General features: G+C 32.4%; 1 protein-coding gene across 3 annotated transcripts; it reads right to left on the reverse strand.

Annotated features, from left to right (window-relative positions):
• Positions 1–50,254: 50,254 nt before the first annotated feature.
• On the reverse strand, positions 50,255–83,074 carry LOC149530591 (uncharacterized). Of its 3 annotated transcripts, XM_089809729.1 has the most exons (7): positions 82,895–83,061; positions 81,662–82,278; positions 80,557–81,473; positions 79,806–80,436; positions 79,624–79,674; positions 79,347–79,419; positions 50,255–50,587 (listed from the first exon to the last, which is right to left on the reverse strand). In XM_089809729.1, exons 2-7 carry the CDS (start codon positions 81,775–81,777, stop codon positions 50,390–50,392), a joined length of 1,986 nt encoding a protein of 661 aa, XP_089665855.1. In that variant the 5' UTR covers positions 81,778–82,278; positions 82,895–83,061; the 3' UTR covers positions 50,255–50,389. The 3 variants fall into 3 exon arrangements, with proteins under 3 accessions (XP_089665855.1, XP_089665853.1, XP_089665854.1); XM_089809727.1 differs by having other exon boundaries at positions 79,806–81,473; positions 82,895–83,074; XM_089809728.1 differs by lacking the exon at positions 82,895–83,061 and having other exon boundaries at positions 79,806–81,473; positions 81,662–81,791; positions 82,008–82,133.
• Positions 83,075–144,179: the final 61,105 nt, after the last annotated feature.

Consider the following 144,179-nt stretch of genomic DNA (forward strand, 5'->3'; position numbering starts at 1 on the left):
CCTGCACTCTCTCTTTTCCACCCCTACTCTCTCTCACACTTCCTCTCTTTGCCACCCCTACTCTCTCTCTCATCCTATACTCTCTTTGCCACCCCTACCCTTTCTCACTTTCTCTCTCCCATCCTGTACTCTCTCCCCTCTCCTATCCCCTACTTTCTCTCTATCTCTTTCATGCACACACATAGCCATTCCCCTATCCCCCCCCCCCCCCACCCCACATAGTTCTCTTTTACAACTTAGATCTTAATAGTGCATGTGCACTATAGCATGCACGTGCTATTTAGAACTGATGTTTAAATAGCGCGTGTCTACTATAGAGTGCATGCACTATTTAAACTTTAATTAAACCCAAGCCTAAGGCTTGGTTTTGCCTTGGAGATCCAACCCAAAGGTTTGGATTTGATGAATAGGCCTGAGACGTGTTTTCCAACAAACATACAAAAAATGATTATTTTTTCTTTTGTGCTCCCCTTCAAAATTTCTCATGGTTCGGTATCGATAAGATCAGGTTACATAGCATTATAGGTCTCTGTGTTAGCTATCTAACCATATAATTTATTTTTAATTTGAACTATTTCAAGCCTTTCATATATAATTTCTTTTGAATGTATGTTCATTTTTTGTCAAAAACCACCACGTACTAATTGGGGTATAAATTTTAGCTCGTTCATCGAATTTTGTAATAACTTAATTTTTTAGAAACTAGACTACATTTTACACACTTTGAAAAAAAAAAGTTTTGATTTTAGATTAGTTTTCAATTATTTCTAGGGGGAGCACATAGATATTTCACATTTTTGGGATGTGTCTAGTTAAAAAATTCATTAAAAAAAAAATACACATTATAAAATTACCCAAAAAATTTGGGATAAACTACATAGTGTTAAGTAACTTTTGACTAGAGCAATTAAAGAATTTTTAAAAAAATGTTGAAATTTTAGGGGGGCCACACTTTGTACTGTGTTATGTTTTTTTGGAATAAACAGTACCACTTTTTGTGGCCCCCTTTTTTGAGGACCTAAAACTAAACCATTTTGGAAAAAAATTAGCAGTTTAGAAAGTAGATTCAAAGGACTACAACTTTTATTTTTGTCATATCTAAAAATTTTGAGCGTAACTATCTTCAAATTCTTGTTGAAGTTCAAAATTTGTAGATTTCAGGAAAAAGGTGTTCACTTATACCCCCCTTTTTGCACCACAACCTTGTGCACTTACCTAATGGTTAAGTAATGTATTGATGACATACTCAAAGATATAAAGGTTGGTCACACTTCGATACATTGGAAGAAGAAGTTGTAACAAGGTTGACTTCAAAGCTTTAACTTTGATCATCAAAAGGTGCTGAGAAGGTCAGTTGAAGTTGAGAAAATTCTTAATAGAAGCCGAGTAACAGAAATTTTTAGTTAGTGCCGAGTGATCTTCAAGTGTCGAGTAAAAGATCAGGTGTAGAGCATAAGAAAAAAATTTAGTTAGTGCCAAGTGATCTTCAGGTGACGAGCATCAGGAAAAACATAGTTGATGCCGAGTAACATAGTATGTGCCGAGCACTAGTATTTCAATAGTATCGAGTTGCTGCACATTATTTTAAATGATGAAGATTCACCAAATCTGAGCCAACATAGTGGTTGCATTGAATTTTGTGAACAAGTTGGAAGATAAGGATGATGATTTGTTGGCAAAAAATCTTATGTAAATCATTTTTGAGTGAATTCTAAAGGATTATTCAAGAAGTTTCTAAAGGAAATGGAATATGGGATAGATACAATGTATCTTACCTAATCCATGTGATTTAAAATTGAAAAATGGAAGAATCAAGTGAGAAAAGGAACTCCAAGTTCCTTCTATTTAAGAAGTCATAGACCAAGAAGTAAAACACTACTGATATTGTTGCTAAAGAAGTGCCAAAATCTACTAAGTGATTAAAAGGGTGTCAAGAAGGAGACATCTAGGAGAAGGAAGAGTACAAAGGCTCTACTTCTACAAGTGGTCATGAAAATATTATTGCACTGGTACATTGAGTATGGAGACTCAAAGAGACAAAGCTTGAAAGAAAAGACAAGTAGTTAAGAGTTGCAAAGGTAAAAGGAAAACAAGGATTTGAGTAGAGAACTGATCGTAAATCTGCAAGATAAGTTGTATGTTGTAGTCAGGTCAAGATTCTTTAATACTCTCTAGCAATTGTAATAGATCTGAAAATTCTATAGACTTAGGTTGGCCTAACAGCCATTTTTAAATCCTTTAATAGGGTGGCATTCTAAGTGAATGTTCTAAAGTCCTTTTACTAGGCCCACTTCTAACAGGGTGGTTAAATCCTCCAACGAGATCACATTTAATAGTGTGTTTTGTAAACCTTTAATAGGGAAAGCCTTTCATAGGGCATCACTTTAGAAGGGTGAGAATTGAGTAGCATGTTACTGGTGGTTTTTCCAAAATTGGGTTTCCATGTAAATCACTATGTCATGTGTTGATTTCTTGTGTGTTATACTTGCATGTTGATTTACAGTAACTTGCTAATTAGAAAAGTTAAAGTTTGCATGAATGAATGATTGAATGGATTTATCACACTTAGTGAAAAGTTTACAAGGGACATCTGGACCTTGAATAATTGATTCACCCCCCTCCCCCCTTCTCAATTATTCTATAAAAAATCTAACAATTGGTATTAGAGCCTTTTGTTGATTTATTTTCAAGGTACTAGAAGCAGGAAGATCAAGATGTCTAAGAGAGAAGTTCCCAAGCTTAACAAAGACAAGTTTTCTACATGGAAGAGTTTGATGAAATTGCACCTTGGATCAATAGGTGACTATGCACAAACTTCAATTGGAATAGAACATCTAACTCTAGCAGGACCTCTTACTGCAGATGATTTGAACAAAAAGATGGAGCACAATCAAGCAATGTTGGAGATTGCCTCTACACTTAGCTATGCCAAATATGATGATGTCAAACACTGTGACACTACATTCAAGATGTGGAAAACCCTGTCAGAAATCTATGGAGGAGATCAGAATGTCTAGAGAGCAAAAAGAGAAATCCTAAGAGGGAAGTTTGATGACATAAAGATGGAGGAAGGTGAGAATGCTACTTATTATTCTATAAGAATAAAAGAAGTGGTGAGTGCAATAAGGAGTCTAGGTGGTCAACTGGAAGAAGAAACATCCATTAGCAAATACTTGAGAAATCTGCTTCTTATCTATGCTATAAGAGTTTCAGCCATTCAAGAGCTGAGGTGTGTACAATGGAACACACTAACTTTTGAAGAAATAGTTGGAAGACTGACTACATTTGAGCTATCCAATTTTGACAATTACAGACCTGAGAACCTTTAATCTACTTTCAAGGCCAAAATGACAATAAAAGATACTAAGGAAGACACATCAAGAAAAAGAAGAAGAAAAGGAAAACATGCATCTAGTGACTGCAGCACAGATGAGGAAGATGTGGAATAGTTAGAAGCACTACTGGCTAGGAGATTTCATAGAGGTAAAGGAAAATTCAAATGTAAGCTTCCTATCATGTGTTTCAATTGCAATGAAGTAGTTCATATAGCTACAAGATTCCCACAAAGGAAAAACTTTAAAGAAGGAAGCAAGTTCAGGAACAAAAGAGAGGATGATAGAAAATATTACAAGGAGAAAGGCAAGAGATGCTACATTGTTGAAGAAGATTCTGATGAAAATGATGATGAAGTAGTCTATGTAGCCATGAAGGATGAATCAGTCAAAGATGAAGATGAAGATGAAGCAACAACATTGATTACCTATGTGAAAAAGAATGACAAGTGGATCATAGAAAGTGGATGCTCACATCACATAATAGGAGATAAAAGTAAATTCATTCCCTTTACTCAATATGATGGAAATAGTGTTAGATTCAGTAATGATGCCCTATGTCAAATCAAAGGAAAAGGCTCTTTCAAACTTACAGAGAAAATTTCATCTGACAATGCATACTATGCTGAAGGATTGAAGTATAACTTGTTGAGTGTATCTCAATTAGGCAATGTGGGTTGCAAAGTGGAATTTGGAAAGAAAATGGCCAAGATCTATGATATTGATGGAAATCTGATAGGAAAAGGTGAACAAACTAGGAGTAATCTATTTTACCTAGATACGGAAGAAGCAAAATGTCTTATTGTTAGACTTGATGATGTGTGCTTGTGGCATAAAAGGTTGTGTCATGTTAATTTTCATAATTTGATACACATTGGCAGAAAGAACAAAGTTAGAGGATTGCCCAAGTTAAAAAAAATCTAAAAACACAGTGTGTAAACAATGTCAACTAGGGAAGATGACTAAATCTAGTTTCAAAAGCAAAGCATACACTTCCAATGAAGTTCTAGATTTAGTTCATATAGATTTATGTGGCCCAATAGAAGTACAAAGCTACCTAGGAGATCGATACATAATGTTATTTGTAGATGATTATTCCAGAATGATGACTACTATGTTCTTAAAATAAAAATTTGATGCATTTCAAATGTTCAAGTGGTATTTGGCTAGAGTTGAGAACGAAACACGAAAGAACCTAAAATGCCTAAGGTCAGACAGAGGAGGTGAGTTCACATCAAGAGAATTTGAATTATTTTGCAATGACAGAGGTATCAAAAGGAAAATGTCAGCACCAAGAACTCCACCATAGAATGGTGTTGCTGAAAGAAGAAATAGGTCAGCGATTGACTTTGCTAGAACCTTGATGATGGAGAAAAATGTTGCACTTAAGTACTAGAGGGAAGCTATAAGTATTGCAATCTACACACTGAATAGAGTTCAAGTCAAGAAAGGTACAAGTGCAACACCCTTTGAATTATTGTATGGTCATTCACCTAATGTTAAACATTTCAAAGTGTTTGGTTGTAAATGCTATATTCTAAAAGACACTAGAAATGGCAAGTTTGTTGCAAAAAGTAATGAAGGAATATTTCTTTGGTACTCCACTAAAAGTAAAGCATATAAGTGTTTGAATACTAACACAAACAGAGTTATGGAGAGTAGAAATGTAAATTTTGATGTGCATGTAGAAGTTTAGGATGATGAGTCAAAGAAAATAGAGGATTATAGATCCTTTGTATACTTCTATGAAGGAATGACAGCTGAAGACAATGCTGCAAATCAAGTTGGGAATTAGCAAAAAACTTCAGTATCTGTCGAGTCTCAGCCTGCGAATGTCAAGTTACATTCAAAAGCCGAGCTACAGAATGGAGAGAATGAACAAACTGGTTCTAAAAATAGTATACATAAAAGGAATGATGAATTATTTGATGAAGAAGAATGAAACAACTTTGAAGCTAAAGAATCAAACGTGGAAAGAAGGACTAAATGTAGATTAGCTATGTAAGAAGACATCACCCTGTAGATCAAATTATTGGTGATAAGGATGCTAGACCAATGACAAGGAATAGGCTTAGAAATGAATCATGTCTACTAAGCAAGGTTGAACCCAAAACAATCAAAGATGCACTACAAGATGATGATGAGTATAAGGCCATGAAAGAAGAGATAGATCAGATTGAGAAAAATAAAACTTCGTCTCTAGTCCCCACACCATCTGATAAGAATGTGATTGGTACCAAGTGGATGTTCAGAAAAAAACTTGATGAGAATGGTGAAATAACAAGAAACAAAGCCAGACTATTTTGTAAAGGCTATGTGCAAGAAGAAGGATTGGATTATGCAGAGACATTTGCTCCTATTGCAAGAATGGAAGGAGTAAGAATATTACTTGCATATGCTACATATAAAGGTTTCAATGTTTACCAGATGGACGTAAAGTTAGCTTTTTTGAATGGTATACTAGAAAAGGAAGTCTACATAGAACAACCAGAGGGGTTTGTTGATGAGAAGAACAAGAATATGGTTTGCAAACTACACAAAAACACTTTATGGACTGAGGCAAGCGCCAAGAGCATGGTATGAAAGGCTGCACAAATATCTTGTGAAGATAGGATTTGAAAGAATAGATGACAACAACAACTTGTACATCAAAGCTAAGGAAGGTAAAGACATTTTAATTTTAGAAATCTTTGTTGATGACATAATATTTGGAGGAAACAATGTTTTATGCAAAGATTTTGCTGACCAAATGAAGCATGAATTTGAGATGTCAATGTTTGGAGAAATAAAATTCTTTGTTGGATTACAATTACATCAGTTAAAGCATGAAATATTTGTGACCCAATCCAAATACATCGAGGAAGTACTCAAAACATTTGGGCTAGAAGACTCAAAACCAATCAGCACACCAATGGCAACTAGACATAAGCTATCCAAAAATGATGATTCTACTAAAGTAAATCAAACATTGTATAGGTCAATGATTGGAAAGCTATAATATGTTGTACATAGTAGAACAAACATTACATTAGCTATTGGAATAGTGGCTAGATTTTTTGCCAATCCAAGAGAAAATCACTTAATGGCAGTAAAGAGAATATTGAGATACCTAAAAGGAACTGATGACTTTGGTTTGTACTATAAAAAGAATGAGAAATTTGAATTGAAAGCTTATACTGATGCAGATTGGGGAGGCAACATTGATTATAGAAAAAATACTAGTGGAGGAGCACTTTTCTTAGGAAAAAGGTTGATTACATGGACAAGAAAAAAACAAAGTTGCACCTCACAGTTTACTATTGAAGCTAAATGTGTGGCAGCTACTATAAACTGCACTAATATTGTGTTGATCAAGCATTTGTTGCAAGGTATGAAGGAAGAGGTAATTTAACCTATGACACTTTATTGTGATAATAGAAGTGCTATCAATATATTAAAGAATCCAGTAATGCATGCTAAAACCAAGCATATTGCAATTAAGTATCACTATGTAAGAGAGCGAGTGGAAGATAAACAAGTGAAGATGGAATATCTTAGCTCAAAGGAACAGATTGTTGATATCTTCACAAAAACACTACCTAAAGATGCTTTTAAGTATCTTAGAGGTAAGTTAGGGGTGATACCCCTAGCTAAAGCTGCTTAAAGAAAAATCAAGAATGCCCTGCATCAAATAAGCCAAATGTTGAAGATTTTACACATTGATGCAGAGGATGTTTACTTTGGGATCCATGCCTAAAGTAATAGAAGTGTTGAAAACTTCAAATCAGTCACAAGCAAGGTGACAAAGGGAGATTGACTAAATCTTTAAAAGCTACATCTACATATTAAAGATGCTAATACATCGTTGGCATTGTTGTCAAAGAGGGAGAAGTGCACAACTAATCAACAAGATTGTTAAAGATAAAGGATATAGTAGCAAAGAAGTAGAAGAGAAATGAAGATGTTATTTTACAACCTTTTTTCGGCATTTGACTTACTGTTCTAACCTAGTAAGTTTTTGGTGGAATAGTTTAGTCTAATGGTTGATTAGTTTGGTTTGCCATCAAAGCCAAAGAGGGAGATTGTTGAAAATCTGATTGAAAAGCTCATTGTTGTTGAAGATCAAAGAGGGAGATTGTTTTCAATCATTTTTTTTCCATTGATGTCAAACCTACTATATGTAGGGATGATATTTTCTTACAAGATTCATGCACTATAACTTAGTTGATTGATGAAGAGGATTTGATCAACAAGATGTAACAAGAGCACCTAAAGGAAGGGTTGAGTTATGATATTGTAATGAAGTGCAAGAATTAGTTTAGACAATGGTTAAGTAATGTATTGATGACATACTCAAAGATATAAAGGTTGGTCACACTTAGATACATTGGAAGAAGAAGTTGTAACAAGGTTGACTACAAAGCTTTAACTTTGATTATCAAAAGGTGTTGAGCAAGTCAGTTGAAGCTGAGAAAATTCTTAATAGAATCTGAGTGGGAAAAATGGAAGAATCGAGTGGGAAAAGGAACTCCAAGACTTCTATTTAAGAAGTCATAGACCAAGAAGCAAAAAGATGTTGATACTATTGCTATAGAAGTGCCAAAATTTGCTAAGTGATTGAAAGGGTGTCAAGAAGGAGACATCTAGGAGAAGGAAGAGCATAGAGGTTCTACTTCTACAAGTGGTCATGAAGAGATGATTGCACTGGTACATTGAGTATGAAGACTCAAAAAGAAAAAGCTTGAAAGAAAAGACAAGCAGTTAAGAGTTGCGGAGATAAAAGGCCAGACAAGGATTTGAGCAAAGAAGTGATCTAAAATCTACAAGATAAGTTGTATGTTGTAGTCAGGTTAAGATTTTCTAATACTCTCTAGCAATTGTAATAGATCTGAAAATCCTATGGACTTAGGTTGGCCTAATAGCCATTTGTAAATCCTTTAACAGGGTGGCATTCCAAGTGAATGTTCTAAAGTCCTTTTACCAGGCCCACTTCTAACAGGGTGGTTAAATCCTCCAACGAGGTCACGTTTAATAGTGTGTGTTGTAAGCCTTTAAAAAGGCAGGCCTTTCATAGGGCATCACTTCAGAAGGGTGAGAATTGAGTAGCATGTTACTCGTGGTTTTTCCCAAATTGTGTTTCCACATAAATCATTGTGTCATGTGTTGATTTCCTATGTGTTATACTTGCACGTTGATTTACAGTAACTTGCTAATTAGAAAAGTTAAAGTTTGCATGATTGAATGGATTTATCACACTCAGTGAAAAGTTTACAAGGGACATCTAGACCTTGAATAACTGATTCACCCCCCCTCTCAGTTATTCTAAAGAAATTCTAATAGATCATACTTGTATCAATCTGTTCTCAACAATCTTCTTGTTCAACAATCTCCCTCAATCTATTCTCAACAAAAACTAGGTTCTTCAACACATCTTGGCTCCAGGAAATTGAAAAATATATTTGTATGAGGAAATTATTGACTATCTGCACTACATTCCTTGTATTAGTTTACATGAGGAGCTTTAATTTCCATAAATGAGTTGCAGAGAAAAAATAGACTGACATTACCCTTTGAGTTTGAAAATAGGTTGTCAATTTTAGAAGAATCTAATGATTAAGAAATAAAATGCATTCTGACTCAACTTAAACCTTCATAGTTGACGGTCAATAAAATTGAGTTTTACCATGTGTGCCCTTTCTCTCCTTGTTAGCAACTTACATAATATTCATTTATGTATCTGGACGCATGTCGAGTTGTCACTATCTCACCAAGGATAAAAACCTTGTAACTTTCATTGGCAACAAAGAGACTATTGTTAATCTTAAGAGATCTAATAGTGTGGACAAATATTTTATCTTTGTCAAGTATATCCCTTATAACAAATGGAAATTTACAATCTCAAAAACCTTTGATGACTTAGGACATATGGCATTTTTTGGAGGGGCTGGTCTTGCCACATATCCACATGGATGGTTCTCATTATATCACCATGAATAAAGAACAAGTAGCTTCCTTTGGTGACAAAGCGAGGCTCATTGATTAACTATCTAATCTATGGGACAGAATTTACTTTTGAAACCTTGCTCCTTCTGTTTGGGTCCCGTGGACAAGTGTCACCTTGTCACTATGTCACAAAGAATAAAGACCTTGCAACTCTTGTTGGTGACAAAGAGGCAACCCTTGATCTTAAGGAAGATCAATGGTTATTGTGACTTAGCTAATTTTTTCAAACATAATATGCAAAACCGCACAATATTAAAACAAAATCTTGGGTTAAAAACCTTTTACAAGAACTTAGGGCAATGTTGGGTAATGCAAACAAATTTTTAAAAGTACCCAGGAAAAAGAAGAAAGGTGTTAAAATGACTTTCCTATGCATCCCCTTTGTAAAAAAAACACAACATGCAAACCTAAATCAAAGGTCCTCTAGGGCAAGATTTAACATTGGAAATACAACATAACAAAAATATGGAACTAGAATTTTCACTAAGGATATATCAAAAAACTTTGTGTGAAAAACCAAGCCAACAAGTGCAAGTAGAAATTTTTGTTCATATAGTTTATAGGCATGCACCTTGTAGTACAGAGGAGGATTGAAAAATATTGAGAGAGTACCATTTCTATATGAGTAATAATAAATTTCATTCATCTAAGTTTGTCCAATATTTTTTCAAGGTCTTTGATGATAATTTAAGAGAGAAATTCAAATGACACAACATTGGATATGGTCAAATAATTGTATAGCACAATTCAAGAATGCTAGAATGTTCTATTAGTTGAGTGTGACACATAGGAAAAATAATATTCAATATATGTGGAGCTTTTTTGAGGCTGAACATGGTAAAGGAGAACATGATGTTGTTGGTGCATGCGTGAAGAGAGCCCTTTGTAGAGAGTAATTAAAATTTGAGGAAAAAGCCAAATTCAAAAATGCACATGATAGTGTGGAATGGTGTAACAAATATTTATACATAGGATCAAGTCAAAACTCTACAATCAAATGATTCTTTTACCTAGTTGAAGAGAGGAATATCCTTTCAAGATATGATTGTGAGACAATTAGCGGGTCAACTAAATGGCATTCATTTAGGAGTTCAGATTCTAACATTTGGCCTATATGGGCAAGGGATCTTGTTTATTTTTGTCAATTTTGTCTTGCAAGTGAATGGAAGAATATAGAATGGGTTGAAGATTGACAACATAAATCATTAGCACCTACTTACACACATTTTCAAGATGATATAGTAAATGAAGGCCCAAATGTTACATTTGCATCAGAATACTACATGGTCACATTTTAGACCTCATACAACCTGATATGCACAATTTAATTAAATTTTGTTGTGATCATGCTTCAATTTATATTATTTATTTATGTGTGTGACATTAATATAATTCAAGCATACATCATTAATATATTATTTATTCATGTACACGTGATTAAATTTTTTACATGTACTTTATCTTATCTTATAGGACATGTTTATGATGTTATTAAACCTAATGATAACAATGAACACACTGCGTTTTGGCTAGCTAGATGCATGGAACGTAAGAATGAAACTGATATGTCATCAAGTAGATGATGATTGTTTTGAATATCTAATTGGGTTTTTTGTTGTAGTTGGCACCTTGCTACATACATACCTAACAAGAAGAAATGGTTTATCGGCATTTAAAGAATACCAATCAAAAAAGAAGAGTTTACACTAAATTCTCATTTGGTTGTGGCAATGAATATAAAATTAGAAAGATACAAAGGGAGACCTACCAATAAGGTACTATGGACAATTTCAATGGATGAGCACAAAACAATCATAGATGCACTACAAAAGAGAGAGAGGATGCAGATGGTACAGTGGGATGACTACAAAATACACACATATAAGTTTTTTCTTTATTGTGCTCTTTTTATATATATACTTATATAACTTGAATGTATGTATGCATTGTCAATAGAAAATTAGAGAACCTATATATACCTCTTATTTAGGTCTCAAGTACAACTTATGCAAATTTATATGTTTAAATTGGATCCAACAACAACATTTTGTGCAATCACACATAGTGAGTACATACATTACACATATTTACATAATTTTTTATTTTTCTATTTATGTTTTTATTAACATTTTAAATTGTGTTTTTCTTTATAAATTTTTATTTTGCAAGACCTCATTTAAAGAAATATGTTGAACCAAATTTTTATTTTGAAATTGAAACATGCTGTAAATAGTTAAAATTAGGAGTTCACTTATATTTATGTCCTTCACATTGTGTTACATATATAGGACTTCACTTGTTTTAAATTTATACTTCTCTTTTTTAATAATATATGAGTCCAGTTGTGTAAAATATATGCATTCACTTCTATTTGAAAGTTAAAGGTGTGCACTTCATATTAAATTCTTTGTCAATTCAAGTAATGACCTCCTATATTTTTCTATTACATTTACGTTCAAACATATTTAAATTAATGTTACTATATTTAATTAAAATTATTGCTCATGTACCATATACTAAAAACATGTGTCATAACATGAATAAAATATGTCACAATAATCAAATGGTTCACACTTAAAACATGATAACATAATAATCTATACTAGATACACTTGCACGATAAGAAGTTGTAAAAATATATAACATGGTCTAACATGTCATAAAATGATCTATGAAGTCATATATATAATACAGTTAACTGTCCTAATACAAAGTGTGTCATAATAAACAATGAGTCATAAAAACACAATCTAAAGGTGTCAAAAGACCTAATCTATTTGATCTATAGTCTTCTTTACTCCACACAAAGAGGACTCAAATGGATCATTCTATGTAACATGATGTGTCTCATCATGTGGGACATCCTGTGGGGCATCGTGTATCATATCCTAAGAAGACAATATGTACAAGCTTAATTGAAATGAGTTTCAAAATCTAGCTTGCAAATAAATTTTTTTAAAATGCACTTATTTAAAATAATTCCATGTGAGATAGGTGTCCCTCTATAATAGGAGGAGGTACACTATCAAAGCTACTAGATGTGGCAGTGGTGAGGTGTTGTAATAGAACACATAAATTTTAAAAATTTGTTAAAGATCATAATGAACTAAGTATAAATCACAATACTTACCTAAAAGGATGATGTATGTAACTCCATCTGGCTTAGTCATGCAATCTCAACAACACTCACGGTGACATACTCCTAAAATCGTGGATACATAAACCTTGAGTTAAAATTATATATACATGACTTACAAAGTACATAATTTACACTACATTTTTTTGAAATAAAAACATATATATATATATATATATATATATATATATATATATATATATATATATATATATATATATATATATATATATATATATATATATATATATATATATATATATATATATATATATATATATATATATATATATATATATATATATATATATAATACTTGAGTAGTAGCCATTGTCACAGATGTGTTAGGAGATATGTTACCATGATGATCATTGACATGTTTGAAATGGTCAAAAGATGGAGTCAAAAATAGACTACATTGAGGGGTATGTGCAGGATCATGGTGTGTTGAAAAGTGGCGATCTAAAAAATATGCAATTCTAAAATGCGTCAAAGCATTTCAAAATCTATTTTGATTTTTTCCCACCCATCCTGATACCAAATGAAAATATTAATACCTTTATAAGGTTTAGTATTTCTTTGGATAAAAACCCTACATGGTCAACTTAAAAAATGTCTCGAACACATTTTTTTGGCCTATTTTTGTATATTTTTTATTTCAAACATGTGTCTAAGGACTTTTTTTTCACCCAAATTTGATGAAATGAAAAGGGTTTCTTAATAATTTTCTTAGCTTTCCACAAAAGTAATGTATGTCAAATTATGAGTTCAATAAGTAATTATTATTAATTTTCTAATGGAGTTACGCATAAAGTGTTGATTGACACACTGATTGGAAAACAAATATAAATTTCAAATGGTATAACATTTTTTAAATAAAAAAGATGTGTCACATTATATACTTCTTCTACTATAAGAAAAATAAAATAATAATTTAATTCTGTAAAGTTTTGAATTAGCTAAGGTGGTCAGACACGTGAGCTTTTTTATTCTTAAAATACTATAGTAGAAAATTTATAATTAATTATTTAATTAGAATTAAAATACCCAAAAATATGTGTCACATCCAAGCATGAGTCTACTTCTTATATCTAGAACTTACTAGAAAATATTGTCATTTGATTTTTATTAATTTGGTCAGACATACGCCTACTTCTTATTTTTATCTTGAAATTTTTGCACTATTGCATTAAAATTCAAAATTTTGATGAATCGTTTCTTTCTTTCTTTAGATAAGGCCTAGTAGTTTAGAAACTAAATTCAATTTCCTACAGATCCTTTTCTCACAACTTTTTTATTGGAAGTTCATAACAAGTTTAAAATTTCACATCAAGTTGACATAACCCTGATTAGTTGGTTTTGTTTGCCGCTTAAGGGTGTAGTTTGGTTGACCATGATCTAGCACATACCCTAAAGGCCTATATGGGAAAGTATGATCCATCTCCTGTTCATAAACCAAAATAGATTATTATACATGAATCAAAGTTGAAGATAAGTTAATAACAATGTGTACATAAAAATAGTACAAATTATTTGTCTTCAAAAGTTCATACCATAGGTATTTGATGTTGTGCCTCAATAGTCAATGGATCAAGACCTGTACAAGCATCAGACTATGTAATAGATGACAATTTCTAAAAAATTAGATAAAAATAATATATGAGCACATGTTATTAAATTTGAGTTTTGATGTACATTATTTACAATATAATTCAAAGTGCATATTGTATGATGGATGTCAATGTCTGAAGGTCTCAAAAAAAGACTATACTATCTCCTAGGAGGAACACTATCATCCATCCTCTGTTAATTGAAAATCAACATACATTAATATGGTTAACACAATTATGCATATATGTAGAAAGTGAACAATAATGTACTTTATAAATTTTAATTAATTTTTTACCTACTACTCCTAACTCTCTCCCTCTCCACAAAGAAGGTCAACAAATGACTCAACATCAATATCATTAGTACCACCACAATGAGTAGCATATGCCTCATCATCAAAATTAATGCCCTTGGCATCATGGCCATCTTGTGCTACATCAACATCGCTCTGGAGTTCTCTGCATAGACATCCACAAGTAGTGCAAATGTGTCCAAGTGGATGAATATTTGTCTCCTACATCCACTAGTCTGCTAAATTCCCCAAAAGGGCACTCAATGAAGTAAGAGTAGATGACACTTCTTGATGATGGAGAGGCATTGGGACAGTTGAAGCATGAAGAGGAACAAGAGGTTGTGGACATCTATGATTCCTTGTATTATTGTTGAGCTTTTCCAAGGCCTATCTTGAGACATCCCTCCACCAACCCCCTGAAATGGTCTAATATCAAAATAATTGGGTTTCAAACCCAATTTGAACTCAACCCATAGTTTCTTAAGAAAGTAAATGGGCACCTCATGATTTGCATGTGGTGGATGGTCAAATACCATCCACCATCGCTCCCAAAAGTATTGTGATATAGGATGATGTGTGCACCATCTAATAGATATGTGAGGCTTCTTCTTTCTTATCAAATATAATATGCATATATGTATACAACATAAAAATTCACAAAATTACTATTTAATAAAAAAATCTAAAATATCAATATAAATACATCTTTAAAACCATATAATTACATCTAATATATCTTTAACTACTTGAATATAACAAAAAAGAGGAGAGAATATATTTTGATTTTAAAGAAACATTGTGGACATCATAAACATACATAACAGTAAATTATAGGTTAGGGTTATGGTATGGATTAAGATTCAAATTATATTGAGATTATGGTCAAGATTAGGCTAAGTATTAGAAGTGTTTTTAAAAAAGGTCAGTGTTATGATCATGTGTAGACTTTTCAAAAGTGTTCTAAATTGTTAACATTTACAAAATTAGGTTTTACTGGATTGAACATTAGTATATGTTAGTTAAGATTTAGGATTTAATTTTTTTCATTAAATTTTTTCCATTTAGAATTAAGGTTACAATTTAGTGCATTAAAAATTTTTGATTTGTCATTTATTGGGCTACGGACATGTGACATGAGATAAATAGGGTAGAGCTTGATAGACTCAATTGTAAACTCACAAGTCTTTTTGAATTAGGAATAACACATGTAGTTTTTCACTATGAAATTTGATTCAAGCAATAAGCTTTTAATAATAGTTACAATAGTAATATCAAATTTATAGAAATTTCTATTTAAAATATATGAGTTATATTTCTAAATATTTATTCCAAGGAAGAATGGAAATAATTTCACTTTTAGAATTACGGAAAATGGTGGACATTTTGAATAGAGAAATATTTATAGTAGTATATTCTTTTATAACTATAATTATGTTTGGATATTGTTTATGTTGGAGGCATTTTATTATTTAAAATGAATAATTCGATATTTGAGAACAACATATTTATAATTCCAATCAATATTTTACAATTTCAATTGTATTGAATTTATTTTTTATTAATTAATATTTATATCAAATATATTTAATTTTAAATTTTAATTAATTTGTATTTATGATAAAGGTTTACATTTTTTATTTTATTTAGTATATGTTTATATCAAAATTAGATTTAAATTTTAAATTGAATTAATTATATTTAAAATTATATTTATTGCAATATAGCTTTTTTACAATATAAATATCAAATTTATATTTAATTTTAGATTGTAATAAAATATGCTTAAAAATATATTTGTTGCTTGAAATTGTATTTTTGGATTGTAATACATTTGATTTGGAAGGGAAACGTGACTTATTAACAATCACAAATAGAATTTAAGAGAATCTAGGTTTATGTCATAATTAGGGCTAAGGTTGTGTTAAGGATTTGGTTATGATTGCTTAGGATTAGGGTTTTAGTTAGTGTTAGGATTAGAGTTGGACTTCAGATTAGAGTTACATGAATATGATAGGGAGTTAAAATTATGGTTTTAAGGTAAGGGAGCACACTATACTTAGTTTTATGTTTAGGGTTTAGATTTTTATTACAATTATGGTTGGGTTGAGGTTAGACATAGGAATATAGTTAGTTTTATGGTTGAAATTACGATTTTTAATAAGATTAGGCTTAGGATAATGGTTTAGGTCTATGTCACGATTAGTATTAAGATTTTGTACATTGTTGACCATTATGATTTAATGTTTGTGATATGGTTTGATAAGGTTAAGGTTTATGGTAATAGAGTATGATTAGATCTTCCTGATTTTAGAGATTTTATTTATCTATTAGTTGTACAAATGTACACAAAAGAATACACCAATTTTTTTTTTCTAATTGACCTTTAGTAATGTTTTTTTCTAATTGACCTTCAAAAAAAAAAAAAAATCATTCAATATTTGTTCGGCGTACCTATTGCACCCTAAGGTGTAATTGCTAGTCTTATCCCTAATTAAATTAATTCTACCTTTGAGTAAAACTTTAATGTTAGATTTTAGTATATATTTAAGCTAAAAAGAAAATTCTCATTATTATGTTACAAGTAAAAAATATACAATAAAATCAACTTTTGACATTACAAAAACCTAAGAAAAATTAAAGGAATATTGTCTTACCAAGTCCTAGGGGCTATTTGAGGTGATAGAGGAAATTATCAAGTTATATTGAATATGAACCAAGTTGTTGATGTGATATACATATATACATCTACATAGCTCTAGATCATTTGATATTTATAGGTAAATTACTTTTAAATCTATTATTTGATATATCATTTAGAATTTATTTTAATACATAAAGATTGATTATTTATTATTTAAAAAATAAAATAAATGCTAACTTGATTTTTTCATATAATGTTATCAATTCATACATGTGAACATAGGTGAATAAGTGAGAGAGTGCAACACTTGTCAATTTATAAATTTAATACATCTACATAAAATATTAAACCTACATTCAATTAAAACATACACACATTACCTTAAACTACAAGATTAGGGTTACACAGTTAAGTTTTAGAAATAAAATTTTGGGTATGAGTTCATAAAACTTGGTTAGGTTTAGTGTCAAGGTATGGATATGGGTAGCTAACATCATGGTTTACATTTACATTTAGAATTTAGCATCTATATGGTAGGGTTAGGAATATAAGGTTTGAAATTTAACTTATTATCTAGAGCTAGGCATTTAAGGTTTAGAGTTAGATGTAGGATTGAAGTAAGGGTTTCAGATTATGTGCATTATGTAGGGTTAAGTTAGGATGAACATAAACCAAGGTCTGTGTTACTATGGCTCTAGTTTAAATTAGATTACATGGTTAGCATTCAAATTTGGACTATAGTTCAATTCTAGGGATTATAGTTACCTAAGATTTGGATTATATAGTTGAATTACATATACAAATAGGGTAATAAGCTTATATATTATCTAGTTAGAAAAATATTTCATAAACATATATTTAAGTGTAAAGTGTAGGTTCAAGTATAGGGTCTATACAAATTCTAGTTCCATAAAGTTTGGTTAATATTTAATATGTGTACAACAAACTAAATGCAATTACTATTTAGCTAAAATAAATCTAAAACATCAATGTGAATACATATTTAAACAATCTAAACATATAATGCATCTATCTAATCATCCATCACTTTAACATTAATTCCATGTCATATAAACTAAATACATTGAAAAGTCTAAAATTATGATTTTTAAATGAACATCTAAAAAAATAAAATTTAAATGAACATCTAATTATAAAAAAAGATGACATTTTAATTTATGGAGATTTTAAATTAATAAAAATCTAAATCTAAAACTATTAACAATGGAAATATAGAATTTTACATATAGAAAACTATTAAGCGTGGAAAATTTTATAAATTAATAAAATTATAAAGTAAAAAACTAAAAACAATGAGATAAATTAATAGAAAACAAAATAAAATACCTAGAAGACTAAAAAAATGGTCAGGATTAAGTAGAAAGCACAAAATGGGCTCTCATTTCCAAGCACAAATTGGACTCCCATTCAACAATGAAAGTGAAAATGACAAAAAAAAAGCCACAAAAAATGGGTTTTATATTTTTTACGAATCAGGTGCCCAATTTACAAATTACGCTTCGGGTGCCTGATCCAATTTTAGAAAATGGGTGCCCAATTTTTGAATATGGATCAGGCACCCGAACCATAATGGATACCTTGTTCTAAAAAATCAAATACTCATTTTTGAAGAAGTCTCATTCCATGGAATTGACTTCCGCAGAATTGTGACCCAACTTCTTGCACTTACCCATATCAAAGGACTTAACTATAACTTGTTGAGTGTGTTATAACTGAATAGTTCAAGTTGACAAGTTGAATTTGAGAACAAGAAAACAAAGATCTATGACACTGATGGAAAACTAATTGGAAATGGAGATCAGACTAGAGGTAATCTATTTTATCTTGACATGAATGATGCTACTTGTCTTGTTGTGGAATTTGATGATGTGTGGATTTGGCACAAGAGGTTATGTCATGTTAATTTTGATAACTTAGTCAATATTAGTAACATTAAAATAGTCACAGGATTGCCTAAAATGAAGAAACCTAATAATGTGATTTGCAAATAATATCAGTTACGCAAGATGACAAATAAAGTTTTAAAAGTAAGGCTCACTCCTCTAAAGAAAATCTAGAATTAGTTCATACTAATTTCTATGGACCAATTAATGTGCCAAGCTATAAAGGTGACAAGTACATTATCCTATTTGTTGATGATTATTCTAGGATGATGACAGTTATGTTTCTGAAATAAAAAATATGAATTTTTTCAAATGTTTAAGTGGTACTTGGCAGGAGTTATAAAGGAGACTAGCAAAAGCTTGAAATGTCTGAGATCTTACAAAGGTGGAGAATTTACATCAAATGAGTTTGAGATATTTTTTAATGATAGAGGAATCAAGAGATAGACCTATGCACGTAGGACCCCTCCACAAAATGGGATTACTGAAAGGAGGAATAGATATGTAATAAATTGTGCTAGAACATTGATGATGGAGAAGAATGTTGCTTTAAAATACTAGAGATAAGTTGTCTATACCTTGAATCAAGGTCAAGTCAAGAAAGACACACATTCCACACCTTTTGAACTATGGTATGGATACTCACCCAATGTAAAATATTTTAAGATATTTGGAAGCAAGTGATGCATTCTTAAGGATTTCAAGAATGGTAAATTTGATGCTAAAAGTGAAGAAGGTATGTTTCTTGGTTATTCCACAAGAAGTAAAGCTTATAAGTGTTGAAATACTAACACTAACAAAGTTGTGGAATGTGCAAATGTAAAGTTTGATGAATATATAGAGGTACATGAAGCTGAGCCTATGAAGGAACCTAAAGAGTACAAATCTTTTGTATAATTTTATGAAGATATGCATGTTGGTGAAGGTGATGTGAACCAAGTTTTAAATCAATAGCGATAAGTATCAATGACTACTAAGTCACATATAATGGATGTTGAGTTGTATTCAAGAATCGAGTTACATTCAAGAGTTAAGTACATTCAAATTTTGAGATTAGTGTACATTAAAAAAATGCATATTTACCTAATAGAGAAGTACATAGTGATTCTAAAGTTGATAGAACCATTGAATAAAGAAGAGTAGAACCAAGATAGTCAAAGTATGTCAGAAGACATCACCCTAGTGAACAAATTATTAGAGATAAAGAAGCTAGACCAATGACAAGGATAGGTTGAGAAGTGATACATTCTTGTTGAGCATGCATGAGCTGAAGTTAGTGAAGGATGCATTAGAGAATAAAGACTAGAGTATAGCCATGAAAGAAGAGATTTATCAAATTAAAAAGAACAAAACATGAACTCTAGTACCTAGACTAGAGAAGAAGAATGTGATTGGAATCAACAAGGTGTACATAAATAAGCTAGATGAGAATGGTAAAGTTACAAGGAATAAAAAAAGATTAGTTTGCAAGGGGTATGCACAAGAAGAGGGAATCAACTATGGAGAAATATTTTCCCCAGTTTCAATATTAGGAGTAAGAAATTTTCTTTCTTACTCTGCATACAAAGGTTTCAAAGTTTATCAAATGGATGTTAAGTCAATATTTATGAATGTTATACTAGAAGAAGATTTTTACATAGAAGAGCCTAAAGGATTTGTTGATCCAAACAAAAAGAACATGGTATCTAGATTAACAAAGTTTTATATGGTTTAAAGCAAGCCTCGAGAGCATGGTATGAAAGGCTTCACAATTATCTTGTGGAGATTGATTTTAAGAAGATTGATGATAACAATAATCTATATTTGAAGATAGAAGGAGGTAAAGGTATTTTACTAGCTGAAATTTTTGTTGATGATATCATATTTGGAGGTCAAAATGCATTATGTAAGACATTTTCAAATGAAATGAAAAAAGAATTTGAGATGTCTATGTTTGGAGAGATCAATTTTTTTGTTGGTTTGCAAGTATATTAGATGAAATATGGTATTTGCATCACTCGATCTAAGTATGTAAAGGAAATATTGAAAACTTTTGGTGTGGAGGATCGAAAACTAGTTAGCACTCCTGTGGTCGAAAGACATAAACTTTCAAAGACAGATGATTATGCTAAAGTAAATCAAACATTGTACAAGTCTATGATTGGCAAGTTACAATATGTAGTACATAGAAGACCTGACATTTCATTAGTTTTTGGGATTGTTGTAAGGTTTTCTACAAATCCTAAGGAGAATCATTTGATTGTTGTTAAGAGAATTATGAGATATCTAAAAAGAACATAAAATTATGGTCTATACTACAAGGAAAATGATAAATTTGAGTTCAAAGCCTATACAAATGTTGATTGTGCTAGAAACATTGATGACAGAAAGAGTACAAGTAGTGGAGTATTTTTCTTAGGAAAAAAATTAGTCACCTGGATTAGTAAGAAACAAAATTGTATATCTCAATCTAATGATGAAGTTGAATATGTGGATGTTGTAGTGAATTGTACCAATGTGGTATGGATCAAACAGCTACTCAAAGGAATGAAGGAAGAAATTACTAAACTTGTGGTACTTTATTGTGATAATACAAGTACTATAAACATATCAAAGAACTTTGTGATGCACACAAAGACAAAGCACATTGCAATTTAGTATCATTACTTGTGAGAGTTGGTTCAAGACAAAGAAGTGAGAATGTAATATATGAATATAAAAGAATAGATAGCTGATATATTCAAAAAAGCTTTACCTAAGGATGCACATGAATATCATAGAGGTAAACTAGGGCTGATAACCCTATCCAAAGCTACTTAAGAAGCATGAGTATTACCCTACATCAACTAAGATGAATGTTGTATCTTGCAAATTGATGTAGTGGATCTTACTTTGGGAGTTGTCTAAAGTAATGAAGGAGCTAAATTAGATGATTTACAGTCACATGCAAGGTGACAGGGGGAGAACTTGAATTGATTATATATACATGTAAAGATGACAATTCTTTGGCATTGTTGTCAAAGAGAGAGATATAAGAAAGAAAGAGGGAGAGATACTTTAAAGAGGGAGATATAAGGTTAAGAGAGATATACAAAAGATTGGAGAAATTTGTAACAAAAGGATGATATAAGTTAGAGGGAGAAGATACATTGAAGGAGATTGACAAAGCTTACATTACCCTATACAAATGTAGGAGATATACTCATAGAGGGAGATATTTCAATGATATTAATTTTCTTATTGGTATTATTGTTGGTATTGGTTTGCCATCAATGCCAAAAAGGGGGATTGTTGAAAAGAGATTATTTGAAGTGTAGAACCTATAATGGAACGATCATTATTTTTTCAATGATGTGAAACTTGCTACTTGTTGATGAGGCAATTTCTTTTTGGTTTGAATGTTATCATTTGGTTGATTGATAAAGAGGATTTGATAAAAGAAGATAACAAGAGCACCTAGAGAAAGGTTGAGTTATTTGGTATATAAAAGGAGCACTAAGACCAAGTGAGACATCGAGACTATATTATATTATTTATGTACTTAAAGTACATAATGAAAGATTACTCAAGCAAAGATTGGAAGAAGATCAATCAAAGAAAATTGTTTGTCAAGCCTTGCTAAGAAAATAGTGCAAGACGGGCAGAAAATACTAGAAGTTGACTGAAAATCAATAGGTTTCAAGAAAAGAATACAAATAGTGGAAGCCAAGTGAAAGTTAGTATATGTCGAGTAAAGTTTATTTTGTGTTGAACATTAGTAAACTTTAGTGTTGGCCAAGTAATAGAATACTATAAGTGTTGAGTGATAGCAAAAAAATTTAAACCAAAGATTTTATAAATCTAAGCCAAGTAATTTGATTTCTTGAATTATGTTAAGTGTGTGAAAGATAAGCTTGATGAGTCGATGGCACAAAATTCAAGGTAAATTATTTTGAGGCAAATTCAAGGAAGATTATAGAGGAAGTTTCTAAAGGAACTAAAATGAAAAGTGGGTAGATTCATTGAATCTTACCTAACCCTAAAATGGACAATTGTGGTTAAGTGCAAAAAGATCTAAATTCTCTATTTATAGAGATATCAGGCCAGAAGCAAATGTTTTCATTTGTGAGAACCTAAGTAAGACAAGAAGTCTAGGGTGTTGCTTCATCTAGTGGCCAAACAGAAGAGACTATAGTTGGCATACACAACAAGAAGGCATAAGAGGATGAATGTTTGAAGGGTGAACAAGCTATTAGAGCTTAAGAGCGTGAATGCCAAGAACAATGGAGGACTGAACCAAAGATATGTAATATGCAAATGAGTTGTAAGCTTTTATCAAATCAAGTCTTGCTATTACTTTCAAAAAACTGTATCAGTGTGGATAAAATCGTTTGGATTAAGGCTAACCTAATAGTCATTTGTAAATCCTTTAACTGGGTGACATTCTAATGGAATGTTCTAAAGTTCTCTAACAAAGCGCACTCCTAATAGGATGATTGAAATCCTCTAACTAGATCACATTTAACAGTGTGTATTGTAACCTTTAACAAGGTTGTCCTTTCATAGGGCATCACTTCAGATGAGTGAAATTGGGTAGCATGTTACTAGTGGTTTTTTCCAAATTGGGTTACCACATAAAATCCTTGTATCAAATTGTGTGAATGTGTTTATGGTATTTCATGTTTACATTACTGCAAAGTTATTTTTTACCAAGCATAGTAAACTACTAAGTTAAGGAATTCTATTATCTAATGGATGCACGCATGTTATGTTTTTATGGATATGAACTCTATTAAGAAATTAAAAAAATTATTTGTACATTTGGACTTTGGATAACTAATTCACCCCCCTCTCACTTATTCTAAATAATTTCAACATAATATTGTTTATTAGTGTCAAACACTTAGTCATTTACTAGGTAGAGTCAAACGGTCATCACTGTGACTGAGCTATTTTATATAGGTCGAGTCATGTACATAAGTATGTACTAATCTCTATAGGAGCCAAGTAAGTGTATGGTCACCGATCGACTGATTAGTTTCAAGAATACAAGTGTAGAGTTACATAGTACATGCCGAGCACAATACACATCAAGAAACAACAATGTAGAGTATCAGAAAATAGTAAAGGCCAAGCAATGCAGAGTTTAGATCAAAGTTAGAAACAGTATAGACTTTGAGGTAAATCATTTTTAAGGTGACTTGGAAGGAACATTTAATATATGGAACTTAGTTATTACAGAGAGTTTTATACATTAATGACGCGGATCACATATCACTATATTTTTTGATCAATGATTTAGATGGAGAGGCTAATTATGGAAGCATCTAGAAAATTCTTCAAATAAAGAAGACTTTAACCTAGATAGAAGGGTGATGGATGAGAAGAAAAGAGTATTCATGTGAATAAAGAGAAATATGTGAATGATGAAGTGAAAGATCGAGATTAGATCAGAAATCAGTGAAAGTGGTGTGTTATCTCTTAATAGGGCAAGTGGCCTAATTAGAGCAGTAAAGGGGAAGACAAGTATTATCAGATAAAAAGAGAGGATGAGTTAGAAAGGAGAAAATCAGCTTACAAAGCATACTGAGATTTAGGTATTGAATCACTTCTAACCAACTTGAATCGGGGTAAATCTCTTAATAGAGTGATCTTAACATATCTTTGTAAATCTCCTGATAGAGTCCTTACTTTATTGTAAGTGTTAAATCCTCTAACAAGGTGAGACCTGGAAGTCTCAAATGCTTTTAACAGGATAGACCCCTTACTAGGTAGATCATATATTATGATCAAACATTGTAACCATAATAGGTTAATTTTATTACTATAGTAGTGAAGATTTGTGGGTGTTATCCCCACCCCAGGTTTACCTTCTGTTGGAAATATAGATGAAGTAACTAAGAGGGGGGGTGAATCAGTTACCACAAAAAAAAATCCACAGATCCCTTAGATGTCTTATAAAACTAGTTACTACTGCCACTCGGTAGCTATACAAAAAAATGTTGTAACTCGATAGATGCACTGTATATTGTATTTAACAGAACTTAATCATTCACAATGATTAACATGCAACCATAAAAAAAATAACATGAACACACGAGACATTAGATTTAACATGGAAAGCCAATATGGGAAAAACCACCAAGTAACTAGCTACTAATTTTTACTCTTCTGAAGTGAGCCCTGTTAGGAGCCAACCCTATTAAAGGTTACAAAACACACTGTTAGGTGTGACCTTGTTAAAATATTTAATTTTTTTTTAGGAGTGGCCTTGCTAAAAGACTTTTGAACAATTCAATAGAACTGTCACCTTGTTAAAAGATTTACAAAATGGCTATTAAACCAACTATGTTAAGAGATTTATAAATCACTGCTACAATGGTGAGAAAGTAACAATGAATGACTTGAATAAGATGCAACTGAATTGCTGATATAGATCTCTATTCTGCTTTACCAGATCCTCTTCTGATCGAATACAAATTTGTTTCTCCTTAAGGATATCTAATCCTTCTTTAAAATTCACTCACACTTTCCTCTTCACATAATCAACACACTTGCATGCTCGCTCATTACACTTTAGAATTCACAACTTGACCTTTTATTTATACCTTACAAATTGTCAAGTTGACTCATTTACAAGTTACAATTACCTATAATCATTACCTCAGTCGGTTACAATCATTATAGGAAACAATTAAACTTTATTTCCCAAAACAATAAAATCCTTCATTGGCTAACCCTGCTCGGTAAACACTGCTCAAAAAATGATTTCCAGTGTTAACCAACTAAAGCTTGGTGAATAGTGTGAACTCTACAAAATCTTTTGGAGATCGAGTAAACTTGATAAACACTAACTTTCCTTTGCTAACCTTGTGAGCTTGGTTACCATTGACTTCTTCCTCATTTTCCTTCAATGTTCGAGTGAGCTCGATAAAAATTGTTTCCACAAAGTAACTTTTAGGAATGCTCGGTAGACTCTGAAATCTGTTATACTGACCAAATGAGCTCGGTAGACTCTATAATTTTCTTTGTTGACCAACTAAGCTTGGCAGACTCTATCTGATAACTGATATGACATTTGTATAAAATCAAAGACAACACACAATTGAACAATTGTATCCAACAACCTTCACCTTAGAGGGCTTCTAGGTAACAAATATTGTGTTATGTGTTTATTTTCATGCATCTAATAGAATAGATTTATATGTTACAACAAGTTTATAACAAGCTTTACATGCACAAGTTAAGTAGTGGATGTGTGAACTAATTGTTGAAGAGTAAAAGTGCTTAAGATTCTGATTCCCCACACCGCTGTGCCCCCCCCTAAGTATCTTGTTATCCTATTTATACTTCCATCAATCAACAATTGAATGTGAAATTAAATGTTAAATGTATGCATTCAATCCAATGCAATTGTATTTAAACTAAAAAAAGAAACAAACGATAGAATGGTTATCTTGAAATGTATAGAGAAAAGTGTATTTTTTCTCCAAAAAGTGTGGATCTAGGATTCATTTTAAAATTTTGTCCATAGATCCTTAAATAAGATAGAAAATATAGAAATTTTGTTTTCAACTAAAGCTTTGAAAATGGGTCAACCTAAAGGAAAAGTGTCTAGATGCCATTCCATAAAGTCATCATGTTCTAGAGACCCTATAACTAGGTCAACCTAACTTTTTTTGAAAGCTCTTGGGGAGTTATTTCCAAATCCATAACCACAATTTTGCTAACATTTCCTACGCACAATAAATTTGATTTTTTTCTTCAAGTGGATGAGGACTTTTCATGGTGAAGCCTTGGATTGAGGAATCAACCTTAAAATTGAAAGATCATTATAAAGGAAATGATAAAATTTAGTAGGATTGAATATATCAAATGAAGGACACAATTACCTTTGTGCAAGGGTAAGTGCACCAAGTTGTGGTGCCAAAAGGGGGGTATAAGAGGCCACTTTTGTTTTTTTTTTTTTTGAAATCAATAATTTATGAACTTCGAAAAGAAAGTTTCAAGGTTAGTAGTCCTTTGAATCTAGTTTCTAAACTACTAATTTTTCTTCAAAATAGTTTAGTTTTAGGTCCTCAAAAATGGGGCCACAGAAAGTGGTACTTTTTTTTCAGGAAAAGACATAACATAGTGCAAAGTGTGGCCCCCCTAAAATTTTAACTTCTTTTTTTTTTAAATTCTTCAATTGCTCTGGTCAAAAGTAACATAACACCGTCTAGTTTATCTTAGATTTTTCAGGTAATTTTATAATATGTATTTTTTTTTATGAATTTTGCAATTGGACACATCCCAAAAACATGAAATATATGTGTGTGCTCTCCCTAGAAATGATTGAAAACTAATCTAAAATAAAAACTTCTTTTTTTTCAAAGTGTGTACAATGGACTCTAGTTTCTAAAAAACTAAATTGCTGCAAAATTCAATGAACAAGCTAAAATCTACACCCCAATTAGTACATGTTGGTTTTTGACAGAAAATGGACATATATTCAAAAGAAATTATAGTTGAAAAGCTTAAAATAGTTCAAATTTGAAATAGGGTATATGGTTAAATAACTAATACATAGATCTGCAATGTCACATAATATGATTAAATCAATGGTCAACCACGAGGAAACTTGAAGGAGAGCACACAAGAAAAAACAATCATTTTTGTATGTTTGTTGCAAAACATGTCTCAGACTAGTTTAGAAACTATAAACCTTTGGGTTGGATCCCCAAGTAAAATCCTAGCCTTAGGCTTGGTAGAATCCAAAGCTTTAAATAGTAAGTGTGCACCATAGGGCGTGTGCACTATGTAAAGAATTTTTTAATTCAAGCTTACATAGCGCATACATGCTATAGTGTGCACACATTGTGTAAGCCTAAATTTTAATAGAGAGGGAAGGAGATAGGGAAGGAGAGAGGGAGAGAGTGAGAGAGAGAGTAGGAGATGGGAGAGGGTGGAATAGGGAGAGAGGGAAGGAGAAATTTAGAGAGAGAGAGAGAGAGAGAGAGAGAGAGAGAGAGAGAATAGGGGATGAGAGAAGGTGGGATAGGGAGAGAGGGATAGAGAAATGGACAGAGAGAGAGAGTAGGGGATGGGAAAGGGAGAGAGTGAGAGAGAGGGAGAGTACAAGATGAGAGAGGGTGTGATAGGGGGAGAGAGGGAGAGAGATGTGTGTGAGAAATATATAGTAAAAGAGATGAGTGGGGGAGAGATTTAGCTAGAGAGAGATAGAGACATAGAAAGAGAATACGAGATGGGAGAGGGTGGGATAGAGAGATAGAGAGAAAGTGTGGGATGAGGGAGAGAGAGAGAGAGAGAGAGAGAGAGAGAGAGTAGGGGATGGGAGAGGTAGGATAGAGAGAGTGGGAGAGGGGGAGAGAGAGAGAGAGAGGGATAGATGGGGGGGGAGAGAGAGAGAGAGAGATATGGGAGAGAGTGGGAGAGAGTAGGGGATGGGAGAGGGTGGGATAGGGGGAGAGAGAGAGAGTAGGGTGGGGGAGAGAGAGAGAAAGAGGTGGGAGAGGGTGGGGGAGAGAGAGAGAGAGAGAGAGAGAGAGAGAGAGAGAGAGAGAGAGAGAGAGAGAGAATAGGGGATGGGAGAGGGTGGGATAGGAGGAGAGAGAGAGAGTAGGGTGGGAGAGAGAGAGAGAGAGTAGGGGATGGGAGAGGGTGAGATAGAGAGACCATAGGGGATGGCAGGTGGGATAGGGAGAGAGGGATGGAGAAATGGAGAGAGAGAGAGAGAGAGAGAGAGAGAGTAGGGGATGGGAGAGGGAGAGAGTGAGAGAGAGATGGGGAGAGAGACTAGGGCATGGGAGAGGTTGGGATAGGGTGAGGGAGAGAGGGGGAGGGGGGTAGAGAGAGAGAGAGAGAGAGAGAGAGAGAGAGAGTAGGGGATGGGAGAGGGAGATAGTGAAAGAGAGTTCAAGGGGGAGAGGAAGAGAGAGAGAGGGAGGAAGCAAGCACATGAGAGAGAGAGAGAGTAGGGGTTGGAGAGGGAGAGAGGGAGAGGGAGTAGGGGGGAGAGAGAGAGAGAGAGAGAGAGAGAGAGAGTAGGGGATGGGAGAGGGTGGGATAGAAAGAGCATGGAGCATGGGAGAAGGTGGGATATGGAGAGAGAGACAGAGAAATGGAGAGAGAGAGAGAGAGAGAGAGAGAGAGAGAGTAGGGGATGGGAGAGGGAGAGAGAGAGTAGGGCATGGGAGAGAGTGAGAGAGAGTAGGTGATGGGAGAGGGTGGGATAGAAAGAAAGAGTAGGTTATAGGAGAGGGTGGGATAGAGAGAGAGAGAGAGAGAGAGAGAGAGCAAGGGATGGGAGAGGGTGTGTGAGAGAGAGAGAGAGAGATTGGGAGAGGGGGAGAGAGAGTAGAGGATGGGAGAGGGTGGTAGAGAGTAGGGGGTGGGATAATGGAGAGATAGAGAGGGAGAAGAGGGTGGGAGAGGGAGAGAGAGGGAGAGAGAGAGAGAGTAGGGGATGGGAGAAGGTGGGATAGAGAGAGAGTAGGGGATGGGAGAAGGTAGGATAGGGATAGAGCGATGGAGAAATGAGGAGAGACAAAGGGGGGATGGGAGAGGTAGATAGTGAGAGAGAGGGGGAGAGAGAGAGAGACTAGGGCATAGGAGAGGGTGGGATAGGGGTGTGTGTGTGTGTGTGTGTGTGTGTGTGTGTGTGTGTGTGAGAGAGAGAGAGAGAGAGAGAGAGAGAGAAGGGGTTGGGAGAGGGTGGGATAGAGAGTGAGAGAGAAAGTAGGGGGTGGGAGAGGGAGAGAGAGAGTAGGGGATGGGAGAGGGTGGGATAGAGAGAGAGTCGGGGATGAGAGAGGGTGGGATAGGGAGAGATATTTTAGATAATGCATGTGTTCTTACAGTGCGTACACACTAAATGAAAACACCTAAAAATGGTTATGACGAAAGTTTGGGTCCCTACTGACTCATATTATTTTCTTGGTATGTTGTCTATTCTATTGTTCTAACAAAAAACATAGGTTTCATGCTGTTGGAAGTTAGTAAACACCAAATTCAATCATTGGATATACTATTTAAAGGCTATTTGAACAATTTTCATGCTAGTGGAAGCTAGCAAACTCCAAATTCAATCATTGGATACACTATTTGAAGGTCATTTGAACTTTCTTTCTATAAAAAAGGCTAGTACAATCCTTTTAAAATATTATTTGTTACTATAGAGACAAATTTCATTATAATTTGATAGGTTGTTTAATATATAGTGAATTCATTGAAATTTGTATGTTTGAATGAATTGTTATTTGGAAATGGTTAGAAATTTGATAAGTTGTTTAATATATAATGTGTATTCATTGATATAATTTTAATTTATATATGTATTTGAATGATTTGTAATTTACAAATTGTAAGTAATTCACATGTTTGAATAATTTGACATATAGAAATCATCATTATGCCAAGGAAGAAACCAAAAACTCAAACAATGGAAGAGAGGGAGAGATTTTGCAATTAAAAGAGAAAAAATAAAACTACTATGTGAACAAAGAAAATTGCAATGCAATAATGAAGAATTGTCTTTCAAAGAAGAACATGAACCACCAATACAAAGAAACAAAAGAAAGAATTGAAAAGACAAATAGAATGAAGGAGACTCTTACGCTTAAGAAGACAACTAAATTGTGAAGCTACACCAACTTCCAATGTTGGAGTCATCATCGTCTCATGTTTAAGAGACACTAATTTCTACATCTGACAATGTACACACTCCATCATGTCATGTTGAAGGCACAACATCAACATATCAAGTAGGTGATATTTCATCTTTTGCATCTTATTGCCAAAGCACATCATCTTCCATTCAAGGTATGCAAAACACTCAACCTTATGTTGATATTCAAAATGTTGAGGGAATGGAAGAGATTATAACACCTTCTATAATTTATTTTAGAAGACCAAAATATTTGATTGATATTGATACTAACATATTGAAATCAATATCTGACAAGATTAGCAAGCATACTTGTCGAACAAAAGTTAATCATATGTGGAGATTATTCTTTGAAGAATTAAATATTATAGGTCAATATCGATTATTCATTGAAATGATGAGGAATTTAAAATTTAGGCCTATCATGAAGATTAATGGGCTAAGAACGATGGATGGTTCAAATGAAAAAAACATTGTAAACAATATAATGAGTGCATATGACAAAGTGGGTTCTAAATCATGCACCAAAGATAATAATATCACAAGAGGCATACTTACATCGACAATAGTAAGTACCCAAGTAAAGAAAGCTTGACTTGTGAGAAAGAAAAGAAAAATATTGAAAATTGATAGAGGTATTCTAAGGAGAGCCATGGTAAGGCATGACAGATTGGAAGATCCAACAAAAAATTATTTATGGACATTTAGCAGTAGACTACCACAAAAGAATAAAAAAATTAGTGAAGCTTTGAAATCACTGATTGAATATTTTTGGACAAATAACACACATGTTTCCCCTAATCAAAGAGATGTTGTAAGGAGGATTGTTAACCGAAATCATGATCCACATGCGAAACATTTTTTTGACTCAACTCAGACACAATTTTTTGCAAAATTTATTGCTATGTATCCTCAAATTCGAATAAATCAAAAAAAAATTGAGATGGGTAAACTTTTTTACGTAAAGATAATTCACACATGAACAACTTATTGTTTTAGGATGCATATTGAATTTTCTAACCATTCGATATTTTTAGGCATATATGTATGTTTTTGCATTCTTAGTTTGTTTTGCAGGATTGTGACATGAATGAGCCACCTAGACCTTCAATGAAATAGGGGACTATCAACAATTTTACAAGACATCATGCTTGGATGGTACATGCTTATTTTGTGTTTCTTTGCAACATTTATCAACTTGTGAACATATGGATAGTACATATGCAATTGGAAATGAAATAGTAGATTACAAAAAATATAAGATAGTGACATATGCTCTAAAAGATGGGAAACAAGATAAAAGATCTGATTTAGTCATTGAAAATATTCTAGTGTATGACTTCATGAAAAAAATTTATGAAAAGATTATTTACGAGTCTGCAAGGCATACACATAGAGCTCAATGGCTGGATTTGCAATTCAAGTTGTGCAAGGATACATTCCCACTGGATACCATTGTTTCAATTATAGACTTCATATAGAACTACACACTACATCCACAAAATAAGGTGCAAAAGTATTATAATTCTCAATAGGTTTCCATATTTGTTCACATAACATTCATGCATTCACCTACAAGTATAGAGGATGATAGGAATATAGTGAGGGAGTACCATTTTTATATCAGTGATAATTGACCACATTCTACGGAGTTTGTACATGGTTGTTTTCAACTATTTTATAGAGATTTGGCTAATAGGGGCATACTATATCGCTGACACATTATTTGGTCAGACAATTAGGCATCTCAATTCAAGAATACACGGATATTCTATTGGTTGAGTAAGATGCGCAAGTTGTCTAGAATTCAATACATGTGGAATTTCACAGAGGTTGATCATGGAAAGGGAGAGCATGATGGTGCAAGTGCATGCATCAAAAGATTCTTACCTCATGAAGAACTAAAGTACAAAGATGGAGCAACATTGATAGATGCAAAATTCATTATTCAATGGTGTAACACTACAATTGATCTAGGTAAGGAAGATGAGTCTATGGCTCATAGATTCTTTTGGTTGATAGATAATACAAAGATAAAGTTGAACATAAAAACATAACATAAAAAATCAATGTAGAAATATTGTAAACCATACACGCCTAGAAGGCTACTTAAGGAAAAAATTAAAGAGGGATAATGTATTAGGCTACTCAAATACCAAATATGTTCTTTTACATAAAGGATATCAAGGTAGAGATAAGTACACATCAAGTAGCCAAAATAGATCCCAAGAAGTATGAACCTTGCCTCCGAATTAAGGTGAACAAGGAGAAAGACCTATTGTGCCACTCTTAAACATAATATATAGGATAAAAAATAGTGAACACAATAGGGGTTGGAAATGCTAAGTAACATTGTGAAGAAGAGAGAAAATATCTTGTGTGTAAGGAATTTGGCCACTTTCAACTTTCTCATGAACTAGAAGATGAGATCCATAAAATAAAAAAGAGAATTTTTTTTACTATAGAAAAATGGACATTAAAATATAGCAATAGCATTTTTGCATAGGTTTGATATCGGCACTTAGGTGCTTGCAAAAGGTAGCAATGAACTCTTAAGGCTATGGCTTCCTAAATGTCATTAGGAGATAAACTTGAAGTTGGAAAAAGGAAGTGTAAAGGAGGTCATGGAGGAGAAAAAGAAGTAGGCACATGGGAAGGGGAATCATAACCAATGCCTCAATTATGTTGTTGTGTAGGAAGGTTAATACGAATTTTATTACCATGTTCATTAATACCAAGGCCCAAACCTTCAAAACCTTGTCATGTGATAATGTTGTAACACATACTATCAGTCGTATAAATGATTGATAGAGAGAATTTTTTTCATGAGGGAACGATTAGAAAATGTTGTGTAAGGAAGAATTGTGGGAGAGGTTGCGTGGATAGGAAACAAAGGTGTAGGTGTGGGTGATGGAGGAGATGGTCCATCTAAGAATTAGGTAATATCAGGGTCATGAGCCATACTTTGAAGTTGTTGGAATATAGAAGGGGTGTGGTGGGATTGATCATTGGGAAGGTTACATACAATATTAAGATTAGGAAAATGATAAATAAAAAAGCCACATGAAAGTCTAATGATTGTCTTAAAATATGCCTTATCAAGAAACCTTGTATTACTTAACCTTAGAGGAACATATCTAAGAAAAGAATGTAAAGACATGAATATCATGAAATTTTAAAAAAAAAAATTCCACAAATATCATAGGCATGATAAAGAGGTGCAAGAACAAGATTGACCATAAAAACATTATACACGATAAGAACTTAGAGAATGTTGTGCTTGAAAATGAGATCTAACTTCACAAGATAGTCAAATCTAACTCGAACAAGAAAGAGGCACAAGTCAAGTTCACAAAAATGGTTTGGTAAAAAATGGAAGAGGAGGTTAATTGGGTAAAGGCCTCCACTTTTCATGTGAAAGCATTAAAATGTGTATGGGGAGAAGGAGAATTTTCAAAGGCAATATCTTTTCAATTCGAATTAGATTAGAAAACCCTCAAATAGAGGAAGGAATGCCAGTACTAAATTCAAATTGTGAAAAGGAATGCAATGTAAGAAAATAATTTCTTCCCTATGTTTGATATGTGAACGTTATAGTGCAATTGAACTAATTGACTAAAATTGAAATAGAATGTGAAATTAATTATTAAATGCATGCAAAAATCCCAATGCACTTGTATTTAAACTAAAAAATAAAATGATGGATAGAATTATTACCTTGAAATGTATAGAGAAAAGTGTCTTTTTGCTCTATGAAGTGTGGATCTGGGATTGATTTTGAAATTCCATCCACAGATCCTTGAATAAAGCACATAATTAAAAAAACCCAAAATTGGTTTTTTTGTCAAAGCTCCAAGAACAAGTCAACCTGGAGGAAAAGTATATGAATGTTCCATGAAGTCATCATACTCTTGAGACCCTATAACTAGGTCGAATTGATGTTTTTCCAAAATGCTTTAGGGAGTTATTTCCAAATCTACAACCATAATTTTGCCAACCTAATCCCATGCATAGTAAATTTGATTTTTCTTTTGGGTGGATGAGGCCTTTCCTTAGTCAAGCCCTAGATTGAGGAATCAACCTTGAAATTGAAATGTAATGATAAAGGAAATGCTAACATGTAGTAGGATTGAATATATCTATTGAAAGATATAATTACCTATGTAGATGCAATTGGATTTGATGTGATCAAGTATGCAAATGTATAGCCTTGACCTAGAAAAACCAAAAGGAAATCAAAAAAATCAAAACTTCATGTATAGGAATGTATGTGACATTCCATGATAAAGGATAGAAGAACTTGAATAAATAAGGATGGTAAATCTCTTGTTTGAACCCAAACTCCACTACCACCTCGAAAGAAGAATCTTGAAGAAAGGAGGAAATGCTTGAAGTTGATGAATGTTTGAAGATGATTCCTTGAACATGTGTATGCTTTCTTGTAGATAGTGGATGTCTCTTGATTGATCATGGATGTAAAAATAAAGATCCCAAGCCTCCTTTTATACTAGTTTTTTGGGTTGCAAATAAAGTAGGTTGACCTAGGAGAAAAAGAAATAAATTTAAAACTCTAAGACACTTCAGACCTCGTGACCCAAGCTCCTAAGAGAAGAAGTGGACATAGTTAACCTTTTTATGTGAAGAGGTCAACCTACTTGTGGATAGGTCAACTAATTCTACAATACTTCAATATTCCTAGTGGAGGGCACAAAAAAAGGTCCCAAAGACCCTAAAGGAGTTGCAGAAAGAATCATAAAATAATTAATAATGAGAATATATTACCAAAAAGGCAATAATTTCATACCTAAAGGACCACATTGGAAAGTGAGAGACAATCTAGAATTGCAAGAAAAATAGGGGAGGAAAAGGAGAGACAAAAACCACACTAAGGAGGGCTAAAAGGTCTCAAAATGAGGTTTTACCATTTTAAAATGATTTAAGTACATGTATTTTCACCATGATTGACATTAAACTTACAAAACTATGAAATGAGAATTCTTGATGAAAAATATGTGTAATAGTGTTACCCAAATTCATTATATATCTATATATGTTTGTGGAACTAAATGATATATAAAAGACCAATGATATGAAGAAGTATATGAATCATTATATCTTTAATAATGTGGAAAAAATAACTTTTTATTGTATTTTAAATTAAAGATAAAATAGGGTTTTGTATGGGACCCAAAATCCCAAAAGTCATATAGAAAGGTTTAAACATGAAAGTCCCAAAATGAAACAGTGTCTAGAACTTCAGAGACCCCCATAGCCAAAACTAGCACTAACCGGCTAAAAGAAAACAACAAAATCCATAACAATCTAAAACACTAATAAACTAACTAAAGTAGAGAAAAAATAAACACTTAGGTGAAAGAAACTAGACTAACTCTTCCACCTTATCTTTTAGCATTGATCTTAGTTTTAACCTCTTTGACATCTTATTTGTCTATATAAATCCCTTTCCTCTTCTTCTTCTTGGTGTTGGATTAGGTACATTTATCTGGACCAATAGTACAAGCTTCACCTCCTTTTCCTTATCTAAATTATCGAGTACTCTAGATTCATGCAATCAATGGTGGCTTCAAGGACACCCTAGCATCTAGATAGAGCATCTTTGGTCATGTTTTCTATTTTGTCAATTTTTCTCATAATATCCTCGATTATCTCCAAACTTTCTCTCTACTCTATCTCCTTCTCCTACAACCCCTTATCCTCCTCTTTACTCTACATCTCCTCAATTTTACCTTCTAGAGCTTTGCATTTTAGATTCAACAATTTAAGGGAATGTAGAGTCTATTTGTCCAGTTTGAGATTATAAAGGGGGATTGCTTTTGTTGTTTGCAACACACCATGAGGAGGGTTATCTATCAAATCATTAATATCTTTGTCTATAAGCTTAAGATTGAACTCCTCCTCATCAACCACTTTCAACATAGGAATCCCAGCCTTTCTATTTTATTTTTTCCTCCCAGAAATCCTTATCCACTTTTCCCTTGTGTTTTTGGCTCTAACTCTAGCCCTCAACCTCCTTGCCTTCATCATTTTACAAAAAACATAATTAAATCATGCTCAACATATTCACCATAGTCAACCAACCTAATGGCTTCTTTGAGACCTTCAGCTTCAAATTTCTCCTTAGTGGCCTAATTATCTTTTTCTTTTTTAATGGCAGAGAACTGGCCTCATTATGAATTGAACAAGGTGAGAGGGGAAATCAGGTCATTTTCTCCCCTAAACAATCTTTCAACAAACTCATAATTTTTAGTTTCCATGAATTCTTAGTATCCATCAACACTTTCCTCTTCCCCTTAGTCACTTATTTTTCTTCTTTGTACTCACTTTCTTCTTCCAATTATGAGCCTAGCTCTACATAGCTTACCTTAACCTTCTCCCTTTTGGTAGAACTAGGAGAATACATTTGTAATTCACCTAAAATCCTTTTTCCTTTTCCTTATTTTCCCCCAAACCATCCATCTTACTTCGTTGTTCAAAAATCTTCCTTGGAATAGGGTCTAGGACAAATTTATTCTCATAATTGTTAATCATTCTCAGTAGGCCCTCATGTGAGATTGGTTTGTTTGGTTTTGACCTTAAAGAATTGATACTATGAGATCGAGATAAAAGAAGGTAATATGGGAAACATACCCTTTTTTATATCTAAAATGGCCAAGTAACATAAAGTGGCATGTGCGATCCGTATCGTATCTCCCATCAAGCAAAACATACTCCATTACAACTTTCAAAACAAGCCTCCAAAGAAATTTAATTGATGACAAAAAATAAATACCATGCTCCCCTTTAACCAGTTTACCATTTGTTTCATTCATAAATTTCCTAACAACTATCTCTAAATACTTAAGGTCATGAGAAAACTCTTACCTTTTGCACTAAGATCCATAATTTTGCCAATATCACTACATTAAATTGCAATTTCCCCCCACTTAGGTTAAATCTATCATTATTCCAACCTTTCAAGAACATGTTTGTAACCTCCAACTTTACCATTTTCATTTTCTCCATGTAGGGAACTAGCCCCTCTTCCTCTAATTTTTCCCAGGCTTCCTTCTCCTTCCTCCATTTTTTGCAATTTTTAGGTTCCCTTCTTCTCAAATTCCTCTCATTTTCACCAATTACAACTTGGTGAGCTCACAAACCTTTTCTCAAGATGATAGACTTATTCAAGACGAAAAAAACCTTGAAAAATGTGTGGAACTTTTATTGCCACAATATTACAACTCATACACTTCTCAAACTAATTACATTTTATTTTCCAAAGCACTTTCAATCTATAAGGAAATAATTGAAATGACCTTGGTTTCACTTGTTAGCTTATCATGATTAATAAAAGCATTAATTTCATAATTTATCTCATACACATGATTTCAAGATGTGATTACTCCCTTTTTAACTATCACAGTTGCTAGTGAGTCAACAAATTTTCTTCTCTATTTAAGTGAGATATATACACTTTATCAAATATAACTATTATACTTTGGCTTCCTTAATAATATTTTCAATAGACCATGAAGGAAACATAAACTAGGATATACAATTCAATATATTTTGTAAATCCCCTTCTATCCACGTTCCCTTAGCATGAAGACCACTAACCATATTTAACCCTTGAGGAAGACCCATAGCTTCAACTAGGTGATTGGTTTGAATGCCAAGAGGGGCCATTGTTGCTTTTTTAAAAATCCCCTAATTGTCCCTAGCAATAATATCACATTCAATTGAACCTAATTTTCCCTTAGCGACTCTATCAAAATTCAATTTAATCCAACCCATAGGAAGGCGATCCCATCTTGCATTTACCCTTTTACTTTTGACCATGACATCTAAATCCTTCATTCTACTTATATTTTCACCAAAATCAAAGTCCACTTTGTCCTTAAACATGCTATTATAATTCCCAATGATAGACTGTTTAATGTACATTGAACAATTATTGTGTAGGGTTGAGATAAATCCCTAAACACCATGTTGTTCCTTTCCTTCAATAGGTTCCAGATAACATGAGGATAACCAACATCCAAAGACTTTTCTCAAAATTTCCTTTAAAATCTTTCTACATTAGCCAAAGGTCCATAATGTTCTTTGCCACTATCCAGTAGAGATTCCAAATTTTAAAGATCTTCATCCAATTATTCCAAGAAAATTGGCAAGAAATAAAAATATGGTTCACATATTCAACCTAAGATGCACATAAAAAATACCTATTGTTGGGATTAAAGATAGAGTAATTGAGGGGGGGGGGGGCGGGGTGGTGAATCAGTTACTAACAATATTAATCCACAGATCCCTTAGATGTCTTAAAGATTTAGTTACTGCTGATACTCAGCAAACAAAAATGTTGTAACTCGGTAAATTAAACTGTTACTTATCTTCAAAAATTCATGTATGTAACTGAAAACAAAATGAACACAAGAGACACCAGATTTAATGTGGAAACTCAGTATGAGAAAAACCACCAAGTAACTAGTCACCAATTTTTCACTCTTCTAAAGTAAGCCCTATTAGGAGTCAACCCTATTAAAGGTTACGATACACACTGTTAGGTGTGACCTTGTTAGAGGATTTAATTGCCTTGTTAGGAGTGGCCTTGCTAGAGGTCTTTAAAAGAATTCAACTGAACTATCACCTTGTTAGAGGATTTACAAAATGGTTGTTAAACCAATTATGTTAAGAGATTTGAAATCAATGCTACAATGGTTAGAAAGCAACAATGAATTGACCTGAACAAGATGCAATTGAATTTTTTGATTACAGGTCTCTGTTTAGCATCATTAGATCCTCCTTGATCAAATATAGCTTTGTTGCTCCTCAATGATCTCTGATCATCCTTCAAATTTTCTTCCACAATAATAAGTCCTCATATCACATTAATTCCACTTCCACTTCACTCTTCTTAGGATTCGCTACTTGACCTCTTAATTATATCATTCAGATTGTCAAGTTGGCCCATTTACATGTTACATTTACCAATAAACCATACATCAGTCGGCTACAAATATTACCCTAAACAAATAAATGTTATTTCATAAAACAATGAAATCCTTTACTGGTCGATCCTGCTCGGTAAATATTGCTTCCAGAAATTTCTTAAGTTAAACTTCTTGACTCAGTTAACATTGCAATATCTGAAAAATCCTTTGGTTGCCAAGTTTACTTGGTAAGAACTAAATTCCTTCATGAGAGCTTGGTAAGAATTGCTTTTTCCACATTTCCTTTGATGATCGAGTGAGCTCGGTAGGAACTGTTTCTCCCACATTTCCTTTGATGACCGAGTTAGCTCGGTAAGAACTGTTTACTTGGTAGATACTACACATTTTCTTTACTAACCTTCTAGGTTCGGTAGATTCTGTATTTTTGCCTCACTAACTATCTGAGCTTGATAGACTCTGTCCTTTGCCTTGCTGACCTTCTAAGCTCGATAGACACTATCCTTTGCCTTGCTGACCTTCTGAGCTCGGTAGACTCTATCTGATGACTGATATGACATTTGTGTGACATCAAAGACAACACACAATTTAACAATTGTATCCAACAATATCCCTCTTTGGCATTGATAGCAACACAACATGTCATAGCAGAATGAAATTTGAAAACTAGTCTTTTACTGACAGAATACTTCACTTTCTTCTTCAAACACAACAAACTCCCTTTCATAATAATCTCTCCCTCTTACACAAACTCTTATTATTTTGCAAATTTCAGAAAGATATGACGATATACTCTCCCTCTTTGACAACACATGCCAAAGGCAACTCAAAACAACTGAATAGCATTGTACTTGATGTACTGATTCATATGCAATGTTTTCATTGGTTTGCTGCATCAACTGATAGATCTTTAATTCTATTCCTGTTGATGCATCATTAGAACTGTATTTTAGTGAGCTTCAGATAAGGGAATGACCCCTAAATTGCCTCTTAGATACAAGAATGCATCCTTAGGTAAATGCTTTGTGAATATGTTAGCAATTTGTTCCTTTTTATGGACATATTCCAATCTTATTTCCTTTTCTTGCACCAATTCTCTAACAAAGTGATACTTTATGGCAATATGCTTGGTTTTTTAATACATCACTAGATTCTTGGAGATGTTAATTGCACTTGTGTTATCACAAAACATAACAACTGATTTTTTGATTTCTTGCTTCATACCTTCCAATAATTGTTTGAACCACACAATATTTGAGCAGGTTACTGCTGCTGCAACATATTCAGCCTCTGTTGTGGATTGAGATGTAGAATTCTGCTTTTTACTTGTCCAAGAAACCAACCTTTTTCCAAGAAAGAAAGCTCCTCCACTTGTGCTCTTTCTGTCATCAATATTTCCTGCCCAATCTGCATCAGTGAACACCTTTAAATCCATATTTCCTCCAAGTTTATACCATAATCCATAATCTTCAGTTCCTTTTAAGTATCTCATGATTCTTTTAATTTTCATCATCTGATTTTCTTTCGGTTTTGCTGAGAATCTTGCTACAATTCCTACTACAAGGGCAATCTCTGGTCTTGTGTGCACTACATATTGCAACTTTCCAATCATAGATCTATACAATGTCTAATCCACTTCCTTTGATTCGTCATTCTTGGTAAGTTTTAATCCAGTACACATAGGAGTCCCAACTAGTTTGAAGTCTTCCATACCAAACTTTTTCAGTATCTCCTTGATGTATTTAGATTGAGTGATGTAGATGCCATTTTTATTTCGTTGAATTTGAAGACCAACAAAGAATTTGATTTCACTAAACATTGACATTTCAAATTCTTTGTTCATTTATTCTGAAAATTCTTTGCAAAGATCATCATTTCTTATGAACAAAGTATCATCTACAAATATTTTTGCCAAAACAATCTTATTATTTGGTCCTTCCTTTATGTTCAAACTACTGTTGTCATTAGTTCTTTGAAAATCAATCTGAATAAGATAGTTATGCAATCTGTCATACCATGCTCTAAGGGCTTGTTTCAAACCATATAATGCTTTATGCAATTTGCAGACCATGTCCTTCTTTTTTAGATCAACAAAACCTTTAGGCTGTTCAATGTAAACCTCTTCATCCAATATGCCATTGAGAAATGTTGACTTGACATCCATCTGATAAACTTTGAATCCTTTGAATGCAGCATATGCAAGTAAGGTTCTGACATCTTCCAATCTTGCAATAAGAGCAAAAGTCTCGCCATAGTCTACACCTTCTTCTTGAGAGTATCCTTTGCATACCAGTCTAGCTTTGTTCCTTGATACCTTACCATCTTCATTTAGTTTGTTTCTAAATACCCACTTTGTTCCAATCACATTTTTGTCTTTTGGTCTAGGTACAAGAGTCCATGTTTTGTTTTTCTCTATCTATTCTAGCTCTTCATTCATAGCTTCAATCCAACTTTCATTGTGTAGTGCATCTTTGACATTTCTAGGTTCAAAATCAGCAAGTAAACAAGTGCCTTTCAACTTACTTCTTGTCATTGTTCCTTCTGATTTATCTCTAATGATCTAATCTGGTGCATGATGCTTTCTGACATACTTGGCTAACACGGGCTCCTTGCCTTTTGAATGACTTGCATTGTTATCCTTTTGTGTCTCAACTTCTGGTTCTGATTCTGGTTGCTCGGGTCGGTAGATGCTAACTCAGTAGCTTCTGTTTGCAACTCGGGTTCTTGCAGCTCGGTAGGTACTGACTCGGTTTGAACTTCTTGTGACTTAGTTAATGAAGAATCTGGAGTTGAGGATTCATTATTAATAAGTATACTTGGCATTGTATCAAGTTCAATGTAAACAAATATTCTATAGTCTTCAGGTTCCTTTTTGCTTTCTTCTTTTATTCTTTCTACAAACTCATCAACTTTCACATGTGCACTCTCTATGATGTTGTGAGTATATAAGTTCAAACATCTATATGCTTTACTTTTGCAAAAGCATCCCAAAAATATTCTTTCATCACTTTTTATATCAAATTTACCTTTTCTAGATTCTTTCAAAATGTAACATTTGCTTTCAAATACTTTTAGATAACTTACATTGGGTTTGTAACCATACCAAAACTCATATGGTGTTTTGAATGAGTCATTTTTTAGCTATACTCGATTTAAGGTATGAACTACAATGTTGATATCTTCCTTCTAGTATTTGATAGCAATGCCTTTCTCAATCATTAAAGTTCTTGCACAATCCATTATAGATTTGTTCCTTCTTTTTACTATTCCATTTTGTTTAAAAGTTTCAGGTACTAAAACCTATCTTTGATTCCCCTTTCAATGCAAAAGTTATTGAACTCATGTGAAATAAATTCACCACCTCTGTCAGACCTTAAGCATTTCAATCTTTTTCCTGTTTCCTTTTTTACTCTGGCCAAATACCATTTGAACTTTTCAAATGCTTCTGATTCCTCTCTTAGGCACATGATAGTCATCATTCTTGAATAATCATCAACAAAATGAAGAATTTTTCACCAGTATAACTTTCAATGACAATAGGTCCACACAAATCAGTATGCACAATTTTTTGAACTTCTTCAGTCTAATAGTTCTTGCTTTTAAAACTATTATTTCCCATTTTACTAATTTGACAATTCTTGCATAAGGCCAACCTCAGGTTTCTTTATGTTAGGAATACCTCTTACTTTCCTGAATTTACTGATCTTTATCAAGTTGTCAAAGTTTACATGACATAACCTCCTATGCCATAACCAACTTTCTTCAATTTGAGCAATGAAACATGAACATGCACCAAGTTCAAAATAAAATAAGTTACCTTTTGTTTGAGTGCTTGATCTAATCAGCTTTCCTTTGCCATCCAGCAATCTTTTTTTTCCATGCATAAATTCCACTTTGAATCCATTATTGAGTAGTTGTGCCACACTCAACAAATTATGTTTTAGTCCTTCTACCCAATATGCATTATCACATACAAATATCTTGGTTAGTGAGATTCTTCATTTTTCCCTTATACAACAAGGTTCATTGTTACCAAATCTTACACTGCCACCATCATAATCTTCAAAGTATTCAAACTTAGTTTTATCACTAGTCATGTGATGAGAACAACCACTCTCTATGATCCATGTATCATTTCTTCTCATATGAGAAATGAGTGTCATTTCTTCATCATTATCAGACTCATCTTTCACAACAATGTAGACAACTTCATCTTCTTCTTCATCATCAGAACCATTAGATTCTTTAGCCATAAAACATGTTTCCTTACCTTTATCCTTGAATGATTTGAAGTCGTTCTTGCTATTGTACTTGTGACCTTTCTTCTCATCCTTATTTTGCCTATTTGGGCACCTAGCAGCAATATGTCCAATTTCTTCACAAGAAAAGAAGATTAGAGGAACCTTACCTTTGTATTTCCCTTTGCTTCTTGATATTTTCTTGCTAGTAGAGCTTCAACCACCTCAAGATCACTATCTGAACTTTGTTCTGATTCTTCATCACTGTTTGATTGTGGATCATTCATCTTTTTCTCTTTTTCTTTGAGTGAAAGCTTGGCTTCAAATGCTGATTTAATGTTCTTGGCAGCTGGAACATAATTGTGATGTGAATATCAGGATTTAACTGTGTGATTTTGAGTCAAACTTGATGACCCATGTTTCATGAGTAGTGACTCAACATGAATCCATCTCTCATGAGAATAAATGGAACACTTAGCACTCATTGGATCTAGGTGATACTCACAGTGGTGAAGCACCGGGACTTCCCGGGAGGTCACCCATCCTAGTTTTACTCCAGCCTGAGCGCGCTTAACTACGGAGTTTCCTCCACAATTAAACCCAAAGCTTGCAACTCCATTTGCAAAACCTTCACCAAGTGTTGTGCCTTATGAACCATTCATTAGAAAGCCCCTTAAGCTCATCAATTGATAAGTAGGAGATGATTTCCACAACTAGTAAAATTGTGATGTGAATATCAGGATTTAACTGTGTGATTTTGAGTCAAACTCGATGACCCATGTTTCATGAGTAGTGATTCAACATGAATCCATCTCTCATGAGAATAAATGGAACACGTAGCACTCATTGGATCTAGGTGATGCTCACAGGGGTGAAGCACCGAGACTTCCCGGGAGGTCACCCATCCCAGTACTACTTCGTAGCTAAGCGCGCTCAGGCTGGAGTAGTACTGGGATGGGTGACCTCCCAGGAAGTCTCGGTGCTTCACCCCTGTGAACATCACCTAGATCCAATGAGTGCTAAGTGTTCCATTTATTCTCATGAGAGATGGATTCATGTTGAATCACTACTCATGAAACATGGGTCATCGAGTTTGACTCAAAATCACACAATTAAATCTTGATATTCACATCACAATTTGACTAGTTGTGGAAATCATCTCCTACTTATCAATTGATGAGCTTAAGGGGCTTTCTAATGAATGGTTCATAAGACACAACACTTGGTGAAAGTTTTGCAAATGGGGTTGCAAGCTTTGGGTTTAACTGTGGAGGAAACTTTGTAGTTAAGCGCGCTCAGGCTGGAGTAGTACTGGGATGGGTGACCTCCCGGGAAGTCCTGGTGCTTCACCCCTGTGAGCATCACCTAGATCCAATGAGTGCTAAGTGTTCCATTTATTCTCATGAGAGATGGATTCATGTTGAATCACTACTCATGAAACATGGGTCATCGAGTTTGACTCAAAATCACATAGTTAAATCCTGATATTCACATCACAATTTGACTAGCTGTGGAAATCATCTCCTACTTATCAATTGATGAGCTTCAGGGGCTTTCTAATGAATGGTTCATAAGGCACAACACTTGGTGAAGGTTTTGCAAATGGGGTTGCAAGCTTTGGGTTTAACTGTGGAGGAAACTCCGTAGTTAAGCGCGCTCAGGCTGGAGTAGTACTGGGATGGGTGACCTCCCGAGAAGTCCCGGTGCTTCACCCCTGTGAGCATCACCTAGATCCAATGAGTGCTAAGTGTTCCATTTATTCTCATGAGAGATGGATTCATGTTGAATCACTACTCATGAAACATGGGTCATCGAGTTTGACTCAAAATCACACAGTTAAATTCTGATATTCACATCACAATTTGACTAGCTGTGGAAATCATCTCCTACTTATCAATGGAACATAATTGTCATAGTTGTCTAGCTCAAATGCAGTCAATCTTCCAACTATGGCCTCTAAATTTATTTTATGATTTGCCTCACATCTTCTTTCTTGAATTGTAGAGACTCTGATTGCATAAATGGGAAGTAGAGTTCTAAGAACTTTACTTATAACTGTCTCATCATTGATATCTTCTCCAGATGCTTTGATTGCACTAACACATGCTTTAATTCTTTCAACATACTTTGCAATGTTTTCATCCTCTCTCATCCTCATTTGATCAAATTGTCCTCTCAAACTTTTTGCTTTGGCTCTTCTCACATTATCATCTCCTCCATAGATCTCTTTCAGCTTGTTCCACATTTCAAAAGTAGTTTTGCAATCCTTGATGATATCAAATTCTTCATAACTCAGAGAAAATGCTATATCTATCATCATGTTGTTGTGAATCTTCTTTTCAGAAATGTCATCGACAAAAAATGTACTAGAAGGTTCTTCATATTTTTCATCGAGGTACTTTAGCCTTGTATCACCAATAGAAGCCAGATGAAGCCTCATCAATCCTTGCCATGCTGAGAAGTTGTCTCTATTAAGTCTTGGAATTTCCCTTTTGTAATACATCTTGATCTTTAGCTTAGATCCTTGAAATCTTTTCCTGTAAGCACCAAAAGCTTTGATACCAATTGTTGGGATTAAAGATTGAGTAACTGAGAGGGGGGGTGAATTAGTTACTAACAAAAATTAATTCACAGATCCCTTAGATGTCTTAAAGATCTAGTTACTGCTGATACTCAGCAAACAAAAATGATGTAACTCGGTAAATTAAACTATTACTTATCTTCAAGCATTCATGCATGTAACTAAAAACAAAATGAACACAAGAGACACTAGATTTAACATGGAAACTCAACATGGGTAAAATCTCCAAGTAACTAGTCACCAATTTTTCACTCTTTTGAAGTGAGCCCTGTTAGGCGCCAACCCTATTAAAGGTTACAATACACACTGTTAGGTGTGACCCTGTTAGAGGATTTAATCACTCTGTTAGAAGTGGCCTTGCTAGAGGTCTTTAGAACAATTTAATTGAACTGTCACCTTGTTATAGGATTTACAAAATGGTTGTTAAACCAAATCTGTTAAGAAATTTGAAATCATTGCTACAATGGTTAGAAAGAAACAATGAATTGACCTGAACAAGATGCAATTGAATTTGCTAATTACGGGTCTATGTTTAGCATCATTAGATCCTCCTTTGATCAAATATAGCTTTGCTGCTCCTCAATGATCTCCGATCATCCTTCAAATTCGCTTCCACAATAATCAGTCCTCATATCACATTAATTCCACTTCCACTTCACTCTTCTTAGAATTCACAACTTGACCTCTTAATTATACCATTTAGATTGTCAAGTCGGCCCATTTACATGTTACATTTACCAATAAACCATACATCAGTCGGCTACAAATATTACTCTAAACAAATAAACGTTATTTCATAAAACAATGAAATCCTTTACTGGCCGATCCTGCCCGGTAAATATTGCTTTCAGAAATTTCCTAAGTTAACCTTCTTGACTTGGATAACATTGCAATATTTGAAAAATCCTTTGGCTACCAAGTTTACTCGGTAAGAACTGAATTCCTTCATGAGAGCTTGGTAAGAACTGCTTCTACCATATTTCCTTTGATGACCGAGTGAGCTCGATAGAAACTATTTCTGCCACATTTCCTTTGATGACCAAGTTAGCTCGATAAGAACTGTTTACTCGGTAGATACTGCAAGTTTTCTTTACTAACCTTCTAGGTTCGGTAGATTCTATCCTTTTGCCTCGCTGACCATTTGAGCTTAGTAGACTCTATCCTTTGCCTTGCTAACCTTCTGAGCTCGGTAGACACTACCCTTTGCCTTGCTGACCTTCTGTGCTCGGTAGACTCTATCTGATGATTGATATGACATTTGTCTGACATCAAAGACAACACACAATTGAACAATTGTATCCAACACCTATTAGGTAAAAACATACCTCTTTTGTTGAGATTATTCAGAGTTGGGATCTTTTCTTGCAAAGTCAACCACTGGAAAATGTTTATTTTTGGAATGAGATTTTTTATTCCAAATTGAAGCCCAAACAAGGGGGAAGCTTGACTAACTTGAAGAGCTCCAATTCTATTAAGGAGACTAAGTAAGCACCAAAAGGATTATCTTTCCAAGTCAAATAATCATCATAACCAACCCAGACAAATACTACATTCAAACTAGTTTGAATAGCTATTATTTAGAAGAGACTTCCCCAATTTTCACCCACTGGCCTTCTCTCCTATAATTTCCAACCTTGAACCCACACAATTGATGGCATCTCTCTAAAATCATTTTAAATACAATTACTAAAGACAAAGTTTTATCCAAAAGCCAACAATCATTACAGAAGTTTATAACCTAGCCATTTCTCACTTTGCATCTTGCTTCTAATTTACTAGTTTCCTTAACTTGCTAAATGCCCTTCCGAAAGGTTGAACCAGATAAACATTCATTATTGTCAAGAAAGTTTGCTAGCAAGGGGAAATTTTTTAACTATTTTCCACACATAACATTATTCTAATCTTTTCTATTTATGTAAATTTGCAAAAAATTCTTGGCAATTAAAGCAGAATTCATAGTTTTATGGATATGAAACCCAATCCCCCACTTTGTTTTTGGTCTACAAACTAAATCACAGGCAACCAACGCCAATATTTTCTTATCTTCCACACCTATCCAAATAAAAGTTTTTTGAATTCTTTCAATTTCTTCTTTAAGGTTCCACTAGGTTTTGAACAGGCTAAGGGCGTACACTTGTAAGCTTTAAAGAGTAGACTTAATCAACTCAATTTTCTTGCTTGATCAATAAACAAACCCTTTTAACGTGTTAATCTACCCTGAAATAATTATACCTTTGTTCTTATAGAACGAAATTAGCTATATAAATGCTAAAAATATATAGATCTTAGATTTAGATATATACAATCCACAAATAAATATCTAGCAATTTCCTTCATGATTCTAAATGTCATTTGAAAATAGGGAATGAACACCTTATGATACATCTAAGCACCGAAATAAAAATAATGTGTGGAGTAAACTCACAACATAAAATTATGTGATTAATAATTAGATAATTTGAAATCTTAATTACAATCATTTGAATTTTAAATCAATCAAAATAATAGTGACTTGATTCAAGTCCCCACCAATACATTTGATCTTCAATAGTAAATAATAATTATAGGTATCATATTAAAATATCTAGAGAATATTAATAAAAATAACTAATATGTTCAATATAATTAACTAATTTCACAAAATTATGTCACTTATAAACTAGTCTTCACATTTCAAACACTAGCTAAATTGATCCTCACATTTCTAAAAAATAATTATAATGAATATGCCATTTTTACAATTAGAACAATATTAATCAATAATATATATGCACATTGTTTGTAACTTATAGAATTGTCATAATCAAGAAATAATTCTCTTACAATTTCCTTCATGATTCCCAATTGATTTGAAATTATTGAATGAAAGTCTTATGATACATCTAACCACCCAAATAAAAATAATGTGTATTTCTAACTCAAAACATAAAATGAGGTGATCAATAACATGATGATTTGAAGCCTTTTAAAAGTTTGAATTTCAAATCCATGACTACAAGAATGACTTGAATCAAGTTCCCATTAATACATTTGATCTTGAACAGTAAATAATAATTTGAAGTATAATATTAAATATCTGGAGAGTATTAATAAAAAGAATCAAAATATGTTAAATTTATTAATCAGATTTATAAAGATATATGCTATTTATCATCAATCATTCTAAAAAGTCATACATTAAGGAAACAATTATGATTGGAAAAAGTAATTCAACTTTAACTATTTAACATTTTTAGTGTAGAAATCAAGTCTTATTATGTAATGTTTAAATTGTGTGCTTATCAACTAGACTTCACATTTGGAATACTTTTTGACAATTGATTCTATACAAATCTTAAAAATAATTATAATAAATATATCATTTTTACCATCACAACAATGTTAAATGATTTACAATTTGTAAAAGTGTCCTCGTTAATTATAAGACTAGGTAGAAGGAATTAATAACATTCTACCAAACCCAAGTGCTGATAACACTAGTAGAAGCAAGGATGGCAATAAACTTGTCCCTCACTTTCTTAAAAAAAGGAGCACTTCTCTCATATTTTCCAAAAAAAAGACAAATAAATGGTTCCTATGATGGAACTATCAAGCAGGAAGTTGTCTCGGTTTACAAATTAGGTGGTTGTGGTGATCGAATACCATAAAACTATAGATAGATTTCTCTTTCTATTCTTCAAACCGGAATTTTTTTGTAAGTAGCACTTACGGTCACGAAATTTGAAATTTATTCATTAAAAAGCGGGAAGGGAGTGAAGATTGTGTGTGAATGGAGAAGCTTTCTTCAATAATTTACTACATAAAACATCACGTCTAAATGAGTCGTACTTGTCTTCTCTTTCTAAACTTGAGGCAATGAAATCATTTTCAATAGGAAGCTCGTGAACTCAAGAATAAGATAACATGATAAGAGACAATAATAGAAGCAAACACAAGGGATTGGGAGATTCCAAAGACAAAAGTGAGATATGCTGCAACCAAAAAATCATAATCATCATAAATCATTAATTACTACATTCTTATTCAAACATGCACTTGAACAATGAGACGGCGTGGTGAAGCAAAATAAATATTATTGGTGTTGTTAAGGAAGGTTAAAATTGATTAATGGTAGCATGCAGAAGGAGCCCTTCGGTAATGCAAGACCATTAGATGGTCCTCTGAACAATGGTTGGAGATTGTGACCACACTCTTACTTTTACCTTTCCCATTCTCATTCCCCTCGTTCGCCCACATCACATCACGAACATGTTGCAATGTCACACCTTCTAACAATTCCTCTCCTCTGCACATTATCTCAATCTGCATCAACCATCACCAAATTAAGTTATTTTACTATTATTATAAGACCCTGCCCACAAAAATACATATATTAATTACTTAGATTAATCAGTTCACGTAATTGCATGTCCAATTATGACATGTAGTGCCATGCAGCTGGTGTCGACGTGACGTAACATCTCATGTCAGACCAAACTGCAATTGAAAGCCATGCAATAATAACTGGAAACCCACCATTCCACGCCGGTTGGTATTCAAATGGAGTCATCATGGTCTGTCTATGACCCCATTTTTCCTATGCTCTAAAACAAAGACAACCCCATTTTGCCTTATTTGTTCAACGGTCATTATCTCTCATTGCACGTCTCCCTCACACTGCACGCTTCTCATCTTTGTATTCATACCACACTTAAGAGTGGATAGTGAGGAAAGGGAACAGTAAAGATGGCCTTATTTGAGATTGAAAATGACTTATAAGTTTGATGAACGTTCAGCTAAGAGTCTACAATGTAATGGTAAATTGTGAACTTCTTATTTAGAAAGTCTTGAATCTAACCCTTAAATATCAGATATAACTTTGATTTCTTGATTTCTAAACTAAAAGTATTAAATAGTCAAAATTAACTTATTTTTCTAACCTTAATTTTTTCATTAAATGTATTTAAGAATGGCCGTTTAAAATTGAAGTCTACTTAGCTTAACACATAATAATATAGTTAACGTCACCAAATGATAATAGACAATAATAATAATACTCAAAGCTTCAGTCCATTATCTATAATAAAAAAGAAAGTAGGCTTTTCAAGTTGTGAACAAGCTTTCTGACATGTTTATGGATGAGCAGTATTGCTTCTACTTGAAGTTTGCAGGTCAGAATATCGTTATCATTGTGATGAATGATGAGTCATTATTTTTTCAGTGTGAATGCAGTCACGCGATGCTTTACTCTGTGTGCATGCTTGAATTTGTTCGTAGACATCAAGCAAAGTATTTCGTCCCACATTTTTGGCCCATCTTACTTGGGACGGATGTCTTGCATGAAACGTATACGAGAGCACCATCACTCTCCACGTCATACAGAAGTTGATATTTTGATTTTGGAGATTTGGTTTTAATTTCAGTTTTAGATTGTTTTGATCACCGAATTCCAAGCATAACACGCGTCGAAGTTGTTTTCAATCAAGGCTGTGAAAAGACAGATATTGTCTCGGACTTTGACTCTACCAAGTATCAAGATTTTGATGGCTGAATACGTACACACTATTATTTGATAAAAATGGGCAGTGGTTTGAGAAAATGAACTGTGTGTTGAATGATAAGTTTTAGAAGTTGATGAATTGGCTGAATAACGATAAAAACCAGACAGTGCGTTTGAAAATTGTATTCGAAAGGAATATTTTTGGAAACAAGTTCAACTGTGCCATCTTATTAAAGAAGCTGACATGTCAGACTAGCGGCGAGGCAACCCTCTCGCTAGAAACAAACAGCAAAATTGACTGCGGAGATAATTTCATGTACTTGGTGAGTTTGAGTTAACACTAGGTCAATGTAAATAGGTGGCCTTTGCAGCAATCTTTTCAGAGAATGGTAGTTGAAATTTTTAAAATATGGACACTTTGGACTGAGTATATATATTTTTACAGTTTGAAAGCTAAGATATATTGTTTTTAATTATTAAAAGATTGTTGGAAATTATGATAGAAATGATTGCTTGAAGGTTGAAGTATTATACATCACACTAAAAATAATTGAACAGTGAATTATTTTGGTATATATATAGATAGAGAGAGGGCAACGTGTATATAGCAAAATATATGTACTGGATTTGACGTTTTTATTATTTTATTAATTAATTTAAAAAAAAGGTCAAATCCAGTGCATTCTTTCGGCTGGCCAAGAGAGAGTAGTCTTTTAATTATCAATTACTGAAAATTAGTTTTATGTTTCATAAAATTTGTAAAATTTAGATTCTTTATCATTGTAAATGATGACATATGAATGATGTTATTTTTATTGAAATTTTAATTATTTTATTATATTGAAGGTCATAAGTCTTACAATGAGACAAGAAGTGTAAAATAGTAACATCTTTAACATTCTAATATTATAATAGAATTGTACATCATATTACATTAGACAAGTCATAACCATAACAAACATTGTTGTCATGTATCATCTACAATCGAATGCTTCAATTGTGTCATGTATCTCTGATTTACTTTTTCCATTCCATTATGTTAAGATAAGTTACAAACAACAACAAATTCGTTTTTTAACCTATTATATCTGAAAAGTACAAAATATTATTTGGCACAAACATCAAATCTAACTACATCATTTCTCTTCCTCATAAATACAAATAAATGATTGATTAGATCCAGGTAAGTTTTATCATTTTGGCTGTATTTATTAACTTTCTTTGGATGGACTTAAAATTAAGATCCCTTGTCCTTTTAGATGATATTTTACTCTAGATTCGAGGCTATAATTTTACATTTAGCACAAACATCAAATCTAACTACATCATTTCTCTTCCTCATAAATACAAATAAATGATTGATTAGATCTAGGTAAGTTTTATCATTTTGGCTGTATTTATTAACTTTCTTTGGATGGACTTGAAATTAAGATCCTTTGTCTTTTTAGATGATATTTTACTCTAGATTCGAGGCTATAATTTTACACCTTGAACGATTCATATAAATCTCTCCAAACCTTCTTACAAATATTGGAGATACTTTCTTTCTTAATCAACATCTAGGGAGAAAAACTTTACACCAAATCTTTCCTTCACATTGTTTCTTCTTCAAAATTAGTGGAAAGTAATCTTGTCACAAACAACTCAGAGATATAAGGCATATAGAAAATCAAATAATATGATTTATTTTCATATGCCTTTTCTAATGCTTATCTTTATTCTTCTACTTTTTCTAGAGCAATACTTGCAATCCCTTTCCTTTATTCTTATTATAATTTTTATAAATCTAATAAATTCATTTTAATATTTTGTCGGCATTATATTATTATTTACATCCATTCATTCTAAAAATCCACATAATAATAAAACCATATGTTTTTAACCTCTTATAACTTAAAAAATTTATTGAAAACATAAATAACATTAGTATGTATATAGTTTATCTGTTAATATTCTTCAATTATAAATTTAATTATGATTTGATTTCAAATTCAAACCTCAATTTTAATTCTATTTTCTTTCAAATTTATCCATATAATAATATAAATCTAAAATAAATTATTTTATTACAAAACAAATCATAAAAATAGAAAATAACATTTATCAATAATAAATAAATCTACTTTAATACAATTAATAATAATAAATATAAATCATAAATCCTGAATTATTACATTAATTAAAATTAATAATATCATTTATATAAATGTTAAAATTTAATCATCATTCTTTAAAATATAGAAATATATCACTATAGAAAGTACCATTTTTAACTCTTAAAATTAAATAACAAATACAAAGGTCCTTAAAATAATTTTATAGAAGAAATGCGTATATTATATATTTATATATTTTGCATTGTTTATATAGTTATTAGTAGAATTACAAAGTTGAAAATTTGTCGAATTTTTCTAATGATATGTGGCTCATTCGTCCACTTTGGGTTGTCTTCCTAATACAATTTTCGTCAATAGGGGTCTTAGTAGTTCATGCATATGGTTTGTCTATTTGGAACATCTTCTTTCCACTTATAATGTGGGTCATTATCTTGGTTAAATTTATGGTATAGTTTATACTTATAACCATCCAAATAATATTTATGTAAGATATTTCAAATATTTAAAAAATTCAGTTTTACAACAAGTTTGGTTATTAGTAGATAGTATTTGCTATATTCAATGGACTCTACATTAACTAAAATTCAAGAGTCTAAAGAAATTATAATTGTTTTTTATTATTGAATTAAAAAAAATTAACAACTAATTATTTTATTTATCAAATATATTTTTAAATCAAATTATGAATGTATTATATTAAAAAACATAGATAGATGTTTATAGTTTGTCTTAAAAAAAATATTATATGAACTAGGTTTTTTTGAAAATTTTAATTATGTTTTACAGTGACGATCAAATTTGAATCTTAAATCTACTTTGGATTAACTTATTAGCATACTTGACTAAGGGACACTCTTATTATTATTTATTATTGTAATGTCTCACTTATCAATTACTTCAGTTACTTTCAATTAACCCTTTCAAATTTTAGATTTAATCTCTTATCAAACACCATATCCTCACATCCTATAAAAGTTAAATATAAATAAAAATTAAAATATTTATAGACTAATTAATATATTAGTAGTATAAATAAAAATTAAAATATTTATAAACTAATTAATGTATTAGGAATTATATTATTTTACTTTAGAAATGTTTTTGTTTCAATAATTATATTACAAGAATACATTTTTTATTATTTATTTTGTTTCTATTATTTACTTTACTTTTATTTGAAAAGTTATTTACAGTGTCGTATTTTTAAACTCTTTGATTCATTTTTGTATTTTAGTTTTAGAAAAAATATATATAATTAATTTCTTAATCTAATATTTTTAATTTTTATTTTAAAATTATGATATAAATGTTATGACTCAAACATTATTTTTAATAATTTCAAATTAATATATATTTTAAATTTTGATGGTTATATATTTGATAATAATTATATGAATAAATATATTTTTAACTTAATTTTTTATACTTGTTTGTAGAGATTTCATTTTCATTTACAGAGTTATGGGCTTGTATTGTATACCTATATAATAATATATTTATAAATAATATTTGTAACTTTTGCAACTTTCAAGAATAAAAGGATTAATTTGTTTAAATGTACACCTACATTATTTTAGAATTTCTATTTACAAGTCCTTTTTATTTTGTTTGTTAATCAAATCAAATAGAAAAATGATTGAACATAGTATTTAATTTTCTTTGTTAGCAAATTCTCTCTTAAATATATGGGTCAACTTATTTATAATATTCACAAATATTTATGATTTTGGAAATTTTTCTTTTTCTAAATTATACTAGTTTATCGACCATTAAAGAATATCTGTGTCTTGCACTCTAGCTCTAGGAGGTTATGAACATCCATATGAATTCATAATATTCATACTACTTAATTATTTTACTATTGTACATTTAAAAAAATAGTTTTATACAAATAAAAATAATTTGATAACTAGAAATATGAATATAATTATTATGAATACTAGATTTTAATCACATCTGATATGTTTGCACATATTATTGTTTAACATTAAATTTTAGTTGAAATTATATTCATTTCCATTTTATTATTTAAATTTAGGGTTCAACATAATAAATTAGATGCTATGGGGTGACACGAGTTACGTTGGTGAGCTCATTTACACATAGTTGTGGCATCCCATGCAATGACCACCTCCAAACCTCCTTTTAAGAACCATTAGTCTGCTCAATTTCTAAACTTTGTATATAACTCTCCTTTTTGTTATATTTTCTTCATGGGATATGTACAAAGGCTAAGATCATATATGCTCCTTCATTAAGAATGTTCTATGTCATTCAAGGAGTGTATGTTCTTATCACCTGCCTTCCTCCCACAACTGGGACATTCTTTATAAAACTCTTCAACACCTTAATTAAATTCTCAATAGAGTCTTCTTAGCTAAAAAAGTAATTCCATCTTATATTCTGAATTGTCAAATGAATTAATATTTGAATGCATATTTTTCTTCCTAGTTTTCTAATATAGAAAGCAGTAAGAGGGTGTTGACTTGTGGTGCAAACAATAGACATTAGACATTGTAAGACAACATATTAACAACACCTAGTGTCAAACATCCAATAAACACACCAACTGAAGTCTACCTCTATCAAAAACAAAGATCTGAATGTGGTAAACCCACCAACCATGGTCTACATTGCTAATAATCAGCATTGGACAAGTTCCCTTGCTAGCTATATTCTCAAACCAAAAATAGGAATAAAGGACCCAAGTGAGCTTTAAAACTATCGGCAACTACCCAACCATAGGAAGAACTCATAAGGCCTAGAAACCAACCTCAAGCAATGGGTAGCCTGTTCCTCTTTCACCCTCATAGCCATAGGTCCACAACCAATAGAACTGCTTATTAAGGTCAACATTCTTAAAAATCTTGCATCTCTTTGCACACTCCCATTCCACCACAATATCGAAGGGATCTGCCTCCATAGAAGGAGGAGGTGGAAAGATCACAAATCTAATGCTAAGGGAGAGAAACCCTCAAACTTAAGTGTTATCACTAATGGTAACCCAACTACCCTCCCCTCCAATAAAGACTATCTCCATCGCCAAAATCACAAGGAACCCCACCTCTATAGGAGTCAATCACAATATCAAAAACCTAGAGGGAGCAAGCAACAAACTCCAAGTCTGCCACTTAGAAGGAACATCCAAAATCCACAAAAGGAGAATAACATAAACCATCCTCCTCACATAGCTTCCTTCCTCCCTGATAAAAAGGAGTCCCACCTCAATAGGATAATGTCGAGGAAGAGAACCCCAAAAAAATCCTTCTATTGAATCCACCCCATCTTCCAAGCATTGACCTTCTAAGAAGGAATATCCAACCCACTATCAAGAATACATACACATCATATGACCACCTCAATAGATGATATATCCACCTCCAAAAGAGCTGTGAGCTTAATAAACAACAAAAAAAACTCATCCTCAAATGAGGAAGTCAGCCAAAGCTACGTTTGAAACCAAAGGCGAGACTTCATCTCTATAGAAATCTCTAAGGGGAAATGCATGAGAAAGCATAGAGACCACTGTATTTTTCTTCCTAGTTCTTTTAAGGTTTCTTGTTTCTTTTTGTTTGCTAGTTAAATTCAATCCTTGTGAGTTCTTTTTGAACTGACTTCAAGATTAATGCTATGGAATAAGACCCTTTCATAGTTTCCTAAATCAAAGTATATAAATATACTAGCTTGTAAACACAACACTAGAGTCAATTTCTAGAAAGTATGTAATTTGTTGAGTTTTCATTACGCTAAGGTGGTTAATAGTGACAACAACGTACAAAGTCTCATTTCAGTACCACACACATTATACAAGTGTATAACTTGTAAACAATGGAACAATTTATCTAGGTAAAGAAAAATTTTCTTTCAAAGTGGAGAGATTAGAGAGCTTCAAATCCTCACAAAAGATACCACTTGAGAATTATAATTTATTCATTTTAATAATTTTAGAGTTCTGCATTTTTAATAATTTTTTATGCATATTAATTATGCAAGATAGGATGTATTAGTAAATTTCCTTTCAAAACATTATTCATGTCTTTTTGTTTCAATTGGTGAAGAATTTGATAGCAAATTTCATGCCTTTATTCTTTTATTACATCTCTAGGTACAAAATTTGATATCAAAGAAAATAAAACCCTAAGTAGATGTTCAATATATATCATATTCTAAGATGATGAGGTCATGCAAAAGCTAGAGAAATATGCAAATTAGAAGAGCTTACTCAAATTCTAGGCGAATAGAGATAAATACAAATAAGTTTGAATGAGTTGTTGAAGAAAGAGAAAAATGAGACAAAGTTGGAGAAGAAGATTTAACATCCATTCATCGAAAGGAGGAAGAGCAAGTATAACCATCAATAATGAAAGAAAGAATAACAAGTTTTTAACAATATTTGTAGTCCAAAACCAAAGAAGTTGATAGAATTGTTTTAAATAACATGGAATTTTTGGGGGATGGATATTGTACAACTACTCTACCTATAAAGTTGAATTTTATTGCATCATATAAGCAATATGACACTACATGTATTAATTTGTGCCTGATAAACTTGAGGTCCTCACTTATGTGAATTATTGGAATAAATTAACTAGTATTTACATGAAAATGTGGGTTTGTTTCCTATAAATGTATTTTTTTAAGAAAGCATTCTTGAATGAAGAAGACTCAAGTAGTTAATGCCTTTCAGAAAGTCTATGGAATTGCTAACTAATCTAATTGATGAAGTGGTTACATTTTACAATATCAAGTCCATTGTTTATGGTTGTAATTCTTTTTTTAAAAATACTATTGTACCCAGATACAATCCTTAGTACGTGTGAATGATAATATTTGTGATGATTATTCTAATGTTAATTTATCGTGTATAAAAACCATTATGTATTTCAATCATTCTATGAGAGGAAATATTGTGAGAGAAATGCATGGGAGTGGTTTAGACGTGACCACATTGATCAAAACAAGATAAAAACATTGGCAGAGGAGTGTTTGAAATAAAATCTTTTTATTAAAAATGTAGCATCTATTGCATCATAGAACTTTGAGAAATATGTGCCCTCCAAAGTTATAACTAGAGAAACTTTACAAGAAAGAAATAACTCTCAAATGACATCATATGAAATGAATCAATTTAGGAAAATTGCTAACATATATATTGTGCATGTAGTATAGAATTTTCCAATTATAATAGTGCCATGCAAGTCTGTTCCTAAGGTGTGAAAATAGAAAATGTACCCAAGAAAGATTGTCCTCTATAATAGAATTGTCCCTTAGAAAGGATATTGATGAGAGAAAATGTCATGTATTATAGGAAAGAATAAAAATCAAGGAAATATCTATTAGAAGATATATTCATGAGGGAAATACCCCATAATATGATAAATGAAAGAAAATAATCCTTATCCTTGATTATAAGATAGACAACTAATAAAGAGTCCCTAATTAAATTTAGTTATTATAGAATAAATATTTGACCAACATGCCCCTTTCCCCACACCCTCTCACCCCTCCAAAAGAAAAAAAAGGGGGCTAGTCATTTAAGAGAAAAAAAAGGACTAGGGTTCCAACAAAAATGCATCATTAAGTGGCCAATTATAAATATATATACATGAAAAATCTCATTGGAAAAAAATCCTAACCAACTATTTTAAAATATGGATATTATAATTAAAACTTTCAATCAAGACCTCTATAAATTATGAATCCAAACTATAATAGGGTTAAAACCAAATTCATACAAACCATTGCAAGAGTAGTTGATACTCTTGAATGCTCACAATTAACCTTGATACATAGTGAACTCATTATCTATGTTGGATTGAATGTATAGGCTCTTGATCTATTTATGTAGATTATGATTATATCAATACATGAAAGTTTATTTGACAAAGATGTGCTAGAATGTGCTCCAAAGTGGATAAGAATTGAGATACCTTTTGGTTGAGATAAATCTACAAATTCATTACTACCTAACCCTTATAAAAATTTTAGTTAGAAAACCAATATGGTGTTTGGATGTATAATACGGAAAAAAAAATCCTAAGATTTCCTACTTAGTAAACCCTCCATAAGGGCTCATTTGTTTGATGGGCTTGAATGGGGATTGGTAGGAACAAATTCTAAGAAAAAATTAATCCTCAATTTGTAAAAGTCAAAGTGGAATTGGAATATGGGTTTCAAATTCCCATTTTGGTCTAAAATGAGGATTTGTTGATTCCACCTCGAGAGGTGGAATTGTGATTGACATCTGGAACTGGAATTGAAATTAAATCAAATCAAATTTTCATTTTTCCTATTCAATAAAATCCAATTCTAAATTACCAAATCCAACATCTGATTTTTTTTTTATATAAAACAAATGTAGCATTTTCTAATGCCAGTAGCCAAATAGGACCTCAAGAAACATTTCAAATTTTATTTATTATAATAACCCCAAAATTATGCAATGATGATTTACGATAAACAAATTTTAAAAGAACCATAAAAAAGGGGAGTTAATCTATAATCTATAAGGCGTCTAAAAAATAAATAGAAAATGCAAACACAGAGAATGCTAGAAATAATTCTTGCATACAAAGATGGATGTTTGCATCTTCTTCCATGGTTTCCTACATAAGAATTGAACTCAAGGATACAAATAAATTTACTTCCAAAATACATAGAAACAAAGAGATTTTTCATCTTGAAAGAAAATAAAATTGTTATAATAAATTAACCAATTATAGAAGACAACCACTTGAACTAGTTATGTTTTGATTCAATATCAAAACCTAAAACTTATGATGAAAACTGAGGCACTAGTCGGTGAATGAAAATTCAAAAAATGTGTGAACTACAAAGTTAGAATTACAGAAATTCCACAATAAAAACATAAATCCCAAATTAATCAACTTGGGAAGATCACATACAAGTATATTGTGGACAAGATCTAAATTTCCAACTAAAATAGTATCATGCAATTATATGCATTAGAAGTAACACAAAACTCTAATTTAATATTTTTTAAAATTGTATCTATGCAAGATGATTCCCTAAGTTGGCCTTCAAAAAGATATCCATGAGAGAAAAAAATAGGCATAATATAAGAAAGAAAAATAAAAAAGGAAATATCTTATGGACAACTTGAACTTGAGACTTATCAGTGGTAAAGTATTTACCCAAACACCAAAACACCAAAGGCTAGTGTTGGTGATGGACCTTATATGAATAGCCAGTATATTGAATGTGCTTGACCACTAAGGCAATGATACACACAACTACAACAATCTACCCCCACACATGGGTCCTCGAAGCACGAACCCATAGGCCCCTCAATCTAATGACCACACAATAGGCGTTCGGGTTTGAACTTGAGACTTATCAGTGGTAAAGTATTACCCAAACACCAAAACACTATGAGGTCGGTGTTGGTGATGGACCTTATATGAATAGCCAGTATCTTGAATGTGCTTGACCACTAAGGCAATGGTATGCATAGTTGCAACAATGTACCCCCATGCATGGGTCCCCAGAGATTCATGAGAAAATTATCTTATGATATATAGGAATGAAAATAACTAAACTTGTCCTAGATAATTGACTGATAAAGACTCCCTTATTAATTTATTATGTACAATATTAGAATAAATATTACACCAAAAAGGAAAGATTTCTTTGTCCAAAGATTAAAAAAGATGTGGCAAGGTACATCTGGAGATGTGGAGTATGTAAGCCACCTAAAAGCCATGCAAATAACTCATGGAATTACATGTCATTGCAAGTACCAAGTTGTACCTAGATAGATAACAATATAGACTTTGTGTGTACAATTAACTATCTACATTCTAGATCACACCTAATGTTATCCCCTTCCTAGATATTAATTTAAAAAATCTAATTTCTTAATTAATCTTCTTAACATTAGTTAGATAGATTTCAATTATTCACTTAAATATTTCAGCATTTCCACGTGCTCTTCACTGAAGAGCTAAAATAATAACACTTAAAAATGGGCAAAAAAGGGGTAATATTTTTCCTAAATAGGAAGAGAGGGTTTTTTGAGGTGGCATGGAGGTTTATATAGGAAAACAGGAGTGAGGATTATTGGGTGGGTATTTCAAAGGGGTGCAAAAAAGGAGTTTGAGGAAACGCTTTTTGAAATCAGCGGGATTCTTTAGTAGACAAAGAATGCATGTGCTATGATTGAGGTTCACTAAGTGAAACCCCTTGAAATCCTTGAGAATTTCATTCCTCTCCAAGAGAAACTTAACCATCCAAATGTCTTTATTCGTTAAAATTTTCAAGTGTGATAATCACAAGGTAAGGCTTAGAGGCTTCTCATTTTGTTGATTCTCTCAATCAACCAAATCCATTATCTTACAAATAAATATCAAGCTTTTATCAGCCATAAATCCAATATATAAATAGAACCCTCTTCTAATTTATATTTATATCAATCTAATGAAGTGCTTAGTCATGTTTATAGTTTCTACAACTACATATCATGATCTCAAGAACTAATTGATTAGATCATATCGATGCATATCTTTTGTGTGGAATAAGAAGTTGTGGGTGTGTTAACTCTAACTTCTTTCATCTTCGATATGTAATCCCTTGGCTTAAAATGACGTGATACTCAAACACAAGCTCAAATTTCAAATCATGAATTTGATCCTTGTTTTATATTTTAAATTTGGATTTATCATATGGCATGCTCAATAAAACCACACACCTAATCTAACTTTTCCTTGAGTTTTATTGAATTTTTTGTCACACAATCCTAGTTTTGGTCAATTCAAATCCACTTTTGTTATTTCTATTTCACACATCCACAGATATTTTCCATGTAATTCATGTAATTGGTGCATTTTCTCTAGCTTAACACCTCAGCTTCACACATTGGCTTGTTTGCACCACTAATTTGCATTTCTACCCTTAATCTAGTATTTTAATGAGTGTTATAGAAACACTCGTGTCCATTCATTTTCTCCCTCATTTTGTAATATTTTCACATCTTTCTAAGATTTTTATGCAAGGCATTAGCTTCTTAGCCTAATTTTGATTCTTTTATTTTTTTGCAAATCCAACCCCTATCATGCATTTTTTCATAGATTTTTTGGGTGATCCCACAATAATGGGTTCCACTTTTTGACCAATTTTGACTCTGAAATCAATATTTTTGCAACAAACGTCACGTTCAAGTGACTATATCTCCAAAACTATAAATAATTTCAAGATGACATAAACTAGTGATTTTGAGTACTTGTTCCTACTTTGTAACCATATTTTTTAATCTAAAAAAAAAAATTTATTTATGTCAATTTTTTTTATCTCCTCCAAAAAGTGGTACATAATAAAATTCAATATTTTAAAAAGTGACAATCCGTTCGACACACAACTTTTTTTCTAGAAATGATAATGAAGTAATTCTTTCTGTGTTGGATTTGTAGCATCAATATCCAGTGTCTACATTTGGTTTGATTTATTTTTGTTGAATATTGTATAGTTTATGAAGTTTTGAAGTGACATGAACCGTAATTCAGACATACGTTCCGTTTGACACAGATAATTTGAAGTCAATTTATCATAAACCATTTTTTTTTTTTTTTTGAATAGAAAGGTATCTCAATAAGCCAGTGCCTCCATATTTTTCAAAAAAAATTTGACCTAATTTACTAATTTTCCCAAGGTGTCAAAGTCGGTTGATGTTCAATCGGTAATGAACCTATAATGAGTTAAACTCATATTTGAAAGTCTTAATGATTAAATTATGTAATAAAATTATAGTCGTTGGAAAGCTTGCTCCGAGAAGCACATTTTGACATTTTTTATTTTACAGTAGGAGATCATTCTCCTACAATTATGGCAGTCAAAAGAGAAAAAAAAAAGAAAAAAAGAAAAAAAGGTTAAAATTTTTGTGATTTTGCATGTTCGTGCGAACATGGCGTTCGCACAAACACGTTTACCATGTTTGCGTGAACCTATGTTCGCGCGAACATGCAAATCATGTTCGCGCGAACATATATATCACACATGTTCGCGCGAACATACGAAATATGTTCGCGCGAACATATGGTAAACTCAATTTCTCATTTCGAAATTTTTTTCTTTTTTGTTCGTCCCACTAAAGTGGAACCCATTATTGTGGGTTCACCCTTTTATTTCAACTTGCAATGCGGTAATTATGGATTGCAAATTGAAATTTTCTGAAGGGTAAAAATTATCCTCTCCAATCTGCCTCTTCATCCTAGCCCTTGTATGACATTTCCTAATTCTTTAAATTTATTTTTCTATAATTTTTTCTATTGACTTGTAGCTATTATGATTTCATATTTATATATTTTATGTGCATTTGCATTAAAAAAAAATAATACCTGATGACATATCTATTTTAATTTCTTTTATGTACAAGTAAACACTAGTAGGTGCAAGAATCTTCTTTTGTTTTTTTTCACTCTATTTTAATTATCTAATCTATATAGGATCAAAAAAAAATCTCTATAGTAATGTATTTGTTTTGTATCTAAAATATTATCATTTATCTATTGCTTCAACATTTATATCATCATACTGTGTATCCTTGCCTTGTATTTTTATAACATCCTTATAGTCCAAGAATCATTTGAGAAATTATGAATGAATTTGTCTTAGAATTTATTCACACTTATTTCTCTACTAAATTTAGTTGCACGATTTATTTTCTAGGAACAATAAGTATTGTGTCCTTTTTAAAAGTGCAACGTAGTATATATCATATATCTTCTTGCATCAAAAGGTGATATTGAAAATAAAAAACCATTGTGTTGTTCTCTTATGTACCATGTTAATCACAAGAAAAACTAGTTTACAAGGATTTTTTCTTTTATAGTCTAAGTTTGCATGAACTTCATCCCTCACAAATGAAAGGAGTGGATAGGATTACTAGCTTGCACCAAGACATTCCCTATGAATCAAGTGTACGTCCTACATTAGACATATGGGTTGTGTTTGGTTACAATGCACTATTAGGTGATCACCCCAAAAATGTTACTTACCTCAGGTCCCTAGGTAATATGTATGTTGGGAAAGTATTTTCTCCCCTCACCACATAGAGCGAGCTTTGGTGATAAAAAATATTCAATATCTCATCATATGTCATTTACTCCATAACTCATCGAGGTATACTAAAGATCTTACAATCGCCCACACTCCTACTTAACAAATTTATGTTTTTTATTAAAATAAGTGGCAAGTGCCCTCATTTGTTATTGATTTGAAGCACAACATACACCTAAGCTCTAGAATAGAACTTGACACTAAAATAGTAAAAATGGGGCAAACAACATGAAAAATGTAGAGGTGGATCTTTCAATATTAAAAACTCATTTGAATCAAAGGGGATTTTTGCTAATTATATAACATCCTAGGATACGATTTATTAAATTACATTGTACAAATGTCTATGTGGATTTATTAATGAAATCATATTAATTTAAGTATTAAGTCACTTATTATCTCTAGTTTATTTAAGCTAAACCTTGGGCATTTAATAATTAATTATTATAATGCAACCTAGGTTTTACCAGTTAGGGTTTTGATCTCCTTTTATAAGGATTGATCTCTCTATAATTCATTGATTCACTTTTGATAATAGCAATTTCTCTTTTTGCTCATCAAGAATGTCTCATCTATGGATCTGGGAATTCCAACCTCCATAACTTTTGTTTCTCTCTTTTTGTGATAAGTGTTTGCATGCAAGTGATTCTTGGGAGTTGTGGGGTTGATCTTTCATCAACTTCAATATGGAATTAGAGCTCAAAATCTTCATGCCCATGTCCTGTTTATAAGAAGTTTGGCTTGGCTTTTAGATCTATGTTTTTTTTTCTAGAGGGATTCATTTTTAAAAGCTTTTTTATATTGGATCTGGGGGGGTCACTAATTTTTGGTGCATTGTGAGCCCAAATGGACATCACCATTGAACTCAGAGTGCCCAAAAACCCCTATTTTCATATAAAATTTGTCAAATTTGGACACAATTGGAATTTGAGACAACAAAATATTGCTTCCATATTGGGCACATTTCCTGAGGTGGTAATTTTATGCTTTTTGCACAAAAATTGAGATTTTTTGGAGCATAGATAAAAAATTGAAATGTAAATCGAGATTTTTTAGCACACAAATCAAGTTTTGTTGCATGTAAATCGATTTTTTTGGCATGCAAATCAAGACATTTTTGGTACGAATCTGTCACACTTTCTAAGGTAAGTTTTGGTACTTGTGGGCACACTTTTTGATGCATTTTAACACAAATCTCGAGGCAATGATTTTTATTTTTTTGCCCTTCTAGCTCTTTTTGACCTACATGTGGTTTTTTATTTGTAACTTGCTCATTTGAACTCTATTTTTCTCAAACGAAATATCATCGGAAAGTTGGTTTTGAGGTCATTGTGATGGTGCAGTTTATATGGATTTTTGATGCCCTTCCATCTCTTTTTGACCTACATGTGGTTTTTTGGTTGTAACTTGCACATCCAAACTCTATTTTTTGTAAACGAGATATCGTCGGAAAGGTGGTTCCAAGGTCGTCATCATGGTGCAGTTTATTTAGAATTTTGATGCTATTTGGTTGCCAATTTATATAGTCAAAGTCAAAAGTTCTATTTTGCACTCTAGGAGACATATGTTGAGACATTTCAATTTTTTAAATTCTACTCCAGGTACATCCCATTCAGTTTTTTGATTTTTTCCATTTTGGTGGATTTCTTGGTTGTTTAAGGTTCAAAGATCAATTTTTTTGCTTTAGATGATTTTCATGGGTTGCACTATCTCTTGTATCAACCTTATGTCTCTTTTGATATTTGTTGACATGTTGTAATTTTTTCGCAAACACACTAAGAAAAAATGTCTCTATTGCATTTTGAGATCTTGCACATCTTTGTATTTTGTTGTACTCATACTACATTATAAAGTATCTTAGGGGGTTGTATGTTGGCCATATTCACCATCTCCCTTTGTCAAGTGAGTATTCCTTCCATGACATTAGCTTCATGATGTGTCGATGACACCTCCCATTATAGGTGTTTATACTTCTTTTGCACTCTTAATGTTCTTGGTTCTTCCTTTTGCATGAGATATTGCATTCAGTTTCAATGTTAATATCTTACCTCTCAACATTATAGAGGGGTTATGTTGGTTCTATTACTTTCTTGGTTCGATGGAATGAACTATGTATACAGTATTTGATCATATGAGGTGATTGCAATGGCTGGATACCTATGCATTTCACTGAGATGGATCATTTACCATATAGACATTCTTTCATTCCTATTTTTGGAGGCCATGAAGATACCTTCCATCTTCGATAGATCAGCTCTTCAGACTTAGTCTTCTCTACTTGGTCATGTTATATATAGTGGAGGTTCTTCAGATTAGCAATTTGGTAGTGTTTGCTGCTTTATGCTTTAGTGGTGATGATCATGATCATCTTTTGTTCCTATCTTTTGGGGCATTCCCTAGTTTGGAGGCTTCTCCTATCCTTTGCTAGTTCTTTCAACATTCTTTCCATATCTTTTTGGAGTAGGGTGTTTCCCATGTGGTTTTCTCTATTTCTCCTATTTTCATAGATTTGTTTGTGTTTGGGTACCTCATCAGGCTTTCTTGACGGGACCCAAATTTACTTTCAGTAGTAGTTTCTAGGTTTTTAGCTACTCCCTTAGTTTATCTTAATGGGGTTGTTAGAGTAATTAAGTATTTTCTTATTAATTTAATTATTAAGTCACTTATTATCTCTAGTTTTCTTAAGCTAAACTTTGGGCATATAATAATTAATTCTTTTATTAATTATTAGCATACGACCTAGGTTTTACCAGTTAGGGTTTGAATTTCTTTTTATAAGGATTGATCTCTTTGTAATTCATTGATTTACTTTTGATAATATCAATTTCTTTTTTTTCTCATCAAGAATGTCTCATCTATGGGTCTAGGAATTGTAGCCTCCATAGCTTTTGTTTCTCTTTTTCTGAGACAGGTGTTTGCATGTAAGTGATTCTTGGGAACTGTGGGGTTGATCTTTCAACAACTTCAACAAAAAGTACCTTCAAAAAAATCTAGTATTATTAGGACTAATAGTATTGTTAGCAATGCTAGTAGAAAAATGAGAGGAAGATGTAATACCAGTACAAACTATTTAATCTTAAATAGAGATAACTTGGAAAATAGTAGTGGAGGAAAAACAATACAAACAAATCTAGGTCTGTAATCACCGACAAGTAAATATATATAGCAGTGAGGAGAAGGGAAGAAGTAATAAGAGAGGAAGCATTCTAAATAGAATTTGACCTTATATCTTTAAAATTCTACATTTGAATCAAGAGGATAAATTCAATGGAAAAAGCTATAGCTCTGCTCATTATTCAAAGATCAAATGTCTAACAAGTTTACAAGCAAAATTATTAAAGGAAGAAGCCAAAATTAGGGTCACAATTGCAAAAATCCAAGCCATGATTCTTCCAAACATGGATGCAATATAGAAATGCATTGCACATGCTAAGACACTCATCAATGACAATAACTTCTCCACAATTGATCACATAATGGAGTTATCAATAGAAGTTTAAATTGCATTGCATGCAAGTAAGGTGTTATAGGAAAACTAGGACAAGACAATGGCATTAATCTTGAAGGTACACTCTGAATTCTTGTCACATTTTGGTATTAACATATAGTATACACCTTTGGCATTTATGTCAAAAGGGGGGAGAAGTATAGATGAATATGTGTGCGTATGTGTGTGTGTGTGTGTAAAGAGGGAGAAGTATATGTAAATACATGTAAAGAATATATGTATGGGGGAGCAATACTCTAAATTGATAAAGTTTATGTAAGGGGGAGCGATATAGTATTATACAAATACAAGAACAGATAAGCAGAAAATATCTTTTACAAAAACAATTTGAAAAATCTAAAAAACATAGTATGCTACCGAGTTGTAGACACGAAATGGTGATAAAAGAATATTTTGACTTGTAATTTTGAGTATTCAGTTTTTGGGTTGATAAGTGTTTTTGTCACTAATGCCAAAGGGGGAGATTGTTAACACTAAGGTCAATTTATCTATTAGTGACTCACACTTGATCAATATATAGTTATTACCGAGTTTCTCAATTGCTACCAAGCTTCAGAACCTATGTACAGTTCATGTCAAGTGTAGCAATATCTATCGACTTTTTTAGTACAAGTGATGGAAACTCTAGTGTTAATCTATCTCCACAGTATCAACTGAGTTACACAGTGTTAACTCTGTTCTCCAATGTCTATCGAGCTAACAGTGTCAGTGATGTCAAGCTAGTGTTGACCGAGCCATGGAGAGTCAACCGAGTGATTTAGTATATGCCGAGTTTCGCAATGTTCACCGAGTCACACAATGTTGACCGAGTTCAAGCTACTTGGAAGTGATTAGTATGAACCAAGCCTCTTTGTCAACCGAATTCTAGATGATGCCAAGTGCTAACAATGGTTACCAAGTATCTAAACATCATTGATTTTGTCTTCAAAACTCGAGTTACAACAATTGGGCCGACTTTGTGGATTTTGGTGAAACTTGTATTGTAGCCGACTTTAGTAAGTTGTGATTTGGATTGGTATATATGTAATGCATTATATCATATCCAAATGAGATATATAGATGTCATGAATATATAATGAGTAGAAGTGTGTATTAAGAAGGCTACAAGCAGTATAAGGGACAACAAAGCATTATCTATCACAGTCAGGTGATCATTGTAATTCAAGGAATCTCAACCAGCAAAATTAGAGTTTCAGATTAGTTAAATCCTAACAAGTATATTAGTTAAATCCTCTAAAAAGGTAGACTTAACAATCTTATGTAAAATCTCTTTACCAAGTGCATACTTCATTGTATGTTTTGTAAATCCTTTCGCAAGGTGGACCTCACAGTCCTTATTGCTCCTAATAGGGCAAATCATCAAAAGTGATCAATTGTAAGCCTTAACAAGTCAACTTTATACTACAATAATAAAGCTTGTGGGTATCATCCCCAACCCAATTCTACTTCCTATTTTGAAGGTTTTTGGGTTACCATATCTTATGTCAAACTGCTATGAATGTTTATTTGCTTTCATTCTTTCATGCATGCAATTAGACCAAATATTATATGAAGGATTAATTGGTGAAATGAGATTAAGTTTTATTGGTTCCTAATTCACCCCTCCCCTCTCAGTAACCTTTCCTACTTCATGTTTCCAATAGAAGAATGAGTGGGTTCTTTAGACTCAGAAACAACATCATCCTTTAAATGGTCACAAAATTCTTTCACTATGCAACTCAAAGAATTTCTTGTGAGCACTCCAACATCACTTAGAAGTCAAATCCCTAATAGAAAAACACTACTTACAATGGGGGATGAATGATTCATAGTCCACTACCTAAAACCAAAACTTGGTATTGACTCATAGAATGGATTCAATGAAAAGAAATTTTGAGATTTCAAAACTCAACTAGAATGTGGACAATGAAAGAATGATAAAAAGCTTCGACATGGGGCTTGCCTCTAAGAATCTATTTAATTCATTACCCAATATCCTCATAGGCTTCATCACATATAAAATAAGTAGGTGGTGAGGAAAGATTACCAATAGTGAAAATATATTTGGCAAATCATTCCAAAGAATTTAAATAAGAAACCTATGGGTAACTAGAGAGGGGATGTGAATCCCACCTCCAAGGCCTAACATTAAACACTACATGTCAATCCTCCAAAAAATTAGCAAAAACCACAATGAAATTCTGCTAGAAGAGTAAATCTCATTTTCACCATCAACTAAAGGAAACAAAACCTCTTGAATCTAGTTCTGCAATATTAGAAGAGAAGACCAAAAACAAATATAAAACCTAAAAATTAAATACCATTTCTAACAAAATAATCTTCACGATTTTTATCAGCCTTTCCTAGAGGAGTATAAGGACAAGGGATCTCGAGCATGATAATACCTTTCATTTTTGAAATAGCAATTATCTTGGTTACATTAGCATTAGGAAAGATTTTATTTAATATATATGAGAAGGAAGTACAATGAATGCAACCATAGGAAGGATAGGGAGAAAATGCCTCATTACCAATCATCTCAAGTGGTCAAAAAGCACCCACAATAAGGGAAGAAGACAGTGATGGGCCTAGAACTAAATATGTTGACTTAGAACCCGCATAGATAGGGTACCAACACCCTCTACTGCAAGAAAAGTATCATGTCAAGAATAAGAAAGACCAAGGGAAGCAAGATAAACCATCAAATCTAGTATGGACAATTTTTTCAGTAGGTGATTTTAGTAGTAAGAAGACGCCAAAATAAGAAATTTGAAAATGGGGATAGACAAAAACATGCAAGAGACATCAACAGAGTGTCTCTAGTTGTATTCAAGAATTTGTGTTGTTCAAGTGTTTGGTTATTTATTTTCAAACCATGTAACTTCCCCCCTAAATCAAAAAATGAATAAGAACGATTAACCATCCCAAATCAACCTCCAACCTTTTAATCAAATTCAGCATCCGCTAAATGAATTAGCAACAAAAAAGTCAATCCCATAAAGTATAAATTTGTGACCTCTAATCCAAAATATACAACACCACTAAACTCTAATGTCAAATCCAATCCTTTATCATAAACCACTATCCTAATATAATTATTCATTAAAAATAAAAATAAAAATCAAACATATAATCAAACTCAAACTTTAAAGAAGCCAAAATCAAAATGTGATAAACAAAAGCCCTCTTACAAAATAAAGGTTGAACTTCTTCTTATAATGCTATTTATAAGGGAAATTCAACCAACTCAATCAATCATCTTAATAGGAATTCTCTATTCTAAATTATGAATCCCAATTGTAAAACCAATCAAAAATTCATAGCTAACTACCAAATTAGTCTATGTTAATGCAAGTGCATTTGTAAAGCACGTACAACAGTTGAATGGTGAAAAATAAACTAAAGTAGTATATGATAATAATGTGAAGTATAAGGAAATATCAAAGTTAATGGGAATGTAAAAGCTATTTGAAGGGATATATAATACATTTTATTAAAGAAATATTTACTCCACAAACATATAACAGAGTAAGCTATAAGAGAGTTGCAATATATATAAAAGTATGAAGAAATGAAATGCTTAAATGAAGTAGATTTGCTAAAATAATTTGATATTTCTCTAATATATTTTTAATGTTTATATTAATTCCATGGTGAAAAGATTGAAAATAAAGGAGTAAATCAAGCAGATTAAACGTAACAAGTATCCAGAAGGCAAAAATAAACTATAACATGTATTCTAAATATAAAGATAGTAAACATGAGGTGAAGAAACTACTAGAGGATATAACTTGGATACTAGTGTGGTGCTAAAGGGATTTTCTATGAGAAAATGGTAATAGTCTGAATAACAAGAGGGTATTACTTGGAAAAAAATATGAAGGAAAAATTATGCATTGTACTAAATTTCATGATGCACATGTCCAAGGGTTGTTTCATGAGCATTATATATTTATTGGCCCTAGAAATCTCAAATTGTACTGGTCTCGAATCTTTGGTTATTAAAATCCAATTTTAAATTTTTGTTAAACATAAATCATAGCCTATCAAGAATTGAATTCAAAATCAATTTATATTCCAAGTACACCCTAATTCCTTTTTAGCATACTAGATTATCCGATCATAATCTCAATCTATATTTACAAGAAACTAATGTATTTTTAATTTAGAATTAAATCATCAAATTCAAAGTTATATAAGTTATATCAATGGTGAGAGTATATAACTTTAACATATATTCTTTGTGACACATTTTTAATTTTTATATCTTCTAGATCTAGGATTGCCCTAGTTTTCCCAAAGATTTTCAAATATGTTTTTCCATGTGTTTTCTTAGCCTATAAGCTCTCCAATTACATAGATTTCTTATTAGTTGAATGCTCTTTTCATGTTTCAAATTATTAGGCCTTTGTCATGGATGCCTCTTTTGTCCTAATTGAACTAGCTATTTTTTAAATACATGATTGTAAATATGATTATTATTTTCCATTTCATACAATTTTGTTTTGAGTTTAAGCACATATCATTATTACAGTGATGCATCCCATGATAATAATATCCATCCTGTAAACTATTAATTGTGTTCTTACACTCAATATCATTATACCTAATACACATCATTGTATTCCTTTCTCTATATCTTTGAAGCTATGGTATCTTTAAGGACTTTCTAATGAGGAAGACTCGACCCATAAGAGTTCTCTCTCTCTCTCTCTCTCTCTCTCTCTCTCTCTCTCTCTCTCTCTCTCTCTCTCTCTCTCTCTCTCTCTCTTGTGGCTAGATTAAGACAATGAAATCGACACTTCACATCAAATCTTTACTTCCTAACACTTATAACAAATAGACCATTAAGAATTTGAAGATGAAACAAAGTATTATTTTTTATTTTATTCTTACAAGTTATGGTTTTTTAGTGGTAAATAGTTGTTAATATTTTTACAAAACTTTTTAAATAACTTATTTTTTTTTTATTTATAAACCATTTATATATGGATGTACCTAAATTGGTCTCAATTTGGCCCTTTCTAAGGGCCTTAGGAAGGTGTGGATTGAAAGTGATTCCTTAAAAAAAGTCAATTTCTTGAAAGGGGTTCAAAATCCTAGCTATCCATTTCAAGGCATTCTCCTAGATTGTTTGAAAATGATCAATTCTTTAGGTAAATGCATTTTTTCATATGTGTGTGTGTGTGTGTGTGTGTGTGTGTGTGTGTGTGTGTGTGTGTGTGTCTACTTACGTACATATATATACACATGTAGGTACATATGTGTGTGTGTGTACATATACATAGATATATGTTTGTGTATATATATACATATTTAGATACATATATACATACATATATACACATACATACATATATATACATATATACATACATACATATAGATACATATCTACATACATATGTATATATATGTACATATAAATATATATACATACATACATACATACATACATACATATATATATGTATATATATATATGTATGTATGTATGTATGTATATATGTATATATATATATATATATATATATATATATATATATATATATACATATATATATACATATATATATATGTATGTATGTATGTATGTATGTATATATGTATATGTACATATATATATGTGTGTGTGTGTGTGTGTGTGTGTGTGTGTGTGTAATCAACCCATCCACGTTAAATTTAAATATCTCTATTTTAATAATGTTATTGACCGCTTAAATGGCATCTTTATGATGCATCATGTTTCTTCACTTCCTAGGTTATATCCTAGGAACTTAGGGTATCATGCATCCCTTTGATCTCAAGGGATCTCACCTTTTAGCCTATAATTTGGGCATGTTTACATTACATTAACTACTTATTATTGTCAAAAGTCTTGTCATACCTAATCTCTCATGCTTTGTGGGTTATCTAAGCTTGGCTTCTCCACTATTTTCTTTCTTTTGAGTGGGTTTTTATAGTTTTCTTGCTTGGTTTTCATCTTTTCTCTTTGTGCCTCAATGTGATTTGAGTGGAACTCTGCTAATAATGGGTGTGGATAATCATAAAGTTTAGTAAAATTCTTGTGAAAAGTGGCGAAATGGTCACATCATTTGGGTTATGCTCCCTATGAGTGTGGTTATTCCTTTAGTTCGAAACTTTACAGAACTTATGTTTCACTTGTCACCAAATTTGGGTACATAAATAATATTTTGTCCTTGTATAAGGTCTAGATTAGTGTCTTAGAGGATCTGATTATACAAGTGTTTTGTCTCTAAGAGGATAGCAAAACAAATTGAGGATCGCAAAGGCTATAAGAATTTATATCTTTGTTCTTCGAGGATAATGAGTGGGAGAAGGTGAAAAGAACAAAGGTGGGTAGCTATAACTTTGGAACCACAAAACCCCTCTAAGTGGAGGTCATAGAAGCTATAATGAGGTATTTACCCTTGATGGACACTTTTTAGCCTCTTTAGTGTAAGGAAACTTGGCAACAAAGAATATAACCGTTTCCACATAACCCATAATAGATCTAAAATAAACATGAAATTAAAATCCACATGCAAGAGAATAGACAACATACCCATAAAATGTGACACAAAATATACCCTGGGAAACCCTCATTGAGGGAAAAACCCAGCCTCCAAAAGCATCCATCATCATGTATTATTCAGCAAAAATACCATTGCCATACAACCATGGAAGCCTTCATGGCCATAGCCACAACTGAGCAAACTATGTGAACAAGCATGAATCCACACATCCCATGCCATGCTTTCAACCTTCACAAATGCTCCCTTGGCTAACCTGTCAAGCCTTGTCCCGCTCGACTCTTGCCTTTTGTCTTCTCCTTGTCACTCTCTCTCACTCTACAACAACTACCCTTGTGGCTGCTTATATAGTAGCAAGTCCGACAAAACCACTAAGTGGTATTACATAAACCATGTGCTAAAAACCATGTGCTACCTAACCCACTGACCCCACATTTAATATTGGGCATTTAATTCTTTTCCCCAATATTAAATAATTACATGAAATATTTTCACAATGTTACAATACAACTCATCAAGAATATTCCATGGGAATCTTTACATGTTGCACGTCCATCTAGGTACAACATTACATAATAAAATAAAATAATAAAATAAAAATATTATGCAATGTGTGCAACACCCATTATCTCAACATTTAGCCACCATTTCATTTGTTTTAAATATTTTTTGGCACAATTGTGTAGCATCTTTTACGTTGTATCAATTATACTCTTATTTTTTTTGTCTTAATGCACATTAAAAGAATGTCATTTCATTGATACTCCATGATGTTGTATTTTGCTCATTGTGGAGTGTGTCACATCTTTCCCATTAATCCCTCCAAACTTCAACAAAAAATTGATTATGCCTAAAATGTCACTATTCACTAGTCTGACATGTCTAATGATTGAGATGATGCAATTTTGGATGAGTAGGCTTATTTTCACAATGAAAATGGGAATAATTCCAAGAAGGGTAAGAAAAGCTCTAGTCAGATTGATTAGATAGCTTTGAAACTAAAGGTTATGATGAGGACTATGGTCCCAATGTTTCTTTTTCTCATAAACATAAGGAGTATTTCCCCTATTTTTCATAATACTTTGGACTTAGATAATGTTAATAAAGATAAAGAGCTCTATCCTAACTTTACCTTCAATGTTCAAGGAAGTTGTCTTGGCCTTATAAAGAGAAGGGAAAATGGGGGAAAAGTGTGTAAAGCATTAGTAAGGAGGTCACAGTGAATGTTGGGAAAGGAAACTTATCCTAAACTTATAGGGAGGACCCTTACATTGAAGAGATAGCAATGAATATGTAGGAGTTTCAAGGTACAAAGTTCCATTTAGACAATGTGACACCTATGGAGGTTGATTATAACTTTGATATTGGTAATACCCATGAATGATATTGTATATGTGAATGAAAATATTATGAATAATGATGATCTAGTAATGTTTCTCAAGATTTTATTAATGGTTAGGCCAACTAGATCATTTCTAAGATTGACTTTATCAAATATAGTACATGAATTTCCTTTCTAATAGGGTGGATGATTTATAGAATGTTGATAATAAGGATTTTGACAATGAGAATCCTAAATGTATCATCTATAATTAAGGTAATGGCCAAGGATGTTGAATCCATGAAGATAGGCCAGGAGAAGAAGATTTAAATGTTCGGAGATATTATTGGTGAAGTACATAATAAGATCAATACTATGGTATTTATTAGAAGGTTTATTGTCCAAAATAGTGCATTGGGCCTTTAGATTCTCAATAATAAATCTCAAGTCTTGAAAATAGGTGTTAATTAGAAAAACATTATGTATGTGTTGGAGAGCGTTGATGCTACCACTGAGGATGTGTGTGGTGTTTGATGTGTGTTTGATCAAGGTAAAATAATTTCTTCTAAAACCTAGGGGCCCTCAACTAGGACTCATAACCTTTCCAAAGTTGTAGCTAGCCATTATCATGTCATGAAAGAGCTTGCAAATATGCATGACCAAATGATAAACAAAAAACTAGAGGCTACAAAAAATCTCAAAGAATTACAATAGGATTAGTTGGGTCTATGGACCCTCTGATTAGTGTAGTTTTAGATGTTATTTAGATGGTTTGATATTGGTTCTAGTCATCTACTTTTCTAGTATCGGTAGGTTTTTGTCATCAACAACTATGAGGCACCTTGAAAATTATATTCTACTTACTGAAAAATAATTATATAAATAGACACGTATGTATCTATGAATGTGCGTGTATGTATATGTACAAATTTGTGAATGTATGTGAATGTATATGTATACATCTATTTATGTAGATATATGTAGATGTGTGTGCATACATAAATATGTTCATATTTACATAATATTTAGCTAGAGGTGTATGTCGTCATGCAAATCTTTTTTGTACTTATTTAAAGTAAACTACTTTTTGTTCAAATGAGGATATCAATACCTAAGTGAGATATATTTTTCTATATTTTTTTCCTATTTCCTTATTTTTCCACATTTTCTAAATAAAGACCTTAGTGCTCATTGAAAGACCTACATCCACTTGAAATAAAATAAATCAATATAGTAATGAAACCAAATATATTCAAATTTACAATTGATTAGAAGATTATAATATTGATTAAATAGTTACAAAACACAAGTAATAAATAAATTAGTTTACCCATGAAAGGTTAAAATAAAAGCTAGCTTTTATCAACATTTTGATAAATGTAGACTCAATCGCACTTGTATGATTTTAGTTTAAGAGGTTCTACCTAATAGAATTTGTTCTAAAATAGTTTAATCTAACCTTCCTCAAATGAAACCTCTCAAGACTCAAGACTGACTCTATTTTTAAGAAATAATATTCAATTTTTAAGAAATAATATTCAAATCGTCTAAAGACGTACTACTATATTCCCTCTTTAGTTTCTGGTTTGGAGATATAGTTGAGGCCTTTTAACAAAATCGGTATCCTATTATTCATCGCTCAATCTGTCAAACTCTGTATTAACTTCAAGAGTGGATGAAGAAAATATAGGCTGAGTAAATCGCTGGTAAAGTGTATGCCTTCTCAGCTTACGTGAGGCCATCTAAGAGGGATATTCTTGGTGCTCAAATTATAATGCTTCAGTATGTCCTTTTTCATTATTAACTTCAAAATTCTTCTTTAGTTCCAGGCAATCCTGATCGGGTTCAGGCATAGCATAAATCGTTTTTCTATCCCATCCGTCTACAGCTTTACTCACAAAATATATATTAATAATACTCTACACTATTAATAATACAGGAAATCACATAGAGGTTCAAATAACTACCGATACGGGGCAGTATGGATGCACTCCGAGCTCCCTGGAATGAATCTGAACCTTACATTGCTTGGTTATTTGAGTCTATATAATGAACGGCCAAATAAAATATCGCTAGGCGTTGTTGAAATATATGCAAATAGTTTCATTTCAGACTTTAAAACGAAGTTTTCTGGTAGAAGGGAAACTTAAAACGAATAAATTCCGTTGCTTGATATGCAATTCTGTTGATTTATTCCTATTCAAACTTAAGTGGATGGTTTTTATTCAAATCTGAGCATCGGTTCTGTTGCACTGGGCATGCACAATGCCTTCAGTTCATGTCATCCGTCACTAGTCTTAAAAAGCATTCATTGTTTTTACTGCAAAACATCACACATCCGTAATAGTCGGTTTAAAGTCCTAGTACAACGCTTTTATTGTGTTTTCTCATTGACATGGTACACGAGAATATTTTATAGCAGGCCACGCAATGGCTTTGCCACGAGTTACTTGCAGCTCCCACTAATTTTTGAGGAGAATTCAGAATTCGTATATTTCTTTTGTATTTTCATTCCATTTATCGATCGTCAGATCCTGAGCGCATGCTCATGCATAGTTTACTTTAAACAAAAATAACATGTTTAAGTCTCTTCAAATTTACAGATACACAGAGGCGTTATTGTGATCTGACGAGAAGAGACGACTGAACCGATAAAAATTTGATAGGCGCCAAATCAAGATATATCATGATTGAGGATTTGACATGATGAAAATGTTTGCGTAAAGAAGCGATTGATGATTTATAGCGCTTTAATCTTCCTATTTAGCACTGTACAAACGATATGCCTCGTACAAATCATTTAAGAATCAAGCGTGACGAGCTCGCTCTCTGATCGATGTACGAAAAATAAATCTAAATTATCAATCTTTGAGTTGCGGACTGCAAGCTATCGGGAAAAGAAGATTTACTTTTCACAGAAATGAAAGTATTGAAAGCAAAATAGACGATTTTGAAGACTTACCATTATTTAAATTTAGGAAAGTTATGAATTGCAGAGAGTAAAATGATCCTTAATAATGTGGGGAATCAGAGAGCGAGAAATATAGACGTTACCTCTGATTCGCTGTAGAGGCCCAGCTTCTTCACCAGGTACTTTTTTACCACGAGTATTGTCATTGATCCGTCCCTGAACAACATGCGTTTCACTCCGTAAGTTTCAGTTATCATCAAATATTATTCTGCTTAACTGCCTAATCTTAGTTGCCTTGAGTTTGTTGTCTCACAGAAATCCATGAACTCTGCGGCGTTCAAAAAATAAACTTAAAAAAATCTTGCATTTAGCTGTAAAGAAGACGTAAAGGATTGAAGATATGGTTTCGGTTTATCTTACTTGATCCTTAAATAGTTCTTTGGAATCTGCGGCAACATTAGATCTCCATTTCTGTCATCACATTTGACTCGTATTAGTAAAGCCTGAGAAAGACCACTCCAAATAATTCGGCAGCATAATAAATCATTCATTTATTTAAATAAAGCTAAACCTGTTTTAGATCAGACGATATTTCCTCTTACCGATCGCTTAACGGCTGCAACGTGAACCATACGCTAGTTTGAGCGGATCTTGGAGGCCTTAAGATTCTTACATTTTCCATCCATGATGAACCTTGAATCCTCTGTAATTCACCGTAACGATCCGGCGGCATGGTTCTCTCCACTGGAGTTGCACACATTTGATATTGATGGCCTCCTAAAGAGGGCATTGCAACAGCACGAGGAATTTTCTCTGAAGCGGTTTCTGGTGCGCTTGGCCTGATTAAAGATCCATGATTTACTTCCGGTTGACACCATGACGAGGACATTTCTCTAGCGTTCCACTGAACTCTGCATTGCATTTTCTCTAAAATGGCCTGCTGCAATAAATCCGCCTCTGAATGGCTTCCGTAATAGGTAGGGCAGTCGCCTGCTGGATTCTGCGGAGAGGTAGCGGCAACACCCCCGGAGACCAAACCTCTCCAACCTGAAGAAAACCTTTGCTTTCCTTGCTGTGGAGCTGCTCTTCGAAGCTCGGAGGCACCGACGATGGCGTCGCTAGGGTTTCCGACCTCCGAGATGCGGTCGTAGAATCCTTGCCACTGTGTTGCCCCTTTCGACGGCCTAGGCACTTCTCCATTTTGTTGCCGCTCGAAGTTTGCCTTCATTTGCTCTACACATAGAATTTCCGCAATATTATGTGATCTGTGCTGATTTATTATATTACAAGGCTGCAAAAGGTTAAACGTGGAGAAATCGTTGGCTTGCTGGAGAGGCTGAGTGAAGGAATTACTCGTATTTTGTAGGGAAAGCAGATGGCCTGAAACGGTTGAAGATTGTGGAAATATTGTAGCAGACTTGCTAGTATAGCCGGTATTATGTATTTGGGGGCGTAGTAGTACGCGATTATGTTTTTCTTGATCTTCATTCCCGCTTATTGGTAAATCTTTACGATTTTTCGGCTTCTCCAGGTGCCGGCTGTTGGAGAAATGTTTGGTATGACGACTTCCATGGCCACAACCGAGTCCTAGCTCAAGCCAATCTTGATCATTTTCAGCGACCAGCTTGGACGAGGAAGGACTGAAACCCTCGGATCTGTGCACTGTTTGGCCATCTTCAATATTTGACTTTTGAAATCCTGAATCTGAAGAAGTGACATGGATATTTTCTGTAGCAATAAAAGGTAGCTGATGTATGGCTATCGCTGAGGCCTCGGTTGCGGATGACGGCGGACGATTTAAAGTGTATCCATTGTTATCAGAACAACTGGTTGTTCTGGAGCTGGCCTCCGCCATGCGTTCAGCTGTAAGATCAGAATCTCCGGCGCTGCTTACCTTCACCGTTGAATCAGATTGATCAGCCGCACCCGCATTTTCGTCCTTCTCGTGAGTAAATCCTCCTTTCTCAACTTGCTGTCTATTGCACCTACTTCTTTTGAAACTAAAATCCTCTTCCTCTAGTGAATTAAGCCGTGTCATGCCATCGCGGTGGTTCCTTTTCAGAGCATTTCCTGAAGAAAAGGTGTGTAGGATATTCAGACCTTTTCGCTGGATTTCCTCCAAGTTGAAACTCTCATACGCAACTTGGAAATCTCTTTGAATCTCTGGACAAGGAGAACAAGGCATCGACTCCCCTCCGCCTTCTACGAGTTTTGCACTCGAAATCTTATCAGACGGATGGCAAAAAGCACCTTCTCGTGGATTTACCGACCTGAAAGATGTCACAGAAATTCATGGCAGAGCAGCCGATGGTTATTTCCTGATCATAAACGGTAAAGCTACAGACAGTAACAACAAAGAAAGCTTCATTTAATTGGACAACACCTGGAACTAACTGGCTACAAATTAAAAAACAGAATAAAAAAATTCAGACGAGAAAAAGAGGAATTTTTCAAAAACCTCGCGTGAGGAGTGTAAAGTGAAACCTCAGCCACAGAAGTCGGAATCTGCCTGCTCCCGGCAAGCTCGAAATTTGCAGGTATATCTTTCTTAATCTTGCTCGGTTTTTCTAACATATCGTTCGTCCTCTCTTAAAATAACAACGGCAAACAAGTTACACACACAATTGAGCACAAGCACTCGGTCAAAAATTCTCTCAACAAAATATTTCTAGCCATTCCAGAAAACCTCAGTTTTACGACCACAAAACCCCATTTTCTGCACTTGATCAAAGCTTGCAGTCCGCAGAACAAAACATCAGCCAGCATAAACAGCGAGGGGCAATCCGATAATTACGAACACTTACTCAAAATTCTCAGAAATTATTTCCAGCCTTGCCAGGACCGACATCATTTCTCCATGAATTTTTATTTTTCCGACCTCAAAACCCCAGTTTCTGCGCAAGAAGAAAGCCTAAAGTCCAGATAACGAAAGAACGGCCTCGCAGCGTGAAATCCGATCACGAACACTTATTTAAACCTCACAGAAAATATTTCTACCCTCGCCAGAGCCAACATCCATTTTCCAGGAGAGGAGCTCAGTTTTCAGACCACAGCACCCCACACCAAACATTCTCTCTGCACAAGATCAAAGCAAGACAAAGGAGCACCAGATTAGAGCAGATTTAAGGATCAATCGGTTTAGCATTCTATGAAGATTTCCGATCAGATTCTGGCGCACACGAAGAATTCCGCGCGCAAACATCGACATGACTGGAGGCTGAATCGGAATGATCACAAACAGACAAAGAAACTTGAATGAAAGCAGTACGAGATCACAAGCTAGCGTCCAAATAGTCGATTTCAGTTTTACATCCCAAAATCAAATTCAAAAAAGAAGAAAGAGAGTCGGAAAACATAGCCGGGCCAAACAAAGAAGACAAAGGCACGACTCCTGGGACCTGACTCGTTCTGATCTGGGCGTTCCACACCCCACAATAATGAAATCTTCCTTAGTGGATTTATATTTATGTTGGGAGGTTCAATCTGTTGGGTTTGTGGCAGACGCCTTAATTATACTCACGTATGGTACAGATTGCCCGCCCGCCTCGATCTCCTCATCATGCCATGCCCTGCCCTGCCCTTCCTTAGTGCGCTCACACTCACGCTAACACAAACCCTAATATCCACAAATCCCTAATCATCATCATCTAATCTGCCAAAAACAAAAGGGGTGAAACATAGAACAGCTCACCGTTTTCCAAAGCAGGAGCAAGAGGAGGAGGAGTCGGCCATGAAAATGGTTGCAAGTGAAGGCCGACAGGCAGCCGCCTTCCCGAGGAATATAACTGAAAGCCTGATGAAAGGCAAAACCCAAGCTTTTTCCAACCGTCAACGAGTTTTGTTTGGTCTTGTTGCGTTGGCGTTCGTAATTAGCATGGGTTTCTTAAGGAGTTGTGAGAATAAAGGGAGAGGTAGGTAGGCGTGCACGCATAGTGTCAGGTTACTGCAGTGAACGTGGTCGACGGCATCATGATGTTGAAGGTGTAGCGCACGTATAAAGCATAGCAACACACTATTCTCATTATTTATTATTTATTCTTGTTAAATATGGATACGAATGAATGATATTCAACATATTTATCATGAAGCGCATCATCGCCATATACTTGCACACTCCACGCTAAAGGGCCTTTGTCGTGTTTGCATTTTGCATGCAAAACCATTTTTCATCGAAAACCCAGCCCCAGAAATGGAGTGCTCTAAAATGCCCGGATCGTGACGTCACTGCAATACGCAGTACACATCATGATCTCGGCTAGCTACGTGCTATCGTAGAGGAGTTAACTGATTGGACCTTGCTGTAATTCTAATTATAATAGTGATAATAACAATTATAAGTTTCCTCCGTGTTTAAGTGTTCATCTTGGACGTGGCTATTCTTTATATAAAATAAAATAGTATAAAAGTATTTGCTTGTACAAGAAATAATGTTTACACATATTCAAATGATTTTTGTTAAAGATAATAGATTTCCATAGTCTGTATTTGCTTGTATAAGAAATAAACTTTACACATTCAAATTTTTTTGTTTAAAATAATAGATTTCTATAATCCATGATCTTACTGTAGTGGCCATCCAACTACCAATTTCATTGTTTTGTATGTAACTTTTTCCAGTATTTGGTAACAAAAAATTAAGTGTCATCTTCATAAGACCGACAAATTTGATATTATTATTATGCTTCTCGATAGGATTATGTGTGATTTTTTATCATCAATGTTTTTTATCATATTCAATGATCCATCATCAGGATGAGATGGTTTAAGAATGTCAAAAGATAATAGAAAACAAATCACTCATGCTCTCGCATCCTAATGATAGATCATTTAATATGATTTCAAACGCGGATGCTAAAAACTCCCACACAATCTTATCTAGAAACATAGCAATATGAGTTTTGTTACCTAGTCTGATCTTCATAATGCTTTAAAAATACAAAAAAAATAAATGTTAAAAGACATTGGTTTACGTCGATTTGTATTTTTGCAATCATACCATTTTGTATGGAGAATGTCCATAACTATTTATCATTATGTATATTAATATTAGTATAGATTTTGCAACTAAACAAATAAGTGAGGACTTGAGGTTTTAAGAGAAATTTTAGAGAAAAAGGGTAGAGATATGGAAATTTGATATATCTAATTTGGAGGTTGTTGAAATAGTAGAATGTTTAATAAACAATGATAGTAAGAAGTTTTAAATCATTGTTGTCAACTTTTGAAAAAGTCACATTTGGCAATGTCTTAAAATATATGATAATGTCTCAAGAAGTTTGGTTGTGTCTAATAATGTGTAAAGTTCCCTTTAGATAAGAAAAGTGGCCTCTAAAAGTATCATCTTAGGCATTGATGTGTTTCTAAAGTAGGAAAGTGGTCCTCTAAAGCACATGGAAGTGTCATTTGAAATGATCAAGTGTCATCTAAGATAGTGAAGTGTTCCTCTAAATTACATAAAATTGTTTTCTACAACCTTAAAGGTTGAGCCTATTATCTATAACTAAAGGAAAAAAGTGGTGCCCTATGTGATCACCATCCATTATATTTCTATGTTGAGTTAATAGGTCAAAACTCGTATAATTTTAGTGTGCCTTTAGTAGTAGATGTGTAAAAGATAGCTCTAGTGGTGGATTTGCTAACTTTCATATGGTCACAAATAGAAATAGTTGAAGAAGATGTTGAAATAAATAAGAATGTTTAATTCAATTCAATACATTGTAAAAAAATTTAATGAACTACTTTTTATTTCTAAATTTCATTGATTTAGTGTATATATGAGTTACGGTTAATTTTAAGAGTGCTATAATACATAGAAATTATATTCATCTTACTGAACAAGTATAACTGGATAATGATATTAGAGAGAATAGCATGTGTTTGTTTCTATTTGAGCATTATTTATGGGGTTCCAAAACAAAAGAAAATAAAAATTAGAATACCACTTGAAAAATTACAACTAGCCTCCATGACATTAAGAAGTGAAGGTTAGGTGATATCTAAGATCCTTTAAGGAATTACATATTTATTTTTGGAAGGAGCAATTGCAATAGAACTCTAATTAAGCCATTTTCATACGTAGGATCCACGAAATCATTTTCTTAAACATTGATTAGTCTATGATATAAACCAATTAGCCACTTTCACAAGTGAGTGTGTACATGTAATTGATAAGGAACACATTAACCATTATACAATGCCCATAAAAGAAAATGACAAAAGCACACAAATTGTTCAAATTTAATGACATAAAAGTGATATTTGTATTTAGAGTTTGAAGATTATGTAAATTAATGAAATGTGTAAAATTGGATTAATTTTATGCCTATAATTTTTTTAAATGAGTAAGAATTTATTTATTTTTATTTATTTTTTATGTCCATTTTCTTATTGTTGAAAAATATAAATAATTATGGAGTTGAGTTCACACCAAAAAATTGTATGAAAATAATATTTTTATCTCTAATTTCAGAATATGTTATAGTTGACATGTCTATCTAATGCACAAAAAGGGAAGATTGATTTCTAATACATATTTTGTCTCTTATAAGTACTTAAAGTCAAACTTATTAGAAATCAATAGTTTTTTTTCGTATAACTTTTCCTATCAAATCTACACATTTTTAAAAATAAATTACATATTCTTGAAAAGGACTCTCCTCCAGTGTTTTATATAAAGTTTTAATTTGTTTCAATATGATTTAGTCTTTTTTTTTTCCCTTTTTTGAAGTGGCATCTTATGGAATGCTAAAATCCTTACTTGCAACATTTTGAAATTATAATCTATTATAACTAATCAAAATACTTTGAAATTTATAGGACAATGATCTTGATTCCAAGACCTATAAAAGAGTATTTTAATTTTTGAAGAAACTTAAGTTTTGGTAGTGAAATGAGCCATAGAAATGGGAAGTTTTTAAAACTTTTAATTTGTGCTTGTGTGGTTGTCACATAGGATGCCACATGAGCAGTTTTGCCTCGACATAGTTTGGTCAGAACTGGTCTTCTTGAACCATCTTTGGTGAAAACCAGGGATGACTAAACATGGTCGCATGACTACTGAGCTCTTAGTCTCGTACAAAAAAAAAAGTTATTTTTAAATAGCTTTCAATCTAAATAATTTAACCAAAAGTAGCATAAATTAGTTAATTTTTGGAATAAATTTATTTTTGGAAGTGGTTTTTATCATATTTTTTTGGAGTTGGAAAGGCAATTATGAAGCATCATCAATAAGGTATATTTATTTTTCCAAGTTTTTTTTAAACTTTAATTATTTTATTTTATTTTATTTCTTTAAATTGAAGCATTATTACATTTAATCTCCTGAATTAAAGACTTGTTTCTTTTTTGTAGATTAAAGTAATCAATACATTAAAAAAAGGGGTAGATTAAGAAAATAAGATCGAGTAAGAGGTGAAAAACTAAAAAGTCATACAAAATGTAATCAAAATCAACCTATTGAAGTCCAGGAAGAAATTGTTAATATTCAAGAAGATGAAATTTGAGTACGAGAACAAACCGGTAGTTCTCAAGGTAGAAACATGTCATTTGGCACAACAAATGTGATAGATATGAATGAGGAGATACTTTTTAGTTAAATTTCATCTGAGTATATGGTATTTGAATTCACTATTAAAAAATGTTACCAAAAAAATTAGGATGATTATTTGAAAAATAAAATTATATTTTGAAAAACACAATTATTTCTTAGGTTATTTTGGAGAAGAGAGATGAATCCAATTTTGAAGTTTTTGATTGTTGGTAATAGGAAAAGCTATGTGCATAATCTTAATCAAACAATAGTTAAAATTTTACAAGATGCGTTAAACAAAATTGACAACACAATTCGATGGGGTTATCTAAGTGTTGCACATAGAGCATTTATGGCTATAATATCTAGTAAGAAGTTGACATAGAGAAAACAAGTACATGTAAATTTTTATTTATTATAAATATCTAGAATTATTCAAAAATATTTAAGGAGGAGCAATATGTTATATGAAAACATTGGAAAGAATCAGGTAAACATTAGTAGACTTCCTTAAAATGACAAATTTTTTGAAGATGTAAAAAGATAGGTTGTTGAATATTGGATCACATGCTTTCACATTTATTCTAATATGTGTGATACTATACAAATTAAATACAAAGAGATGGGTACAAAAATTGAACATCCAAAACATTTTATAGATATAACACAAAGTGAACTATTTTATGCATCCAAGCAAGAATTTTTAAATGTGAAAATATGTTAGAGACTATTTGAGAGGATTTTTTCATTTCTTTGTACACATAAATAATGTACATTAAACTAGTTGTTGTCAAAATCATTTTGAATTTTATCTATACTTGCAATCATATAAAAAAGTAAGAGCAATACTTAATTCACATATGGTCATCCCTAGGAGTACAACACAATTTCTGAAGTCTATATTATGTGATAAACTAGAAGATGTAGATGTCTTCAAGGTATATTGTATAAATATTCAATGCAATTTTTGTGGATATTTGCATAAATTTCTACTACAAATTGCTAGAATATTGATGATTCAACACTAGTTTCATACAAGAGATTTAAAAATTAGACATATGGAACTAAGACAAAAGTTGAATAAATAAAAAAATGTAATGAAGGATATTGGATTGTCCTACATTGTGTTTATGACTAAATTTCATCTTATGATATGTCAACATATCTAACATTGTCATGTTGCACAATGACAAGCTAACCATTTTGTGATTCCAAAATTTATCATCAACATTGTTGTATTCTTTCAATTGGAGATTTTTCCCCTGAAGTAGAGCTTCAAGCTCAGTATTATCATTCTAAACAAGTTGTAATATTTGTACAAGTGAGCTACATATAAACATAAAATTGAGTTGGAGATAAAAGCACAAACTTGTGTCACCTTTTATAAAGGAAAAGGATATCAAAACTTAAATTGTCCAACTTTACTGACATAAAAAGGACATTTGTGTTTAGAATTTGAAGATGATGTAAACTAATGAAATGTGTAAATTAGATGAAGTTTATGGCTGTAATTTTTTTTAATCGAGTGAAAATTTTATTATTTTTTTAAAATTTGAAGTCTATTTTTTTTTTTTTAAATGTTGAAAATATAGAGTTTCATTACCACCAAACAAATATATGCAAATGATCATATTTTGGTCTGATTTTGAACTATGTTATAGTTGACATGTATACGTAGTGGACAAAAAAAAAAGATTTTGGACTTATATGTTTCAAGTTATAACTATTCAAAGTCGAACTTATCAGAAATTGATAGTTTTTTTCCCGCAATTTTTTTTTCTATCAAATCTATATATTTTTTAAAACAAATTACACATTCTTGAACATGACTGTCTCCTTTAAAGGTACACAAAGTTTTTATTTTTTGAACATGATTTACTATTTTTTTTCTTTTCTTAAACAAACATCTTCTTGAATCTTAAAGGACTTACTTGTAATATTTTATAAATATAACATATTATAAATAATCAAAATACTACAAAATTTATATGACCATAATCTTGACTAAAAGATCTACAAAAGGGTATTTTTAGTTTTTTAAGAAACTTCATTTTGTATGGATAAATTAGCATTCAATGTGAATCGTTTGGAAAAATTGCATCTTTTGCTTGTGTGGTTGCCACCTAGGATGACACATAGATAGTTATGACCAAAACTCTTTCAGCCATAACCCTTTCAATCATAAACCTTGTCGGCCCAAAAAAATTGCTAGCGGTTACATTAGTGTTTTCATATAAATTTTTTTTTTTTTTAATTTCAATTTATAATAAGTGAATAGTAAATTGTGAAATTTAAAGGAGCATTTTCAAAAATAAATATTTTTTGAAGCCATATTTATCAATTATTTCGTGGAGTTTAACGACAATTACAAAGGATATCAATAAGGTATTTTTTTCACCTAGTTATTTTTATGTACTATATATTAAACTATTGAACTATATTTCTAGTGAAATCTAAATTAAAATATTTTCCTATAGGTCAAAGTATTAAATGGGTAATAGAAAGGTTAGATCAAGGAAATATGATAGAATAAGAGATAACAAAATGAAAGGTCATACAAAACATAATCAAAACCAACCTACTAAAGTTCATGAAGAAGATGAGATTAATGAAGAGGACAAGATTCATGAAGAGGATGAGATTCAAGAAGATGAACAAATTGATAGTTCTAATGATAGAAACGTATTATTAGGTGTAGGAAATTTGATGGATTCGAAAGAGGACCTACTTTTTAGTCAAATGTCATCTACACAAATGGTAAAAGAGAACACTATTAAAAAGTATTGCCAAAACATGTGGGGTAAATATTTAAAAAATAAAAGTATATTCAAAAAGGCACAATTATTTATCAAGTTATTTAGGAGAAAAGATATGAGGCCTATTTTGGAGTTGTTAGGTGTTTATAATAGGAAAAACCATGCACATAATGTTAATAAAATAGTAGTTGAAAATTTGCAAACTGCTTATAACAAAATTGACAACACAACTTGAGGAGGTGATTTGAGCACTACACGTAGAGCATTGATGACTACCATATCTAGTAGAAAGTTGACACATAGAAAACAAGTACATGCAATTTTTGATTTACTACATATATCTAGAAGAACTATTTAAAGATACATTAGGAGGAGAAATATGCCAAATGAAAACATTGAGAATAATTGGGTGAATATTTGCAAAGTTCCTCGAAAAGATAGAATTTTTGAAGATGTAAAAAGATAGGGTATTGAATTTTGGACCACATCATCTCGTGTATCTTCTAATAAATGTGATACTATACAAATTAAAGATCAAGAGACAGGGGCAAAAATTGAACATGCAAAACATTTTATAGTAATAACACAAAGTGAATTATTTCAAACATTCAAGCAAGACTTTTTAAATGTGAAAATATGTCAGAGAATGCTTGAGAGTCTATGTCCTTCCTTTGTATGCATAAATAAGATATGTGAAACTTATTATTGTCGAAGCCATGTTGAATTTGGTCTACATTTGCAATCATATAAAAAGGTTATGGCAGTACTTTATCCAAATTTGGTCATCCCTAGCAGTACGTCACTATTTGTGAATTCTATATTATGTGGTAAATTAGAAGATTCAAATGAGTTCAAACTACAACACATCATAAATCAATGTCCAGATTGTGGAGATTTATGTAAATTTCCACTGCAAGTTAGGAATATTAATGAATCAACACCAATTTCATTGATGAGATATGAATATGAGACATACCAAAATAAGACAGGAGTTGAATCCAAAAAAATTGTGTTGAAGGAGAGTGAATTGTGATATGATGAGTTTATGACCAAGTTTCATCCATTAATATATCCAACATTGTCATGGTGCACGATGACAAGCTAAACAATTTCATGATTTAAAAAATTGTTTTCCACCTAATTGTATTCTTTCGGTTATAGATTTCTATGAGAACTATATATTTTCACCTCAAATAGAGCTTCAATGGCAATATTTTCATTTTGAACAAGTTGCAGTATTTGTGCAAGTGACTTATAGACATGCACAATTTGAGGTGGATGAGATGGAAATTTTGGAGGAAAATGAACGCAATATCATCAAGGAGGTTCATCTCTATATTAGTGATGATAGAGTTCATGATAGGAGCTATTTCGCTCATTGTTTTGTAATGTTCTATGAAGATCTTAGAAATTATGGAATAAATGTTTCAGAGGAATGGATTTGGTCTGATGGTTGTGCAGGTTAGTGTACATGTGTACATTTTTATTTAACTTTATTTAAAACTTATATTGATTTGTACACATATTTCAATTTTATGTATATAATTATTTTTAGTCTCATTTCATGAACTCACAAGACAATTTAAATCTAAAAAAGCATTTAATTTGTTAGCCATGCAACATGCTAGAAGCAATGTTAGGTTTTTGTGCAACTTCTTTGAAAGTGACATGAAAAAGGGGAGCATGAGCATGTATAAAGCGCGTACTTCGACAACATGAACTTGCAGGTACATATGTACATACATTTATTGTGTTCTTAATCTACTTATAACATATATATGTATAGATTCTCTCAGGTATATATACACACACACATAGATTTAGTGTATTTTAAATAATATATACATGCATGTCACACATTCAAGTTATAGGATAGAGAGTGCGAATGAAATTATTGAATGGTGTAAAGATCATTTTGCTACTCAAGATACTGAATACAATAAGCATTATTTTTGGGAAGTGAAAGGTAAATATTATATATTTATTTATTTGATATAACACACGTATATCCTTATAATTCAAGTTTTTAATTATATATTTATTTTGAAACATGATCATTATTTATTATCCGTAGTTGTAACAAATATAGATCGATCTAATCCTTACAATTGCCAAATGATTTCTGGTATTAGAAGTTTACATCAAATGGTGACTACAAGACACCACAAACCTCTGATGTTTAAAGTACGTGAGAAGTCATGTTTTTATGATGACTATAGGGTAAAAGTACAAAGTTGTGTCACCTTTTAGGTTGACTTATCAGAATGATTGAATTTGAGTATTTCTATCTAAAAATCTATTTTTTTTAAACATATGATTTAGATAAATTCATTCTAGCTAATTTATATATGGTTTCACACTTTTTGAATTGGAAATGTCTATTAAATGCATATTTTATACTAGTTTGTATCCAATTACTAAAGAAATAAAATTATTTCAGAAAAGTGGTGTTTCAATAACTCTAACTATTTTTTATGATATTTTTTTAATAATATGTAAACACAATTTTATAGTGCTCGGAGTCAAGAATATTCTCATATAGAGTTTATAGTGTTTTAAATAGATATAGTATATTGTAATAAAAAAATTCTACTACAACATATTTTAACACTTGAAAAGATATTGGTTTGGAGAAAGAAAAAAATATTAGATCATTTCAAAAAAATCTAAAAATTATATGATGTTCTAGAGGAGACAGTCCTCTTCTAGAATGTATATTTTTTCTCCTCCTTAGAATAGATTTGTTTTGAAAAATGTGGTGCGAGATGAAAACTATCGATTTAAGATAAGTTGAGATTTCAATCCTCATAAAAGAGAAAATATAGGTCTAAAGCCAATTTTTATTTTTAATTGTTCTAGATATATATGTTAGCTATAACATAGTCTAAGATCAAAGGGGAATAAGTTTATTTCCATGTAGTTTTGAGGTGGGAACTAGACCCCTAATTTTTAGCATTTTTTAGCACCTAAAAACTATCTATAGAAATAAGGAAAATATATCAATTCTTATTTCAAATAATTATTAAAAATTATAATCCTAAACTTCATCCATTTCTACACATTTCATTAGTTTGCTTCATTTCCAAATTCAAAATAATAATACCAATTTTATGTCATTGAAGGTGAACAATTATACTTTTGTTAGCCTTTTACTTTACAAAAGGGTGACACAGGTTTGTGCTTTTACCCTACATGAAGGAAAATCCAATGAGTGTATGTGAAAATATTGTGAATGGATATCTTTCACATTGGGATTTGAAGGACATAGTTAGAAAGCCTCCTTTTGAAGATGCTAACATTGACATTGACATTCATGATCATATACATTCAACTAATTATGAGTGTGTTTCAGATTTAGTTATGGCAGGTTTGTGGAATATGTACATATATATGACACACATGTATGTTCATTAAAATAAACTTATATGTACATCTATTTTTATGTACATGTAGGAGATATTTTTGTTGTCCAAGCCTTAGCAAATAATGTAGAAAATGTAGACTATTATCTTCTAAGATGCACAAAAGAAAAACATGAGTTGCTAGAAAGAATTATAGATGTTGATGGATAGTCATATCCAATTGGATTAGTTGTTGCTCAAGGAACATATTATCAACAAAACAAGATAACCAACAATGGTATTGAATTTATTGAATACATGCCTGGAGAAAAGGTTTTACAATACAATAACCATGTTATAGTGACAAAGTTGAAATTTGATGCAATACAAAGAAGAGGACATCATAGAAATCAAAAGTGGAAACTGTCTATTGAAGAAAATGAAAAGATTCTAGAGATAATAAAAAATAGAGAGGATCTTAACAATACAATATTTGTGGTGCTCTAATTCAATTATTTGTACTTATTTTCTATATAGCTATCATACTTTCATATTTACTACATACACATCATTTTGGATATATGTTTTATAAATTTATATAAATTTGATCATGGATCTTGGATATTTGGTAGGAATTATGAACATGTAATGCTATTTATATTTTGTGTATGATTTGATATGTGTGTGTATTTTGAAAGATGTTAAATTTATGCTTTAATATTTTATGTTTTTATATATGCTCTACTAGGACAACCTCTTAGGACTTCCCCTTAAGACATCACATTAGGACTTCTCTTTAGGACCTCCTTTTAGGACAACCCCTTAAGACAATCCTTTAAGACATCCCATTAGTACAACCCCTTTACTAATTAAATGCACTCTTATTAGATTCTATAGCACGTATTACATTCTTTATGTCCGTATGTATTCTTTGTGTTCTTATATGTATTAAATTTAGTGATTAAATGTTATAACACATGTATTCTTTACTAGTACTCTTTATGTTCTTAAATATGTATTAAATTTGTTGATTAAATATTGTAACGCATGTACAAAATAATACATGATCTATGAAATAAAAATATGAATATTGAAAACATACATATATTCAACATGAACATGTGTATCATGTGTTCACATAAACATGAACATAACATCTACATCTACAAATAACACATTGATGAAATAATGTACCCATGTAAAATGTATCCAAAATACCATATAAAATGTCTCTAAAATACCACATTAAATGTCTCTAAAATACCACATCAAATGTATCCGAATAACATATAAAAAACATCGAGGTCTCCATATCAAAGTATCTAAAATAACATGTTTATATATAAAATGTCTCAACATCTATGAAATAGGCATCTAAAATAAGATCAACCACATCCCCCTCCTAATCCATGACCTCAAAAGGCTCTACAATCTAGGTCTGAACCCTATGTCAAATGAAAGAAATTTGTTATATATAAAATTATGTATGTGCAAATTATATCACATGTACATATATATCAAATATATAAAAATTATAACATACCTGTGACTCATGTCATGTAGGATCCATTAGGGTTTGAAGATCTCCAAAAGACAACATACTATCACTGAGACCCTATAGAACACATGTATGTACACAAGTTAGATTGAATCAAGAATATATGTATGTCTCTAAGTAGATGTATTTAAGTTCAAGTGTGTTAAACTTAAAAGTGTAAATTATAGTAATAAATAAATTAAAACATATAAATATATTTACTATAGCATCATGTAATGCTCTACCAATCTAACTGATATCTAAATCATGTAGTGACAAAGTAGCCTAGTCCAAGTCATCCATCTCATTTGAAAGCATACTGATCAATAGACATTGTTGTACTGTGGGGGCTTGAGTATGGGGGGGTGTTGTAGGAGGTGGTACAAAATCTTAAGTAGGTGGGGGGCAGGTGTTGTAGGGCCCTGTGTAGGAGAAAGTGCTATAGGATCCTGAGTAGGTGTGGGGGCGGGTGTTATATGGCCTTGTGTAGGAGCAGATGCTATAGAAGGTGCAAGAATATCCTCTTGGCTCTTTGAACCTTGTGATCATATTGTGCATGAGAGAATATGGCTGATGTGTCCACCAATGTCACTAAGAGCAATCCCCAAGGCTATTGGTAATGCCTAATATAAACCAAGAAGATCATATGCTAAATAAGATGCCATAAGATGCAATGCATCCACATTCGATATAGCAAAAAAATCTAGTGGAGATGGTATATCGGCTATCCCATACACATCGTCAACTCCTGTGCTAGAGGATACAACAGTCAGATTGGTACCATGAGATCGTATCATATATCTGCCATATCGATCTGAAGACATCTCCTATAATTGCATAGCAATTGTGGCAATGCTAGAATAGATCTGACTCCTGACTGTATCATCTCAAATATTCATACCTACAAAAACCATCTGTGGAGCTCTTGACATGACCAAAAGGTTTGGACCCATCATTTCCTATTTATTAACGAGCATAGGGGTTTCCGCAAGTATAAATCACTCTGATAATCTACCGAGGCCCTATCTAGCATGACCTAGAAAATTTGTATAATCTACATCATGATTTAAATGAAATTCCATAAACAATTGTTTATAGAAATAAAGAGGAAACTCATCCTTCTGTGGCCACCTGTGATGTGAAAATAACTAATGAAGACATATAAATGGTATAATAAGATGATCTGTACACTTTGTAGCCAAATAACCTCTAACCCTAGACCTATCTATATAAAAGGGAAACATGCTCTTCACCATAGTGGTAAAGACCTATGTATCAATTTGTCTATACTTCAGAGTGCCAATGACACTACAAGAAAGGGAAGAGTGTTGGAAATACAAATGGGAAATGTATACTTCTAGGGGGGGGGGGATTTTAACACCCTACTAAAAATGTGATTGGCTAAAGGACTTTAGAACACTCACTTGGAATGTCAACCTGTTAAAGGATTTTATAATGATTGATAAGTCAACCTTAGTCCAAAGGATTTCACCCTACTAATACAGTTTTTAGAAAGTAATAGTAGAATGTTTGATTTGATATACTTACAACTTTTGCCTTGTTGATTTTAGATCTTAGTTATGTCCATCTTGATCCTCTTGATCAGTTATATCAATGTTGTATAGCTTTCTCCTCTATTTCAGCAAACTAATTCTACAATTCTTTCACACTTCTAAGTCACTTTGGACAATCCACCCATTTCACTTCCTTCAAATCTTTGCTTGCATCACTTCCTCGTTCATTCTAAATTATGGGGCTTTGTCTGCCTTTAAAAAGACTTTGGTGGCTTAGGGTTAGGTATGAATCTACAATTGAGACTCATTCATTTTTCCCACTCAATTCCTTCCATTTTTCTGATTGGTTACATGTTGATCGCATAGGGAATCCAAATAGATTTGATCTTATCCTCAAAGCTTCAAGATATGTCCATAAGCTAGCTTAAAAATAGTTTACATAGTTGTTTGTGCCATCACAAACAACTAGGTCCATTCTATGTTACTCAACACTTAATAATACTGATTCTCAACACTTACTATAATTCCATCTTGCTCAAAACTTGAACTTGCTTGACATCAACTATTCACTCAACACTTGAATTTCTTGGTACATGAGTGACTCAACACTCATTTCAACTCAACATCTATACATATTATACTTGGCATGTGTTACTAGTTCGATGTGAACTTAGTAAATGTCTTAAGTGTGTTGACACTCAATTGTCAAAACCAATATGAGATAAACAATCTCCCCCTTTGAAATGAGTGGCAAAAACACTTAACTATGCATAAAAAATCTAATTTCCTCAAGTATACTATAAATATAGTTTGGCATATGTACAAAACTTCAAAATTTTCAAAACTCTGTATTAGACTCATCTACCTCAAAATTTTGTGACTCCCCTTGAGTTAATGTGCCCATTTCTAATCCAAGATTTCTTCTCTTCACTGAGTAGATTTGCTTCATGTTCATACTCTTTATCCTCAAAAATTTTGACACTCTATTTCTATCTGATATTATGTATTTTTTCTTTGGCTGGTTGTTCCCCCTTTGCTTGCTCTCCCCCTTTTTGGGTCATCTCCTCCTCTATTATCTCCCCCTTTCATATACTTCTCCCCCTTCTATTAATATCTATTAATATCTCCCCCTTTTTGACACTGATGTCAGAGGTTCTATACACTAATTGTGTATTTATCCAAAAAATGCTTGTGGACTTCCATGATGGTCTTCAAAGCAGAATCCCAATTGTCTAATGCAACATGTAAGGATTTGATCTAGATGGTTGTCTCTGTTGCAAGATGAACTAAACCGTCCAATGTTGAAAGATTGGGGTCTTTCTTTAGCATTGTTTCTGCATTGGCTAGTTCTTTCTGAAGTATTTCCATATGGGGGGTAAGGGAGGCTTGTATATTAATCAACTTGGCTCTTATGCTAGCCTCTTATGCTATTAATAAAACTAGTTGATTTTGTGTATGAAGCACTAAATGAAAGTGCTTCTCATGTTGAGTTGGATTTTGAGGTAGTTGCATACTTGAAATCTTTAAATTCATTTCCAGACTCAAAATCCTGTGGCTCATTTCTTGTGTGAAGAGTGTGGGGTCACACAATTTTGTGTACAATGAGAATATGTTCTCAACTACCTTCTTCACTTTTTCAATTTTATTAGCCAACTCAACTTGTGATAGTGCTATCTCACTAGATATCTTCTCATTGACTTTTCCTTGAAATTTATTTTCACACCATTCCATGTGTTTAACTTTGGTTTCCTGGTCTTCATTTGTCACCTATTCAACAATCTCAAATAGTTGTTCTAATATGGGCTTTGATTCATTAGGTGTTTGCAAGATAAAAGCATCTAAAAAGATGTCTTTGATCTCCTGAAGTGCTTGCCTCTGTTTATACTCCTTCTTGAGTATCTCTTGATTCTTCTTTCTTTCCAATGCCTCTTACATGATATTAATCTACTCTAAGTTCATGGTTGCATAATCATATTTTGGTATCACTATTTCTTCATATAACAGTGCATCACCATAGTGGAATACCTTAGCAACCTTTGTTGAGTTGGAGCCTAGTGCTGAAATGTGCAATGGTATTGCATCAGTCCTCAACCTTTGAAGGACTTTAGTAGGAGTACTAGTTGTTGGTAAGTTTACTAATGTCTAAATGGCTTCTTGCACCTTCTCCTTGGGTATGTCCTTCTCTTCATCAGATCTACCTTGATCAATTATGATCAATTGTGGTGCACCTTGTATTTGTGTAGTAGGTACAGAAACATCTATCTGCCCTACTTGTTTTCTTGTAGGCTCCTTTGCTTCTACAGTCTAAACTTCATCAACTTTTGTAATAGTGTCAACCTTTGAATATTTTTCCTCTATTTGTATTAATGGTTGAACACTAGTGGTTATAGGGATGGCAGGAGGTGGTTCTTATGTGTTCACCTTTTCCTTTGTTATGTCATCTATAGCCTTTTGTAGTTCATCCACACCGACCAATATAGGATTTTTACATAACTTTTCCTATAATGTGGATTGGTCAAGTATCTTTTGCAATTAATGGATTAATGATTTGAGGTGATTTTTTAGGAACATTCTTCATTGTAATGGTTTCTGCAGTTGTGTTTGTGTCATGTGGAGGGCTCATGGTTGGCAATTGTGAGTCTTCAACACTTTGTTCTTCTTGCTGCTCATTAGCTATTGCCACCTCATCTTTCTTTTGTTTTGTCTCCTCCATTGTAGTATCTTCTTTCTCTTTTTTGGTTTCTTCCTCCTTGTCCTCTCCTTCTTCCTCATTATTGCTTCCTTCAAAGGGATCTACTTCTCCTTCCTTTATAGTTGTAAATCCATAGATTAATCTCCACATTTGTGTGGATTTCTTCACTACATCCTCAATTTTATTTTTCAAAATGTTGAATGCCCTATACTTTGGTGCAAATTTGCTACCATATTTCTTATTAGCTTTGGTTATTTGTCCTTTTGACAATTTTGGTATCATTTGTACCAATGTAGATTCTCTTATTTCTTTCTCCATATTTAGGCAATAGTGCCATTTATTCTCCACAATTGTATATAAATCTTTGAGCATCATGTTATCAAATTCAAGAGGGGTATTCTTGAATTTTTCCATCATGGCATATACAAATTCTTCAACCATATTCCGATCTTCTCTACTCAGTTTATAAAATTCAATGTTTTTCAAACCAGTCAATTCTAAATTATCTCTAACATTATCACAAATGTTTTCTAGATCAAATTTGGGAGCATGACTTACCATTCTGAATTGGCTTGTGTCCTCTAACTCTGTCTTCTCATCATCTAACTCTAGTTGTGCTACATATTTTCTTCTCAGTTTCTTCTGCACAGGACTAGTCTGCTCAGTTGCCTTGGTTTTCTCTTTTTCTCGCTCCTTGGCCTTTTGAGTGGGTGCCCTTGTAGTGGCTCTATTTGATGGAGCTACAAGCTTTATTGCACTAAGCTTTTCAATCTTCTTTGCCTTAGATTGTACATCTAGCCGTGTGTTTTCTTTTCTCTTATTTTCTTGAGGCTTGGCTGGTGCTTCCTTGACATCTTCTCCCTCAACACCTTCTTCTTCCTAATCCTCACCCATTCCTTGGGTCAAAGAAAGAGGTTCTTGACCTTGGCCCTCTTCTTCCTCTTCTTCTTCTTCTTCATCTTCTCCATCATTTCCTTCTGCACCTTCCCCAAACTTAGCTTTTAGCTTCTTCACTAGTTTGTCTTTCTTCTTCAAGGTTGACGCTATCTTTAATTCCATTTCTACCTTTTATTTCACAACATCATAGTTACCAAAAAATTTAGTAGTTTTATCAACTTCTTCAGAAAGAAGTGCAGTGATAGCAGTTGAAGCTTCATCAATATTTATTTGATAATGTAGAGGCCTTAACAATCTAATTCTAGGTACTACAGCCTAGATGAAGGTATAGTCAATCTCTACTAAAAAGAAAATATCATTGTAATATTTCTTCACTAGGGAAATAGGAATTGTCAACCTTTGGTTCATTTATTGCTTGAAATATTCAAAATAACTACTCATTAGTGACTCAAAATTCTCTCCCATTTGCTCAATAGACTCATTGATTTGTACAACAACTAACCTATTGGTCTTCCATCCTACTCTACTAAAGATGGGGATTCATTTTGAACATAGAAAAATATACAAATATATATTGAACCAAACTTACATCGAGCACTTTTATATTTCCTTATTGCTCCTAGGTTTTCAATTATTTGCTGCAACTAGAGTTCTGCAAGATCATAGGTGTGATCTTTCTTGACTATCTCGTAGCCTACATCAACTGTTATACATGGAACACTATTCAGTCAACTTGACTGGTTGAATTTGTGTGATATGACTCTAACTACAAATTCAACAAGTGGATCTTTGATAGTGTCAATAGTCATCCCTTGCTTGTTCCACTTGGTTCCTGTATTTCTTTCAATCACCTCTTTAGAGTCACTCCTCAAAGTTTTAGGCCGATCTAGGGTTGGGTATCTAGTAACCCTATGTACAATTCTCTTTGAAATTTTGATGGGTCCACCTTCTAGCCATAGACAATTTTCATGTATTTTGCTCAGGACAATTGTGATCCATTCAGTTTTGAAGACAATTGGAAAATCTAGGGCACGGGTTAAGCCCTTCCTCTCTACAATTTTGAATTCTTCCTTCAATACCTCATTTTCACATAACTTGTCATATGTTTGTCTGATCTCCATGTCTCCAATCCCTCCTACCTTGCAGTTATAACACTTCCTCACATCTTGAACCATAAGAACCTTAGGCGAAGTAACAGATAATGCACCTGCTAGATCATTCTTGTATGGAACTTCTGATATTATCCTGAAATCTAGTTGTTTGACCTCATTGCTAACTAATTGAACTTTAGAAGGTTCCTTCTCCTTTGCATTCTTTAAACTGGAGGCCATTGTGCAAGCTAGGGTTTAACAAATATGAAAACTGCGTAGCTTGAAAGATGAAGAATACCTTAAAAATCAATGAGTTGACACTTGATCTCTACTATGATCCGTGCAAATGCTTCGCTCTTGCTTGCCAATTGCTTCTTTTCTCTACTCGTTCTTTCTCTACCCTTTCAAAAGATAACATTTATTGCATGATACATGTACAAATATAAACTCAGCTTTAATGCAATTTCCATTTCACTCAGCATTCATTAGTTTTACCATCACTTGACAACTATAAGAATTACCCTTACTCGGTACCAATAGAAATTTTCGTTACTTGGAAGATACTACTAGCTCAGCTTCAACTAAGTTTGGCTAACAACTCGGCACATACTAGTGCTTTACTCAAAAATTGAAGAGGACTTTTCACACTCGGTAGTAATGTGAAAACTTAAATATTTAACCATGGAATTCACTTATTATCTTGCATCTTTCTTCATGTTAATATATCTATTCTAGTTCTAACTTTTTTTGGAACTGATGCATGATAAAAACATTGTAAAGTATTAGTCCCACATACCTCCTTTTGCTTAGTTTGATTAGATGTGATCACTTGACCTATCAGGTGAAGTGATCCCTTCATTTAATGTGTTGCATCCATCTTTCTTTCTCCGTGTTTTGTTCATCTCTCCTCTGGTGTATTCAAAATCTACCTTGCCTTTTCCTTTGTTGAACTTTGAATTAGGTGCCTTTGTCCTTGTTGGGAAATGCTTGCTGATATGACTAGTCTTCAAATAGCTACAACCATCTATTTTAGTTACCACTAAAATGTGTTCTTATGCAATTCTCAAGGATATGTCCATATCCTTGACAATAATGACAACTATTTCTTGTATTGTAATCCTAGCTATAGGAATTTTCATAGCTTCTTCCTTTTGTTGGCTTGTTTGATGACCATGTCGATTTGGATATGCATTCAAAGGCTCTATGTCCAAACTTTTGACAATTGTAGCAGTGTCCCTCAAATTTTGGTGCATGCATAGTTTTGGTTCTATATTCATGTGCCTGATGACCTTGTTTGTTGCACTTGTGACAATGAGTCATGTTCTTAGGCTTAGCATTTTGACTAGCATTCTTGTTCCTGCAAACATTAGCTATATGCCCCTTCTTACCACAATGATAACAAGTAGGTTTATAATTCTTACCTTTATTGTTTCTTTCCTTAGTAGCTTTGGATGATTCTCCTTCTTCAGTGCTTATGTAGCCTAATCCTGATGTGTCTTTACTGGATCTAGGAGATTTCAATAGTTGCTCAAAGTACTTGATGGCTTCATTTGGCTTGTTGAAACTTTTAGTAAATTCCTTTTCTCTTTTGAGGTCATTCTGTAGCTATTCATTATGCAACTTCAATGTAGTTATCTCAATGTACTTGACATTCAACTTATGATGAGCATTCATCATTTGGCTTAAGGTGTCTAATTACATGTTTCAGATCCTGGATAGCTTTGCTAACTTTTCTGCCAATCTATTTGTCAAAACTCTTTTGTCTTCTTCAATCATGGCCTTGTCTTCTATAGCTTTCTTCTTTTTTTCAGTCACCTCACATACTAGTATAGCTTGTGATTCTTGTTCCAACTTGAGATTTATGATTTCCTTAGCTTGTGCTCTATTCTTGTCCATGAGATCTTTAATTGTTGCATCAAATTCATAGGAGTTACCATCTACAAATAACTTTGTGGTGTCAATCTCTTTCCTTCTCTTCAGCGAACTTCTCAAGGCATCTCTAGCTTCATTCAGTTGTTGTAGTAAGAGATGTATCTCAATCTCTTAATTTTCAATGGTCTTTCCCAACTTGTAAACTTCCATTTCAAGATCTTTTCTCCAAGCTATAAGGCTTCTCCTGATGAGAAATCAACTTTGATACCAATTGTTGGAAATAAAAATGGGAAATGTATACTTCTTGCGGGGGTGAATCAGAAGTACAATTTTTTTACCAATAAATTTTTTAACTTAAAACAATACATGCATGAACATATTGAAATAACATGTAAAGTAAATGAATCCACATAAACACTTGACACTAGATATGATTACCCAAAAACCCTCCAATGAGAAGGTAAAACTGAGGTGGGGATGACACCCACAATTCTTCACTACTGCAGCAATAAAGTTCACCTGTTAAGGTTATAGTTAGACCATTTTCATGATTTGTCCTATGAAAGGCTTGCCCTGTTAAAGGCTTACAAAGGATTGTTAGATCCCACCCTATTAAAGGACTTTTGAACACTTACTTGGAATGTCACCCTATTAAAAGATTTTACAATGACTATTAAATCAACCTTAGTCCAAAGGATTTCACCCTACTGATACAGTTGTTAGAAAGTAACAGTAGAATGTTTGATCTAATATACTTACAACTTTTGCCTTGCTGATTTCAAATCATAGTTCTCTCCATCTTGATACTCTTGATCAATTATATCAATGTTGTATAGTTTTCTCCTCTATTTTGCAAACTAATTCTACAATTCTTTCACACTTCTAAGTCATCTTGGACAATCCACCCCTTTCACTTCAAATCTTTGCTCACATCACTTCCTCGTTCATATTGAATTATGGGGCTTTGTCTCCCTTTAAAAAGACTTTGGTGGCTTAGGGTTAGGTATGAATCTACGATTGAGATTCATTCAATTTTCCCACTCAATTCCTTCCATTTTTCTGATTGGTTGCATGTTTATTGCATAGGAAATTCAAATAGACTCGATCTTATCTTCAAAGCTTCGAGATCTATCCATAAGTCAGTTTAAAAATAGTTTACATAGTTATTTGTACCATCACAAACAACTAGGTCCATTCTATGTTACTCAACACTTGATAATATTGATGCTCAACACTTACTATAATTTTGTCTTGCTCGACACTTGAACTTGCTCGACATCAACTATTCACTTAGCATTTGAATTGCTTGGCACATGAGTGACTCGATACTTATTTCAACTTGGCATCTATACATATTATACTCAGCATGTGTTATTAGTTTGACATGAACTTAGTAAATTTCTTAAGTGTGTTGACACTCAATTATCAAAACCAATATGAGATCAACAAAGAGTAAAAAGTATCAATACTAATATCATCATATGGGTTGTATGTCTCTATCTTTTGAATCATACAACATAACTCATTTCTCATAGAAATAGTTTTCTCCCTATTAGGGAAAGTGGTAGAAGCCAAAAGTGTAGAATCAAGAAACTCAATAGTGTGAGATAACATAGCAACTGTATCTCTAAATAAATGGTGTCTCTCCTCAGAAGATGATGTCAGTCTACATGTTGTACCAGACTCAGCACTACAACCCCCTCCCTAAACTCTAGCTTCCCCTGAGGATGTGGGTGTACCACTAGTACCAGATGCCATAATGATATGCAAAGAAGACATGTCTATAAATGCAGAGCTAAGATATGTAAGTATATAAAACTGAAAGTTTTGATTTAAAACATGTATGTATATATATACAAAGTTGAATATAACTATTTAAAATATAGATCATTTTATTTAACACACATGTTAAATATCTATCAACTTGATGTATAGCTCATGTATGTGAACAAAAAAATGCACATGTGTTTGTGTGATAAAAAAACTAATTTGAAATTAAGTTAACTTTCTACCTAATTTTTGACTACATGTTAAAGTACATAGGTTTACTATGAATTGATGTTTTCTAAATTATAACTAATTTTTAGCTATCTTGAGGTTTGAACAAGTTTTCTAAGTTTCATGTAGATGCAGGTTATTATAGTTTCCAAGTTCGAAATTGGTTAAATTTTAAGTTTTTAACTTTGAACAACTAGAAGTTATTATAGTTTAGTTCTACTTAATATTTCACTACATGTTAGCTATCTATATAGGTTTACTATGTTAATATTTTCTTAAATGTAATTAATTAGTTATCTAGGTCTCAACTTGAGTTTTCTATGCTTTATATAAAATCTACATTTATAATTAAAATATATTTAATTAAAAAATACTATATAGTACTCTATCTAACATATGATTTAACTATATGAAAATATTAACCAATCTAAATAATTAACTAGTAAACACTTAAAATACAATTGATTTAACTACTAAAACACTTAAAATATAATTAATTTAACTACTAAGACACCTAAAACATAATTAATTTAACTAATACTAACATGTAATAACTAAAAACAACTTGACAAAGAAAAGAAAAAAAACCACCTACCACTTACGGCCAAAACACCCTAATCCGCTCCTCAAAATCCTAAATCCACAACAGTGCAAATAACCTCCAAAACTAATTTTTGGCCTATTTATAATGTCTTGTACCCTTTCGACCGAAAGGGTTTGAACTGTAACCTTGGCGGCCACATAGCCGTAGGAAAGTGCTACACACATATGACCGATAGGATTATGACTAAAACCCTTTCGATTGTAACCCATTCAGTCGTAACACTCTAGGATATCTCAAAGGGTGACATAGATTTGTAATTTTACCCTTGGATGGGATGGAAATTTTGAACTAGAATGAATGCATTGTCATTAAGAAGGTTCATTTCTATATCACTAATGACAAAGTTCATGATAGGATCTACAAGGCTCATTGTCTTATAATTTATTTTAAAGATCTTAGAAATTATGGGATAAATTCTTTATAGCATCAGATTTGGTTTGATGGTTGTACAAGAAAGTACACACATATTTCAATTCAAAATTTTACATCTTGTTTATATAAAATTTATATTTTTTAATGTTATATCTAATGATGTTACATGTACATAGTGCAATCATCGGGTATGTACAGGATCATAGTCAACCAAACCATGCTCTTAAATGGCAATAAAAAAATAACAAATAAGGGTTATGTCAACTTGACATGAAATTTTCCACTTGTTATAAAATTTATATTAAAAAGTTGAGAGAGTCAAAATTTTGAATTTTAATGCAATGGTACAAAAATTTAAAGACAAAAATAAGAAGTAGATGTATGTCTAACCACCTTAATCAAAATCAAATGATAATAATTTTAAATAATATTCTAGATAGAAGTAGACTCATGCCTAGATGTGAAACATATTTTTGTGTATTTTTATTCTAAATAAATAAATAATTATTAATTTTCTACTATAGTATTTTTGGAATAAAAAAAGCTCTCGTGTCTCACCACCTTAACTAATTCAAAACTCTACAATTTTTTTTTTCTTTTTCTTTTTTTGTCCTTATAGTAAAAGAAGCATAGAATGTGATGCATCTTTTAATTTCATAAATGTTATACCAAATTTGAAAGTTATAGTTGTTTTTCAAGTAGTGTGTCAATTAACACTTTATATGCGTCTTCATTACAAAATAAGTAATAATTACTTACTAAACTCATAATTTGGCAAACCATACTTTTATGGAAAGCTGAGAACATTCTTAATAAACCCTTTTCATTTCCTCAAATTTTAGTTTAAAAAAAGTCATCATCTACATGTTTGAAGTAAAAAACACACAAGAACAAGCCAAAAACACATTTTTGGGACATTTGTAAAGTTGACCATATATGGTTGGTATCAAAAGATATAGTAGGCCTTATAAAGGTATTAATTGTTTTCGTTTAATAACAGGATGGGTGGGAAAAAGTTGGAATAGATTTTGAAATACTTTGAGGCATTTTAGGACTACATATTTTTTAGATCGCCACTTTTTGGCATACCATGATCTTGTACATACCCCACCCAAAAATGTTCTAGTAAAATATAAGCCTAATTTTTTAGCATTTTTAATCTCAATGGTAGACTACATCTATGTTTGGTCAATTTCACATAATAAATTATTAATCATTTACCCTTGATCAAATCTTCATTTTATTATTTATTTGATTATAATATATGGTTTGACTAGTCACCTTATCCTAAACTTTTTCATTTAATTAGAAGAGCATGCTTTCTTTTAATTAAATAAATCTCCTTTAACCTATGTGTGTACATGAAAAAAGAATTTCCTAACTTAAAATTAAAAGAAAAGACTTTTTGTCTACAGCTTGAATGCCCACTTTCCAAGGCAATGGAACATATTTTGGCTCTTATTCTCCTCCCCATATTTCTTTCCTCTTAGCCACATTCATTGATTTTTCCTCTTGAAAATCTTTTGCACCAAAGTCAAATTGAGGATTATTCTCCACTACAGATTTTACTGCTTAATCTCCCATCGTTCATTGTTCTTTTTAAAAAGAGGATCTCTCCTTGTTTTCTTCATTTTTTTGAAGTTCATGCTAGTTTTATGTTGCACATTTCAATCTAGAGCTACTAGATCACTTCAACACTCTTTCTTGAGTTATCATTTGTTCATACTTGCATACTAGTTTACTTTCATTGTGTCTTAAATCTTTCATGGTAGTTTAGTTTCCTTTTTGCACTAGCTAACATCACCTATTCTAAATAGGAGGAAATTAATCTTGCTCATATTGTTAGCTTTTCTTTTATTCTTGTTACTATATATCATCTTAGCCTAGTTTTGTACTCTCATTCTAGCTTTTATATGCAATCACTTCGAAGTTTTTGGATACTAGCACTCTTGCTCTTATCATTGAATTTTCCATTCTATGGTGCACCTTGCAAGAGTCTCCTATTGACATTCATTTAAGATCCAACATTACTACTATGTGTTTATTTTCCCTTTAACATCATATATAGGAAGCTATAAGTTGCCTCTTTAGACTCCCTCTTCATGGGTTTTCTCATGTATAGTGGTTTATAGAAGTGTGTCTCATTTTTTACATATTTTTTTGTGACCATCGTGGAGCGGAACTTTGGGGTTTAGCACTATTTATTGCATTTTCTTTCATTTGATATGAAAAGTTTGTCTCTCTAATTTTTTCTTATATGATTATCATATGAAATTTTACTATATACTAGAATGATATTCATATAGCTGGGAAGTGATCCTTATCAATTTATGGACTATAATCTGGGTAACTATAAAATATCATTTTGATTATGGAAGAGTACTGTGCAATTGAAAAAACACTATCATCTAGACCTTGAGTGTCATCTATCTTATGCAAGGTGTAGCATACATCTCTCTAATAGTTTGAGAAGGTTTGTCCAAATTTACTTCTTGCATAGTTATGATTCTTTTAACTTAGTTTCCTTTCCTTTAGCTTTCTTTTTTAATTTTCAAGTTTCCAAACAACTTGTTTTTCATGGTTCTTGTTTTCATTTACATATTCTTTTTAGCAAAAATGATGATGAGATATGGTAGTATCCTAGCATTGCTAGAACATCTAGGAGATTGTTTACATGATTACATGTTATTGTCATGGCAGTGTTTGTCATTGATGTTAGCATTTGGTTATTCTGTGAAGACTGACATACCAACAGATGGAGATTGAGGTTGTGAGGTTTGATGATACATATGAGATTATGCACAGTTGAGGACATGTTCCATATAGTTTTCTAATGATGTTGTCAAGTGTACATGTAGAAAGTCAATGACTAGTTATAGTTATTCAAGATTTATTGAAGATAGTATACAAGTAGAGTTACTAAGAAGTGCTTTTTGGTAATTGTATTATATCTCCTAACATAGATAGAATCTAGTTAAGTAAATCTAGATAGAGGTAGAAGACATGAAAATGATGGCATGGTTGATAGAACTATGTTCAAGGTTTCATGTGTAAAGATTTATGAAGACTATGAGCTAATAGTATTAGATTAATTATGAAAAGATGTAATAGAATGTGTATTATATTATCTTAATGTGGTCCTATTGTAATTGTAAATTGAGAAAGCCTCAAGCATGACTCAATAGTTGATCTAAGGACTTGGTACAAAGGAAAGTTATTTTCCTTGTGGTTAAGTATGAATGTGTTTCAAGTGACTGTGAATTGTAAGTGTGGATTGCAAATCATAAGTGTGGATTGTGAATTAAAAGTGAGTAATTGATCTAATGGATTTTGTATGAAGTGAGTATAAAAATTTGGTAGTAAGATCATAGAAGTGTTTGGTGCAACAAAGGCACAATGAGAGAGTGAACTAACTATATTTGGCAAAGAATGCTAGTGGATAGTTGGTCATCTGGTATTATTCTGAAAGGAAACTACTAGGGCTAGGTGGATAATGAGTTCACTAGTCTTTCCCCTGAATATTTTTGGACAGTGGGTCCTTCTACCTTCCACAACTCCTAACAGAGTTGGTGTAGTGCCTACCCCTACTTTACTTTTTGTATTATATTACATTGAATTCTTCTAGGCCATCTTTTATGGTTATGTGTTATGATTTAGTGGTATTTGGTTACCTAATTTGATTGATGTTATTTCATGCTTAGGTTATATATTTGATGAGTTACTTGATATTTGGTTATTTCATGTGTTCATGGTTATTCCTTCGATGATGATGCTTTGTATGTGTCATATAGTGATTTTAGTTATTTCATGATGACAGTTAGATTGATGATTTATACATATTCTTATGGTTAGTTACCCCATACTTGCATGTGTATGGTGTACGTGTATGTTTTACTTTATGTTTGATTTTTCTAATGTGGTTGAGGGAGGGAGTCATATGTGACATCCCTATTTTTGAAATATATTTTAATAATAAATAAATAATAATATCAAGATATAAGAGTAAATAAATATTATAATTACATTATAAACCAATAAGATGACAATATATTTAAATATTATCACATTTGGATATAAATACTATTAATAACTAATGATAATAAATTGATTAATAAATATGCTACAATAATTAATATAAAATGATAATACAATATGGATATAAAAGTAAACAATCTAATATATTTAAACATCATATAGAAATATATGAGATAATATATATATACTATAACATAACCTAAGGAACGTGACTATTGGCCCACTCCGAGTAACATGTATAAAAGCATAGCTATCAAATGACATGGAAAAAAGACATTGATTGAAGCATATTAAAGAGGTACGAACATTTAGATCTAACATACATCAACTTTAATGAAGAAGAAGAAAACCAACGGTACAAAGCATGGACTAAGGAAAATCCAACAACAACATCAAGGTAGGACATACACCATCGAATACCATTAAAGCAAGCATGAAGCGAAGGATCAATACCACAACATGCTGAAGGATCTTTGTTGGGACCATGCCAATACATCAAGGTATCAACCACATTGCATGAATATCATAAGTCATCAGTGCTCATATGAGAAGGGACTGGTACATACATAATACTTTCATTTAAGTGTATACATATCCCAATTCAACAAGTAACTGAAGCGGTCGAGATGATTGATAGGAGGATATTAAAGTTGATTTAAAGGGGCATAAAGTTATTAATAAGAGAAGATTATAAAGTTGATATACAATTAGGAGAGACTCCTAATTATAAATATATTTTATCTTATATACAAGTTATTAGTATATATATATATATATATATATATATATATGTATGTATATATGTATGTATATGTATATATGTATGTATATATATATATGTATGTATATATATATGTATGTATGTATGTATGTATGTATATATATATATATACATACACACACACACACACACACACACACACACACACACACACACATATATATATATATATATTTCAAGAGTTTGGAAATCTTTAATAATAAAAAGACAAATTCAATATATTTCCAACTATAGAAAAATATTTGAAGTTATTCATAAGGTCTTAAATTGAAACTAAGAGCAATTGGTGGTATAACCCAAATCGAGACATTACAAGTGGTATCAGAGAATCTTTCTTGCCAGCATGTGGAAAAATAGTTAATGCAAAAACAACAACAAGACCAGAGAGCATTAGAAAGGGCAGGAAGGAAAATAGTCCACCAAAATGAACAATCAAATAAGTAATTAATTGAAAGCCTTCATGGAACAAACAAATCAAACTACTCAAGCACTCATGGAACAAATTGAAAGAAATTTTCAAGCTATAACTGAACAAAGTAAAACAAACTAACTCCTCCTAGAAGCTGTCTATAATATAAAAAAAAATGAGAAGGATACAAATTCTCACCAATCTAAAGATGATAATAATCAGTTGCATCTACTAGAATCAGAGCATAGAGCCACAAGACCCCCCTTCCTACCTGGAGAAGAACAAGAAGATGAGGAAGGGGTAAATGAAGTAAATAATATAAACAACATTATAAATGAGTACTCTAGAATTGACCTTGAACTTAGAAGGCAGATACCATTTAAAGACTATTGTGATGCTCAGATGAAGTCACCATCTAATAGAAAGAGACAAATACACCAAGAGAAAGGACTAAGAGAGGAGATAAATAAAGTGAGTCTCCCAAAATTTGACGAATCAGAAAAAACTACAGCACACTCATGGGTACAACTATTGGACACATACCTCTCCTTAAATCCTATGATAGAAAAAGGTACTATTCAATTTACCATCCTCCATTTAAGAGGAGTGGCACAAGACTAGTAGCAACATGGCCTTAACAACTAGGGACATAAACAAATTAAGAGTTATGATGAGTTTACGCAAAAAATCATAAAGCAATTTGATCGAATAGATGTAGAATGGTACTTCAAAAGATTATCCCAACTTAGACAAGAGGGATTAGTGATGGAATTTGCTAGGGAATTTGAAAGATTATTAGCCATGGTACTTGAAATATCACAAAAGAGACTCACCTATTTATTTATAGATGGATTGAAGGAATCAATCAAGAGCTTAGTGGGAGCACATGAACCAAAATAACTAGAAGATGCCATCTAAAAGGCATTAAAATTTGATATGCACCAAGTGAAGGATAGGTCCAAGAACCATGCAACAAGCACACGTTCCAAACATTATGAAAAAGAAAGAAATCACATCAAGGAATTTTAGAAGAGTGAGTTATGTTACCATTACAAGGAAACATGGGAATGTGGCCACAAATGCAGAAGAGAACTCAAGAGCTATCATGATGAGCTAAAAATAAAAAAATTATGCTCTCATTGCAAGGAAAGTTGGGAACTAGGACACATATGTGGAAAGAGAAGCGAGGTTCAAAAAATGGATGCCATACTTGATGAGAAAGTAAAGGGAAAAATGAACAACATACCTAAATATAATCTAGAGAGTAATGGAGATGCAAAGGACCGACATGAACTAGATGAGCTACAATTTTAGTGGTGATTATATATATATATATATATATATATATATATATATATATATATATATATATATATATAATAAAAAGGATTATAATAATTAGTGAATCAAATTAACTCCTAAGTAGACCACCTTGATGGATTTCAAGTGCTACTGTCAAGGTTGAGAGGGCCAAAGTTTCGCTCTTGGGCTTAGGTAGGATATCTAAGAAGAAAAAGAATTTTCATCTAAGTAAATCACCTTGATGGATGCCAAAGTCCTTCTATCAAGGCCAAGACGGCCAAAGTTTTGCTCTTGGGTTTAGATTGAGAAAAGAATATTAAATATGGACATCTAAGTAGACCACCTTGATGGAATGATAGAATATTTTCATCAGGGCCAAAGTTTTGCTCTTGGGATTAGATTGGTCAAGTTAAAATTTGACATCATGTCATCTTAATCTACTAAGTAGACCACCTCATTGGATGATTGGTGTCTTCCATTGAGGCCAAGGGGGCTAAAGTTTTGCTCTTGGGCTTGGTAGGATATTGGTTTAGAACTAATTTATCATGACTCATCTTTGTTAGAATTGTTTTAGAATAAATGGGGGGGGGGGGTGAATCAGTTATTCAAGGTCCAAATGTCCCTTTCAAACTTTTTCACTAAGTCTAATGAATCCATTCAACCATTCATTCACCCAAACTTTAACTTATCTAATTATCAAGTTACTGTAAATCAACATGCAAGTAAAACACACAAGAAATCAACACATGACATAGTTATTTACATGGAAACCCAATTTGGGAAAAACCACCAGTAACATGCCACTCAATTCTCACCCTTTTGAAGTGATGCCCTATGAAAGGCCTACCCTATTAAAGTCTTACAACACACTATTAAATGTGACCTTGTTAGAGGATTTAACCACCCTATTAGAAGTGGGCCTGATTAGAAGAATTTAGAACATTCACTTGGAATGCCACCCTGTTAGAGGATTTACAAGTGGCTATTAGGCCAACCTAAGTCCATAGGATTTTTAGATCTAATACAATTTCTAGAGAGTATTAGAAAATCTTGACCTGACTACAACATACAACTTATCTTGTGGATCTCAGATCACTTCTCAGCTCATACCCTTGCTTGGCCTTCAATCTTTGCAACTCTTAATAGCTTGCCTTCCCTTTCAAGCTTTGTCTCCTTGAGTTTTCATACTCAACATACTAGTGTAATCATCTCTTCATGAACACTTGTGGAAGTAGACCCTTAGTGCTTTTCCTTCTCCTAGATGTTTCCATCTTGACACCCTTCTAACCACTTCATAGATCTGGCACTTCAGTAGCAATAGTATCGGTAGCTCTTTGCTTCTTGGTCTATGACTTCTTACATAAATTTCTTAGAGTTCCTTTTCCCACTTGATTCTTCCATTTTCCAATTTCAATTCACATGCATTAGGTAGGATTCATTGTATTCAACCCATATTCTGTTTCCTTTAGAAACTTCTTGAATAGTCCTTTAGAATTAACCCAAAAATGATTTACATAGGATTCTCTGCCAACAACTCTTCATCCTTATCCTCCAACTAATTCACAAAATTAAATGTAACCACTAACTCGGCTTGGATTTGACAAATCTTCATTATTTGAAATAATGCAGCAGCTCAACACTATTGAAATACTAGTGCTCGGCACATACTATGTTACTTGGCATCAACTATGTTTTTCCTGATGCTCAGCACCTAAAGATCACTCGGCACCTACTAAAAATATTCTGATGCTCAACACTTGATCTTCACTCAAGACACACTAGAATTTTCTATTACTCAGCTTCTACTAAGAATTTTCTCAGCTTCAACTAACTTGCTCGACATCTATTGATGATCTTAGTTAAGGCTTTGCAGTCAACCTTGTTACAACTCCTTCCAATGTATCTAAGTGTGACCAACCTCTATATCTTTGAGTCTGTCATCAATGAATTTCTTAACCATTGTCTTAACTAATATTTGCACTTCATTACAACATTATAACTCAACCTTTCCCTTAGGTGCTCTTGTTACATCTTCTTGATCAAATCCTCTTCATCAATCAACTAAGTGATAGTGCTTGGATCTTATAAGCAGATATCATCCCTACAAATAGCAAGTTTGACATCAATGGAAAAATAATGATTGAAAACATTCTTTTACAAAAATCTCCCTCTTTGATCTTCAACAACAATGAGCTTTTCAATGATCTTTAACAAAATTCTTATTTTAACCTAACTTCTGTATCTCATTCGTGGCGGTTTGTGTTCTATGTTATTATGGATTATCTGACTTTGGATGGTAGATATATAAAACTATATGGTTACCATTTTGTGTTGGCAAATCATTTTGTCATGACATTAGGCTTAATTTTCCTTCATACTTGTTGCAGTCTCTCTCCAATTCTACCCTAGCTATTCAGCATGACCCGACTGGTGAACATGTTTGTCATGAAGGATTAATGGTTTTGATTATGAATGTGCTAAAATCTTAAAAAATCTTGAAACTTAGAAATTTTAAAGGGGAAGATCAAGATACTAAAGGAAGTATTCAGGATAAGGGCTATGACTCTAAGACACAAGATGAGGTGGAAGGGGGTTTGGTTAGTCCTAAAAGAGGTTCGGGTGGTAGCACTTAAAAAGAAAAAACAAAGTGTTGAGAAGGATGATTCTGATCGGGAGAGGGAAAGTGATTTTGTTGATGAAATTGTTAGAGAACATGCAAAAAATAGAGGATGTAGCAAAGGGAAGGGCAAAGGTTGTATTGATGAGAGGGATTCTCCTCTGTTGGATGATGAGCCCATTGCTAATCATTTGGGAAGAAAAAGAAAGTCTTTATGATGACAGGAAAACAAAAATGTGAAAACAAGGATTGTGGCTTCCAACTTTACGAATGATGGTGAACAGGGGTCCAAATCTGATGGAGGTGATTGTGTTGGTGGTGGAATCGGGCCCTCTAAGGGTTTATTTGGTAACCTTGGTTCTATATAGGAGGAAATTGACATTCTTAAACATAAAATGGTGCTATTGAAAAAAGATATAGAGCATCTTAGCAAGACGGCCAGAGGGGAAAGAACATTAGGTCAGCATATCAACAAGCTCTCAGAGGTCATAGGTAATGCGAAAGAAGTGAAAAATTTGATGCACAAGATCCCTATGTTGGAAGCCAAGCAAAAGGTGATGGACAAGGACATTAGTAGTATCCAGGGGAACGTGTCTAAATTTGAAACCAAGCTGGGTAACATGGATAAACAACTCAGACAATTGGGGGATAACATGACCAACTTCCTAAAAAGAATGAGGCAGATAAAGGTCAGGTTTCTCCCCGGGGGCAGACTCTCAAGGTCCTAGCAAGCGTACTCAGGCCAATTCAAAGAAGATGGAGGAAACCACTAAGAAGGATGAGGTGAATTCTACTGCTGAGACTATGCATTCTCTGGTGGACCAGGTTATGCATCTGATTAATACTCCTTAGCTGGTCGGTTGTTGTTCCTTTGCTAGTCTTTTGCTGTCTTTTCCAGCAATGTCATCTGTGACCTCTTTTTTTTTTCTGAGGTCTGTTTCATGTTGTTTGTTTTTTCTCTTTCCATGATACTTACTTAATACTCTGTTGATGTAAGGTTTCAGGTCCTTTAAAATCTATTTTTACATAATCAAAACAATGAGTTTTTCAATAAGATTTCCAACAATCTTTTCTGGAGATATTACATACATGTGCATGCTAACGATTGCTTGTTCTTGTAGGATGCTTGATCAATTAAACACACTAAGAAAGTATATTTTGTAAATCATTTCCTTTACTTCATTGTGAGAAAAATTATAAAGAATTAATAAAGAACATATGATGTGTCAGAATTGTGTATGCTTCATGTTTTCATGCATTCATGTGACTACTTCGTGTTTGCCTCGTGTTTTCACTCATTAGAGATGCATATTTCCTAAATTTTCTAGGCATTTATAAATATGAAAATATGTGTTGTGTCTATGAAGAAACTTGTGTATGAATGATTTTGCTTAAGGACAAGAAAATTTGAGAGGGGAGAACTGTGATATCCCTATTTTTTAAATATAATTTAATAATAAATAAATAATAATATCAAGAAATAAGAGTAAATAAATGTTATAATTACATTATAAACCAATAAGATGACAATATATTTATATATTACACATTTGAATATAAATACTATTAATAACTAATGATAATAAATTGATTAATAAATATATTAATCAATATAATATTATATCTATTAATAAATATGGTACAATAATTAATATAAAATGACAATGCAATATGGATATAAAATTAAATAGTCTAATATATTTAAATATCATATAGCAATATATGAGATAATATATATACTATAACATAACCTAAGGGACGTGACTATTGGCCCACTCTGAGCAACATGTATAAAAGTACAACTATCGAATGGCATGGAAAAGGACATTGACTGAAGCATATTAAAAAGGATACAAATATTCAGACCTGACACACATCAAGTTTAACAAAGAATAAGAAAACCAAAAATAAGGAATGACATTGAGTTTTGCCAATACAAAGCATGGACTAAAGAAAATCTAGTAGCGACATCAAGGTAGGACATACACTATCGAATACCATTAAAGCAAGTATGGAGCGAAGGATTAACACTGCAGCTTGTAGAAGGATCTTCGTCAAGGACCACGCTAGTACATCAAGGTACCAACCACATTGCACAAATGCCATAGGTCATTGGTGCTCATACGGGAAGGGACTGGTGTGTACATAATATTTTCACTTAGGTGTATACATATCCCAATTCAACGAGTAACTGAAGCAGTCAAGATGATCAATAGGAGGGGAATATTAAAGTTGATTTAAAGGGGCATAAAATTATTAATAAGAGAAGAGTATAAAGTTGATATACAATTAGGAAAGACTCCTAATTATAAATATATTTTATCTTACATAAAAGTTATCAATATATATATTTCAAGAGTTTGGAAATCTTCAAAAATAAAAAGACAAATTCAATATATTTCCAACTATAGAATGATACTTGAAGTTATTCATAAGGTCTTAAATTGAAACTAAGAGCAATTGGTGGTATAACCCAAATCGAGACATTACATCGTAGTCAATTACTAGCCGAGATCTACAAGATGTACCACTCCTTGCCATTGCCTATTTAGTTTATGTGTGTGTGTGTGTGTAGATTGTAGGTGTACATGTTCAACTTTTATATAGATTGTAGGTATTAGGCATTGATTTCCCTAAATTGCTAGGATAAGGGTGCCCTATCGCAATATCTTAATGGTAAAGAGGGGAGATAGTTCTAGAGTCCAAATCCTAAACCTAAGCCAATTGTCCTAAAATGTAGGACAAGTATCTGAGTTATTTACCTTTCCAAATTTGTCAAGTGATGTGAATTCAATATTTTGACATTTGAGTTTGAATTCATAGTTTGTCTTTTAGATGAGTTTTCCTATTCAATTTGTGGGTCTGTCATGATTTTCGGTTATAATTAAATCAAACAAAGATATATTAAATGATTTAATTAAATGACAATTTTAGAAAGAAAAAATAATTTTTAATTATATTTAATTAATTAGGAAATTAATTAAATAGAAGAAATAAATTTAAATTTGTAAATAAAAGACCAATTTTGACATAATTATATTTATTTAATTTAATAATAATAATTTTGGAAGTTTCATTTAAATAATGAACATTAAATAATATTATTAGTTAAATTCATAAATATATTTTTAAATTATGTCTTCGTATTTAATAATAACAAGGTAGGAATAATTTAAATAATATTTATTCTAATTAAAAGAAAAAAGTGTGCACAAGGAACTAAATAAATTAAAATAATAAAAGAAAAGACTTTTGCATGTTCGTAAAACAGAAACCCTAAGAGTAGAATATTCTTTATTAGAAAATTAGAACTCATTTCTCCACACACAGGCCTAAAGGAGGAAATTTTGGAAAGATTATGGAAGACAATAATTATTGCATTCTTTGAGCGTTTGTCAGATTTTAGAATCAGATCAAGGTAGGAATTCTGTAGAGTTTATCACACTAGATATTTCAAATTACCTCTATCTTCTTTGTGCCTGTTTATGGATCTTATTCTAGAAATCATATTTTTGAATGAAACCATTGTTTTTGAAGATTATTGTTCTTCATTACTAAAATGTCTATGAAAGAAAATGAACTAAAACCCTTATCGAAAATCTTGACAATTTAGAAATATTTAATGGATAGGGTTCAAATCAAGAAAATGATATTAATTAAATAAAATTTAATAGTTGAAACTATGTTTCCTGTCATATATATTGAAATACTTATATATATTATTAATATTACCCTAGTAATAAAATTATTACTATGGTAATACCATTTTAATTTTGGTTGGGAAACTTGCTTGGAAATATTTTTTATTTAAAAAATTAATTAAAAATAATAGGTGGACGGGGGCCAAACCCCCTTCTTCTCTCCTCCTTTCCCATGCCGTGGTTTCCATGATAGCCAAGGCTATTGTATTAGTCAACGACTATAACAACAATTGAGGCTAACAAGGTAGCCTTAGGCCGCATGATGACCCACCCCTTAATTAGGGGTTTGACATTGTTTTAAAAAGTTTTTTTGAAAAAACAAATTCCTTAAAAAATATAATAAATTAAAATAAGTTATATATAAAATAATTTAAAAATATATTATAGATACTATTTAAATATTTAGATTAGTATGTTTTGTTTATAGTTAAAATAAAAATAAATAAAAGTAAAAATTAAAATTAGTTTATTTAATATTATTGAATTGAATTGAATTGAATTTTAATTTTTTATCAGCAAACACTTAAAGCCTTATGCGATATATAAAAATAAAAATAAAATAAAATAGACATCTTCATTCATGAACTACATACTCTTTTTCTTTGTTATGTTATTTGGTTCATGGTACTATTCTATTTGAGTTTAAATACATACATGCCCTCAAAAGAAGATAATGTGTAATTTAGGTGTTCCTTATTATCTATCTTTGATAAATAAAAGCTGCTCTGATTAAGCTGTTTAAAGTGCTTTGGATTTCTAAGAGGAATTCCTTTATCACGTTGATTATGAATTTTCTTTTTAATATAAGTTCCTTCATGTATCCCTACATCTTAAGACACTTCAAGCTTACATTAACACATTAGTCCTCAAATTCTATCATCTAAAAATCTTACTCCTACTTTATGTATTGTAAATAGTGTTACCCTAAGAATTCAATTACTCAATGTACATCTTGTATTTAGATTTGTATAAGTTTGATTCTAGTGTGATCATGTTTAAAGTTTCATTTTGGCCTGGTAAAAAGTCTAAAAAAATGTAATTTTATTTAAGAAAAATAAACTAGAAAAGTTTAAAAGGTCAAATCAAGATGATCAAATTCCAATGTGAGAGCTTTGTGTGAGTAATGTAACTCTATCTAAAATATTTTAAGGATTGGATGTGTCTAGAAGTGTGTTCCAATATTTGACATGAGGTTTCTCCAATCCGATTTGTCTAGTATAGATAGACTAAGTGGGAAGGTCAAAAAATATGCTAAAGAAACAAGGGAAGTATATGACAATAGAATGGGGATAAAGGAGGAGGTTAAAGCATCAAGATAAAATATGACGATGGTGACAACTGGGAAGAAGTATGATGGAAAGATATCATAGAGGGACAATATTAGACATACCATATAAAGGATAAAAACTTAGTATTTTGAGTCTTAATTTATGGTTTAAAGTCAACCATTTTGTAGTGAGAATGGTAGTATTCAATCTTCCTCTAGCCTAAATTCTTGCCTACCTACATTGGCCTATTGATCAATTCTTTGTTAATCAATATTCATATTTGTAGATATGCTATAAATGATTTCTTCTTCTAACAACTAATCGATTATTTTGCTAATTATTTCTAATCCAAGTAATTTAAAATTGTAGAATCGTAATATATTGGATGTTATGACAGCTATAAGTATAGCTATAAAGCATCATATTCATATGATTGGCCTTTTACCAGATCTAATAAATAATTTAGCTAATATTTTTTTTAGATCAATTATCTGGCATGAGCCATCAGGTGATATAGAAACCTATTCCTAAATGACTAAATCCAATTTTGGAATGGGAAGATCCAGAAAACTGGGAGCTAGTGGAGGTTTCCCTTCCCATGCCTATATTTCCTCTTTCACCACATAGCTTCTATCCATGCTGAAATCAAACCTCTTTGTTATATATTCTTGATCATTAAAGTGATTGAATGATTCATAACTATGTATGAGTCAAACATTCTCAAGTAGTTGGGAATTTAGTCTAGGCTTTGGTCTTCCACTATTCCTCTCCATCTCAAGAGAAACACAATGCTCACAAAATTTTTTGGTCATTCCCCATTTAATATGTCAGTGTCCCTAATGAGCATGATTAGGTGACAAAGCACTATTGTGTGAACAAAGCTTCCCAAGGGATGCAAAATGTAAACCTTAGTAGATGGAATTATCATGTTTTGGTCAATGTTGAGTATTGCATTTTCCAACCCTTCTAGCTAGGTTGGATCAAAGAGATTGTAACATAAACATATAATGATCAATATTGGATATTTCCAGACACACAATGAATAATCCTAGAATTGAACTATTGGTATGCCATGTATCTTCATAGTAAAAGACCCTTTCCCCCAAGACTCTATAGACTACAACTCTGGTCATATCATCAATTAAGTTGAGAATTTTGTTCCATTGTTTAGGCTTGATTGGACCCCTAAAAGCCATAGTTCTAGCCTTACTAGCATGAAATAGATAAATGGAGGTTTCCATACTATAATAGCACCAATCAAAAAATAGAAGAAGCTAAAGGGAGCTACAAGGAAGACAAACAATGAGGGATGAGTGAAGAAAATAAGCGACTAACCCTTAAAATGATAATAGAGAAACCTAGGACAATCTAGAAGGATCAAGATGTCAATAAGAGGAGGCAACCATAATGATGAATGATGATCACTTGAAAAAGAAGTGGATAACAAAGTTTAATTACTCCAAAACAAGAGCATGTTGGGAAATGATGGATCAGCAATAGAGAACCAAGATGAAATTTTGGTAGTGACACTAGATTATGAGTCAATTAGATACTCCAATGCTCTAGAAGATTATAACAAGTTCATGTATATCCATTGTAATTCAAAAAATACATCTACTAATCTTATTAAGTGTTTAGGTTAGACAATATTATAATATATTACTTTATATATGATATCCCATAGTTGCAAGTATGACTACCATTATTTTTTATTTAGTTCTCAAAGTCTAGGAAGATTAATAATATTATGATTATATGTGAATAGAGTTTAAAGCCAAGTATTCAGTATTGGAATATTTATATGTGAAAATGAATCTAGGGAAAATCTTAGATAGGGTATATTATTATTAAGTTTAACTAAGGATCCTTTAATATTATATGTATGCCATCCACCCTTTGATTATCCAGTTATCAGTTGCTTTATTTCCATATCTATATATATGTTAGATTCTTATTTCTTTAAACCTATCTAATAGATTTAAAATTGGTTCTAGATTGGAATTGATCCTCTAGTTTGGGGTTGACCATTTTCTTAGTTCATTCAAGATAATATGTGAATCTCCTTCAATTATTAATTTCTTGATATTTTTCTCTAGACTTAATTTTAGCTCTTTCTTGAGGCCTTCTAATTCTTCCATGATGTTATTGGTTGAGGTGCCTAAAGTTTTTTCTTATTTGAATAGCCACTCTCCAGTATCTCGAGAAATGATGCACCATAATCCATCCTTTCCTGGGTTACTTCTTGAGGTTCCATCAAAATAAAGTTTAGTCTAGGTTTATGGGGAGGGGTTCCCATTTACATTATTTTCATGCTTATAAGATTTTTTTCCTATATATTAGTGGTGGATTTATGAGTTTGTTCTAGTTATTTTTCATCTCTACGTCCCAATTCGTGAACGATTCTTATTCTTTGGGTACTTTCCTAAGGTAACTATTTGTGACTTCTATAATGCAAGCCTCTACTTTGTTAAGAAATGAGGGTAATTCTACTGATGAGTCTTGGAAGATTCTCCATTCTTTTCCTTCTAGATTTTCCATAATAAAATAGAAGGTGATATGTTCCATAATTTGTTGTAAACTCTTTTATTTTCTCTTGTGGGTCAGCTTAATAGGTGATTAGAGAGGTTTTAAGAAATGGGGATGCCAATTTAATTTTTGAATTAGCCATTCCCAACACTTTTTGGTGAATGAACACTGGTATAGTAGAGGTTCTATTGTTTCTTAGGTATTGCAGCCCATTAGAAGATTCCTACTTTAGGAAAGCATGATGAGTCCCAACACAAGTTTAGGGGTATACGAATTTCTTCCCAATTTCATAAGTTGATAAGAAGATCATATCCATTCCTTACAGTATATTTCCCATTATTTGAAGGTCTCAAAATTAGTTTGTCTTGTCTATTCTAATAAATTAGATGCCCGTTGCATAAGAAAATTTTTAATTCCTCTTTCTCTTGCGAGGTGAGATTAACATTATCTAAAGAAATTCCATTCATATATATCTTCACCATTCTCTACTTTCCTATTTCTATCATTTATAAATTGTGTCACCCATAATTGAGTTAAGGTGTTCTTGATATTTCTTAATAAGTTACAACTATCAAAAGATGGTAGATCATCCCAAGAGTCTTCCCAAAATAATGCTTCATTGTCTTTCCCTACATCCTAGGTTAAATTGTTGCTTATAATAGGGTGGCATTTTACCATGAAATTCCATCTACGTGATCCCTTAGGTGGGTTTCTTGTTCTAAATAATGATAATGGGTCTGAATTAGTTAAATAATTATGACAGAGTATATTTGCCCATTTACTTTCTTTTTCCTAGAATATTCTCTAGATTAAGTTTGCTCCTAAAGCTTCATTTTGCCAACATAAGTTTTTGAATCCTAAATGTCCTAGCTCTTAGGTTTATAGATGGTTTCCCATTTTATTAGGGCTAGGTTATTTTTATCATCGGTACCTTTCCAAAATAAATTTGTGAGTTGTCTTTCATTATTTAGTTTAAATTTAATTATGTATGAATTTTGATTATTGTTCAAATGATAATTGTAGTTTCTCTAGTGTTTGCAGTCTGTACCTTGTTTATTTGGATTAGAGAGATACTTGATACTCTTATTATTTTTCTTTGAGATGACCTAAGGGTTATACTTTGATTTCCATATCATAGATTTTATATTGCTATGCTATTCAATTTATCATATTTGCATGTTGATGCCATTTTGAGATGACAGTAGGCCTTGTAGACACTGAAAAATTATTTGTGCCTACTCTTTATCACCTTACATCCTAACTTGTCCCATTTTATCATTTCACTAACTTTGGTCTATTGGCCAACTTTATCATCATTCAATCAAAATGGAGATAATCTCATAATCAATTTAGAAATTGTTTCAATATCATCTCATCATCATCGATCCTTTAGGCATTTTTACATCCTTTAGTGCTTTATCAACATTCATTAATATATTTCATGTGTCCTTGGCATATCATCATTTTTCATCAATTTTTTCCTCGACATTGTTGAGTCCTTCAATGTCTAATCATGTCTTTATTTAATCAAATTGATAGCATTGGTCATGTTTATTGATGTTATTGTGATCAATCCATATCAATCAATTTTAAACCATCTTGTAGCATTTACAATGTTCATTAAATGACATATGTCATCAAACCTTGTCATGTGTCCTTGAAAAGTCATCATTTCCTATCATTCATCTAGCGTGATTTATTTCATTCGATCATTTCTTTGGCTCAATCCAATATCATCACATTTGATTTGTATTTTCATCATGATCCTTCACTAGGATTATCTTGAATTTATTTCATCATCATGGCCAATTAATTTGTTAATTTCTCCTATAGGATTAGATAACCCATAGTCTATTCTTATGTCTTAATCATTTAATTTCATCCTCTCTTATTAATTATTCCTCTTTACTAACCTTTATCAATTACTTAATCTTTATTAATTAATTGATTCCATTTTCATGAATTATAGGAATTCCTAATTTCCCAAATTCTAGTTCTATTTTCACATCTTCCTAAATTCTAATTTCTAATTTCCCAAATTCTTATTCTAATTTCTAATTTCTCATTTCTCATTTTCTATTTCCTAATTCTATAATTTATAATTTCCACTTTAGAGGGAATTATGAGTTTTTAAAATTCAAAATTTCCCACTCTTACACATTCCTAACTTTTAGTTTACACCTCTTACATCTTTCTATACATTTTTCTCACACTTTCTTCTTCCATTTTTCTTACACATTTCTATGCATAATTCATTCACATTGTCATAATTTGTCATACTGTGTTATAATTCTCCAAATTTAGCTTCTTTGTCATAGCAATTTCCAAAATTAACACACGATTATTGTTGGAATTCTTTTAGAATAACTGAGAGGTGGGGTTGAATAAGTTATTCAAGGTCTAGATGCTCAAATAAAACTAATCACAATTCAGTGAACCCATATAACATTCTTAACCATGCATGCATTCCTTGTGTGTTAACCAAAACTGATATGTTATTGTAACATTAACATGCAAAAGTACAAAGCATAAAACACAACATATCCATTAGTACACTTGACACAATGATTTAACATGGAAACCCAATTTGGGAAAAACCACCAGTAACATGCTACTCCTTTCTCACTCTTTTGAAGTGATGCCCTATTAAAGGCCAACCTTGTTAAAGGTTACAACACACACTGTTAAATGTGACTTGGTTACGGGATTTCAATCACCCTATTAAAAGTGAGCCTTGTTAGAGGACTTTAGGCCATTCACTTGGAATGCCACCTTGTTAAAGGATTTTTCAATGGCTGTTAAGTTAACCTTTCTTGAAAGGATTTACCCTAATCTGATACAATTGTTAGAAAGTAACAGTAGAGCTTTGATCTAATATTACTTGCATATTATAGATCACCATTCAATCCTCATCTTTTTCTTGGCTTCCAATCTTTGAAACTTTGATATCTTGTTCACCCTTCAAGAAATCATCCTTATTTAACCTTCTTACTTAGTTTTCCATTGTAGACTTCTCCTCTTGGGTCACTTGATGAAGCAAACCCTCTTCCTTCTCCTTGTCAGATTTTTACATTCAACACTCTCTAACCTCCATCCAACTTAACTTCATGACCAAACATCCCTGAATATAGGAAATTAGAATTCTTTTTCTCACTCATTATCTATCTCAAAAATTAGGGGTTTCAATGGATTAGGTAGGATACAATGCATCTACCCATATCCTATCTTTTATAGAAACTTCTCCTAGAATCCATTTGAATTTGCCTCCACAATGGTTTACATAAGATTCTATGCCTCCAACTCATCAATCTTATCTTCCTTCTGATTTACAAGTTCCAAGAAAACAAACTTGTTGGCTTTTAATTGGGGAATCTTAGTTCCTTTTCATAATGCAACAGCTTGGCATTATCAATTTACTGATGCTTAGCACATATTGTATCACTCAACATCAACTAGATTTTACTGGTGCTCAGCACATACTGAAAATTGCTCCGGTTCAACTATCTTGCTTGACACCTACTAACTTGCTCATCAACCACTAGTTTACTCGGCATCCACTAGAAATCACTTTCACTCAGCTCGAACTAACTTTTTGCTCAGCTTGCACTAACTTTTCTTGGCACCTTCTATCAACTTGGTCAAGCTTAGCAAAGAAACTTTGTCCAACCTTTTTCTTCTTAACTTTCTAAGTGTAGCCAATCATTTTGTAACCTCAAGTAGATCATCAATACATTATGTTATCACTATCTTATTTGATTCTTACACTTCAATACATAATCATAACTCAACCTTTCCTCTAGGTACTTTTGTTACATCTTGTTGATAAAATCCTCTTCATTAATCAACTAAGTAATAGTGCTTGAAACATATAATAAATTGTCTTACCAACATGTAGTAGGTTTGACATCAGTGACAAAATAATGATTGAAAATACACAGTCTTATTTCAACATTTTCTTACTCAAGTGGTCTTTTCAATCATATATCAACAATCTCCCTCTGTGGCATTGATGGCAAACCAAACTGATCAACCAATTAAACAAATGATGAACATCTTATTCTATCAAACTAACTAGGTTAAAATAGTAAGGCAATACCAAAATGAAATCTTGTAAATAACACTTGTCACTCTATTAGTAACTCCTTCTTACATTACAAAATATCATTCTTATCCGATTCTCTTCTATCATGGATTAGCAGGATATCATAATATCTCCCTCTTTTTCTTTCTACTTTATCCCTCTTTATTGCTTGCAATCTTCTAATCTTCTGATGATGAATTGTTCTTTCTCCCTTAATTATCTTCTTTTGATCATCTCCTTCTTGATTAGTATGCACTTGATTAGTTTACTGTACATTCTCCCTCTTTCGCAACAATTCCAAAGACATATACTCAACACTTGACATCGTTTATATATGTAGATATAAGATTTTGTAGGCTCTTCAATTTTACTCCATCTGTCACCTTACTTGTGACTAATTGGAAATTCCAGCTCTTGTGAATACTTTAGGTAACTTCCTAAAGTAAGGTCCATTGCATTAAGTTGTATGAAATGAATATCAGCTTGTTTGATGTAGGGTACTCCCTCTGTCTTTTACATAGCCTTTGATAGGTGCATCACCCATAATTTACCTCTCATATACTCATAAGCATCCTTAGGTAATGCTTTGGTGAAGATATCAACAATTTTCTCCTTTGTGTTGATATATTCCATCTTCACCTCTTTGTCTTGAACCAATTCCCTTACATAATGCTACTTTATTGCAATGTGCTTTGTCTTTGTATGCATAATAGGATTCTTTGATATATTTATAGCACTTGTATTATCACAATAAAGTGTCATTTGTTCAGTGATCTCTTCCTTCATTCCCTCTAGTACCCATTTGATCCATTCAATGTTTGTGCAATTAATAGCAATACCAACATACTATGCTTTAGTAGTAGATTAGGAAGTACAACTCTACTTCTTTCTTGTCCATGTAACAAGTTTTCTACCTAAGAAGAATGCTCCTCCACTGGTGCTCTTTCTGTCATCAATATTTGTAGCCCAATCAACATCAGTGTAGTCTTTAAGTTCAAACTTTTCATTCTTCTTATAGTATAAGCCATACCCCTCTATTCCTTTCAAGTATCTCATTATCCTTTTCATAGCCATCATGTGATTCTCTTTGGGGTTAGTAGAGAAACTAGTAACTATCCCCACAACTAATGCAATATCAGGTCTGTTGTGTACTACATATTGCAATTTTCCAATCATGGATCTATATAATGTTTGATTGACCTCAACTAAATCATCATTCTTTTATAGCTTGAGTGTTGTTTCCATAGGTGTACTAACTAGTTTTGAATCCTCAAGTCCAAACGTTTGCAATATCTCCTTGAAACATTTTGACTGAGTGATATATACACCATACTTCATTTGATAGAATTGTAATCCCACAAAGAATTTGATTTCACCAAACATTGACATTTCAAACTCTTGCTTCATCTTATTTGCAAAACCTTTACACAAAGCATCTTGTCCTCCAAATATGATTTCATCAACAAATATTTCAGATAATAGTATACCTTTTTCTTTTTCTATCTTCATGTACAAATTGTTGTTATCATTTTTCCTTTAAAATCTAATCTTAGCAAGATAAGTATGAAGTGTCTCATACCATGCTCTTGGTGCTTGTTTCAATCCATACAGGGCTTTGTGCAGTCTACATACCATATTCTTATTTTTTATATCCACAAATCCTTCTGGTTGTTCTATGTAGACCTCTTCTTCTAATATTCCATTAAAAAATGCAGACTTAACATCCATCTAATAAACTTTGAAACGTTTATAAGTAGCATAAGAAAGCATAATTCTTTCTCCTTCCATTCTTGCAATAGGGGCAACTGTTTCACTATAGTCAATTCCTTCTTCTTGTGCACACCCTTTGCAAATTAATTTTTCTTTGTTTCTCATCACTTCACCATTCTCATCTAGCTTATTTTTGAATACCCATTTTGTGCCAATCACACTCTTGTCTTCTAGTCTAGAAACTAGGCTCCAAATCTTGTTCTTTTCTATTTGTTGAATCTCTTCTTCCATAGCCTTGTACCAATCATCATATTCCAATGCATCTCTCACTATCTTAGGTTCCTTGATGCTTAACAAACATGATTCACTTCTCAACCTATTTCTTTTCATTGGCCTTGCATCTTTTTCTCCAATGATTTGATTTGAAAGATGGTGTCTTTTGACATATTTGGATAGTCTAGGCTTAGTTCTTGTGGTTGCATTCTATTTCTTAGCTTTAGTATCACTATGTGCTTCTCTGTTAGGTATCTAATCATCTCTTTCATGTATGCTAATCTTAGAGTCAGATTTTGCATTCTCCTCATTTTGCAACTTGGCATCTAAATTTAACTCAACATTCATAGGATGTGACTCGACAGTTGTTGAAATTTGTTGTTGGCTTGCTGCATGATTTGTAACATCTCTTCAATAGGCATTTCTTCATAATAGTATGCAAATGTCTTGTAGTCTTCTGGTTCTTTTTTAGTTTCAGCCTCATGTGCTTCTATAAACTCATCAAAATTCACATTTTCACTTTCCACAATTTTGTTAGTGTTAGTAATTAAACACTTATAAAATTTACTTCTCATGGAGTAACCAAGGAATATGCCTTCTTCGCTCTTTGCATCAAACTTTCCACTCTTGACATCTTTAAGAATATAACATTTTCTTTCAAATACCTTAAAATATTTCACATTAGGTGGATGACCATACCATAGTTAAAAAGATGTTGAGTGAGTACCTTTCTTTACTTGCACATGGTTCAAGCTGTATACTGTAGCACTTACAACTTCTCTCCAATATTTTATAGCAACATTTTTCTCCATCATAAGTGTTCTAGCACAATCCATTATAGATCTATTTCTTCTCTTAGTAATTCCATTTTGTGGAAGGGTCCTAGCTGCTAATGTTTGTCTCTTGATTCCTCTATCATTGCATAACATCTCAAACTCATGTGAAGTGAACTCATCTCCTCTATCTGATCTTGAACATTTCAAACTCTTACCTGTTTCTTTCTCAAATCTTGCCAAGAACCATTTAAACATTTGAAACACATCTAATTTTTTTTTAGAAACATGACTATCATCATTCTAGAGTAATCATCAACAAGTAGCATTATATACCTGTCTCCTTTGTAGCTTTGCACTTTAATAGGTCTGCACAAGTCAATATGAACAATTTCAAGTATTTCCTTAGAGGTAAAAGCTTTACTTATAAAGCTTGACTTTGTCATCTTTTTTAGTTGACATTGTTTGCACATTATATTTTTTGGTTTCTTCAACTTAGGAAAACCTCTAACTCTTTTCATGTTACTTATACTAATCAAATTATCAAAGTTAACATGACATAGTCTCTTGTACCAAAGCCATACATGATCAAATTTTGGAATAAGACAAGTAGCATCTTCTATATCCAAATAGAATAGTTTACTCCTAGTTTGATCACCTTTCTCAATCAAGTTTCCATTTGTATCATATATCTTGGCTGATTTATTTTCAAACTCAACTTTGCATCCAAAATCATTCAATTGTGACACACTTAACAAATTATAATTCAATCCTTCAACATAGTAAGCATCATCAAGTGAAATCTTGTATGTGAGCTTAATAGATCCTTTTCCTTTTATTAAACATGGTGTATCATTACCAAATCTTACACTATTTCCATCGTAACAAGTTAAGGTAATGAACTTACTTTTGTCTCCAATCATGTGATGTGAGCATCCACTATTAATGATCCATTTGTCATTCTTGTTTAAAAAAGTCATAAGTGTAGTAGTTTCATCCTCATCTAATTCATCCTTTATCACAACATATACCACTTCATCATCATTTTCATTAGAGTTATTTTCATCAGCAATGTAGCACGACTTCTTGCCTTTATCTCTGTAGTCTCTTCCATCATCTTCTCTTCTATTTTTGTGCTTGTTCCCTTCTCTGAAGTTCTTCTTCTATGTACATCTTGCTGCAATATGACCAACTTAATTGCAATCAAAACAAATGATAGGTAGCTTCTTTGAATTTACCTTTTCTTTTGTGAAATATTCTTGCTAGCAATGCTTCCAATTGTTCAATGTCTTCCTCATCTATACTATTGTCATTGGATGCGTACTTTATCTTTCTTTTCTTCTTCTTTGGCTTTACCTCCTTAGAATCCTTCAGTAACATTTTTGCTTTGACTACTGATTCAACACTCTCTAGTTTGTAGTTGTTAAAATTAGATAACTCAAAAGTAATGAGTCTTCCTACCAAACCTTCAAGGGTTAGATCATTTCCTAGCATACATCTTAACTCTTGGATTGTAGACACTCTAATGGCATACATAGGCAACACTGTTCTCAAGACTTTACTTAGCACAGTATCATCATCTATTTTACCAGTTGCACCTTTTATTGCATAGATAAATTCTTTTATTCTAGCAACATATTGAGAAAATATTTCACCTTCTTCCATTCTCATGTCATCAAACTTACCTCTAAGGTTCTTTGACTTGGATCTTTGAATATTTTTGTCTAATCCATAGATGGTGTTTAGGGCATCCCACATATTCTTTTCACTTTTAAGGTCTTTGATGTCATCAAACTCAACATAGCTTAGGGTAGAGGCAATCTCCAACTTTGTCTGATTGTGCTCTTTCTTTTTCTTCAAATCTTTAGTAGTTAGGGCTCTTATTGGATCAACATGTTCTACTGTAGTGCAAGTTTGTGCATAATCTCTAAGTCCTCCAAGGTGTAGCTTCATCAAACTTTTCCATGCAAGAAAGTTATCTCTGTTTAACTTGGGTTCCTCTCTTTTTGACATCTTGATCTTTATGCTTTTAGTACCTTGAAACTAATCCTCTTAAGCAATTGTTCTCTGATATCAATTTTTGGAATTCTTTTAGAATAACTACGAGTGGGGATGAATTAGTTATTCAAGGTCTAGATGTCCAAATAAAACTTTTCATAATTTAGTGAACCCATATAACATTCTTAACCATGCATGCATTCATTGTGTGTTAACCAAAACTGATATGTTATTGTAACATTAACATGTAGAAGTATAAAGCATAAAAAAAAACATATCCATCAATACACTTGACATAATGATTTAACATGGAAACCCAATTTAAGAAAAACTACCAGTAACTTGCTACTCCTTTCTCACTCTTTTGAAGTGATGCCTTGTTAAAGGTCAACCCTGTTAAAAGTTACAAAACACACTGTTAACTGTGACCTGGTCAAGAGATTTCAATCACCCTGTTAAAAGTGAGCCTTGTTAGAGGACTTTAGGCCATTCACTTGGAATGCCACCCTGTTCAAAGATTTTCCAATTAATGTTAAGTCAACCTTTCTCCAAAGGATTTACCTTAATCTGATACAATTGTTAGAAAGTAATAGCAGAGCTTTGATCTGATACAACTTACAACCTTACTTGTAGATTAAAAATCACTATTCAGTCCTCATCTTCTGCTTGGCATCCAATCTTTGTAGCTCTGATAGATTGTTCACCCTTCAAGCATTCATCCTTATTAAGCCTTCTTTCTTAGTTTTCCATTGCAAACTTCTCCTCTTGGGTCACTTGATGAAGCAAGCCCTCTTCCTTCTCCTTGTCAGATTTTCACATTTAACACTCTCTAATCTCCATTCAACTTAGCTTCATGACTAGACATCCCTACATATAGGAAATTAGAACTCTTTTTCCTACTCATTATCCATCTCAAAAATTAGAGTTTTGATGGATTAGGTAGGTTACAATGTATCTACCCCATATCCTATCTTCTCTAGAAAATTCTCCTAGAATCCATTTCAATTCACCTCCAAAATGGTTTACATAAGATTATGTGCCTCTAGCTCATCAATCTTATCTTTCTCCTAATTTAAAAGTTCTAAGAAAACAAACTTATTGGCTTTTAATTGGTGAATCTTTGATCTTTTTCATAATGCAATAGCTCGACATTATCAGTTTACTAATGCTTGGCACACATTGTATCACTAAACATCAACTAGATTTTATTGGTGCTCGACACATACTAAAAATCACTTAGCTTCAATTATCTTGCTCCACACGTACTAACTTGTTCAACATCCACTAGTTTACTCAACATCCACTAGAAATCACTTTCACTCAACTCCAACTAACTTTTGGCTTGGCTTGCACTAACTTTGGTTAGCACCTTTTATCAACTTGGTCAAACTTAGCAAATGAACTTTGTCCATCCTTTTTCTTCTTAACTTTCTAAGTGTAGCCAATCATTTTGTAAGCTCAAGTAGATCATCAATACTTTATGTTATCACTATCTTATCTAATTCTTACACTTCAATACATAATCATAACTCAACCTTTCCTCTAGGTACTTTTGTTATATCTTGTTGATCAAATCCTCTTCATCAATCAACTAAGTAATAGTGCTTGAAACATATAAGCAATTGTCTTACCAACATGTTGTAAGTTTGACATCTATGACAAAACAATGATTGAAAACACACAGTCTTCTTTCAAAATTTTCTTACTCAAGTGATCTTTTCAATCATATATCAACAATTATTGCATATTTATCTTTTCTATTCTTTCTTTTCATTTATTTCATTTGTCTTTGAAACCCTATAAATTGGGCTATTATGTACTTTTTTTTGCTAACCACGATCCAAGTATTCTCGCTATCATACCATCTTGCTATCATATGATTATCTTGGTTTTAATTGTAGGTGTATCTTTTCAATTGGAGCTACATCAACATCAACTCTATGGAGAAGAAAGGATAACATTGGAGCATCATGTGAAGGGAGTGTTTTTATGAGTTTTTTATGTTTATTTATGCACTTTCGTTTCATTGGCCTTAATGGTAGATTAGATTATTTTGTATTTCTTTGAAATTTTGTGGTTGCTCTCATTTATGAAAATTTACTCATTTTCTACTCTTATAGGTCTATGATGATATTTGGTTATCTGGTATTTTGTATATATCTCTGATATTGTTATATGATGGATTTTATGCTATGGTGAGTTACTTCATTTTTGTTTCATTATGCTTTGTGTGAACATGAGTGATGTACATGGATTATTTAAGTATAATTGAATAAATTGTTAAATTAGATTTTTAATGCATTTATTGCTTTAGCTATGATATCATATGCAATTGCACTTGATTGTGTGTTTGATTTATATCCCTAGCAGTAGCACATGGAGTTAGTGATTCAACTATTCATATTTCACCAATGTCATCCCTGTATGGTCAATGTATCCTTATTTTAATTATTTAATTAAACCTTTCAGTGATTATTAAATCCAAACTCATCTTCATTATGTGATTAGACCAATGAGCTTGTCTATGCATTTAGAGGTTCACATTGTCGCAAAAGTCCTTAAGGAAATTTCTATGATTTTGGATTTTCAGGCTTTAAATTTTCTTTGCCATAGATGAGTTCCTATTTCTAGGAATAACCTATTCTTTTTGGGATGATTTAGAACCTAGCTAGTCTAACTAGCTATTTTCCCTAATCGATTATTCACTCAAAAAGTGTATAAGTATGGAAAGAGGAATGTAACTCCTCACTTCTCACTTTTGTTAAATACAAAATTGAGAGCTTTTTTGAGAACCCTCTTCTAGAGGATCATGTTTTTGTTCATTGTGAGAGCTTCGGGTGTGGATTCTTCACAAGATTCATCTCATTGGATCTAGCTTTGGGAGACCTTGCTTTGCCACACTTTTTAGTAGCTTTTGTAGGATTATTATTTTACCAGGTTGATTTTTGTTTAAGCCCTTTTGCTGTTAGGTAAGGCTCTCCCATTTTTTGGCTTCAACTTAGATTTTGTATCTATTTTTGGTATTTGTTTGTTTGGAGGCTGAGAACCAGTGTTCCCCTCCATTTCAGTTTCCTAATTCTACCCAGTTGGTTGGGTATGAACATTTTTCCAATTTTTGGAATGAGGGTTTGGTGTTTTGCACCATTATCCTGGTCGTTTTTTCATACAATATTTGAAACTCAATTTTATTGGATTTTTGAAGCTTTTGTGCCCAATGATCAAATGGGTTTTAATTTCAAAGTTTTCCAATTTGTAGGGTTTTCACCTTGTTTTTTGTGCCACCCTATTTTCTTAGGTTTTCTTGGTATGATATTGGTCATAGATCTGGATTATTCATTTGGATGTTAGTTAAATCATTGTTGCACTTTTATACTACATTGGGATGCATGTCTCATTTGTCCTCCTAAGTCTATCCTTAGTTGAGTGATTTTCTACACTATATTCTCATCCAGTCCTTGTGTTATGATCTTCATGATGGTGGTACACCACACACAAATACATGCACACACATTTAGTGAGTGACTTGTGAGGCCCGATCTTCGTTGGTATTTTTGGGAGTTTTGATGATTGGGACTAGGTTGGGAATATGCATGCCTACAGGCACTCATCATTGGATGAGCATGGGTAGGGTAGCGTAGCATATGGAGGGGTCTTCTATTTCACAGCCTAGCGATCATGATGCCATAGGTTGGTAGAGGGAGCTTTAATTGATTAATAACTAAATACAATATCTAGTGGTAATAAAACTTAAGATAATGAAAAAGTTTTGTGCTAGAGCCTTCTGTCAAGGAGTTGAATCTACATAATCTGAGCTTGGGCTTGTTAATACCAAGTGACTCTCCATGTTGTCAACCCCTACTTAGTAGCCCATTGAGTGTCTGACCAAGACATGTAGATTTGTATTACTTCTTGATCTTGGTTGCAGTCATCATACTATTTGGTGTGATTGTTAGCCATGGTCATTTTCTTGAGTGTGTTTGTGGTTAAATCATTATTTGTATCGCCATGGTTGGAGTGGACCTATGGGTTTTACATGCTTGGGAGGCATAGCTGCCTTCACCAATGCTGGGGATCGGTGTACAAAGACAATCTATTGTCCCAGTGTGACTGTTGTTGGATGTTTTCACTTGGTACTTCAGGTTCTAGAGTATGTTTTCTAGTGATTTATGCTTTCCTTGGAATTCTTGTATATAATGTTTAGACAATGTTAGTTTATTAACACATTTTCTTATTATAATGTTTAGCATGTGATAGATGATGTTACCTACTTGGTTGGAGTATCTATTGCTTTTTGTTTAGCATGTTAGATTTTCTATTCTTATGATGTTATTATGCTTTAGTAGTGGCATCCTTATAAGACAACTCTGACTATATAGTTGGTAGTTTGGGATGTTATGAGTGAAGGGTGGCTAGGAACTTTGAGGTCTCATGATGCTATTATGGTTGGGATGAACCACACACTTAGTTCATTATTTTAGTTCCTTGTGATGTTGGTTTCAATTATTTAGCTTTAGTGTTTTGTTTACATGTTTAGATTCTAGCTTCCTGTCTTTTAGTTATTTGTTTGAGTGTCCTTGCCTCAAAATGTGGATCCGGTACTCCCTAGTGTAGAGGAAATTTATTTCTTAGCTTTTTTCCTTTTTATCTTTTGGTGTACTATTTTAGATTCTTGCACAAAATTTTACTTTCGTGCACAAGAATGAAAAAGATCATGTGGCGTGTTGGGTTTTCTCTCATAGCTTTTGGCACTTTCTTGTGTGAAACCCCACATAGGTTTTGAGTATTTTGGCTACTAGGCCAAGTACTTCTTCATGCCATTTGGTGCACTTCCTCATGTGAAAGAAAATTTCTCGTGTGGCATGTTGTACTTCCTTGCACAAGATATCTGTCTACTATTGGTCCTTGCATGAAAAACAAGGGGCATCTCCTCTAGTTTTCAGGGATGAATTTTTGGTGTTTTAAGTACCCTTTGGGTTTACTTAATTTTCCATGCATTGACAGATCATAGTGTAATGCCCCGCCAAGGGATCCAAAGAATTTTACTAAGCTTGCCAAACAAATTTTTTTTTAAACATGGAAGATAAAACCATTCATAACATTTGCGGAAGCAAAAGCAACAATTCAAATGAAAATAAACATAACATATATACATAACAGGCTACATTCTTTAAAGATCCCTTAACGTTGTATCACATCTAAATTAACTATTCACCTAACATCCCATTCTTATGAAATAACAATGATACATCCAATGTACTTAAACAATATACAAGTGTCCTTTTGTAATTATATTTTAGTTTAGCTCAATCATCCACTGTACATATCACAGGGTATGAAAAGCTTAAAAGAATAAACATCCAAGTAAATAAAGTACATCATCATCATCTAATATTAATCCATGATGCAATAACATAAATGAAATCACATATCATACATGATACATCATCACAAAAGATATAAACATCCATCACAAAAGATAACCATATATCACAAACATAAATAACTAAGTGCACGGTTCCTCCCAACCATAAATAGCATCATTAGACCATCGTGGATCCTAGCCATCCCTCTATGCGCAACATTCCAAAGCACCAAAGAGATCATCGGTATTAACATAGTAGGAATGTCACTCCTAAAACATCCTACTAACATGCAAAGTAAAGCATAATAAATCATCAACTAACATATGCAAAGTAAAGCAAATCATCAATATAAGAAACATACCAATAAATACATCCATCATAAGGTATATTATCTATCATAATGCTCCAAGAACATAATGAAGAATAAATACCAACCAAGGATACTCCAGCCACGGTGTCTCAGACAGATCTCAAATGATAAGAGTGAAAATACACTACAACCCGACCGCGTGGAACCTAAGTAGTCCACTCCCACCGTGTTGAGGAGATAATCTCAAGTTTCAAACAGGATATAATTACACACATCATAAAAAGTTCAGGAATCTTAAAAGTATACTAACTCAAAGGTTCCAACACACACAAAATCGACATCTAATTCCCAGAGGCACAACAATGACATGTAGAAAAACTACTCTACAAGAAGAAAAGTGTCATCACATTTATCATGTACAAGTTACCTTGGGAGTTAGCTAAACTCCATGGGTCCATACTGATCTCATGCGGCCACTAGTATCCTCTCATACTGATAAGGCATACTACGAAATGCACGGTCGCAACCATGCGTTCTCACTACTCCCATCCTAGCCTATACAAGTAGTCAAGGCATGGGCGAGAACATCAAAAATTATCTTTTTAGGTCCATTTAATCCCCATTTGGTGTGTAAATGTTATCACTTATTAACCAAACTTACAATGAGTTACCCTAGCAGCCACTTAGGGCCCCGACCCCCATTGCAAACCACTTCCCGACACTACAAGTAGATTACCTACCCTAAGCTCATGAAATCATAAATCTCAAAATCATAAAAGATAATCCATAATAAAATCATCAAATATGCATAAAAGCATCAAATATCCATAATAAGAATCATCAAATCTCCAAGATAAGAATCATCAAATCTCCATGAGCATCTGAAAAAGCATCCATAAAAAATCATGACCACAACAGTTCTCTATTAGCAACTGAAGGCATCACTGATAATCATAAGTATCCATTGGTTCTCAATAACCAAAATATATCTCAAGATAAATGGTTCTCAACAAGCAACCAAGAATATCTCAAAATCATACTGATCGAAGACTCCAAAATGGTTGAGTCAAAACATGTCATCATCAAGAAATAAATCCACATTTTAGTCCCATCATGGTGACTAGAAAATAATCCAAGGATAACTGATCGATGACTCAAAAATGATTAGCTGAAGCATCTCAGATATATATACATCTCAGCTTCACACATGAAGACTGATGAACAATAACAATCAGTAAATACAAATATTTCATAGAGCATACAATCACATTACCATGGTTGGGCTTATAAAGATCAAGAACAAATAAGATCAACATGCCATCACATCTCATAACCCCCGAGCCTCTGGTAACAACCTAAGACTGGTCAACACTAGTCAATCCAAAACCCAAAACAAGAAGCATATAGAATACACAATGCAAACACATGTTTTGGTTTACTAAATTCACATAGTTGAGTAATGTGTAGGGGTTTCCAGTTTTCTATTTGCAAGTATACTTTCAAGTGTATAAAGTTATCATTTGACCTACAAGTCAACCCATTTGTTCCCCGATAGCATTATTCTAAGAATAACTTAAGGATAAATATTCACTAAACTGATCATCATTGACCTTAATTAAATCGTCCTTTATATTTAACCATGATCCATATTCTAATTGATTAACTTTTCAACTTCTTTAAGATCATTATTCATTATATTATAAGAGGTCCAATTATCATTATTCGAATAAGAGATTATAACTTTATTAAAATGATCAATTACATCAATCAATTAACATAGATCCATATTCTAATAGTCCTCAATTAAATATTACTAAGTCTTCACCATTAAATATCTAATGTCATCATTCAAGTCATAAGAATAAGACCTATCAACTTGATATCAATATTTCTACAATCTTATTAAAAGAATTATATCAATTAAATCTTCATTACTTAACTTAATTGTTAATTAAATCTAATTAACTCTCATTGATTGATTTAATTAATAATTACATAATCATAGCAACGTTCCAATTAATATCAGTTGACTAATAACTAACTATAATTCTGTATGATAAAAGTCAACTATAATTCAATACTCAAAAGATCATATTAATAATTTAATAATAATTATTGAAAATCTAAAATGACCATATTCGTCATCTTTCAAAGAATACCAACATTCCCTTAACAAATTCGTATTATCATTAATCTTTTCAAATAAGACTCTATCGCACAACTTAATTATTAATATCATAGTTATAATATCAACTCAATCAATTATAATCCAACTCCAAAAATTATTATCTTTTACCAAACTTCAATCAATAAATAATCTTCACTAGATTAACTCTAATCAAATTTGTTGATATCTATTTAAATCATTATTTATTAATAGTTTGCTAGTCCTTACAAACATTAATAAATAATAAACTCCTCAAACTATACATACTCGATCTATAGAATCCTTCCATAAACTCATTAGTTAATATTTGGCTAACTCTTAACTCTATTAAAGTATTCAAACGTATTAACCAATACCATAATAATTCAGTCTTAATCCAATATCATTTAGAGTTTCTAAATTTAAATCAACATAATATAAATTATCATCTTACAATTATTTAATCAATATTAAAATCAACCATTAGACTCCATTTTCTAATTGTTCTAATAATATTTTGTCTATATAAACGTTGTTTGAAAGAGATCCCTATCACAAACCAATAAGACTCATTGTAGATTTTAACATGAAAAATCTCCAAATTCTTAACATTATCATCTTCATTAAACAACTCTAAAACTGTTTAATATATATTAAATAGTATTCAATATACATTATAAAAAGTCCACTATATAAACTATATTAAAATCTCTTTTCTTTTAATTTTCTCTCATCCATTTACTTAGATTGACTAATAATTAATTACACTTCTTCTACTATTAATTAATCTTAATTAAATTTGATTTAATTAGATTAGATATTAAACCATATAAAACTAATGCATATTAACAAGATTCTAATAAGGGAAGATTTTAATAATATCTTTAATTCATTCCATGCTTTGATATATATTATTTTTGTGAAGTTTAAGCATAAAGAACTCTTGGTTATGGAAAATGGAGAAATATCTGTCCTTGAATAAAATAGTCCCAGTACGACGGCCATATTTTTCTAATGAGCCATTGGATCAGACTAAAATTTAAATATGTTGGAGAGGGCCAAGTTGCGCCAATTCTGACTGGAGCGATCAAATAAATTTGATCTCGATAAAAAGCTATGAATGATTGAGTTCGGGTCTATCCAAGGGGCAGCGACATGTCAATTTGTGATGAATTAAGAATTTCCTGTTAAAATGTAATTGTTCTCTAAATTTACCCATTCATCCATCTAATAGGTTTGTCCATACACATCTGAAAATATAATTTGATAGAAAGATTACATCTAATCATACGAATTTTCAACTTAGAATTTCTATTTTAATTTCAAATCTTGTCGATCTAATTTCACAATATAAATTCGAACCCAAACCCGATTAAGATCTAATTATTTCTCCTTAATTGGATCTAGAATTTTTCTATTGTTTTCTTCTCATTCAAATAAAATATCTAGATTCCAATTTCAAATACAGAGAGTATTCAGACACATAAAATAGATATGATGAAGACAGGAAGAGAAAGAGTGCAAAGGGAATATGAGAATATCACAAGTGCACCTAGATACTGATGCTAATTTTCCATGCCTCAGAAGTCCATAGAAAATCCTTTCCTTCTCCATCATTCACAATTCTTCCAAGAATCCAAGCCGATTGAATCCTCCAAGTGATTAGAAGAGCTAGAAGGAGCATAGAAGCAAGTAAAAAATATATGAGCATATGAATCTTCTCCCATGCATGTAAGCTTTGAAGTTTCTATTTTTTTTTAGCTTATAGCTCGAGGCTTCCATTAAGCTTGTAGCTTCCATTAAGCTTTTCATTTAAGCTTCTATGAATGCCTGAATATGAAGAGCTCTCAAGAAACCTTTGAATTGCTTCTTGAAACCGCTGAAAGGTGTCACCAACTAAGCATGGGTCTTTTCCAATTCTTTTTTGATGAGTCATAGAATTGTAGACACCTTGTGCTTAATTGATGCACTAACCCCCGTGTTGTTGACACATGTTAATTCCCATGCAAGCTTATAACTCCAATTTACTTTTTAAATAATCTCTATTTAAATTTTATAACTTTCATTTTAATTTTTATAACTTTTATTATTATTATTTTATTTATTACTTTATTATTATTAATTTTAATTTCTAGTTTTCTTTTATTTAATTCTTTTTCCCCAATAATTCACATTTAATTAATTACAATCAAAATATCAAAGATTATGATATTTTATTAATCTTCTCAAATAAATAATTTATTAATTAAATCTATTTATTAAGACTTAATTAATGGATAATTCACCATAGACCTCCAAGATAAAATATTAAAACTCATCATAGAACAAATCATACAAAATAAATCTAAAGGGTTAAAAATCACGAAATATGTCATCTGACACATTCGGTGGGTATTCAACTCAGATACTTTTCCTAATTTTCCAATTAGGACAAATGGCTCAAAGGGTTGAGATTTGGACATGAGAATTTATCTCCCCTCTCTTATCATTGAGATAATGTGATAGGGTACGCTCATCCTGGCAATTCAGGGAAGTCGATACCCGGTACCTGCAACTTGCATAAAAACTATGCATGTACAAACACAATATATACTAAACTAAATAGAAAATGGTAGGAAGTGGTGCATCGTGTAGATCCTCACTAGCAGGTGACTATGACTCCATTCCTTAACCACATCAGACACGCCATACAAAAGCAAACACGCAAGGCAAACACACACACACCATACACATGCAAGTATGGGGTAAGTATCCATAAGAAAGCACATATGATAATAAATCATCTTACTAATCATCATTAATAATTGAAAGCAATGTAATAATCATCATCAATAATTGTGAACACTAAAAATAATCATCATACATACATGAAATGTAGAGTCTAAGTAATCTCATCACATAATAAACTAAATCCATAGCAGAATATCTGATAATCTTAAAAGAATGTTGCTAACCAACAACATAAAATTAGTTCTAAAAGAGTTCAACAATGATAACAAAATGTGAACTAGGGGTAGGCACTACATTTGGTGCACTACTTTATCTTTTGGTGTACTATTTTGGATTCTTGCACAAAATTTTACTTTCGTGCACAAGAATGAAAAAGCTCATGTGGTGTGTTGGGTTTTCTCTCATAGATTTTGGCACTTTCTTGTGTGAAACCCCACATAGGTTTTGAGTATTTTGGCTACTAGGCCAAGTAATTCTTCATGCCATTTGGTGCACTTCCTCATGTGAAAGAAAATTTCTCGTGTGGCATGTTGTAATTCCTTGCACAAGATATCTGTCTACTGTTGGTCCTTGCATGAAAAACAAGGGGCATCTCCTCTAGTTTTCAGGGATGAATTTTTGGTGTTTTAAGTACCCTTTGGGTTTACTTAATTTTCCATGCATTGACAGATCTTAGATTCTTTGTTTTATTGTCATCCTGGGTTTTCGTTCTCTATTTGTGTGTGTTACTTTCATAGTGGTGTTTCCAGATTCATTGGTTGTTGGGATTGTGGTTAAGTCTTCAATTTGATCTTTGTGATCCTAGTGTATTGAGTGTAGAGTACATCCATACTTGTTTAAATTTTTTTTTATCTTGGCTTGTGTTAGATCCTTGTTCCAAGGATTTGCAAGTGAGGTATTACATCTAGTATCAACCCATGTTGCAATATTGGGATCTCTGTGTTATGCTTTCACTATGGTTTTGTTTTCTATATGTGTATTGTTAGTTACTAGTTATTATTTTGATATCTTGGCGTGACTCTTATGCTTGTGACTCATTTGTTTTGACCTTACCTTGTTGCTTCCATAGTGATGACTCCTTCATTTATAGACCTGGTGGTCGAGGTGGTACTCATAGCAATAATCAGGGAGAATAATACTAAGAAGAGGAATGTCAAGATGGAGAGGGAGAACAAGGTAATAATGAATAGAATGGCATTGGAGCATTGATGTTAGTGCTCTAAGCGATTCTTTCTTAGTTGGTCCCTCATGTATAGGAATACTGATAGGATCATGATTAGGAAGAGGGATCCCATCATAGGGATTACCATCAATTAGAGCATAGAGATGATGAGCATGAACATGAATGTTCCCATACTCCCCCAGGTGGCCAAGGGAATCATCAGGGTAGTAGGGATTGCAACAGTGAATATCCCATCTGTTTGGATATCATGGACTCTCTTCAACAATCCAAAATATCATTGTATGATGGTAAGGGAGGTTGCCTCAAGGAAAAAACTTGGTTATTGGACATCTAGCATTGCTTCACCATGTATTCTTGTACAACCAATATGAAGGCACATTGTGTGATTATGTAGTTGAGGGGCAGAAGCTCCAAATCAGCATTGTAGATCTCACCTAGGAGATCTTTGAGGAGAGGTTCCAAGATAAATTCTTATCTCCTTAGTTTAGAGAGGCTTGTGTTGATGAGTTCCATTAGATGAAGCAAGGAAACATGACACTAGATCAGTATGAAATCTAATTCTTTGAGCTTAGACAATACTCATGCTACAATGATGATGATTTACTCCTGACTTATCATTTCATTCAAGGCCTTAAGGATGCCCTTATTGGAGAAGTACATATGCATCAACCTAGGACTCTTGTTCTCATTGTTGAGAAGGCACATATTGCATTGGAAAATTTGGCTAGTGTCTTCAGTGGAAAATCTAGTTTTGAGAACCAAAGTGTACAAAATTTAGGACAAGATGCATAGTTTACCCAGTCCTCAGGGAATGGCTAGGCCCAACTAGCACCCTCTTAGGGTGGTTATCACCATAAGAATAAGAAGAGGTCTTGGAGCAAAGATGGATAGTCTTCTAGTACCACTAAAAGGAAAGGGGATAACCAATGCTGTGGGTAGAAATTTCAGTAGGATTGCATTCCTCAATATAGCAAGCAAAACTCTAGCAAGGGTAGTGCACCATATCCTAGCATTACTCAGGGTGGTCATAGAAAAAGTTCCAAATTCAAGGGAAACTATTATTCTTGTGGTTAGGCTGACCATAAATATTTTGAATGTTCTATTAAACCATCCACAAGACCTGGTAAGATTGCATCTAGATATGAGCCTATAGTGGGAGGTGTTGGTAGGAATCATCGAGTCTTTGTGACAATTGACAATTGTCAAGATGACCATCAAGGTATATTAGTCAAGGCTATAGGTACATTGCATGCAAGTATTTCCTCTTAAGTGTTATTTGAGTCTAGTCATTCAGATTCTTTAATTTCATTATCTCTTGTTCAATGATATGGGATATGTTGGAAATTTGTTCAGAACTCCCCTTAAGATTCATGACAAGGGCTTAACCACCTCATGTGTACTATAAGTTGACTAGTTGTATCAAAAATTAACAAATTGACCTTTTGGTTCAACAACAACCCCACTCTAACAAGTGGTATTAGAACTTGGTCACAGGTTTGAATCCTCAGACCCTCAGGTAATGTTGAGAGGGAGACTGTTGGAAATTTGTTCAGTGCTCCCATTAGGAT

Source organism: Cupressus sempervirens, chromosome 11 (genome assembly GCF_028749045.1).
Source record: "Cupressus sempervirens isolate cs-2001-9-10 chromosome 11, ASM2874904v1, whole genome shotgun sequence".
NCBI classification, from domain to species: Eukaryota; Viridiplantae; Streptophyta; class Pinopsida; order Cupressales; family Cupressaceae; genus Cupressus; species Cupressus sempervirens.

What these genes read in the sequence shown, in the direction of transcription:
- LOC149530591 (XM_089809727.1), bottom strand. Translation starts at nt 81,777, where the DNA reads ATGTTAGAAAAACCGAGCAAGATTAAGAAAGATATACCTGCAAATTTC. An exon ending in TTGCAGCCGTTAAGCGATCG is followed by an intron (nt 79,675 to 79,805) that starts GTAAGAGGAAAT and finishes ATGTGATGACAG; the next exon opens with AAATGGAGATCTAATGTTGC. An exon ending in GCCTCTACAGCGAATCAGAG is followed by an intron (nt 50,588 to 79,346) that starts GTAACGTCTATA and finishes TGGTTGATGCAG; the next exon opens with ATTGAGATAATGTGCAGAGG.